This window comes from Globicephala melas, chromosome 15 (assembly GCF_963455315.2).
Source record: "Globicephala melas chromosome 15, mGloMel1.2, whole genome shotgun sequence".
NCBI classification, from domain to species: domain Eukaryota; kingdom Metazoa; phylum Chordata; class Mammalia; order Artiodactyla; family Delphinidae; genus Globicephala; species Globicephala melas.
The window spans coordinates 82,279,742-82,420,559 of record NC_083328.1 but is presented as its reverse complement, the minus strand read 5'-3'; the positions used below and the strand labels follow the sequence as shown (position 1 = coordinate 82,420,559).

The 140,818-nt window shown below is 52.1% G+C and overlaps 3 protein-coding genes across 10 annotated transcripts; 1 reads left to right on the top strand and 2 right to left on the bottom strand.

Moving 5' to 3' along the window:
• The first annotated feature begins 34,915 nt into the window (after positions 1 to 34,915).
• LOC115844503 (piezo-type mechanosensitive ion channel component 2-like) lies at positions 34,916 to 79,377 on the top strand. The gene is made up of 13 exons (XM_060285340.1): positions 34,916 to 35,089; positions 36,494 to 36,590; positions 48,438 to 48,581; positions 49,571 to 49,678; positions 52,452 to 52,513; positions 53,004 to 53,043; positions 56,116 to 56,279; positions 57,485 to 57,696; positions 58,875 to 59,033; positions 59,869 to 60,016; positions 60,511 to 60,721; positions 78,035 to 78,188; positions 78,608 to 79,377. The coding sequence occupies exons 1-13, from the start codon at positions 34,916 to 34,918 to the stop codon at positions 79,014 to 79,016; spliced, it is 2,082 nt and encodes a 693-aa protein (XP_060141323.1). The 3' UTR covers positions 79,017 to 79,377.
• Positions 76,543 to 98,306, bottom strand: NPEPL1 (aminopeptidase like 1). 5 transcript variants are annotated; one of them, XR_009559215.1, is made up of 13 exons: positions 98,087 to 98,306; positions 97,203 to 97,388; positions 96,478 to 96,648; positions 92,520 to 92,609; positions 91,989 to 92,070; positions 90,111 to 90,253; positions 85,374 to 85,451; positions 83,123 to 83,223; positions 82,280 to 82,403; positions 81,768 to 81,944; positions 81,191 to 81,301; positions 80,455 to 80,670; positions 76,543 to 79,915 (listed from the first exon to the last, which is right to left on the bottom strand). XR_009559215.1 is itself a non-coding variant. In XM_060285806.1 (13 exons), the coding sequence occupies exons 1-12, from the start codon at positions 98,234 to 98,236 to the stop codon at positions 80,457 to 80,459; spliced, it is 1,533 nt and encodes a 510-aa protein (XP_060141789.1). In that variant the 5' UTR covers positions 98,237 to 98,306; the 3' UTR covers positions 76,543 to 79,915; positions 80,455 to 80,456. The 5 variants fall into 5 exon arrangements, 4 of the variants coding, with proteins under 4 accessions (XP_060141789.1, XP_060141788.1, XP_060141790.1 ...); XM_060285806.1 differs by having other exon boundaries at positions 80,455 to 80,576; XM_060285805.1 differs by having other exon boundaries at positions 76,543 to 80,670.
• A 10,665-nt stretch (positions 98,307 to 108,971) lies between these two features.
• STX16 (syntaxin 16) lies at positions 108,972 to 134,594 on the bottom strand. 4 transcript variants are annotated; one of them, XM_030841655.2, is made up of 9 exons: positions 133,670 to 134,594; positions 125,851 to 125,862; positions 119,153 to 119,260; positions 118,582 to 118,722; positions 117,459 to 117,624; positions 116,284 to 116,375; positions 115,583 to 115,726; positions 114,283 to 114,363; positions 108,972 to 111,900 (listed from the first exon to the last, which is right to left on the bottom strand). In XM_030841655.2, the coding sequence occupies exons 1-9, from the start codon at positions 133,799 to 133,801 to the stop codon at positions 111,796 to 111,798; spliced, it is 981 nt and encodes a 326-aa protein (XP_030697515.1). In that variant the 5' UTR covers positions 133,802 to 134,594; the 3' UTR covers positions 108,972 to 111,795. The 4 variants fall into 4 exon arrangements, with proteins under 4 accessions (XP_030697515.1, XP_030697516.1, XP_030697520.1 ...); XM_030841656.2 differs by lacking the exon at positions 125,851 to 125,862; XM_030841660.2 differs by lacking the exon at positions 125,851 to 125,862 and having other exon boundaries at positions 133,721 to 134,594.
• Positions 134,595 to 140,818: the final 6,224 nt, after the last annotated feature.

The window sequence follows — 140,818 nt, the reverse complement described above, 5'->3', positions numbered from 1 at the left end:
CCCAGCCGCTCCGCGGCATGTGGGATCTTCCCGGACCGGGGCACGAACCCGTGTCCCCTGCTTCGGCAGGTGGACTGTCAACCACTGCCCACCAGGGAAGCCCCTTCAGGGGCTATTTCTGACTTGCCTATCTGGGACATCATCCACGGGGATGACACTGGGCTCCTGGGAACCCACCCCTTTTCCCCGGGGGGGGGTCCCCACCCTCCTTGTCCTCAGGACTCAGACTTGAGGTACCCCTGCCTGCCCCCCACTTCAGGCCCCTCCTGCCTCACCTTACTGGGGCCCTTTCTGGACCTTGGTGATGCCTGACTCTGCTTGGCATCAGCAAGGTCATGGGCAGGGATGAGGGCACGATGCTCCCCTACCTGCAGGGGGCACCAGGAGGAAACGTGGACAAGGCCGTCCCCACCCTCCTGTGGAGAGCCAGGGTCTCCAAGTGTCCTGGGTCTGCCAAGGGAAAACCAGCCCTGCCCTTGGCCTTCCAGCCTCTCCACAGCCCTGAGAGCGTCTCGGTGGCCAGAGCCTGAGCTACTGCATCTTCTGCAGGTACCATTTGGGAGGAGGCCCTCTAGCATCTTGGGGTCGTCAGGCGAGGGGAACCTGGGAGTGGGGGTGAAGCAGCAGAGCGAGGCCTGGTCCTTCCGCAGAGAAGCTGACCCTGGGCAGGACGTGGGCCCCACACCCAGGAAAAATAACCAAGGTCAGGAAAGGGCCTGGGGGTCAGCGGGTGACCACCACAGTACCCACTCGACCCCATCCACACGCCGCGCACCTGAAATAATCCACATAAATGCACCGTCTCATCTCACAACAGCCCTGGAAGTGAGGAAAAGGGGGCGGGGGGGGGCAGGTGACTCGCCGGCCACACAGTTTATACACAGTGGAGCTGGGGGTTCAACACGCAGTGGACCCCAGCACACCCACTCCTCACCACACGCCCAGTCGTTCACTGTGGTTGGTACCAAGCAGTATCACAGCAATGTTGCCAGTTACAGTGTTGATAACGCTAATATGTCTGTGTAATTCTCACCACATGCACAGGATGTAGATTCTGTTACATCCCCATTTTGCAGATGAGGAAATTGAGGCCCAGGGAGGTTAGGAGGTGAGGGGAAGCCTCCTAGGGTGGGGGGCATGGCAGTTGTCCTTCTTGGGAAGCATGGGGCTGGGGGATGGGAGGGGGCAGGGCACCAGGCTGGACACTCTCCCCTGCCACTCAGGTTCAGCCAGGTGGATGCGACGGACACTGTGTGCCTCATGGCTCCATACATCTGGATGGCCCCTGTGGGGCTCGTCACCTCCAGGCTGGGCCACGAGCTGGCAGAGTCTCCTGGGACCACAGCACCTTCCCCTTTCGATACCATGGGCCACGCAGAGGACGAGACCAGGGGAGAGGGGGACAGCGTGAAGGTAGGTAGGAGAGGGGTTGCCAGGAGGCGGGTGGGACCACGTGCCCCACAAGATGCTGAGTGGTCTTCACGAAAAAGAAATGCCGAGTTCCTCAAAGTTAAAAAGGGTCAACGCCACAGGCCTTATCAGCACTTCTTACGAAAAAAAGAGAAATGCAGAGTTCCTCAAAGTTAAAAAGGCTCAACCCTGCAGGCCTTGTCAGCACTTCTCAGGGCTGATAGGCGCCCTGACCGTCCCAGGAGGACGTGGCTCCCAGGCAGCCGCTTCGACGGCTGACCTCTGTGTCCCCAGCATCTGGACAAAGCCAGGTCTGCACTAGCTGCTCAGTAAGTAGCAGTAGAAGAACAGCTTCCACTGGAAGTGAGGCTGGAGCACGTGGCAGGGAACCCACCCTGGGGGCTCTTCCGCAGCCGGCAACGCCCACTCTGTGGGGCGGGGGCTGGGGAGGGACGCTTTCTGGGCTGCCCAGGCTCCCTCAACACCCCCCACACCACTGCCTGAAGTTCCCACCATTAGAGATTCATTCTTTCAGCTGAAACACCAGTGCACACACACAGGCGATTTAAGTGCAGGTGTCCCTGGAAGGACCGGGGAGACTTTTGGGCTCATCTTCCTCAGTTTGGGGTGGAAGCAGAGGCCCAGGTGGATGGTGGATCTGTAAGGTCATGGTACCTCTTTTTTTTTTTTTTTTTTTTTTTAATATTTACTTATTTATTTGGCTGTGCAGGATCTTCGTTGTGGCATGCGGGGTCTAGTTCCCTGACCAGGAATCGAACCCGGGCCCCCTGCATTGGGAACACGGAGTCTTAACCACTGCGTCACCAGGGAATTTCCATAGCACCTCTTGAGAGTCCCCAAGGCCACCCTCAGGTTCAGGAATTTACTAGAAGTCCTCCCAGAACTCAGCAAGGCTTTATCCTCACAGGGTTGTCACCATGAAAGGGCGCGAAGGAAGAGTGCAGGTCAAGTGCTGAGACCGGCGTCCCAGTAGCGTGGGCTCTTGCCTGGGTCTGGGCCTCGCTGTGTGACCGTCAGCGAGTCACTCCCCCTTCTGGGCCCCTTGCACTGCCGATGCTCGTGCCAGGCCCTTTCGGGTAGGAGAGCCGCTCATCTGTCAGGTAGGGAAGGGCTTCTCCTTTGACTTCTCCAGGATCACGAGAGCGACTTTGAGGATGACATGCCCAGCTCGTGCTCTGAAGTCAGTGACGAGAAGACCAGGCAGGCCGAGGGGACGAGCAAGGACTTGGTCCTAAAGTCACTGCCTTCACCTCGGGCTTGAAAGCCATCCTGGAGCCCTTCCTGCCCGCCTCATGGAAGGCCCTGGTGACCCTTCTCCTGGGCGCGGCAGGTACCAAGAGGTCCCCTGGCAGGGCCAGTGCTGGGCTGCCTGATGGGGTGGGCGGACCACAGGGAGGCTGGGACGGGCTGGGGGCCCTCACGGAACGAGGCCACGGCTGTGGAGAGAAAGGGGACGCAGAGGCGCAGCTGAGAACTGGACGGTGGGCTCCCCGGAGCAGAAGAGAGATGGAGAGACAGTGCCTGCTGGCTCAGTGGAACAGGGATGGAGTGACGTGGCCATCAGCTCTCGCTGCTGTTCAGGTGGAAGGGCTCAGGCCACCCCATGGAAGCCCAAGCTTGGGTGTCTACAGGTCCCCCCCTTCTCTCCGGGACATGTGGCTGTCATGGCCAGTCCTGCAGGCTGTTTCCAGAGCTGGCTTCTCCGGCGCCGGGTCTCGGAGCACTGGCTGGGACTCCGAGCTGGGCGGGGCTGCCCGTCACGTGGGTGGGGGCTGTCTCCCCAGGGACGGTCTCCCCTTCCGTGACCTCGGCCGTGTACTCCGGGGCCTTCCTGGGCCTGGGCTCCTGGTGGGCCTATGCCGCCAGACCCTGAGCACCGTGGCCTCCAGCACCCTCTGTGTCTTCATGGCCATCTTTACCATCAGCCACCTGGGGGTCCTGTGCCTCTACCAGCTCCCCTTCTTCCAGGACCTCGTGCCGCCTGACAACATTTACACCAGGTACTGGCCTGATCGTCCCCCCACCATAGATGGTGGAGGGCCTAACCTCCCTGGGGGCGGTGTGGTTTAGACGGCCAGGGTTGCATTTTCGTGTCCCCCAGAAGGACTGGCTTCGGGCTAGCAAAGCCTTTTTCTACTGGTATTTTCTTGACCGCATGAGGGAGAATGAGGACGAGAGGTGTCTACCAGCTTCCACATCCGGAAAGCCGAGGACAGGGCCATGGCCAGCTCGAGAGGAGGCCACACAGGGACGGGAAATCTAAGGTCTGTGCCCACAGTTGCATCCTTCCAGAAGGAGAGAAGCCCCGCCCACCTCCACATTGGGCTACCTGCTGTCGTGTCATTCATTCATTCAACAAGCCTTATCAAGGTCCTATAATATTCCAGGTACTGGCCCGGGGAATATAGGAGCAAACAGGAGAGATGTGGCCTTGCTTAGGTTTCCCACCTATAGACGGGCTTCCAGTGCCCTTCAGAAGGGACGGTGGCTGACAGCTGGGGGCCAAGCACTGAGGGCAACAGGCGAGGCAGACAGCTCTCCCCGTCCGACGGCGGAGGCAGATGAGCTGCTGGACGATGTGACAAGTCCCGTCCCATGGTAGGGCAGGGGCAGGGGGCTGTGGGAACCCACAAGGGAAACTCCTGGAGTTGGCCCTGGGGGCACACTGGGGAGGAAAGGCCGTCTAAGCAGGGTTTGCTCCGAGGTAGCCAGGGCCCCATGGCATGCCCTCACCCTGAGTCTGGTCATCTACTCCCCAGGCAAATGGCTCCTTGGGGTGGAGAAGGCTAAGATGCAGGCGCTGCCCGGAAGGGGTGCCAGACCTGGGGGCGGGGGGGGTCCACGGCAGCACCTGGCGACTTCCCAGCTGGCTCTCTCCATGCAGGCTGCTGGGGATGACTGCACACATCAAGACCAACCACACAGAGTTCTGGAAGTTCCACCTCCATCCCAGCCTTGACTGGCCAGAGATTGTAAACCCTCTGATTCTGTTGTTGTCCTAGTACACGCTGGTCCTCTTGCTGCCACAGCAGGCCCCACAGCCTGGGGTAAGTTGTCCCCAGAGAGCTGGGACCATTTGTTCGCCTGCCCACTCCTACAGAGGAAAGCAAGCAGGTGAGCAATCTCTCACTAGAGTGTGAATGACCGATAGTTGCTTACCAGGTTTCTCCTCCCATGGAACTAAACAGATGGGGTGTGACAGTGTAAAGCAGGAGCAGAGAAGATTAAGGAGATGTGATAGATGCCTTAGAATGTTTGAAGGGCTATCGCGTGGCCAAGACAACTTGTCTCCACTCAGCTCCAGGGGACAGAAGGAAGGTGGGAGGGTGTAAGGTATAAAGAGGCATGTTTCAGTTTAATGTGCAAAAAATTGTAGCTGCCCATCAATGGAGGAACAGATCCCTGAGCGAGTCCTGTTACCTTACGACTCACAGAAATTCTTGGAGGTTTTGCCAGCCCTGATTTACAGAGGGTCAGGAGCCCCGGGGAAGTGTGGCGGGTAGGCCGCTTTAGTAGGAGGCAGGGCCAGAACGGGCTGCATGCTTGTCTCCAGAGCATCACCGCTCCGAGCCTGGTCCATGAGCCTGCAGCACAGCCCTGGCCGGGAGCTTGTCAGGACCCCTGCCATCTGCTGATCAGGGTCTGCATCTTCACCGGGCCCCGCAGGGCATTGTTCTAGAGCAGAACAATGAGACAGAACTCTCTATGATGATGGAGGAAATGTTCTTTATCGGCACCATCCAACCCACAGCCGCCACCAGCCACGTGTGGCTTTTGAGCACTTGAAACGCGGCTCCTGAGACTGGGGAACAGATGCTTCATTTTACTTAATTAAAGTGAAAATTTAAAAACTAACACTTGACTCGGTTATTGGAAAACTTGAAAGTTTGTTTGGAACAACTTGGGTGCGTCGATCTGTTTTCCACTTTACATTTTATGAAATCTAAATACAGATCAAGTACTTCCGATGAAGATTTAGAATCCAAATTGCAATATGCTGGGAGAGCAACACACACACCAGATTGTGAAAACTCGCTACAGCAAAAAGAACGAAAGCTCTCACTCCGCATGCCTTACCTGCTGAAGTAACAGTGTTCGCGTGTTTCAAACAAGCACATGGCTCACCGCCCCACCCCCTGCCCAGGGGCTGAGCAGGGCGGGGATCTGGGGGAAGGGATTCCTACCCAAGGGTCTGGAGTCCTCAGAGGCAGGGTTTCCGGGGGCCCAGCCTCAGTTTTGAACATCCGCAGCCCCCCCACCCCGTGGTTTCTTCTTCCCCTGGAGGGAGGGCATCTTAGGTACCCAGCAGTCTCATAGGTGGGATTCGTCAGATAACTGGGGATTTCAAAGCCCTGTTTTCCTCCAGAAGCGGGAAGAGAGGGAGGTGCTCCCCACGAGGTGGCCAAGCAAAGGTGAAGCCCAGGAGCTGCACTCTGTGCCATGCACCTCGGGCAGCGAAGAGGAACAGGTAAGACACCCCGAGGGGTACCCACTACAGCAGCCCCGCGCAGCATCATGATAACAGTAACAGCTACAATAAGAAGGGAAGTTACGGCGGGTTTCCTCCGTGCCCGGTGCCGTTTCATGTGCTTTACGTTATCCTTGTCCTTCTTCTATAGACAAGGAAACTGAGGTGGAAGGAGTGTCACCCACTCAGGTTATACCCGTATCAGGTGGTAAAACTGGAATTCGAACCCAGGCAGTGCAATGCCGGAGCTTCTTTTTTTTTTGGCTGTGTTGGGTCTTCGTTGCTGCGCACGGGCTTTCTCTAGTTGCGGCGAGCGGGGGCTACTCTTCGTTGCGATGCTCGGGCTTCTCATTGCGGTGGCTTCTATTGTTGCGGAGCACGGGCTCTAGGCGCATGGGCTTCAGGAGCTGTGGCTCGCGGGCTCTAGAGCACAGGCTCAGTAGTTGTGGCGCATGAGCTTAGTTGCTCCGCAGCATGTGGGATCTTCCTGGACCAGGGCTCGAACCCGTGTCCCCTGCATTGGCAGCTGGATTCTTAACCACTGCACCACCAGGGAAGCCCCGGAGCTTCTGTCTTAACAGTAAAAAGGTGCCAAAGTTGAGTTAAACCACCAGGAAAATCGCAAGCTCAGCAAACCAAGATGGTGCCAGTGGGCAGCACAGCCAGAGGTCCAGCCTTGGCCTGCAAACACCGAGTAGGGAGTGCTGCTGGCTGAGGGGAACCAGGCAAGTGCCAGCCCCTCTGCAAGGGGCAAAGTCTGATACCCATGCATCATTCGTCGCTTCGCGTAATAGATGTGGGTAGGAATACTCAGGCGGCAGGCATGGCGACGGCTTCCTGAGACAAGGGGGACTGATTGGCAGGCGCCTCTCATCTTCGGGGTGGGGCTCCCAGGAGCAAATAACTTGCCCAAGGTCACCAGCCCAGCCTCCCCAGCCCTGATGAGAAGCTGTCCATCTTCAAAGAAGTAGTCTGTATCAGTAATTGCCCACACCACTCGCTTCGGGGTGATTACATTCCTGCTTGCCTTGGCAGGACGAGCCCATCCTTTACCTTGGATCTGTTTCTATGCATAGCCGCATGACACCTCTGAGTGCCCAGGCCCAAAGGAACCCCGGGAACAGATTTGTATCTGCAAACAGCCGGTTGCGTTCCCTGAAGTGAAAGCAAACCTCCCCGCTCTGCCCTGTCACTCCTGGACCAAGCACCTTCCTGAGTTTCTATTCTCAGGGTTGGGCCTGTCACTTTGGACTTGGGGATGTGCAACTCTGTGACAGCATCTGTTTACAGACCCCGAGAGCACTCTTCCTTCTCTCTCCACCGTGCCTAACCCAGTGCTCTGGGCACAGGGTGTTGTTAATAAAAGATGCTCATAGCTCGCCCTGGATTTAATCTTGCAGATAGCTCCAGGAGGAGGGGAAGCAGAAGGATGTCGTTAATATACTACAGATGAACTGTAATTTCTTGCTCCACTAAGCCAGGCTAGGTTAGAACTGCCCTAGATCTATGTCATAGCGCTGCCCAGGATGGAAAAGTTCAAACATAGAATCTTCTGGATTAACTGAAAAACAAAAAGCAATCACACCTGTTTGTCCATGCCTTGAGGCAGCCTCTCAGAAGTTCCTCTCTGCATAGGAGCCGTGAACCTGAGACCCTGCCCCCCGTGAGGGGCCAGGGGACACCCCCCCAACTTTGGAAGTGAAATGCTTTCACATTTCATCCGAGAGAAGAACCTGATTGTGTGATGCTCGGATGAGCTGGGAGCTGCGCTTTCCCGTCCAGTGGGTCCAGGAGCCTCCCTCTGGCAGAGCCCCGCCGTGATACATGTCGCACTTTATTTGCCGCAGACAGACAGAGTCCCTCGTTCCTTCGCCTGGTAACAAGCAGAGACCGTTCATCACCCACTTGCTCCTTTTTGAAACTCGCTGCAGCGGGCCTCTGTCTCTTGAAACTCCTGCACACAGTGCATTTTAAAGAGCGCTGTCTGCACAGAGCCATTTGCCCGGCCTGGGCTCTGCGCGAGCAGAAGGGGAACGGCCTGGGCTCTGCGCGAGCAGAAGGGGAACGGCCTGGGCTCTGCGCGAGCAGAAGGGGAACGTGCTTCAGCAAGAGCTTGCTGCTCTCCGAGGGGAGGCAGGGTGACGGCTCCAGGCCTGACCCCTGGCGGGCGCGGGACTGTGGAGGCTACGGAGACTACAAGGCTGGGTTTCTGTCCTCCAGAACCCAGCACGCAGCCAGGGCGCCAAGGTGTGCGTGTGAATTGCTGGAGAGCAGGCCGAGGAGCAGCAGGGCTGGGGCCCTCTCTGGGGAGGGAAGTGCTTCTTACTGGCTGTGGTCCTGGGAAGACGGGCATCTCTGGGGCTCCCTGCACCGCCTCAACCAGGGACACCGGGTGGAGGGGAGGAAGGGCTCAGCTTGAAGGGTGGGTTGGGTCTCTATAGCTGGAGGTGATGGGAAGTTCTTTCCTGGCTGGGGGAACATCCTGGGTGAAGTCTATATGTTTTGGTGTGAAATACGTAGTTCTCTGCTTGAGAAGAGCATGGGCTAAGTAGGGCATGAATGTCCTCAAAGCCCTCAGACCTCACCTGCCCCAAACAGTGCTCAGGGTGTCTCCCTGATCTGGTCTGCTTCCGGAATGTCCTGTCTAGGGGACTGGTATCTCCGTCCATCCAAACTTTGCAAGCAAGTTCTCGCTTTCCCTCAACCCCGTATCGAAGGCACCAAAAAGTTGCTTCTGCATTGTCCTAAGTTACTCCAGACTCGCTCATTCCCCCACTTCAGGCCACCAGCGCAGTGTCCCCACTCTCCCAGGGCTCCGGCAATGCCCCCGATGGTCTGTCACGCACTCCTGTCCCCTCTAGTCTATTCTCTGCATAGCGGCTGGAGGTACTCTTTCCAGTAAATCTAACCTTGCTGCCGTGCACCCACCACAAGCCTTCAATGGCTCCCCATTGCTCTTGGGGTAAAGACCAGGGCCCTGGGTGACCTCTTGTGTCTTCTAGCTCCCCAGCATCCTTCCTCAGCAGCGTCCCCTCTACAGAGGGCTGTTCAGGCTCATTTTGGCTCCGGTCCCCACCCCAGCTCAGCGAGCCTCCGTCATTCCTTCCTTCCCCCGGAAGCCGCCCTGGCCTCTCTGACCACCGTGTACCTCTGTCTTGGCCCTGAGCATAGCTGTCGTTTTACATGTGTGCGTGTGAGATTCTCCACCGTCTCTGCCCCCAGCCTGGATGCAGCGTGGACGCGGGAGCAGAAGTTGTTTCGCTCATTGTACGCGCGGCGCATCACAGGTTCTGGAAGGGATGGATGTGTGAGGCCTTGCAGCGGCCCGGGAGTTTAAACAGCACCGTGCAGACGTGGGGGGCCTGTGGTGGGCTGGGGGCTGTGGGCGCTGAGGGTGGGAGTGCCGGGGAGGGGTGATGGAATGCAGACGCTCTGGGATGACTCGCTTGAAAGCTTGGGGAAGATCAAATTCAGGTGCCAGAGGGAAGGCGAGGAAAGGCACGTTGAGGAGATTCCGGGTCCGAAACAGGCTTTTAGAAACCACGACTCTGACCACGGCAGGACGCCACGTCCCTCGGAGTCTCACGTGGCTTTTATACAAGTTGTTGCTGGAAACTTAAAGGAAAACTGCCCTCTGTGCTGGCTTCCGCCTCGCGGTGTCCGGGCTCATCTGGGGCGTCCTGGGAGTGCCATGGAGCCTGTGACCTCTGGCCTCCCGTCCAGGAACCTCCAAGAGGCCCTCCCTCCTTTGCCAGGTGACACCCCTCACAGGTGGGAGCTGGCAGGATCTCCCCGTTCTGCGTGGAGCCCCAGGGCAATGCCCGGGCCTGAACCCACCAGCCTTCTTTGTGCCGGAAAAGAGTCAGACGTTCTCAAAGACCCGACGAGGGCCTGCAAACCCCACAGCATCTCAGCTCCTAGTCTCAATGCATCAAAGCCCTTCACGTCCAAGACCACATAGAAGCAGGAGGCAATGGCCAGGGCTCTTCAGGGAGATGGTCAGATGGGAGCCCTCACCCTGGAGTTGGGCCAGTCACCGAGGCCACGGCTGTCGAGTTCAGACGGGACGTGGGAGACCCGAAGCACACCTCACCCTTGCTTGGGGGACGTTCTTGGGGCAAGAAAAACCCAGGCTGGGGGGCGTGGAGCGCATGAGTCTCTGTCCCAGTCTGGCAAGTTTTAGGTTCATCATAATGGCGAGAACGGCAACTCTTTCGACGTGTGAGCTGAGCCCCAGGGCCCTGGAACACGCAGCCCCTCATTCTGTCCTCTCAGGATGAAAGAGGCCTCGTAAATCGGTGTAATCGTCGCGCTCATTTTACTGAGGAGGAAATAGGGGATCACAGCGCTCAAGTCACTGGCCCACATGAAACCATGTCTGGCTGCCTTAAAACCCACGCTCTTAACTTAATCCTAACTTAATCCAGGCTAGAGGGGGGTTCTCCATCTCGGCACCAGCAACATTTCGGGCGGGATTCTTCTTCTCTGGTGGCCGTCCAGTGTGATATAGGGCGTTAAGCAGCGTCCCTGGCCTCCACCCGCTACATACCAGTATTATCTCCCCGCCCCCGCCATGCCAGAAAGTCTCTAGACATTGCCAAATGTCCCCTGGCGGGGGAGGGGCAAAACCACCCTGGGCTGAGAATTCTAGACTGTTCTGTGCAAGGCCGTGATGACCCGAAGACATGAGGGCAGTCGTGTTCCCGGCCCCCATCCTCACCTCCTTCTGGGAAGGAGGCGAGAATTCCGAGCAGCACGGACACACACGCTACCACGTGCCATCTTAACTGGTCCTCCGGCGAGTTCCTGGGACCGTCTCTGTCCAACTTGGTTTTAACTCCTTGGAGGACAGAGCTGATGCCACTTAGTGGTCCCTGCGATGCTCAGCACAGGCTGGGCATACAGAAGGCACCTAATAATAGCTTCCTGAGTGATGGCATACCGTAGACTGCTTAGAGGGAGTTCCTGAACCTGCGCTGGGCTGCCGCAGCGGGGGCATCCCGTTCATTTATTCTGGAAGTATCTGCCGAGAACCAACCGATGGCCTGGCCCCCCAGGAGGCTCCAGGAATAAGTGCTCACGGCCACCATGTTGGCTTGAGGGCGTTGGCAAAGGTGCCGTTGGGCCCACGGATAGGCTCAGGCAAGACTCAGAGGATGTGCTGTCTGTTTGGATGGAAGGTGTGGGTGGGTGGTAGGGCTGAGGCGAGCCAGGCTTCCCTCGTGTGGCCACGGGGATGGACTTGAGCTGCAGGGTGATCCAAGCCCTCCATGCGCTGGGACAGAGCCGTCCGAGCTCCGGGTGTGCCTGTCCTGCTGCAGCGGCCCCCCTTTGCTGCGGGACTTGCTGCCGCCGCCTTCCCCACAGAGTGAGGGCTGAGCAGCTCCTCGGTCTTGGGCCACCTCGCCGTGAGGCACAGCTACTTCCCCGCGCTGGTCACCATGATGGTGAGTCCTGGGAGGGCTGCCACCTTGGGGAGCGTGGCCCAGTGGGGGACGCTCACTCGGGAGAGGCCCAGGTGCCAAGAACTAGGAGCCTGTCTTTGAGGTCTTTAGCTGCATGCGTGGGTGCAGAGAGCATACGGGGTCCTAAAGGAGACTTGGATGTTCGGAGCACCGTGTAACCCTGAGGCCACCTGGGATGCTTGCGGCCCCTGAGACAGCAGCAGAGGCCTGGGTGGACCGCACAGCATGGGGCCGACTGCAGGGGAAGGTGTGGGCTCTTTCTGTTGTGTGCCCAGTGCTGGGCTTTGTCTTTTGCAGAGAGGAGAGAGGGTTTGGCGGTGAAGCCTCGCTTAGACTCTGCTGACCGAGGCTGAGGAAAAAAACCACCCAGTGAATCTATATGAATTTGCATCCCACCCGACTCCCAGCTTCTCCTCATGGAGGTGGATCCTGGTACTCTGATGGGTGGGCCGGGTGCTCTGGGTGGCCAGAGTCCACCTAGGGTTTGCCTGATCACATGGCCCGTGGGGACGGCCAGGCTCCAGGTTTAGATAAAACGCATTTTTCGTCCCGACACTTGGAAATTTTTTTTTTAAATGAAGTATAGCTGATTTATAATATTGTGTTAGTTTCAGGTGTACAGCAAAGTGATTCAGTCATATATTTATATATATATTTCAGCTTATTTTCCATTACAGGTTATTACAAGATATTTAATATTGTTCCCCGTGTTACACAGTGAATGCTTGTTGCGTATCTATTTTATATATAGTAGTTTGAATCTGTTAATCCCAAACTCCTAATTTATTCCTCCCCTACTTCCCTTTCCCTTAGGCAACCGTAAGTTTGTTTTCTGTATCTGTGAGTCTGTTTCTGTCTTGTATATAGATTCATGTGTATCATTTTTTAAAATTCCACATATAAGTGATATCATATGATACTTGTCTTTGTCTGACTTACTTCACTTAGTATGATAATCTATAAGTCTATCCATTTTGCTTCAAATGGCATTATTTCATTTTTTAATGCCTGAGTATTATTCCATTGTGTGTGTGTGTGTGTGTGTGTGTGTGTGTGTACACATATATATACACCACATCTTCTTTATCCATTCATCTGTTGATGGACATTTAAGTTGTTTCCATGTCTTGGTTATCGTAAATATTTCATAGCTGCTATGAACATTGGGGTGCGTGTATCTTTTCGAATTAGAATTTTTGACTTTTCCAGATATATGCCCAGGAGTGGGATGGCTGGGTCAAATGGTAGCTCTACTTTTAGTTTTTTAAGGAAACTCCATACTGTTTTCCATAGTGGCTGCACCAACTTACATTCCCACCAGCAGTGTAGGAGGGTTTCCATTTCTCCACGCCCTCTCCAGCATTTGTTATTTGCAGACTTTTTGATGATGGCCACTCCGACGGGTGTGAGGTGATACCTCATTGTAGTTTTGATTTGCATTTCTCTAATGATTAGTGATGCTGAGCTATTTTCATGTGCCTATCAGCCATCAGCCATCAGAATGTCTTCTTTGGAGAAATGTCTACTTAGGTTTTCTGCCCATTTTTTGATTGAGTTTTTTTTTTTTTTTTGATATTGAGTTGTATGACTGTTTGTATATTTTGGAAATTAAGCCCTTGTTGGTTGCATCATTTGCAAATATTTTCTCCCATTCCGTAGGTTGTCTTTTCACTTTATTGATGGTTTCCTTTGCTGTGCAAAACTTTTAAGTTTGATTAGGTCCCATTTATTTATTTTTGCTTTTATTTCTTTTGCCTTGGGAGACTGACCTAAGAAAATATTGCTACGATTCATGTCTGAAAATGTTTTTGCCTCTGTTTCTTCTAGGAGTTTTATGGTGTCATGCCTTATATTTAGGTCTTTAAACCATTGTGAGTTTTTGTGTATGGTGTGAGAGAGTGTTCTAATTTCACTGATTTACGGGAGGCTGTCCAGCTTTCCCATCACCACTTGCTGAAGAGACTGTCTTTTCTCCATTGTATATTCTTGGGCCCTGGCACTTGGAATGCAGCTCAGAGAGGTGGAAGGCCCTTGGCATCCGTGATGAAAGATCCCATGCGAGCTGGGGGTATCCTGAGCAGGGCCTGAGGACAGGACGGGTTGGGATGGAGGTCCATGTGTCCTTTTCACAGAGGCCTTTGTGTGGTAAAATGCTTCTTCTGCTTGTCCTTGTTGCTGAGACGGCCAAGCTTTCATCACCATTACAAACGAAGGAAAGACCTCTTGTAAGAAGCAAGTCTCACTGGTCATGGAGGGTCTTCGAAGGGGGCTGGGCGGCCCTGCCCACCCTCTCGTGCGGGGATGTGACTCCCGATGGTGGCTCTGAGATTGGGAGAGGAACTGGGAACCCTGCTCAGAAGGGAGCTTTGGCCGTTGAAAAAATGCATTCATCCAAGTTTTTACTGTGGATTTGAGAGAAGGACCAAATCAGTGTATGTCGAGTAGGGGAAGCCCTGCTTGGCTGCTCTAATAATGGGGGCTCTTGTTGGGGCCACTGGATTTGGAAATGCAGGGGGTTTTTTTTGTTTTTGTTTGTTTGTTTGTTTTGCGGTACGCGGGCCTCTCACTGTTGTGGCCTCTCCCGTTGAGGAGCACAGGCTACGGACGCGCAGGCTCAGCGGCCATGGCCCACGGGCCCAGCCGCTCCGCGGCATGTGGGATCTTCCCGGACCGGGGCACGAACCCACGTCCCCTGCATCGGCAAGCGGACTCTCAACCACTGCGCCACCAGGGAAGCCCAGGAAATGAAGTTTTAAGAAGGCTCTGAACTGCGGTGCTCTGACAGGGGCTGGCCCCTGCGCTGCTTCCCCGCAGGCGTGGAGCCTCTCCTACACCGGCTGGCTGGGCTTCGTGCTGCTGCTCTGGGCCTGTGTCACCTGGAGGTCCTGGAGCCACCGCCACCTGGCCCTGCGAAGCTCACCCTTCCTGGTCGGCTACGCCAGCCCCCTGGTCCTCCTGAGCTTCGTGCTGGGCCTCCGGGCGTCCCAGGAGGAGTTGTTTCCAGGGGTCCCGGGCTGGCTCCTCACCGACCTGGACCGCAAACCCTACCTGCAGCCGTGTCTCCACCTGGGTGCAAAGGTAGGGCTCTGGGGTGGGGGTGGGGCCTGGGGATTTTCCATTTCAGAAAAGATCGCAGCACAGGGCTAGGGACGGTGGGACACGGGGGCCTCCCAGGCAGGGCCTGGGGCTTGCTGAACCTGGGGGCCTCGGTTCAGCCCCAGCTCTGGGGGACCCTGTGCGCCTTTGTCTTCACTCCAGGCTTCAAAGTCCTCCTCTGCAAGGTTCGGGGTGTGGGCAGCATGAGCGCCTCCACTCCGACCCCCGTTATCTCCAAAGGATGCGGGTGATGTGAGCCCAGGGGCACCAGGCCGCAGAGGGCCACGTCCCAGCCGTCCCCCGCTGCCCCCGTCCACCCAGCCGCTGCGGCTCACTCACCCCAGACAACAGGGCTCTGAAAGAAGCAGAAGCCCGTTTCCAGTCCTAGCCCCTGTGGCCAGGGTGGAAAGTCGTGCTCGTTTCCTGGGGAGGCCGCGGGTGAGCCATAAAGGTCACGCTTGTTTCCGCTGCAGAGTCTCTGTGCGTCGGTATTCGGGCTGTCGCTGAGGCTGCAGGTCTTGGAGAGGTGGAGGTCAGCAGAGGCCAAGGAGGAAGCTTGGAGGGAGGACCCTGGGGAAGCGAGCGGTGAGGACCCAGGACGGCCGGCCTCCTGCCCCTTTGCAGGACATTTATGTGCATACTTTGAAGTTAACCATTTTCCCCCGGGAATCCCAGAATCTTAGGGCAAAGTGAGGGAGCCCCCAGGCCCTTGCTCCTGGCCTGCTTTCAGCTGGCCCACCATTAACTCTCAAAGGACACACAGCTAGTGGTCCCAGATGACCTGGGTCACGCCCAGAGGTGCAGAGCAGGGCGCAAGGACAGCCCATCGTCCAGGGGGCTGCCCGGCGTCAGGCGAGGGCTCTTCCATGTTGGGCTTTGACCTTCAAGGGTTTGGCTCTAGAACTCTCTGGCCCCAGGGAGGGTATGAGGCACAGCCTCCATCCTGAGAAGAGCCATCGCCCTGGGTGGTAGGCGTCTTTGGAAGAAGCTCTCTGACCCCTCTTGGTTCAAGGGTCCAGGGTCCCAGCCCTGGGCCCATACCTCTCCAGCGGCTGGGCAGGGCTGGAAGGTAGCGGGGCGTCTCCAGCTGGCCTCTGATGCCTGTAGCCCCCTTGCTCCTCCCTCCCAGAGGAGTTTGGCCTGCAGGCTGTGCAGGCTCCTGTCGGAAGGGAACAGTGGAGTAACCCCAAAGAAGCGGACACTGTGGCTGCTGCCCCAGAAATCAGCACCGTCGTTAGGAGCTGGGGAGGAACTAGGAGAGGGCAAGAGAACAGAACTGGGGGGCCTGGCCCTGGCTGCCCGCCCCGCGCCGCTCGCCTGCACAGGGCCCTGCAGCGTCCTGGTGGGCATTCTGGTCTCCATCCCCAAGGATCTCCGAGTCGAGTACCCGATCTGCATCTGCACCAGCATGTTATTCGCCCTCAGCTTCGCCAGCAGGGTGGTGTCATACAAGGTCGTCTACGTCCTCCTCTTCCTGTCCTGGGTGGCCTGGGACCAGGTGGACCCCGGTGGGACCCCAAGCCCCCAGCTCCTGTCTCACGTCCCCATCCCCCGGCCCCGTCCCAGGCTGGCCCCACCTCCTGCCTTCCGACTCCGGGACCCGCCTGGTGGCCCTGCCGTCCAGGATTGCCTCTGGCCGGCGCTGTTGCCATCATCTGGCCGCGATGCTCACAGGCTTCACACCCACTGTCGCTCAGCTAGGACTCTGACCCGGGCACCCATTACATTTATCAGTGAGGCCACACAGCCGGACGCATCAACCTTTGCTCTAGATACGCGAGCGGTTCCGACACACAGGTGGAGAGAGAGAGTGCGTGGACAGGAGACTCAGACAGAGGGAGAGATCGATTTCCAATACCTCCCAGATCGCTCGAGAGACAGACAAGACTCCCAGTGCAACAGCTTCCCACCTCTCCGGGAGGGACCCCTTTTCTTTGCTTTTCTGCAGGAAACTTAACGAAAGGCCTGCACCCCCTGACTTAGCTTCGGTGTCTCATTAAAACTTGCCTAGACCCTCGTATGCGAACGAGCTTGGGCTCCAGCCAGCAAGGATTTCTGCTGGAAGAAAATGACTGCACCGAGAGTTGCTCCTTGCCAGCTGCCCCTTGCGCTTCTGGTTTCGGCCGCCCCCGCCCTGTCTGTCTCTCTAATCCCCATAGCGCCATTCATCAGGAACTGTGTCTAGATCGCAGATACACTGTAACTCATGGAGAAGGATCCTGAATTACTTCGGGCTGGTCGTGGTCTCTTATTCCATGGTGGTCCTTACTGCCGTCTACACTTTCCAGTTTCAAGGTGTTGCTGGATTTTTCAAGGAAACCCTGAAGAACCTGGATCCTGAGGCTGGTGGGTGGTCACTCCTGCAGTTTGATTTGCTAAAAGGGCCCAGTTCTGCCAGGATTCATGGCTTCTGGGATCAGCAGTGGGGATGTGGTATCTGACGGAAAGCAGCCCCACGGTTTCCTGGGTGGGAACTTGCAGAGGAGATAGAACAGTCAGTCACCAAAGGGGCTATTAGGAAGGCCCCGTGGGAGCCTGAGCAGGTGCGACGTCTCAGACTTTGGGCTGATGTGCAGGGAGAGGGTTTTTCTAGTTGGTTCTGTGCTCTCTGGGCATCTCTGCAAAGCTCCTCCAGGTCTGGGGAGATGCCTCTTCCAGCTCCGAGATTCCAGGTCAGAGCTCTGAGTCCAGGGAGAGGGGACCCATCAAGACTTTGCTGCCAGGTCACCCCTGCTCTGTCGGGGTCCCAGTCCTGTGGACTTGAAACCCCAGGTGTTCCCAGCCCCACCTTGGGGTCTCACGAGACTCAGACAGACCCCACGCTCAGCTCGCAGTCTGAGTTTTAGCCGCAGGTCTGAGTTTCCGCCAAGAGCACACATGCTAGATGGTCCCCTGAGAGCACTGGGCTCCCGCCGGTCACCTGAGCCCACCTGCCAAAGAACCCCCGTGGCCCAGAGCTGCTCCACCTACACCTGGGAGTGTGCTGGCAGAACTATCTAGGGCCAGTATCCTGTTTTCTCCATCCTGAATCCCCTCAGGGCGCACCGTCAGGGTGGGAGCGGGGACGGGGGGCTGCAGTGACTGTCAGCTTGATGGCCCCAATATCCTTTGTTTCCTGGTGCGGCAGGCGGAATTCTCTATCCACAGAGCCTCCCCTCGGTCACAGATTCGACCAGCGTTTGGGAGGCAGTTCATGACTAATTTTGTCCCAGGGCCCTGGGAAGTCTCCTTCCTAGATCAGGTGAAGATTCTGTGGATAGGCCAGGCCCTGCCGATAAAGTTCTCTGGATCGCCTGGGTTACTAGTTTCTCATAATCCAGGAGAAGTTTTGCCTTGTTGCTTCTCCCCCCCACCCAGAGTCCCACTATCACAGTGACTGTATGTAGGATTGTGTGCGTAGCCATCATAAACGCTCTCCCGGGCGCCTCCCTGTCAGATACCACTTGCTTATCAAGAGAAAGGGCAGCTGGGGCTTCTCAAGAAAGGCGTCTTTGTCAGGCAGGACCTAGGGCAGGGCTGCCTCTCGACCTTCGGGGCTCTCTCCCCTCTAATCCGTTCCAGGTTACACGACGTGGGCCTGGAGCCATTCCACGGGGCCGAGCTGTTTGCTGAGATCCTGCTGCCTGCTGCCCTCCTGCTGGCATGCATCCTTCAATGTCATTACTTTAATGAAGACTTTCTGAAGACCACCAGCCTGTGTAATAGCCCCGTTAAATGGAAGGGCACAGCTGACAGGCACTGCTGTTCCTGGGCCGGCTTTTGGAGATTCTGCTAATGGTCAGAGCTGGGCTCTGCGCAGGGGGCGGGAGGAGGCCTGCTTTCCCTGCGCTGAGTCGTCCATCTGTAGGTGTTCTTTTGACGCTGGTGGGGAAAGTTGGACCCCGCGTGTCTCTGGAAGGTCCACGCACGGGACGGGGGCCTTTCCTCTGCTGCCAGGGGCCTCCGGGGCAGAAATGTGGCGCTTTGTTTCTGCTGAGACTCTTGTGAGAGTCAAAGAGCTGCTCCAGGGCGGCGCAGTCTGCTCATGGGATGTTCTGCAGGCCTGAAGGTCCGTTCTATCTTCGTTTTTACCGTTCTGTCCTCTAACTAAATTAAGACATTGGCTGTGAAACTTGGCTTTTAAAGGTTTCCTAATTTTTAGACCGAGTCACTAATAGGATAGAATATTTTGCAGAATTCTTATTTTATTTATTTATTTATTTATTTATTTTTTTTGTGGTACGCGGGCCTCTCACCGTTGTGGCCTCTCCCGTTGCGGAGCACAGGCTCCGGACGCGCAGGCTCAGCGGCCATGGCTCACGGGCCCAGCCGCTCCGCGGCGCGTGGGATCCTCCCGGACCGGGGCACGAACCCGTGTCCCCTGCATCGGCAGGCAGACTCTCAACCACTGCGCCACCAGGGAAGCCCCAGAATTCTTATTTTAAAAGGTGGTGCATCACCAGAGGACTTCACCTTCTTCCTAAGAAGAATTAGGCAGGAGGCTGTGGCCTTCTCAAGGCCCGAATCTGTTTTTCGGATCAAACTCCGCCACGTTCCTAACACGTTTCGTGAAAAAGTACACAAAATACCACGGCTGGATTCTTTTTTTCCCCAGAGGTTGTAAAATATTCTTTTTTGTCAACATCATGTGGTTTGTTTTTGGTCTTTACTCGGCTTTGTTCATATCCGGGGTGGGAAAGCTTTAATGGAGCAGGTAGGGTGCCGGGAGCCTGTTGGTCCCCGGGGCGGAGGGGAGGCTGGGAGGCCCCAGCCGGGAGCAGCGCGCTCTTTTCCCTCCATGCCCCCCATCCCCGAAATTATGTATAATATCGAATGGATGCCTGCTGTGGAGGGAGGAGAAAACTTGGGGAGAAATGTTCTCTTTTGAGACCACCTGGGCCCCCCTGGGTCAGCTGGGATGGTGTGACGGGGTGAAGGCTTTCGGAGGTGGCTGACGATGTTTGGCGACTGGGTTGCCATGGTAACATGAGACGAGCAACAGCCCTCGCTGTGCTTCCAACATAAGCACCCTGTGATCTGTCTCCCCCAGCAACAGGAAGGAAACCAACACGCATCTTCTGCCAGACGTGTGAGGGCCTCTTTGCAATTCCTCCTGCCAGGCGTGCTCTCCCGAGGGAGCGCGCTTCGGGGGCACCAGCCAACCACCCCGGGTGTTGATCTCAATCTTTAAAAAAGACTCCAGCAGAGAATGAATGCCCATCCCTAGGGGACTGACTCAGCAAATGACAATGACGGTGTGTCTCCGCCTCTCGGGATGCTCTGAGACTCTGCCACTGCTAAGGAGGGCCACGGGGGCAGCCCCACGTGTGCTGATCTGAAGGAGGCTTCAAGATAGATGGCCAAGTGGTGAAAGCAAGGGGCAGAACACCATATGTAGAACGTGCTATCATTTGTCCAAGGAAAAGAGACCTGCACACGTGCTTATACATACAAAGCGTACCTTTGGAAGAATGCAGAAGAAATCTGTCCTGGGGCTTGCCTGGGGGAGGGGGACAGAGGTGGGAAGGAGAGTTACTTTTCACCGTGTACCCTTTTGTGCCCTTTGAATTATTTTTAACTACGTGCGTGCTTTGTCCAGCGAATACAATAAATGGGTAACCTATTAAAAATTTATTAGAGAGTTTGCTGTTTAAATCAATCCGGTGAGAAAGGAATCCTTTTATAAACAGAGAACTCTCTCTCTCTCCCTCCCTCTCTCCCTCTGTCTCTCTCTCTGTGTCTCTTTCAGGCTTAAGGTTACATACCTTGGAAACTTCAGAAGAGGTAAGAACTAAAGAGTGAGAGGACATGCGTTCTCCTCCAGACATTGATTTCTGGAGTCAACTGTGCCTCGAGAAAGGCGTAAACGTGACTCCCAACAGCACAGGTCAAACGCAACTCCTTCCCTAACGGCCAAGTCCTTGATTCTGTCCCCTACCCGTGTCTCCTTGTGGCATGGACCCATTTCACTTACGGGCTTTGGTAAAACAGGCTCACGAGTCGGTACTCATTCTCCTCTGTTTGCGTGCCTTGGAGTACCCCGCCTTTGCTTTTCAGACTGCGACCAGGTGGGGAAGAGGAGACAGCTCAGAACTTTGCCAACAAAGCCAGCAGTTCCGACTGGAAAGCGGAGGACTCTGGAAGGCTGGGGAGGAAGGCGTCAGCAGGTTGGAGACACCGCTTCCCGAGAAGCCCTGCCTGTCGCTGCTCAGGGCTGCTCTCCAGGGTTGCCAAGAGTCCTGGGCCATCCAGGCAAACGGCTGATTCATTAAAACAATAAAATCCACCCAGACTGTCGACCCGGTTCCCTGATTCAGCACAGCCTCGGCATGCTGTCTTCACTTTTCATTTTGGGGGCCAAGCCAAGTGTCCCAGGCGTGGGGGGCCGGGATGTCACCCCCCTGCCATCCGCCTGCTTGCTCCTGCCCGATTTCATTCCCGTGCCCGAGGGGGAGCCGGTTCACATCAGGTGGACCTGCAAACTCGGACAGCAGCTGGGCTGACGGCTGCCACTTTACTTTCACGAACACATGTATATGTATGACTGATTCACGTTGTTATAAAGCAGAAACGAACACACCGTTGTAAAGCAATTGTACTCCCATGAAGGTGTAAAACAAAACAAAACAAAACAAAACCACAGTGTGAGAGTTACAAGTGACCGAGGTCCCCCGAGTCTGTTTCGCTTACTTGGGGAACCAACTGCTTACAAGTGATTGGGGACCGTGCCTGCTTTTCATTCAGCTTGTGGTTTGGATAGAACTAAGAAACGGCGGTCAGGTGGGGGGCGCTTAGCACGGCACCTGACATTCTGAGAGCTCAACACATGCTGGTGTCTTTCACTTTACCAAATTACACTCTTTCGCAAATAATCAAGAACAAACGGCAAATGTAGAAAGCCCCCTCTTGGGCGGTGGTTAGAATTAAACTCCCCTTGGGCAGTTAGTTTGTTTTTTATTCATTCACGCCTCACAGTTGAGCATTTAGTGGGGACCTTTTATGTGCCAGGCAAGGCGCTGAGCATTGAAGGGACAGAGGGAAAGAACTAGCGCCCCTCCCCTCAAGGAACCCACCGTCTGACTCAGGCTCAGCAAAGCATGGCCTCAGGGCCAAAGCCAACTGTCCTGTTTTTGCAGATAAGGCCACACGCATCTATGCACTGCCTGTGGGCGCTTTTGTGCTACAAGAGTAGAGTATGTGGCAGAGAAGACATGACCTGCGAATCTGAAGTACTTACAGTGAGGCTCTTTATAGAAACAGTTTGCCAGCCCTGGTGCAGAGGGAGAAATAGGACCATTTACAGGCGTTGGGGATATGGACAGAGGGCCACAGAGACAACTCTGGCAGCAGAGAGGAGGGAAAGCCCAGCGTGGGGAGTGGGACGAGGGACCTGGCCAGAGACCCTCAGTATTACTGGAAAACTGCATCCTTTAAAAAAAAACTGCAGCGTCTTCCTAGTTTTCTCTGCTTTGCTCTGGCTTCCTCTGAGATGCAGACGTCTTCCCATTGTTTTCAACAACAAAGCCAGACCCCACGGAATCACCAGGGGCATCCGGCCAAAGCCTTTCTCTTCCCCTCAGAGGAGGAAACTGAGTGAGTGGGACTCAGCAGTTGACAAGCTGACCGCTGGCTTTCCGAAGCTTCTAGAAATGGCTAATGGAACTCAAGGGTTCTTGTGGCGCGTTCTGGAAATAGACATCGTTAAGCCTGTGGTCCCCGTGGTTGCCCGGCTCACCCCGCAGGAGGTCAGTGGCTTTCGGGAGGACCAAGGCCGTCAGCTTCTGAGACCCTTTTCTGTCTTCTGCACAGTGTTGACCTCTTATGGAAGGTCCAGTGGGTGTATTTGTAACTCCCATTTTCCCCTAATTTGAGCTGCTCTGATCACAGGCAGGCCAAGGTGCCCGCAGACTTCAGCGCTTTCCTTGTATGTTTCTCTGCTGAATTCCGTGTTTTATGTCCTCTGTGTGGTGTCCTTGCCCTATTCCAATTACACCCCTTTGCGTCTCGCGTTTCCACCATCTGGGTGTGTGAGGTGCTGGTCTGCAAGGTGATGTACCAACTGAAGTGGGTCGCGCCCTCCGCCTACTCTTTAAACTGCAGGGAGGTGAGCTCTGTTCCCAGCTGGCGCCTCTCCCCAGCCAGACGGGAGGGCCCTGGGCAAAGGCAGGGACGGAGTGCCCATCTCCCCAGCATCCGCCTTCCTCTCTCTAAGGAGAGCTGTCGAAGGAACCGTCGCAACACTGTGGTCCGGGAAAAGCCATCTAGGGCGATCTTGACCATTTCAAGGATGAGACAGTTGAGGCCTGGGTGGGAGGGGTGTGAAGGACTCATCTAAGAGCCACACTACGTCCATTTATTCATTCAACAAACACCGATGGCGGGCCTGCTCCGTGCCAGGCACTGTGCTGGGGGCGAGCACTCGGGAGACCCTGCGGATGAGATTCCAAAGGGACAGACAGCCACGTGCAGGGACACAGACATGCTGGGACTGGAGGTGGTGGGAGGAGGCTGGGGGAGCTGCTGCTGAATCTGGGGACAGAAGAGTCGTGGCGGGGTGGGCACGGGGAGGGGACAGGGCAGGTAGGAGAGTCCCGGGCCTCGCGCCACAGGCCAGCCCTCCTTCTGCGCCCCCTGTGCCTGGCCTGTTGACAGTGTCTGCAAGAGGCAAGGTGAGAAGCGCAGCTGCCTGAGGGCCAGGACCTCTGGGCCCAAGAGAGCCTGTGGCCGGCCACTCCTCCGTAGTGGAGGTGGGGGGAAGCCTGGCAGTCGGCCTCAAGGGCTCGCAAAGAAGAATGAAGGTGCTGGAAGGGCCGTCTGGTCCGTCCAGGTCTTTTACAGATGGGGAAACTGAGGCTCGGGGGCCTGCCTGGGGTCTTTCAGCTGAAGTCTTTCCTAGGCAACCCTGCAGCCTGAGTCACTTCTGGGGTCCACACCACCCAGTGCCCCGGCATCATTTCTGCCTCCCCCAAGGTGTGGCAAGGAAACAGAACGCACCCACCGGCCCAGCTCGCCGGGGGATCGATGGTCTTCCTGCGGCCCGTGGACCCGGCAGAGTGGCTCGGAGCACTAAGGAAATGTGATGGCCGCGTGGTGCCTTGTCTGAAGATAGGGATGAAATAATGGTCCATGATTAGTGGGCAAAGACAAATGGGGATGTCAGAGCCGCGCAGACCTCTGGGATACGAGCGCCAGGGAGGACGGGACGAGATGGAGTGCCTGGCCGGGCCTGGTACGTGGCGGGCACCACCCCCGTAAGCCTAGCATCCCCTTCTCTTCCCAGGGAATGCTACATTAAGTAATGGCCTTGGTGGCCAAATTCTATCTTACCGAGATGAACCTGGCTCCGACTTACCATTCTCTTTTACTGTTTTGCCTAGAGAGGCTTCCGTGGCAGCTCGGAAAGCCAGGAATGAGTAAGGACAGAGGTGACATTAAAGACAGGCTGTTAGCAGAAGTGAAAATTAAACAACTGAGCCAAAATCGAAGTCTGGTAGCACCTTGAGTGTGTGAGTGGGGAGATGAATCGCTCCCCTTCTGGAGCCTCTTCCAATGGGCGGGGAGTTTGCAACTTGTGATCCTGACTCTTTCAGCTCAACCTTGTGACTTAAGGGTGGCGGTCTATTTTCCAGAGGAGGATCCTGAAACTCAGAGAGGCAGAATCACTTGTCTGAGGTCACACAGAGCAGGAACGGTGGGACCCGATGGAGATCCCATCTCAGGGTCGCCCCTTGGCTGGAACAGCCCATCTTGCCAGGTCACGCCTGAGATGCGTGAAGTAGGGGAGGTCCCACCCCAAGTGGTAGGAGTCCAGGTAGCAACCACAGGTGCATGGAGGGAGGGGGCATGCACGACCCTTCCCTCCAGCTGGTCAAGCGTTCCAGGCCTCACCCTGGAGCAAAGAGGACTTAAACAGCAAATGAAAGGAGGCCCCAGTCACTGTCCAAGCAGGTAGGGAGCCAAAGTGCCTGCCAAACGTCTCTAGTGCAAGAAGTTGGGGGTGCTGGTCTTCCGTGGTGGTGCAGTGGTTAAGAATCCGCCTGCCAATGCAGGGGACACAAGTTCGAGCCCTGGTCCGGGAAGATCCCACATGCCGCGGAGCACCTAAGTCCGTGTGCCACAAGTATTGAGCCTGCATGCCACAACTACTGAAGCCCGTGCGCCTAGACCCTGTGCTCCGCAACAAGAGAAGCCACCGCAATGAAGCCTGCACACCGCAATGAAGAGTAGCCCCCTCTCGCTGCAACTAGAGAAAGCCCGCGTGCAGCAATGAAGACCCAACACAGCCAAAAATAAATACAAATAAAATATATTAATTTTAAAAAATATTAAAAAAAAAGTTGGGGTGCTGATGATACAGGCTATGCCCGGAGTCCTGTTCCCTGGCGCCCTCCCAAAATGACCCTGCATTTCCTTTCTGAGTTCTGCCCCTGGCCCTCCACCAAGGACACTTCTCAGAGGAGGGCTGGGGTCCAAAGGGCTCGGGTCACCCCTCCAGCCCCACAGAAAGAGGAGGCCCGGCTCTAGAGCCTGTTCCCAGAATGAGACCAGGGCCGAGGAGCCCCGTGATCCGTGGGCCGGCTGCTCCCCAGAAGGCAGGGGAGGCTGACCTCGCTCTTCAGGGCAGGAGGAATAGTGTTTGGTACGCACGGCTCTAGGAAGCCAGGGAAGAGCAGAACCGGTTTTTTCCAACAAGGCACCGAGGAGACCAAGCGCAAAGCTCTGTGGTGCTGCGGCCCCGCCCCCATCCACTTCCTGGGAGCGCAGGGAGCAGAGGTTGTATCGTCAGACACTTTATGAAGTGTCAGCCCCCGTCGGTTACCACGCAATTCCAGACCCTGCCCCCAAAAGCTTATGGAAAAGGACGAGCTGGCCGTCCAAACCCTCAGACAGAAGTCCTATTGATTCTCATCTCCTAATTTGCGGAGAGGATGCACGGGGGGTCTCCGCACAGCCACGGGAGGCTGCTCGGAACAGAGCATCTCTATGAAGTGCATGAAGGGCAGTGAGGCGTCCAGCCACATCTGCATAGGAACGGGGCGCGCTCGGACTGTCTGGGGCACCGAACAGACCTCTCTCTTCATCTGGAATAATTGGTTAGTCTCTCGCAAGTGGCCCCGAGTTGTAGCACACAGGGCACACTCATGGCTAAATATGATCTAATAAGGTAACGCTTTTCACTTGAGCGTCACATAATCGACAGGGAAAATACAGCATATTTAATTTATAACCAACAATTAGGCTTTCACTGCATCCCCTCCCCCCATAGCTCATCAACAAACACCCTCTTATAAACCCCATCCCCGCATCTGAGTGGTCCTCCCTCCATCCATCAATTCTTCCTGGATGCAGGAAAGATTCCTAGCATGGCTATCACATGAAAAAAGAAAAGAAAAAAAAGGCTAAGATGCAGCCCACTAAGAATGATTTTTAAATGCACACATCGGGCCACGAGATGAATTGCAGCACAAACCAACAGCATTGTTAAGAGCCGGCAGCTAAGAAGGGAAGCCGTCCTTGGAAGGGGCTGTTGGTGGGCACATCGTGTTATGAAGTAATACAATCAGACAAAGTCAATGAAGTCATTATGATTGGCTTTTAATTCCCAGCTTGTCAAGAGTCATAACTGTATGAGGATTTCCCACCTCGATCACTTGGAAAATCAATACCTCGGTATTTGTGGAGAGCATCTCTGATAGAGAGAAATGAGAGGAAATATTTGGGAAACGGGGTTGGGGGATGTTATCTAGTCCTTCTGACAGTCTGGGTCTTGAATCAGGCCCCCCTCTTTGTAAGAGTTGGTGCGGAGACCAGCTCCTTCTCTTGGGAGCAGGCGGCCTGGCCAGCTCATCCAAACCCCAATTGTATTGGAGAACTGAGGGTGGAGGGTCTGGGTGTCCATCTCGGTGGTCTGCCTAGCGGGCAGCCCTGGGAAGCAGGGCTTCTGCCCCAGGCAGCGCTGACTTGTGTTTGCGGTGTTTGGCAGGACCGCCTTGGCCCTCGTGACTTTGGAGGTGACAGTGAGCCTGCACCAGAGATTCCACCGGCTTCGCGATGGGCTGCCGGAGCCCCTCCCCAGAGCTGCCTCGGACACCGCCGCCCGAGAGCACCTGGACAGTGGGCCGCGGAGCGCTTTGCAGCTCTTCGCCAACTTTGGAATTTGCAAGTTTGGTCTTGAGATGACGTCTCTGCATCTGCTCCTGTTTATAGACTCCTGCTTTTTAATTTTTTTAAAAAAATAAGGGAAACATCGAACATATACAAAAGTAGAGAGAATCATATCATAAACCCCCATGCATTCCTCACCATCTTCGGCAATTATCAACTCATGGCCCATCTTCTTTCCTTCTGTTCCCTCAACTTCTCCTGTCTCGGGGATTATTTTGAAGGAAATGCCATACTTCATGAATACTTCCATGTTTATCTCTCAAAGACACAAATTCTTCAAACAGCAAAAACAAGACCGTTATCCACCCTTAAAAAATATTCCTCAGGGCTTCCCTGGTGACGCAGTGTTAAGAATCCGCCTGCCAATGCAGGGGACATGGGTTCGAGCCCTGGTCTGGGAAGATCCCACATGCTGTGAAGCAACTAAGCCCGTGTGCCACAACTACTGAGCCTGCGCTCTAGAGCCCACGAGCCACAACTACTGAAGCCCGCGTGCCTAGAGCCCGTGCTCCACAACAAGAGACGCCACTGCAAAGAGAAACCCGTGCGCCGCAATGAAGAGTAGCCCCCGCTCGCCACGACTAGAGAAAGCCCGCGCGCAACAACGAAGACCCAACACAGCCAAAAATAAATAAATAAAAAAAAATATATATATATATATTTTGCGTTTGATTATTTGATTTCCCTGAGATGCAGTTTTTATTTTTATTTATTTATTTATTGGCTGCATTGGGTCTTCATTGCTGCACATGGGCTTTCTCTAGTTGCGGCGAGCGGGGGCTACTCTTTGTTACGGTGCACGGGTTTCTCATTGCGGTGGCTTCTCTTGTTGCAAGCACGGGCTCTAGGTGTGCGGGCTTCAGTAGTTGTGGCGCACGGGCTTAGTTGCTCTGCGGCACGTGGGATCTTCCCGGACCAGGGCTTGAACCCGTGTCCCCTGCACTGGCAGGCAGATTCTTAAGCACTGCGCCACCAGGGAGTTCCGTTATTTTTTTTTTTTAAAGTCAAGAAAAATGCTTGATATTTCAAAATAGGGAGTTTGTTTTGCAGGACCCTTCCAAGCTGCCCAGTGAGTTCTCAACGTTTCAATCCATTGTTACTGTTGTCCCGTCGATGCTCAGAATGCCCCGTCTCTGGCCTGTGGGAATGCCTCGCTTTCATGGCCAGGGGTCTTCATAATGGGCCCTGCCCTTTGCCTTCCCTTCTTGTTAAATCTCCAACCCGCTGGGAGCCCTGTGGGGCCACAGCGCTCACCTCAGAGTGTCCCCTGGCCTCTCTATCTGCTTGTGGTTGACAGATTCTGCTCTGTTTTCTCTCTGAGTCTTTAACAAACTGGGTCTTGTGATTTATCCAGTTTGTTAACACATCAAATGGTTGTAATGAATTTCTGAGCGATGCGGGTGCTTCGCAAAAGCAATAAAGCAAAAACAAACGAACGATCCCAACTCCCCGCCGTCCCCAAATCCCAACTACCTTCTTGTCCCAGGGGCGTGACGGCCATTCCTGCCCCTGAAGTGCACTTGTTCGCGGGCACCGTCTGCATCACTCGCCCGGCATTACAGCTGAGTTTCGTGGCCGCCCTCCACGCCGTAGGGCAGTGCATGGATTTCTACGCCCTGGTCCATGTCATCTGGCTGATTTATCTGCTGAACCTTCACAGAGAACAGCGGTCACTGAGGTCTGGCTCAGCTACTGTGGTTTCCTGGTCAGTCTGATGATCTTCCAGTATTTTCTGTGTCTCGGGCTGCCTACTGCTCTCTGCAAAGTTAAGCCTCCTCGCAGTGGTTGAGAGTCCGCCTGCCGATGCAGGGGACACGGGTTCGTGCCCCAGTCCGGGAAGATCCCACGTGCGGCGGAGTGGCTGGGTCCGTGAACCATGGCCGCTGAGCCTGCGCGTCCGGAGCCTGTGCTCCGCAACGGGAGAGGCCACAACAGTGAGAGGCCCGCGTACCGCAGAAAAAAAAAAAAAAAAAAAAGTTAAGCCTCCTGCCCGCCACAGGACTCTTCAGGGGAAACGCCAAGTTTTGGCAAATGCCGACTTTGTCTGGACACATCGGGCCCTCAGGTGGAGGAGCAAGGATTTCGTGCCTTGGTTCCTTTCTGCAGGGAGTTTGCTGCGCTGAGGACTCACAGGGTCTCGGAGATGATTTGGCCCAATACCCGGGCCATCTAGTTCTAGGGGATGACCAACCACCACTGACTTGGACTGAGAACAGAGACCAACCCACCAAGCTAACCCAGGCTTGCCTCAAGTGGAAGAGTTGGTCCAGCTCTGCCCAAAAAAGCAAATGAAAATGAAAAGAGAAGGAAATAGGGGGAACGACGCCCTTGTCACTTGTGCACACCCTTCACTTCCCACCTCTTTTCCCCACAGCAACCCTGTTAGCCTGAGCCAATTACACACCAGCATCCCCATCGCACAGGTGAGGAAGCCGAGGTCGCACAGAAAGGGAGCACACGTCGCTCCCCAGGCTGCGGCCACCTCTGGACTGAGGGGAATGGCCCTTGGGGGCCCAGGCCCAAGGAGGACCCGGTCTGCGGACTTGGGCCTGGGTCATCTTTTCCTTGGATCATCTTGTCCCCATGCAGTAAAGGGTCCAAACCCTTGCCCTGAGTAGAATTGACAGCCTCTGTTCTCTTCCTGGGTACCAGCTTCTGGGCTTGCGCGAGTGTTGTCCGCTAGTGACCCTCCCTAAGAACGTCTCCACCGTCTCCATCCTGTTCTCTCCGCTGAGTTTCCCTGGCCTGTCTCTCTCCTCCTCGACTCTTCCCAGCACTCACCTCTTTTCTTCTTTGCATCCCCTCTTCTCCTTTCTCTACCCCTCGCCCTCAATCTCCACCTTCCCCTCTCTTTTTCTCTCTGGTTCCCCCCTCAGCTCCCCGTTCCTTACCTTCCCCTCTCTGCACAGTCTCATCACCCCCCTCCTGCCTTCACCCCCCCTTTTTCTCCCAGATCAAGGCTGAGGGTTTTAGCCCATCCACACACTCCTCTCACCCCACAGCCTTGCCCAGCCCCTGCCCCTGCCCCCCAAAGTGGGGAGTCCACCCGGGTCTGCCCCCTGCAGATGGAGCCCGGGTGGGCAGTTGTCTCCAGGAAGGACCCCTGGCACCACGAGGCAGACCCGATCAAGTTAGCCGTCAGGGGTTAGGGGGTTGAAGCAGTTCCCAGCATCCTCTGAACTTAAAGTCCTTCTCCTGACCGCGAAATCATATCCAACATCTTAGTTATCCCATATAACTTGAAAGAAGCATTAATAGAACACAGACTCAATGATCTTTAGAAAAATAATGAAGACAAACAGACAATTGCTCCTTCCTTTACAGATCACCCATGGACGGCCATCACTACAGAAATACATGCAAATCTCATTAAGCGGTTGTATATCTCCCAGACTTTGCCAAGAAGCCAGATGCCAGTTTGTTACTCTGTGAGTTCCGAGGGTGTCCGAGCACCTCCTCGCTCGGGAAGCTTCGGAGCAGGCAGGCGACTGAGAACTTGGGACGCACCAAGTGTCATTTCCGTCTTGCTTCTTTGCCAACCTTCTTTCCATTTCATCTTCTTGTAATCACCCAGACAGTCCTCAGCGAAGAAATATAGTTACCAGGTTCCAAGGTCTCAATCTAATTAAAAAATGCTTGCATCGGAGAGAATTTTAATTCATAAGCATTATTCTGATGGGGCTGGGAGGTTGGAGGAGGATTTTTCAATAGCGGATTTAAAATCCAGAGATCCAATTAGATACCAAATCCAAAGTGGATGGCTGATTTGCAAATCAGATTTCCAAGGGTTGCCTCAAAGAAAACCCCTCCAAAATTTGGATTTTGTCAGGTAGCCCTTACCCATCCCAGAGTGAGCACTCCGTGTGCTTTTCGGGTTTGCCCTTCTTGGTCTAGACAACGTCCGTCTTCTTGAAAACTGGCTGAGTCTTATACGAGAGGATGTAAGCGTAAGTTGTGGCGATGGTCCATGTTTTCGTTACCTGCATCCACCTCTCGCCTTTTCCTTGAATTCCGTCCCGTGCAAAATCCATTTTTTCATTCATCCATCCATCCATCAAATGCTGATAGACCCAGACTTTGTGCCTCTCCCCCTCCTTGGATTCCAGAGTTCCACTGGGACAGCGGCTCTCTCACCACCTGTGGCTTGGATTCGCGATTTGAGTGGGTGAGGGGGCCCCGGGAGGCACAGCACACTCTGTGACCTTTGAGGGTGCCTAGTGACCCCTGGAAACTCACACAGTGTTCCTGTCCTAAGTGCCCTGCCAAGAAGATGGGGGCAGGGAAGATCCCCTGTGATGCTGCGGGAGGACAAGGCTCCCAAGCACTCAGCCTCGCTGGCTGCAGGGGGCTCCTCGTGGACACCCATGACCGCAGGTGGGCAGCCCCTGCTGAGGACCACAACCCCTTCCTCCTGTCTTTGCAGTTGACTTCCTGCTGCTCCTTGTGGTCTCCCTGCAGTGACAGGTGTTTGTGGACGAGAACACAGCATCAGTGAGGCTGCAGGCAGGGGACAATGTGGACAGCAGCTGAGAGCTCAGGCCTGCCGACCTCACCCAGCTCGGCCCCATTCCCAACTTCATCTTCTGCCAGTGAGACCTGGGCTCCTGGTCCTGGGTGCCTGGTGGGTAGGAAGTCTCCCCCCTCTGCCCAGCATCGCGGGCCCAAGAATTCCTTCCTTTGGAGATGAAGTGACTATGATTATTTTTTTTAATAAAAAAATTAAATTGACATATAATTTACATATAGTGAAACGTCCAGATTGCAATTATAATATTCAATCAACGTTGGTGGGTGTGGATCAGGGCACAAAACACTTCCATCACCCCAGAAACATCCCTTATTCCCCTTCCCAGTAAGTTATTTCAGCAGGCAACCACTGACCTGACTTCTGCAGCGCAGGGTAGTTTTACCTGTTCTAGAATTTCATCTGAATGGAATTGTATGGTATGTACTTTTTTTGTGTCTGGCTTCCTTTACTCATCGTCGTAGTTTTTAGATCCATCCATTTTGTAGCATGTTTCGGTAAATCATTCATTTTTATGGCTGAGTAGCATTCCCTTGTACGAATATTCCATATTTTGATTACCCATCGAGGAGTTGATGAACATCTGGGTTGTTTCCATCTCGGAGCTAATATGAATAAAGCTTCCGTGAACATCTTTGCACAGGGTTTTGTGGACATATGTCTTCATCTCTTTGGATAAATATTGAGGAGTGGGATTGCTGGGTCATGAGGTAAATGCACATCTAGTGGTTTAAGAAGCTGCTAAGTAGTTTTCCCAAGTGGTTGTATCATCTTCTCTGAATCCCTGAGTGCACTCCTTCCAGAAATATACCATATGTTGGCCGGGTCCCTCGCATGTGCTACCCACTCATTCTCGCATTCGAAATTATTTATTGAGCACCTATCATGTACCAGGCACTGTTCAAAGCACTAGGAATTCAACAGGAAGAAAACTCTCTGCTATTATCCCAGCAGGCTCTTTTTTTTTTTTAAAGAAATTAATAAATTTATATGGACAAGCAAAGGACGTAGGATATCCAAAACAATTATGAAAAAAGAAGAACAGAATTGGAGTTGAAGACTTTTGTGCTACTGGCAAAAGGCTAGATACCTAGATCAATGGAACAGATGGTTCAGAAAGGATAATCTTGTCATCAAAGGTGCTGGAACGTGTTTGGATATGTCCATATCCAACCCCCTCCCAATGCACAAAGAAACCCTTTATCTGTACTTCGTATCATATACAAAAATCAACTTGAAATGGATTGTAGACCCAAATGTAAAACTCAAAACTTCTATTAAAAAAATAGGAGAGGGCTTCCCTGGTGGCGCAGTGGTTGAGAGTCCGCCTGCCGGTGCAGGGGACACGGGTTCGTGCCCCGGTCCGGGAAGATCCCACATGCCGCAGAGCGGCTGGGTCCGTGAGCCATGGCCGCTGAGCCTGCGCGTCCGGAGCCTGTGCTCCGCAACGGGAGAGGCCACAACAGTGAGAGGCCCGCGTACTGCAAAAAAAAAAAAAAAAAAAAAAAAAAAAAATAGGAGAAACTCTTTGTGACCTTGGGTTGGAGAAAGATTTCTTAAATAGTACACAAAACGCAGGAGCCACCATAGGAAAAAGTCAATAAATTGCACTTCATCAAAATATAAAATATTCTGCTCTTCAAAAGACACTGTTAAGATCATGAAAAGATAAACCACTGACTGAGAGGAAAGATTTGCAAAACACGTGTCTGATAAGAATTTGTATCCTGAATATATAAAGAATGTCTGTAGCTCAATATGAAGGAAGCAATTTTTAAAATGGGCAAAAGAATTGAACAAACACTTAACCCAAAAAGATAAGAGAATAAGAATTTTTTGAAACGATGCTCAACATCATTAGTCATTAGGGAAATTCAATTTAAAAATTAAAGTGAAAAAAAAATTAAAGTGAGATGCCACTAATACACTTATTAGAACAGTTAAGATTTTGAAAATCCGCAAACACCAAAAACCTGACAATACCAAGTCCTGGAAAGAACGAAGGTCAATAGGAACCCTCACACGTAGCTGGGGGGAAGGCAGCGTGGTAGAGCCACTTTGGAAGACAGCTGGGCAGTGTCTTTTTACTTTTTTTCAGCGATAACATTTAACTTCTATTCTGATCCTACAAATGACCCTTACTTGCTGTAATTTGTAAAAATAAGAAAATCATAAACAGAAAAAAGATCGTTGCAATTTCAGACATAATCTCTTAAAATTTTAGCATTTTTTCTTCCAGTCTCTTAAAATAATTTTTATATAGCAGAGATCATGTCCTATAAGCAATTTTGTATCCTGGTTTCTTGCTAGTAACAGCCTCCACGGATTGATCATTTACCACTGACTTGTTTGTAAGCATTTTCTCATGACTTCAAAATGCTTTGTAATCATGATTTTAAATGGCTACTTTATATTCCATCATTTGAATATGTCCTAATTTGCTTAATCAGCAATGATCTAGACATGTAATTATTTCCATTGTTTTGACTATTATAAAGTGTATATTAAAAAAGTGTATATATTTATTGAAGTATAGTTGATTTACAATGATGTGTTAGTTTCAGGTGTATAACAAACTGATTCAATTATATATATACAAACACACATATGTATATAAATGTTTATATATATTCTTTTATTGAACTATAGTTGATTTACAGTGTTGTGTTAATTACTGCTATACAGCAAAGTAATTCAGTTATACATATATATATATACATTCTTTTTTAAAAAAATATTCTTTTCCATTATTGTTTATCATAGGAGTTGAATATAGTCCTCTGTGCTATACAGTAGGACCTTGCTGTTTATCCATTCTATACATAAAAGCTTACATCTGCTAATCCCAACCTCCCACTCCATCCCTCCCCCACCCCTTCCCCCTTGGCAACCTATATATTCTTTTTTAGAAGGTATTGAATATAGTTCCATGTGCTATTCATTAAGACCTTGTTGTTTGGCAGGTTTCTTCTAACGTTAAAGGTATGTTTGCCATGTGACCCAGCCATTCCACTCCTAGGTATTTACCAAGGGAAATGGAAACTTAGTTCCACACAAAAACCTGCCCGTGAAAGTTTATGGAAGCTTTGCCTATAATCCCTGAAAACTGGAAACAACCCAAATGTCCATTAACTGGTGAGTGGCTATGTCATTGTGCAGCCATAGCTTGAGACATCACTCAGCAATAAAAAGGGATGACTGACACACGTGACCACACAGGAGGACTCTCAACGCATCATGCCCCCCACAAAAGGTGACATGCTGCCCGGTGCCGTTTGCATGGTATTTTGGGAAAGACAATGCTATAGGGACAGAAAAGAGATCGCTGGTTGCCTGGAGGTGGGGTAGCGGATTGCTACAAAGGGCATAGGAATGCCCTTCGAGGATGATGGGAATATTCTGTACCTTGATTGGGGTGGTGGTTCCAGGACTGTATGCATTTGTCAAACCTCAAAGAACAACACCCTTAAAAAGGGGGATGTTACTGAATGCAAGTTGCCCCTTGATAAGCCTGACGCTGTGAAGGACCCTGGCCTCATGGAGCTTCCCGTCTCACGAGCACGGTCATGGGTCTCGAGGGTCTCCTGCTAGCTGCATTTCTCTCCCCTCCTCTGTTTTCTGCAAGTCCTTCTATCTGAAGATGACCTGTGGGAGGTACCTTTGTGTCTGTCTAATGATATCCTCTTTCTTTTTCCCTCGCCTCTTCAATCTTCCAGCTCCTAACTGGACAGGGTCAAAGTCGCTGTTTTTCGGTATCATTTCTGGTTTGTGCTTTGCCTGGTGTTTATGGCGGGAACGACACGGATCCACATCTTGGGTGCCGGGTACCTGGTGGCCTTTGGATACTCCATGCTGCAGGGGAGCCACCTCCTCCTACAGCCTGTGAAGATCACTGTCTGGCCACGGGACTGCCCGGTCGCCTACTCGGCTCTGCTGATTGCTGTGAAGACGTTCCTGTCGGTACGACATAGTCCTTCTTTCAAGGTGGCTCTTTGTTTTCCTGGCCTGACTGTCTTAATACCCTAAAAAAGGGACTGCCAAAATCAACAGTCATCTTAAAAGGCCTTTTTCAAAGATCTGTTTACCAAAGGTGGAAACATGTAAAACGATCCCCCGTGTGTCACGCACGACGCAGGCTGTGCTTCGCGGAGTAGCTTTTGTTGTTGAAGAGCTCTGAACCCAAGGAAATCAAGAGGGAAAGGAAGGATGTGCAATAGAAAACACGCTTCATGATCTAGCTAATCACCTGGAGATGATACCCCAGCGATCCTGGGGTGTGTTCACGGTGCTAGACCGTGGTAGCGTGCACATTTCAAAGGGCAAAGTAGAATAACACGGAACCGAGTACATTAATGCAGCAGTTTGACGGCTAGGAAAGTCATGGGTCTGAAACTGGAAGGGGTCTCGAGAGATTATTTGGTGCCTCCCTCCCTACCCCCGTCTTGTGTTGGTAGGACTTAAGATTTCCACATGAGAGAGGCAGACAGAGAAGCACCAGAAGAGGCCAGCCCGGTACCACCTGCTAGTCTAGGAGACATTTGGGACGCCCCCCCCACCCCCCATCTCCAGACCCCAGTGCTGGTTCTTTGCCTGATTGGCCATCCCTTGGGCACAACTTGCACAGGCTCCGGACGCGCAGACTCAGCGGCCATGGCTCACGGGCCCAGCCGCTCCGCGGCATGTGGGATCTTCCCGGACTGGGGCATGAAACCGCGTCCCCTGCATCGGCAGGCGGACTCTCAATCACTGCGCCACCAGGGAAGCCCTGGAGTCATTCTTTGGAGGTCTCCAAGCCTCAGGTCATCATTCAGAATATTGGTCCTCATTGGCCCCAAAACTTCTGAGTGATTGCCTGTCCAATAAACTAGCTTTTACTGTAATGGTGACAATCGTATCCCCAGTTTATCTTATTGCATCTCCACGGGCGGGGATACCACCGTGTCCTTTCGTATCATACATCTTAGGACTTTATCTTCTAATGGCTAATAGGTCTTCCTTTATAAAACTCACAGATCGTGAGAGCAGGAAGGAGTCTTCGGAGATGGCGTGGTGACTTTGCTGATGAGAACATTAGGAACGAGGGGAGGGAAGGGCAATAACCCTCCAGGGCCCACACCTTTGCTCACGGCCACTCAGCTGCTGACGCTCGGTTCCTCTCGACATGGAAGCTTCTTCCATGGGCTCTGGGGAGGAGGACGATTGGGCCTCTTAGGCTGAGCAGCCAATTCTGCTCTTCTGGGGCACCAGCAAACTCGAGGTTACAACTACGGAGACAAATGAAAGATGCCACTGAACAGCGAGGCCACGCCTGGGACGGTGCAGACACGGGCACGGCGAATCTTCCACACTCTTCCTCTCTTGCAGGTCGGCGCATGTGTGTACCTGGAGGCTTTACTCATCTCCCACGGCTGGCTGGTCCACAGTTTCGGCCTGGACTGCACGGTCCCAGGGTACCAGTTAGGTAAGTCCCCCAGTTCAGCACAGCCAGTGCAGAGCCCGCCTGTGTCGTTAGGAAAATAAGATCAGAGGCACAGAAGAGTGGAAAGAATCGTACAGTGGTCACCCCCACTGCCCCTAGATTTACAGGTTATTTTGCCACCTTTTACTCTTCCTGTACTTGGGTGTGCGGACATATTTTTGTGAAATCACCAGGAGGAAAGGTGCAAACACCAAGACGTTCTCCTACATAACCACGTTCTTTTTTTTTTACATCTTTATTGGGGTATAATTGCTTTACGATGGTGTGTTAGTTTCTGCTTTACAACAAAGTGAATCAGTTATACATATACATATGTTCCCATATCTCTTCCCTCTTGCGTCTCCCTCTAACCACATTCTTATCAGCTCATCCTGAGAAAACCAACTCCGGCTCCCCAGTCGCCTAATACTCAGTCCACGTGCTAATGCCCCCAGTTGCTCCTAAATGGGTCACGACAGCTATTTCTATCATTATTATTATTTGGACTCAGAATCCAGTCCAAGTTCACGGGCTGCATTTGACCGTGTTGCCAGACCACTGTCTCACGTGACATGGAGGGAAGCCCCGGTAGAAATTAAGAGACCACCATCCTCTCGGAGAAAATCCAGGGACCAAATGAAAAGAAGAGAGAGAGTGGGACTCTGCCTTGCGACCCGATGCCAAGTCAAGGGCACGGCACCCTCCAGCCAACGGCCTCTGGGCTTCGGGGAGTTTCCCACCCTGAACCAAGAGCCCTGCACCGCAGTTGGCAAAACTCCAGCCACGCCGCTGACTCCCGGGCTTCGGGCCTGTTTAGAGAGGGAAGAGCCCCGGGTTCTGCCCGACTGGAGCTGTCAGCGGCTTCCTCTCGTGAACGGAGGAAAAGGAGAAACGTGTTTATTTTAACTCTTGCCTCTGAGTGACATCTTCGGCTCGGCTCTCCCTCTCTCTCTCTCTTGGTTTGTCAAGAAAACATGCGAGCTCACATATCTCATCTTTCACAAACAAGTCTGGCGCTCCGGGGCTTAATGCTGTGGCCACGGAGACAAGGTTTCTGAACATCCCAGCGAGACTGAGGTGGAAGGTTCTCAAGCCCCTTGGATCACCTCTCCCCCCACCCCCAGGCATCAGCTCCCTGTTTACCCCGGGCTCTGCCTGAGTCACCCCACAAGGAACCGGGAAGGGGAGGTTGCGGCTCCAGGGAGGTGCTGGTGCAGATGGGGGGTACCTCACCTCCTGGTGAGGAGCCCCAGCTCTCCCCATCCGGAGCGGTGGCCACACCCCAGGCACTGGCCACAAGACTCCCAGTTTCTCCTATCTTCCATGCAGCCGTCCCAGAGGATGAAGCCTGTGATCCCCAGAAAAGGAAGTGGGGGTCCTGTGGGATGCCATGTGTTTAACCTTCCTGCTAATACAGCGACGGATATTCCTGAGTTATTACCACCTTTACGTGGTAGCTGATCTGGACGCTGCCAAAGCCTTAGCGTCCAGGTACCAGGAAACCCAGGAGAAAGGCGTCAGATGTCAGGGGCTCGATTAGACACGAAGGAACATTTAGTTGAAAGATTACAACCCTTTAGAACTCTCAGAGACCTCGGCCATCTCATCTCACCCCTCCCCTCGGCAGAGGAAGAGATGACAGTCAGAGTGGGTCACCTGCCTGGGGTTGTCCATCTGGCCAGGACCAGAGCAGGACAGATGCCGCCCCTCCAAAATAATGCCGCTTCTTCCCAAGTCTGGGATCCGGTCCTGGTCATTTCCTTGGGGCCTCAAATTGTGTAGGGCCGTGAGATCCTAGGAGGTACTGACTTGTAAACACAGAGGAAGGGCAAGGGCAAAGGACCAGCTTCTCTCTCTGCCGACAGTAACCCCATGGCCGTGAGGGACCAGGCTCAGCTCAGAGTCGAAGGGGAGGTTGGCCGACTTCTGTGCAGAGCCCTCCCAGCCCTGCAGAGGTCCGGGGCTTTGGGAACCTCTCTAGGGACCCCTGCTCATCCGAGTCTCAGGCTTCTGTCCCTGTTTACGTAGCTGCTTGACCAGCTTGCCCTTTGGCCCCTTCTAGTGACAGCTCCTCACCTGACATAAACAGATCAACCACCAGCCCTGGGGGCTACTCGCCTTCATTGATGGGAGTGACATTTGTGCCAAAGGGAAGGGACAGGCTCAGCCCCAAGGGGTCCCACCCTCCGTTTCCGGAGTGCAGGCTAACATTCTAGAACGCAGATGCGCCGCTGAGCGCACGGTCCCCTCAAACTCCACTGCCTCTCACCCTGAGACCCACCCAAGCGCGGCCAGTCTTCCGGCAAGTTGCAAGCATCCAGTCCTATACAAAGTTTCCACGGTTTGTTGGGTGTTCTGTCCTCAATCTGTTGAGCTAAACTTGGTCTTGATGTTCTGGGGGCTTACGCTCTTTGGGGAGAAAGGAGAAAAGAATTCATCTTGAGCAGCCGGCTCGAGCTGTCTTGTTATACGAATTGATGTATGATTGACGCATGTCATCTTGACTTTTAGTGCAAAACCAGATTTGCCAACAGAATGTACAAAGACTTTCCCTAGATGTTCCCTATAAGCTACATATAAGACACATATGTAAGATACTTAAAATGCACATAAGATGATTTCTTAAATGTATTTTTTTGCCCACACAGGGGTGCTGAGCTCTGGGCACTGTCCTTGAGGGAGACATTGGAACGCCGTGACGAAGACGAGAAAAAAATAAGACGAGAAAAAATCCCGATGGGTCATCACGAAGCAGTTATGTTGGCTTTTCTTTCTTCACCCTGGAAGCATGGCCCTTGCAAAGGAGCTGCCGTCTTATCACTTATTTCTTTCTTTGTTATAGACTTCCCCTTTTTCTTTCTTTTTCTTATTTTTGAATTTCACCAAGAGTAAAAGCCTCAGACTGGCAACGCGCCATTGCTCAGAGTATGGGGCAGTAACCAGCTGTGAGTGTGGGTCAATCAGGGGGTGGAGGCAGCAGAAATTGCAGGCTGATTCCTCCAGCCCTGAAAACAAAGGCCGGGCTCTTGAGTGTGATGGGAACATGAGCTTCCCCTGGAAAGGTCCAGCCCCTGATGTAATTCTTAGACGAGGAGGTGATGCTTTCTTTAAGCTCTTGGTGGCTCAGACTTTCTGCTTTGGCTAAAGTCACTGTTCCCCCAAAAGGCCATTTGCCTTCTTTGGTCTGAGCCTTGGTTCAGGCTGTCCCTGGCTAAGAGGGGACACCCGCTACCCTACTCAGCCCAGACCATGTTGCATCTTCCAATGTGCTACAACCCATGCACCCCAAGTGGTACCCAGGAAGGTTTTCAGTGGTCACGCATGTATGAATTTTTCGCTTAAAGGTTACATTATTTATCTTAATGCACTTTGGAGGGGGGCATATCTAGACCATCCAGTGAGTGACTTTAAGGATATATTGCTTAGGATGAGACGAAGTTGTAAAAGTGAATGGACTGTAATCAACTTTAAAAATTAATTAACATTGGGGAAATCACGATGTGTGCATGACGAAGTTGGTGGAGCTCTGTTTTGTTGCCTGCTTAAGTCTACATTCTCAAACTATCTGAGACCAGCGAGACCCCCAACTCCAGCCCCTCAGCTGCCCGGCCATCCTCTGCGGTTAGCGAACCCCCTTGTGAAGCCACTCCGCCTTCTGAAGCAGAGAGAAGTCAGCCCTCGTGCTCCTCCCACCATGGACCCCATGCACACCTGGAAGAGGATCCCATCCACGTGGGCGCCTGAGACACTGGTTGTTGGGCGGGGGCTGGGGGGTGTCGCCCTCTTAACTAAGGGAAAGGTAAGAGGGGATATCGAGGCATCTCTTCCTCTGCCTCGGGTTTAGGGAAAAAGGCAAGCACGGAAACCAACAGAATGGCAAAGGTGTTCTGACCGCGGGAGAAGAGAAGGGCTTTCTCTGTTTGTCTTCAATTGCCGGGATGGAGAAAATCAAAGCGAAGCAAAAGAAAATTGCTGCTCTGAAGCGAACCTGCAGGAGTCCTGCCCACCTGGCGGTTAGCGCGAGCAGCCTTCCTTGAGAGGAAGGGGCCGCTGGGCCCTGCGCCCCAGGTGAGCTGCGGCATGTGACCTGCCCCGGGGCTTGAAACAGGGACAGTAAACTGAGCCCTCTGCCACCAGCACCTTCTCCCTGAAGCCAGCAAGAAAATGGGTCTCTCCCTTCAGAACTAGGGTATAGAGGTGTCTTTTTGTCTGATGCACCTGAAGAGTTTAGATTTAGAACAGTGCTTTGAGACGACATTCTGAACCCCAACTGAAGTCCCAGAAAGGACCCCTCCCCTTTTGCAAAATAGAAACACACCTCGCCCAGAAACTGTTCTATTTGATCGGGCGCTGGACCTCTGGAAATCCGTGGATTACTTAAACAGCATTTTCTTCCTTTCAGTTTTGAGATTTTTTTCAGAAAACATGACTTTCCCAAAGGGCCAGGTGGCTAAAGATGAAAGGCGTTTCATTTTTTATTGGTCACGAATTAGATAAAATACCTTTCAAAAAGTTCTTCCTTTTCAATTGGACAGGATTTGCTCGCTCTTTCGGTTGAACAAGTTGAAGAGAATAATGTCACCCCTTGGCTACCAACCACTAAGACGATTCCGTTTTATCTAGCAATTTATATGCAGAGTGTGATCTGTGGTTTAACCTTCCTAATTGGGGGAGACGCTGTCTGAATTAGTGACAAGACTGAATTATGGTGCTTTTAAGAAAAGAGATTCCATTTTAGTACTTTCCAGTTCCTGAAACCATTAGAACTGTTCTCCCCAAGTACCACCCAGCACAGACCTCCCTGGGAATCTTGTCGGCTTACGTGCCGGGCAGACTTGAAAACACATATTCTTATACATTTCCTTTTCAAATCTTATTTGCACTAAATGATTTGTCCAGATGAATCATTTTGTAAGGTTGGGGGTGGGGGGGCAGTTAGTAGATATTCAATGAGCTGATTTCTTCAGTAGATGATTCAGCCCTGATTCATTTTTAGAATAATCACAGCGTGGTCCAGGGTGGGAATGGCTGATGAATTTGGGTTCCGTCTTTGTTGAGATGATCTCAGTACAAAAGAAAATGAAGAGGAGAAAAAATAGTGGCAGCCTTGGATGAAGCATCCTTCCAGTAAGTTGGGACCTAAAGCAAGGCCCTTCAGGAGACTGAGAATTGGGGGCCCGTTGGAACCCTCCTCAGTTCCAGGGTTCCCTAAGATAGGCCCATTCTCTAGGAAACGCCTGTCGTTTTAGGCAGCAAGGATGTGGTAAGGAGGCAGGCAGTGGGCTCACGCCTGCTGCCCCAACAGGACGCAAGAAGCCGTGTATGTGCCTTTGGGGACAGTGGAGGAGCAGGGTCCTCTCCATCCGCCAGGGCAGCATGGGGCCGATCTGTAGATGATACAGGACCAGGGATGTGGAGCTTCTGCAGCCAAGGAAGTTGGGGATTTGGAGATTCCATGCTAACGAGGTAGATTGATAGTGAGGGGAGACGGAAATCCACAGGCCTCTAATGTGAAATGTCAATACTAATACATCATTTAAATCCAGTTAGGGAACCAGGTAGACCTGTTTTGACAGAGTTCCCTTCCGTTGTAGAAGGTGCTGGAAGGGAGGAAACCCCACACATAAAATAACGTGCCCACCAGGTCGAGGCGCCCATCGTGTCTCCGACGGGGCCAGGCCTGTCCTGAGGTCTGTGGGCAAAGGGGCGGAAGGGCACTCGTTCCAGGTTAGCAGCTATGGCTTCCCTGAGACTGACAGCGAGGAAGAAATGCCAGAAGAAGGAAGCGAGGCAGAAACAACAGATCATCGGCCAAAGCTCAGAACGGCTTTTTTTCCAGGTAACTTTTCTTTGAATTGGCTTTGAGCTACTGCAGGCACAGGAGACGCCTCCTGTGGGCTGAATGGTCCTCACAGAGGATGCTCTTTCCTTAGACGCTTCCATGGGCGCCAAAGGCATGGCTGGATCCGCCCGCGGTGGACGGGACTTTGTAGAACAACGGCCTAGAACTTAACCTGAGCCCGAGTTTGTTTGGGGATTTCTAATTCTCAAAATAACAACGAGTGCTTTGGAGACCCACCTCCCTGGATGCTGGGTGCTCGTTAATGTGAGATCAGGGTGTGATTCTGAGGGTATCTTCCCCACCGAAGGGGCTCCCTGCTGGCTCTTGGGGGAAAGTGGTGGAATCATGAGGAAGCCAGTTAACGAGTCCTTCTGTATCAAATTGGTCAACTAATCTTCTTGGTATAAATGACTCCCATTGCCACCGGCACATGCAAAACCAAGTGGAGAACAAGGGCGCTTATCTGGAGATGTCAACCAATATCTTTGGGGTATTTCAGGCAAGAGGATAAGTTATTTGAAGGTGTGTCTTAATCTCCTTTACCATGTCTATGCATGTGTGTCTCTGTGGCATTCTGTTATTTAGGGTTTTTTCTTAAGTGTACATTTTAGTTGAAATTAATTAATTACTCCAAAAAATACTGAAGGAAGAGCAAAAAATCCCATATATTACTTACTCTTTGCTCCTGTCTTAAGGGATGCATTTTTCAATGTTTTTGCTTTGTTTTGTTTTTTGGCAAAGCCAGGGCTACTTAAAGCAGACACGAGAAAGACCGTCACCCGTTTTAGCCTTTATACCAAGCAGCACTGTCTTTTCCGGGAATGAGGAGCGAGATCATCCAGTGAAATTCCGTTTGGGTTTGACTTTGATGTTCCGATGTCTAGATGCAACTTTAAACATCTTTTAAATTCGCAAACCGCTCCTAAGAGCCTTTTCTCTTCTGAAAGGAAATTACTTGGAACAAATATGACATTGATTTTCCATCTCCCTTGATTAGTCTCATTCGGTCTGATTTTTATTATTTCAGGCTTACCAACAACGAGAATATACAGTTAGTGATGGTTCTAATTAGATTCTTTGACCTTTAAGGAAGAAAAGAAGGGTCTGGGCCCGGCGATGCCTGAAATTGCCGGGGAACAGAGCCGGGTTTACGACGGTCTCCCCGCAGCTCGCACGTGACGTCTGGACCAATAGAGCCACGTCTGCTCTGAGGATGGAGGAGGGATGGGGAACCCCGGGGGGAAGAGAGGGCCCGGCGGTGCCACCCTGGAGGTACTGTCGACGGCAAAGTGGGGCTTGTGTGGTAACTTGGATCAATAGATGGTCGACTAGGAAACACTGGCGTCAATCAGTTTTGGCTGGTGACTGGGTCCCTTGACAGCAAGTGGAGTGTGGAGGGAAGATGGGGACATGGGTGCACGTAGGAAGAATGGGGGATCTTTTATACACGCTGATGGTTGGGTTGGGGTGCCTCATGGAGGTATCCTTGCCGCTTGGACAATGGGACATCTGCTGACAGGCCAACTTGTTATTCTGAAATATTAGGGGGAAGATATGCATTTTTCCAAGCCTGTTTTCCGTAATGGCTTGACCTTTGGAATGCATTGACCAGACCCAGGGAGAGAGAGATATGTGGTCTGTCAGGTGTCCAATCTTTCCTAAGTGAGGCATTCGCTGGAGGTAAGCCCTGGACCCTGACCAGTAGTGGTCAGGAGCCAGTACAAATCTGAAAGGCTTTCCTCTTTAGATGGACCTGCTCTGGGGAGCGTCTGCAACGAAGATCAGGTGGTTAGATACCAGTGCCTGTAGCGAGCGTACTGGCAACCCCAGTAGAGGGCCCGCAATGTTATGTATGTTTCAGGAGGACCGTAATTTCCCTGACCCCATCATCACGCCTGCCTTAGACACACAGACACCCTTACGGGGATGTAACGAACATTTACAAAAAAATGTCAATTGAAAACAGACGGGAATTTCCAATCGCCGTCTATTTTGTTTTCCTTTGGTGATTCAGGAGGTGAGAGACAAGCAACTCGTGAGGCCGAAGTTGAGGCCAGAGCAGAGAATTCAGATGAATCCGGGAGGTTCCCTGCCGCGTCCAAGACAGAAAAACAAAACTACAGGAGGCAAACCACGTCACTGATCAGGGCAGACCTCTGACAAGCTCACTCGGAGATGAAAGTGGGTAGAGTTCAGAGACGAGAAAAAGTAAAACTTGACCTTCAAGAGGAAACTGCTGGACTTCACCAAGGCTTTTTTACCTATGTCCCGCAGTGTCACCGAAGTGAGTAGGAAAAGGGGGTTTCACTGTGGGCTCCTGCAGCCCCGGCCCTTCTCAGCATCAGGTGGAGCCTTCGTTTCCATGGAGAGGTCGCACTTAGAGGCTAGAGTGGGCCCTGGTCCCCTCAAAGGGCTTCTCCCCCTTGAAAAGTCATAATCGAGAAATGTGAATAGGCCTGAATCTTTGGGCATGGAGAAGACAGGCACATGTTCACCCCAAGGTGACACCAGTAATCCCATAATCCCAACCTCGGGTGCCCACCCAGGCCCTACCATGTGCCAGGCACAACCCGCGTACCCACAATGCCAACGGCCAGTTAAAGAGGGGGACAGAGGGCTTCAGTGCCTTGCTCGAGGCCCCGCACCTGGATCGGGGCTGGGACCACCCGGCACAAAGCCAGACCTCAGAGGGGGTCTCCTCTTCTCGCTCATCCCTGCCTGTGGGCAGAGCGCCTTCTCCAGAGTCCTCTCCATCTCTCATCTCAAGTGACCCTTCCTTCAGCACAAGCCCGGGCGGCCTGCAGTCAGACCCGCTCCCATCCCCACTAGCTGGTGCGATCTGGGGCGAATTCCTTCACTCCTCTGGCCCTCGGTCTCTCCATTTGCCAAAGGAGGACAGTAGTAAGAGGACCTGAGTGAGAGGGTTGCTGTAGGATTAAAGGGCCAAACCATAAGATCACACCAGGGCCTGGTACACGGTAAGTGCCTAATTCGTGTTAGCTATTCAGACGGCAAACAGTAACAGGGCGGCCCTCTCCTCGGGGGGAGGAGGGGTGGAGGCTGCCTGAGGGTGCTCAGACGCAAAGGCTGTCTCTGGGGCTCGCCCTGGCGCCCGTCGGCATCACCCGGAGGCCCCACTGCGGACAGGACCGCTACGTCTAGGGAAATTCCTCCCACGCAGCAGCCCCTCCAGACGCGGTTGGTGGACTGGACGGTGTTCACTGTCTTGTCGCTATGAGGCAAGTTGACGAAAAGAAAGAGGGATGCTCCCGGTGGGGTTTCACGGGCTGTTTGGTTCTTGCTGTCTCCCCGCAGGAGGCCCGGCCCAGAGGCTCATCACCACAGCCCAGCTGTCCTAAGTGCTGGGACAGGTGCCACTGGACGATGTCACTGTGGCTCTGCGCGCACTCAGCGGGGACAGCACCCCCGTGTCCGAGGCCCCGCGGGGGGAGCGCCACGGCTGGTGGCGAGCTGTCACTCAGGCAAGCTGGCATCTCTTGCCCTATGGGTTGCTTTTAATTACACCACGCCGACAGCTCTGAGAGTCACCCGGTCTGCTGACGCGTGACTTACGCCTCGCGTTAGCTCCTGGCAAGATGGCTGGCGGCCTCACTGCCCACCCCGGCCCTGCCACCCAACCTCCCTGCAGGTTTGGACTGTGGTGGCCGGCAGGGGCGTGCAGGGCTTCGCCACCTGCGTCCAGAACTCCCGCAGGGGACTCGGGGCCCCAGTGGGACAGCCCCGCGGCGATCCTAGCTTGAGTCCTGAGACGCAATGTGCAAGGCACTGTGTTCCATCTGTTTCCTGTCATGGAAAGTAGACACACCGGCTCTCTCCCCGCCTTCCCCGCCCTTAACCGCATCTGCTTCTCTCACTCTCTCTTTTTTTTCTTAATGTAACGATGATTTGAAATTTCTATATAGGGGAAAAAGGCCACCACAGAGAACATTCTGAGACGCTGCCATGCGCCATCGCGAGAGTCCCCACGAGCTGCCCCGGCCAGGAGGGAAGAGAGGCAAGAGGGGCGTCTGGACAGCAAAGGGTTACCTGGGACACCACAGCTGCCCCAGGAAGATATCCCATTGCCTGGTGAAATGGCAAAGGGAACGGCCACAGGGGATCAGCACAGAAACACCTGCAGCTCCAGGCAGGGCGCCCTGAGGAGTAGCTGGAGGACCTCCGAGGCGGGGAACAGGTCGCCCTCAGCTCCCGGGAGCCTCCCTGCCCTGGGACGACCTCAGGTGCCAAGGGTCCCCTGGGAAACCACAGTCTCTCTGAAGGTCAAGACTGCGTTTTGTGGGCCAAGGACATTTAGAGAGCTGTAAAAGGGACCGTTTTTGCTAATGCCATGAAATTATACTCTGAGTCCGAATAACAGTGGCCCGCGGCAGGCAGAGATGTAATTTTTCTCAAATGTGAAATCTGGCTTTTAGAGAAGTTGGAGGCTGCCCCAGTGGGTGTTGACAGGGCCCCTTTTTCTGGGCATGTTAAGTGAGCCGCACGGGAGCTGTGACCTTGTAAATGGTCCCATTAAAATAGTCACCTGGGAGGCCTGAGTGGAGCAGTTGCCGCCTGCAGACGTGACGGGACGGGGGAGTGTGGGAGGGGTGCTTGGCGAGGAACCCGAGGAAGCTTGTCCCCAGACCATCCAGCTCCTCAGCGGTGGCTGCATGTGTCCTAGACACTGTGGGACAGAGGAGGACAAAGCCGTGGTGATGGCTGTGTGGGCGGAACGGTGGCCTTTCCCTGTGCTGATCCCTTGCTGGGCGGGTCCTGAGCAGTTTTGTGTCGATTAACCCCCTTAGCCAGCAAGAACCCAGGGAGGGTTCGCATTTGACACAAGCGGAAACTGAGGCCAGACAGGCCAGACAGTCGGTGGCTCAAGGTCACGCTGCGGCCGCATTCTGCCGTCTCAGTGCCGCTGCGTCGCGGACGTCCAGGTGCTGTGGGCGTCCAGGTGCTGTGGGCGCAGCCCTGGCTGGTCCACCATCCCAGAAGGAACATCCCATCTTCCCTGCCCGAAAGCTGCCACCTTGACCCCTCCCTGTGTCCCAGGAGCCGTGGCTTCTCTCGCCCACCTTCTCCCCTTTCTCCGTGGCTTCTGTTCCCAGCCCGTCCCCTCCACTCCTCTTAGTGACCCAGCAGCCTGGGGTCTTCTTGGGTCTGCAGAGATCGTGTCCTCCTCCCTCTCCTCTCTTCACCACCAGACTTCTTGTAAAGGGCGGAAGGTCAGTTGCAGCCTCACGCTTCCTCGCCACGACAGCTGCCCTATTTGTCCCTCGAGTTTTTACGGGACCTCCTGGCTTCGGCAGCCTCTGCTCTGCTGGCCCCTCCCCCGCTGCCCCCTTCCTGTCCCTTCTTGCTCTTCCCCAGCGCATGTCCTGAGCTCCAAGCCAGGGCTTCTACCCACTTAGGAGCCCTCTCTGACCTTGCAAAACCCAGGCGCATTACTTCCCTCTCCCCACGGGCTGGTGCCCCGCTGTGCTCCCCGCATGGTCTCTGTTGGCGAAAGCTCTACCCCAAAACTCATGCAAAGCCTTCACAGGCTGTCCAGCTCCTAGTGAAGAGTCCTGGGAGGAGATGCTAGCTTTGTTCTTTTCTTTCTTCATCGCATCCGGTTGGTGGGGGGATGGGGGCGTGGCACCCAGGGCTCTATTTTGAAAATGTCTCTGGATTCCACCCGCATCCCCCCACCCTGTGCCCACGGCCCTGCTCAGACTGTCACTGCTTCTCGCCTGATCTACCAGCCTGTCCTCCCTGCCACCACCTCCTCCTTATGGTTCCCTCTCCACACCGACCTCAACTCACCCCAGCCTGCCCTTGTCGCCCCCTTTTTTAACCCTTCCAGGTCTTTCCTGGCTCTCCAGAATGAGCCTGGCTCGCGAGGCCCCTCGTGACCTGACGGGCTCTCTAGTCCCTGGGCCCCGTGTTCTTTGCGTTGCACGGGATCTAACAACGCATGCCCGGAATGCCCATTCTCCGGGCCTCTCTGCCATTCGTCCTTCCAGAGCCAGCCGAGCCGCCGCTCTGGGAAGCCACCTGGCCCCCTGTCCTCCTCTGGACTTCCTTGCCACTTCAGAAGTGGCTCTCACCCAGACCCCGGGCCCCAGACCCGTCCTCGGGACGCCCCTGCCCCCTGCAACATGAGCGCTGTGAGGACAGGGGCCTGCTGTGTCCATCTCTGTGCCCCTGCAGCCCAGCTCAAGGTCTAGAACACAACAGCCTTTCAGTGTCTGCTGCTGGCTTGTTCGACAAAGCCATGCAGTCTTCATCAACGGTGCAGGAATACATCTCAGACCGTCCCAAGTGATTGCAAATTCCAGATGAGAGGAGTCTGGAATCAAAATCCATGAACCTTTTTTAAAATTTTAGAATGTCCTTTGATGCAAATGCAATCGATTGGTCATCCAAGGTTTTAAAAAATGATGTCTTTGGGGTCTAGAGAGGTCACAGAGATGGTAACGCACTGTCGCTGGGGCCAGCCGGGAGGGGGGAAGAGTGGAGGAGAAGATGATGAGGACACCACCCCCGGCAGGTTGTCCCTCACAGCCAGTGGGCTGGCGAGTCCAAGAGCCGCCCCCCGTCCCCGCCCGATAGCTGCCAACCTTCCTGTTCTATGCCACCCATTCAGAGAATCAAACAGACCAGCAGCTCCAGCAGAAGAGCTCCTTTTAGGATGTTGCCAGCTAGGCATCTGTAACTTAAAAGGCACGAATCATCTGTGACCCAGGTCAGGAACCAGCACCTTTTTCCTGTTCAATGCAGCAGCCCAAACTGCTGTCCAGGTTAGCAAGCTGAGCCAGAAGGTGTTACACTACACACACCAGAAGGCAAAGCAAGTGGTTCTTTGAACTTGATTACTTGTTTGGAAATACTTTACTCAGTAGAGAAATTGTGAGCAAAGGAGCTTTCTTTGCAAATCACGTTATTTTTTAAAATGCATCTGGGGAGCGCCTGTGCGATAGAAAACTTTGTGGTTGAGTGCTCCAGGAAAGAGGAAAATTGCTCCCTGTGTAGAGTTTGGGGAAACACAGTTATTTTTACCTACTGGGTTTTCTCCAGGCCAGGCCACGCCCACCCCATCCAGGGCCGTGAGCCTGTCTTTCCTGGACTTAATGGCAAGGTGTCTTCCTCCCTCCAGGCTGCCCCAACGAGCTGGAGCAGTCGGACAGGATTTACCGGAGCCTGTGGCGGCGGGTGAAGCCGACCCTCGCCTTGCACCAGGCGGCGTGGCCAGCTCGGAGACGCTGTGCTATTTTATGACCATCCTCCACCACACGCTCCGCGCTTCCAACCTCTCCATGGTTCTCCGCATCTTGCCTTTCCTGCGGGCCGTGCTCTCTGTCCCCAGGCCCTCCAGGTGATTTTGGATGGCAGCGATCTATTACACAGAGGTAGGTGCCAAGGAGGCCCCCTCGCAGACCCAGCTCCTGCCAACAGGTGGGCACCCGCCCGCCCGTCTCCACCCCCCGCACCCCACACACCTTCGATGCAACCTCAGGGCAACACACTGAGCGCTCGTGTCCGGTGATGACGCGGCCGGGGGACCCAGAGAACGGAACCCCTAACGTTTCCCCTCCACACTCATGCCCTCCCCAGGGCAAGGTAGCTTTCAAGAGTCAGACACAGGGATGAACGGTGCTCCCACGGCACCTTGCACATGGTAGGCGCACGATAAACATGAGTGGATTTATCCCACATCACCTCTGGCAACGCATGTCTGTATTATTTTAATTTTATTTTGTTTTTTGGCATCTTGGACATAACTTACCAGCAGCCCTTGCTCTCTGCTGCTCTTTCTGACTCGGATGCAACATTTGTAAACTTGAAGACAGCCGGTCCATGAAATTAGTTAGTGCAAAAGTTAAGTACCGGTCATTAGGTTGTTTCTCCCATCACATCATTTTTATCAGCCTGGGGGGATGAATTATGACTCCCCTGCCCCCCAGAGACCTGGACAGGGAGGGAGGGGAGCCTCCTGGCTCTGGGTTCCCTCCTTCAGAGTCACTGAAAACACCCCCAGGGGAAGCAGCCGCCAGTCTGGGCTCTCTCTGGTCAGGCCCCCTAAGCTCTACTATCCTAGCATTTCTGAGCTAGGAAGAAAAATGTGGCTTAAAAAAACTAACAAACACCACTATAAAGAATATTTTAATCCACTGGAAGGAATATGCCTTTAAAAATCTGTGCTACGTTTTGTATATATAAGCAGATTCTCCTAATTACAAGTGAAACCGATGATTTACTGCTTGTAACTGAGTCCAATACAATTTAATTTCCCTAAAAGTCTTCCGACAATTTTGACTTTTAGTTAATACCATCTTGCACTAGAAGGCCTTAGTCTGGATAATCTGTGGGGTTCCACTGGGGCCTCTGGATAGGCTGTTTGGCAGGCAAGCCAGGCCTTGTCTCCGACTGTAGTGAGAGGGGACACCGGGTCTAGAACGACAGGTCTGAGGTCACTGACTGGGGTCCACCCCTCCTCCCTCGGTGTTTATCGGCATTTGCACTATAGCAGAAAGGACCATACTCTTTCATGTGCACGTGGCCTTTTCCTAATCCACCGTGAGTGGGGAGGTCTCCCCCATGATACCCAGTCACTGCCCCGGAATCACCTTCACCTCCTATGAATCCAAGGTGGTTCTCACGGGGCAACCCCTCCCTTCCTGCCCGGGTCTTTGAAGCTCCAGCTGCCGCCTGCAGGGCATAGCTTTCGATGGAAGGATGGCCTTTCAACGCAGGGCACTTAATGGAGAGACAATCACAGACGCGGGCGCCTGAACTTGTCTCGCAATGAACCGGGTTTCACTGGCCTAGAATCCGCTGCGGCCGCCTCACGGGCGCTCTTATCGACAGGGCTGATTCTCTCGGTTCAGATGGACTAACAAAAATACGTTTTTCTGCTCAGGGAATTACCGAGGGCCAAACTGGTTTAGATGTTCTAAACCAGCCCTGTAATTTTACAGACAAGGAAACCAAGAGGGCATTGGGTCCAAGGCAGAATTTAAGACGAGGGCTCGAGTCCATACCACGTTTTGTACATTGAAGGGGGTGCGGGGGGTCCTCCATCCACGATTCTGCCCCTGGCTGCCCGCACTCCTGGGACAGACGAGTAGCGGCCACCCCCTGCCCACCCCCAGGAGAGAGGAAGCGCCTCTCCACTTCCTGCCCTTCCAAACAGAAGCAAGGGGTGGGGGTGGGGGGGCCTCGAGGCAGGAGGCTGTTCACCTAGCTAGAGAGCCTGACGTTTAGAAGTTTGTGAAACAGAAGCTTTCAAGAAACTCTGCGTGACATGATGGATGCTTGATAACACAGCAGCGCTGAAAGGCTGGCAGCTTCGGGTGACCTTTCCTGCTTGCCAAAGGAAACAAAGCCATTTTTGAGCATTTTCAGCATAAAGAAGTCTCTAAAAATCACTACTCCGCTACTGGCTTGTGAGAGGGGGCAGGCTGGGATAGCCGCCTCAATCTGCCTGCCACGCATCAAATTGATTTAGCAGGCAACAAGTGTCAGGAGAAATTAGAAAGGGAGTGAGAGCTCAGAGAAATTAAAAAAGGTTGACCAGCCTTCAGCAGTGTCACATGGGGCCAACTTACGTATTCACGGCGGTTTCTTATTTCCTTTAATCTCTAGCCTCTGCTGATGACCAGACAATTCCTTACATTTGTGAAGCCTGGCGGCCTATATAAAGAGGCTTCCTGGGCATTCACTTGTTTTAGGGGGGTGTGTGTGTGTGTGTGTGTGTGTGTGTGTGTGTGTGTGTGTGTGTGTGTGTGTGTGTGTGTGTGTGTGTGTGTGTGTGTGTGTGTGTGTGTGTGTGTGTGTGTGTGTGTGTGTGTGTGTGTGTGTGTGTGTGCAGGCCAGTTGCAATGACCTTGCCTCTTTTTCCTTCCCTTATTCAGGCCACTGTTGTGGTCAAATACTTTTCGCAGTTTGGACTCTTTCCCTGGACCACAAAACACTATGCTGGCATCAACAGGGAAAAGCCGTTTGCTCTGCCCAACGTCATCGGGGCTGAGGAGCAGGCCGGGCGGTGCTGTGCGACCTGCAGCCGCTGGCCCTGTTCTTGCATCGCTCCACCGTGAAGGTGCGTCCACCTCGAGAAGGGGGCTGTGACCTTTGACTGCACCCTCCACATTTGCTAGTCATGAACAAGAGAGGCGGACTGGCCGAGGGCGGAATACCTGTCCCCGCCCACCAGACGAGGAAAGGGAGCCCCCCTGCCCCGGACATGTCAACAGCAGAGACTGATGATTGAATTTCGGAAGCCTGGCTCAGCCTCCGGTCGTACGGCTGCTCTGTTCCCCGTTGGAGTGTGTTTCCTTTCCAGTGAAGTTTTGAATCATTTGGTTTGAGACTTTCCCATTCCCGGTAACCTCCCGCAGGAGGCTGCACTGCAGCTTACGCCTGCCTCCTGGCTGCACTCGCAGGCCCTTCTCCCCACGCCCCAACCTCCCCGCGGCCTCAGAGCCCCTCGCCCCTTCCCCTGCTCTCCCCATCTGGCCCTGCACTGCAGAGCCTTCTCCCCGGCACCGTCCTGGCCTTCCCTAGAAACCTCCTTCCCCTCTTCCTGCCAGGGACTTACTCCCTCCTCCCCACGGAAGGCTGGACTGGACGGTGAGTTAGACAGCACGGGGAGGGCAGTCTGCTCCACAGAAGGCCGGGCCCTCCTTTCCTGAAGCTGCCCGGGGATGCGGCCCCTTTGCTGCGTCCTCTTCCCTCCTGCCGCTCATCTTTGCTGCCCCCCGGGTCCCCGCCCCCCCGCCGGCTCCTGCGTGCGGGCCCCGCCCCTGGCGCAGGGATGCTGCCCTGAGCCCAGCCGAACCTCCACTCTTCGGTGGCTGGAATCCAGCCGGGCGGAGTCAGGAGAGGGGGTCAGGACTGGGGGGGATCCTGCCCATCCCATGCCCTGCTCACAGCCCAGGGACCCTCCCGTGGCCCAGGTCCTCTGTCTGCCTTTGGAGACGCCCCAGATCAACTGTCTTCAGGGAACTTTGAGAGCCTTTGCCGACTGCCAGGCTAACTGATCATTGGCTCCATGGTGGCCAGAACGGAGGAGACGGCCGACCCCTTGCACCCTCTGGGCCCCTGGGCTGAGGCCCCGCTGCCTTGTGAGGTCTGCCTCAGAGAGGGGGCCAGTGCCCGCTCCCTCCTGGCCCTTCCCCTCCCTCCTACAGACACTGGTCCCCGCCCCCTCCACAGCCCCGCCCCCACCTCCCCCTGGTCCCTCCAGGGCTTGGGGCTGTGGGACCAGCTGCGTGGGACCAGGCCATTGCAAGGGGGAGAAGAGTAGGAGGGAGAGAAGAAAAGGCAGCAGAGAGGCTCCAGGCGATGGGCACCTCCAGAGACAGGCCAGCTGGACCCCTCCTCCCAGGAGCTGCCATTGCCACTGCCAGTCCCCTGCTGGGCCTTCTGGAGGCATTGGTGGGGCGTGGGATGTAGAGGTAGGCTGCACCCCACTTGCCCTGGGCCCCAAGACCCCAAGGTCTGGCCCAAGGAGAAGCCCTCATTGGTCTCAACCCAGCTGCAGAGTCTGGGAAAGTGTAGGCCATTGGGGTCCCCAAATCCCTGGGCTGGGAGAGGGTCTGCAGTCCCCTTGTCCTTGCCCAGTGCCCAGGCCTCCCCATCGGCTTCCTCAGCCTGCCAGGCCTTCCTCTCTGCAGCCTGGGGTCCAGACCAGGGCCCTTGGTATCGGGGAGGCAACAGCGGGAGCCCCTGGCCCGGGCCCAGATGCTGGCAGCAACCACGTGACACCAGTTCCCTCCCTCCCAGCCTGAGGGTGGGGGCAGGGTGGCCCCGGCCAAAACAGCTTCTGGAGGAAAAGGTCAAGGGGAAGGCCTGTGTCATTATGTCTTGCCAGGGGGTCCCCAAGACCTAGGGTGCAGGAAGAGATGGGGCCTCCTCAGGAAGCTGCCGTTCAGACAAAAGCGGCCCAGCAGAAGCTTGTCGGGGCCGCCGCTGCGGGAAGCCCAGAAGCTGGGCCTTAGAAGGTGATCCAGGAACTCCTTCTGGAGCATTGGGACTGCGAGTCCGGGGGGCTCCCATCCTTCCCCCTTCCTCACAGACAACCTCACTGCCAGTAGATCTGGCATGAAAAACATGGCCTCGTGGTTACTGGGGAGCCGTGTGCTTCTGGGTGAAGACCAGGGCCCACATCTTCCTGGGCCACAGGAAAACACCATGTAGGAGCCGGATCCCAGACTTGCGTCTACTGTGACCTTTCCTTCTCGCTGGTCTGTCTGTAGGACTGTAGCGGAGCGTGTGTCCATCCTTGCTTTTGTCCAGGCATTTCTTAATTCATACTTTGGTCTCTCCTTCTGTCTTTCCAATAATCCATCCACTTAACCATCTTTGCGTTTACCCATCTTTCCGTCTTTCCATCTTTCCTTCTTCCATCAATCTATTGACTCTGGATCCAAACACTCTTCCTTCCTTCTTCCCATCCATCCATCCATCCTTCCACCCACCCAACCATCCACCCATCCACCCATCCATCCACCCACCCATCCATCCACCCACCCACCCATCCATCCACCCACCCATCCATCCACCCATCCACCCATCCATCCACCCATCCACCCACCCATCCATCCACCCATCCACCCACCCATCCATCCACCCATCCACCCATCCATCCACCCATCCACCCACCCATCCACCCATCCATCCATCCACCCATCCACCCATCCATCCACCCACCCATCCATCCACCCATCCATCCATCCATCCATCCACCCATCCATCCATCCACCCATCCATCCATCCACCCATCCACCCATCCATCCACCCACCCATCCATCCACCCACCTATCCATCCATCCATCCACCCATCCACCCATCCATCCACCCACCCATCCATCCACCCATCCATCCATCCATCCATCCACCCATCCATCCATCCACCCATCCATCCATCCACCCATCCACCCATCCATCCACCCACCCATCCATCCACCCACCCACCCATCCATCCACCCACCCATCCATCCATCCACCCACCCATCCATCCACCCACCCATCCATCCACCCATCCACCCATCCATCCACCCACCCATCCATCCACCCACCCATCCATTCATCCACCCAGTCACCTGCCTGCCCTCCTGTTGCTCACCTGTAGGATTCCCTGTATATCACAAACAATCAAACATGGCCGCTGTACTGTCTCATCCTCAGAGCTGTTCCACATTGACTCCCACACTTTACCCTTGCAGCCGCCCCATGGCGCAGTCAGGCCAGGGCTCACGAGCCCCGATGGGCTGGTGAGGAGCCGGAAGCTTGGCCACAGAGCTACTTGCCTCGTGTCACACAGAGAGAACCTGGCAGGGAGGAGGGGCCCCCACCGAGCTCTTCTCCAGTCTGCATCTCGCTGGCCTTTGGTTGAGACCCTCGAGAGCTTACGGTTGGGTTAGTGATTAGGTTGGACCTCAAGCAACCAGCTCTCAAGGGGGTGGAGATGAAGACATCAAGAGACCGCAGCACGGCGGTCACTCGGGGGTCGGTCCCTGCACACCAGGGCAGCCTCCCCTGTGCCCTTTGAGAATACAGGTGTTAGGAGAATGAACCTGTGTGTGGTCCTCAGCCTCCGCATCTGTCAGCTGCGACCTCCTCCCAGAGCCTTCTGGCCGGCACTGGTTGAGATGTGGTCAACCAGGAGGGCAGCCCTCGGCATCACCCTCTCTCCCGCAGGACCCTCCAGATCTACCACTCCATCCACCGGTTCTTCTCTCCACCGGTTCTTCTCCAACCTCCTCCGGCCGCCAGCCAGCTGGGTGTGCAACGTGTACACCCTCGCCTTCCTGGTGGAGATGCTCAACTTGGCCGTTGTCCTCTTTGGCTACTGGGCCTTTGGGGTGAGCCCGCGACCCCGGGCCCGCACAGCCTTCCAGACTGCCCAGCTCAGCACTTGGCTTTCCTGCGAGCCTCCACCCAGACGTCTGGGCTCCTGGGGCTGCAGTGACCCTCCGGAGTCGGGGGTGGGTGTGGCCGTCAGTTCCTTAATAACCAGGCAGACGACAGGCTTTCTTAATAGCAGAGGGTGGTCTGTCTCGCTCCCCACCCCGTTTCTGTCCCTCTATTTAGAATAGCAATTCCACCAACTTCATTACTGAAACGGCTCTTGCTTTCCATGCCCCGTCCAAGTTGCTATGTTGCTGTTTTATTGCTTCTCTGAAAAGCCCATACTAACTAAGGTGAAAGCCAGATACAAGTGGGGCAGGGGCTGCAGTGCGGGCATAGGGTCTCCTCCGAGCTGGCGGCATGCTTCTCTGTCCAGAACTTCTGCCCCCGTCCCACTCCACCGCCCACCTCACGTGCTGAGAATTCATCAAGGCCCAGACCCTCACTCCAAGAACTGGGGCCGCTTGCCAGCCAGAGTGGGGCTGGAGGGAGGACAAGCCTACCCCGTAGCTCCCTCAGCTGTGGCCTGTGCTCCGTGGTCCAAGGGGAGGGGGGTGGTGACAGTGGGAGCAGACAGAGTCCCCTCCAACTTCAGATTTTGGGGGGTGAGTTCTGCTCTGTGTCTTGGGGCTCATGGAATTGTGAAGGGCAGCCCCAGCTCTCAAGGAACTGAGCTTTCTACTGAGGAAACAGGACACGTATCTGGGAGCAGCAAACCCCAGTCCAAGCTGGAGGGCATCCAGCCTCCATGAGGCCAGATGGGGTCCTGGGGCGCGTAATGAACCCGCTCTGCTCGGGGATGGGAGGGGACGGGGAGGGAAGCTCAGGAGGGTTTCTGGAGTCCAGCAGCATCAGAACAGGCCTTGAAGGGCAAGACAGGAATGAGAGAGAGAAGAGCAGGGGAGCCCAGGGTTTTCAGGGGCCGAGGGAGGGACCCAGGTGCAGGGAGGGACGTAGCAGCGCGAAGCCTCTGTAATAGAGGACTTGGAGGCTGGCACACAGAGTGAGGGGAGGAGGGGCCCCCGAGGTCCAGGCTGAGAAGGGTGATGCCTCCTACAGCTCCTGCAGCGTGAGGATGGCGGGGACAGGGGAGGGGGGCGCTCTCGGCCACACATCCCCCCGCCAGCCGCTTCCTAAGCCGCCTTTCTGACTCCGGTAGAAACACTCAGCCGCTGACCTGGCGGAGTCGCTCTTGGAGGAGCCGGTGCCCAAGGCCTTCCTGGCGATGGGGCTCATCCAGTTTGGCACGATGCTGGGGGACCAGGCCCTCTACCCGCGGAAGGCCTTGCTGGGGAAGTGTGCCTTCCAGGTCCTCGGAGTCCTCCGCACCCACTTCTGGCCCTTCTTCGTCCTGCCTGGTGTCACCAAGAGGTACCCTGACTGCCTTGCCGGCCCTCCTTTCTCCCTCCCCACCACCCCCCCACGCCCCCGGCCAAAAGAAAAAAGGCAGGGCTTCCCTGGTGGCGCAGTGGTTGAGAGTCCGCCTGCCGATGCAGGGGACGCAGGTTCGTGCCCCGGTCCGGGAAGATCCCACGTGCCGCGGAGCAGCTGGGCCCGTGAGCCATGGCCACTGAGACTGCGCGTCCGGAGCCTGTGCTCCGCAACGGGAGAGGCCACGACAGTGAGAGGCCCGCGTACCGCAAAAAAAAACCAAAAAAAAAAAAGAAAGAAAAAACGCAAAGATCCACCTGCACGGGGAGCATCTTGCAATTCCGATGGAGTGAGAAGCAGAGGACTGGACCGCTGATGTATCCCCGAGCAGCTCTGTAAATAAGCTCGAGAAATATTTATCAGGCCTCGTAAACCTCCCCCAGGGACTCCCCTGGCTCAGCCCAGCTGTACTTTCGTTCCCTCCCTACGAAAAAGGCCAACGCCGGGCCTGCCAGGGAGACTAGGAGATGGCCGGGTTTCAGCTGAGAAACGGCGGGGGACGCAAGGTGGCATTGACCTGCCACCCCAGGCCTGGGCTCCAAGCCCAGATTTAGAGCAGCAGAGACATCAAACCTCCCCTGGACCCCAGGGCCTGGCTCGAAACTTGTCTCCAGAAGAGACGTTTGCAGCAAACTCGCTGGGGGCTCATTTCTCCCCGTTCTGCCAAGAAGCACGTCAAGAGCTTCCCGAGACCCTTCTGATTAGATGATCTCCTTTCGGCCCAACGAAGAAGATTTAAGGATTATCTTAAGAATAAGTCAGCAGCCGAGCCGCAGACAGCCCGAGAGGGGCGAGGTTCTGACACCTGCAGCTGCGGCCCTGGCTCCTCTGTCAGGAGTAGGTGAGTGGAGAATAAAAACTTGCCTTTTTCAGGAAAGTAAAGGGAGCCCAGGTGTCCCCAGAGGCCACCTGCAAATCAAATCATTTGAGGAAAAATAGTGTTACTTTTTTCTTCCTTTCTTCCCCAACTAACAATTATGCTTGAAATAATAACCCCAGTTTTCCTCCTGGCTTTGATGAGCTCAGTGCACTGGGTTCCTGAGCCCCCTCCTATTCCTGGGCGGGGCTGTGGAGGCCCAGGTGTGACTGAGATGCTCCCCTTCTCTGGGCGTTTGCAGGAGGTTTAATCTCAACCACGTGGCTCAGATCTGGTACCTGGTGAAATGCATCTACTTTGGCCCGTCCGCCTACCGGATCAGGTGCGGCTACCCAAACCAGATCCTCGGAAATTTCCTGACCAAACACTTCAACCTCATCAACCTTATCTTGTTCAAAGGGTGAGTAGAGAACGGAGCTTCAGATGTACCTGGCAGGGGCCCACTGGGGCTTGCAGGGCCCATCCAGGACAAATTCTGGGCCCATGTCTGGAGGGACGGAGTCTCCCTGATGGGACCACGTCCGAGGGGGTCCTGGGACCCCTGTGTAGGCTGAAACAGGGCAAGAGGGAACCGGCTGTGTTTGCACATCTTCCCTGCACACTCTCTCCTCACTGCAGCGCACGAGACCCCGTGGCCCGATCCTGCCCGCGTCTCCTACCTCACTTCGCATCCTTCCCTTCCGTGGGCCCCTGCGGCCACTCTGTTCCCAGACTGTGTCCAGCTCTTTCTAACCTCTGGGGGGGCTGCTGTCCCGGGAATCCTCATCCCACCCCCTTCCACAGAGCTGCCTCTGTTCATCCTTTAGGTCCCGGCATAAAGACCCTCCCCAGCTGCTCAACTGGAGTGTCTCTGCCACTCCCTTTTGCTTATTTCCTTTGTAGCACTTACCACGATCTAGAAACGTTTAGCTACTTAGTGTCGGTGTCCGCCAACTAGGATGTTCTCTCGCTCTTGTTAACCCGCGTAGCCTAGGTACTTAGCATGGGGCCTGGCAGAGTGTAACATTACTTGCTGAAAGGATGGAGGATACATGGGGTGGCTGGGATGGGGTGGGATGAGATGGGAAGAGACAGGATAGGATGCATGAGATGGTGGATGGCACTGGACGGATGGATGGGGTGGGGGAAGGGCAAGGACGAGATGCAGTCGCACGGACAGGTTGGATGGATGGATGGGCTGGACCCCTGGGTGGACCAGTGCCCTCCAGCCTCACAGTGGTCCTCTCTGCTCCCAGGTTCCGCCTGGTACCTTTCCTGCTGGAGCTGAGGGTCGTCATAGACTGGGTGTGGACTGACACTGCCCTCAACCTGTCCAATTGGATATGCCTGGAGGACGTGTATGCCAACATCTTCATCATGAAGTGCTACCAGGAGTCCGAGAAGGTGGGCACGCGGCAGCTCCTGCCTCTCAGGAGGCTTGGAGGTGGCAGCTTTCCTGGTCTCAACCCCGTCCCCCCGGAGCAGTGAGGTTCCTGCCCTGCCCAGTGGGCCGGGTGCTCACCTCATGGCGTGGCCCAGGCCCTGCTTCACTCGGGGCTCAGGAGTTTGTAGGATATCCTCCATAAATGGCAGACTTTATGTTAAGTTCTCCCAGCATCATCTCACGGATGCCCAACCCCCCTGAAGAAGCAGGTACCATTTTTTCCCATTTTACAGAAAGGCAGGCAGCTCAGCATGGCTTTGGGTTCAAGGTCACACGGCTGGGAAGAACGAGGGGTCGGCACTTGGGTCCAACTCTCTCTGACCCCAGCACTTTGGACCACTAGACATTCCCTGAATTGACCACCTTCCCCCAACTTTGGGGGGGGTCACTCACCAACCTGTCCCCCACTGAGTCTGTATCTGCCTGGCCCTGACCTGCTGCCCGCCTTCCGCAGAAATACCGCCGGCCGCCTGGGCGGCAGCAGAAGAAAGCCGTGAAGTACAGGGTTGGACGCATCGCCATGTGCGCTTTGGTCTTCCTTATGTGGTTCCCCCTGGTTTTCATGGCCCTGTTGAAGACAGTGGGTGGGGTGACCAACCAGCCCCTGGATGTGTCGGACGAGATCGCCATCAACAGCTACAAGGTGGCTGGAGGGGAGGGGGGAGGTGCCGGCACCTGCTTCCCAGACCGAAACGCTTGTTCTCCAAGCTGTGGTCCTAGGTGTGGGTTCAGAGCTTAGACCGGCCTCTGAGCCTTCGTTCCTGTTCTTTCCCCCACACGTACCCTTCCCATTTCCTCCTCCTGCTGGTTTCAAAAGAGAAGAGATCTGAGTCTCTTCCTCAAGTCTGGCCCCTTGGCATTTTAGCTCATTGCAGCTTGTGTGTTTACTTCCAACGCTCATCACCGCAGAGAGAACAGAAGTTCTTTGGGCACAGCTCGGCCAGTTTTCTGAAGCCCACCTACCCCACTGTCCTCCTTCCTCCCAGACCCTGTTCTCCATGAGCGCTGAGCAGCTCATGGAATCTGGTCGCCTTCTCGGACGCAGACTATGACCAGCTGACCCAGCAACACGCCCTCCATCCCGTGAGTGTCCCCCGAGCCCAGGGGGGCCACCGGGCATCATGCATTTCCTTCTCCCATATCCCGACCAGATATCAACACTTCATAACGCTCCAGTTGTTAAAATGCAATAGACCTGGCGTGGGAAAGGGGCAAATCCATGCAACGAGCGCACAGACATGAACCCAAACGACGACCAGAGGCGCACCGTGTCCTGATGCAGGTTCGCTTCTCTCCCTCTGCCCCCAGCCCGCCATACAGTTCCTAGTGGATTTCAGACCAGAGGACATCGTGCTCGCCAAGATCAGAAGTCAAGCTGTGGGGTGTCAGCCCCGCTGACCAAACAGCAATGGTCCAGGAGCTCGCCAACGCCACTGCCATCTATATCACCACCTCCTGGACCGTTCAGAGGTAAGCTGGCGCCACCCAACCCACAGCCCCGTCTTAACTCCCCAGATCTTACAGGTCAACCGTAGGAGTCCACAAATAATAATCATAATGACTGACCTTGAATGAGGACCACGTGGGTGTCAGGCACTGTGTCCATCCTTCCTCCCTTCCTCTCTCTCTCACTTCTCTCTTTCAAAAAACAATTTCTACTTTGAATTATTCATTGTTCACCAATCTTTCACTATGGTTAACTTTTTAAGATTAATTTGGTTTTGTTTTTAATTTTATAGACGTATAATTGAGAAACATTGAGAAAAGTGGATGCATATAGACACATATATATATATACACATGCATATACGATAAGTGCAATTTGATGAACTGTCACACCCTGAACACACATGTGTGACCAGCACCCAGCTCAAGAAACAGAACCTCACCCCCCCTCAGAAGGCTGCCTCGTGGTTCCCTTGGTTGCTACCCCCCTCTCAAGGGAAGCCACCACCCTGACTTCTAACAATACAGATGAGGTTTGCTTGGTTAAAAAAAAAAATCAGTCAGTGTGTTTTGCTTTTATTTTGTGATACAGAGTACTAGAATAAAACAAAAACCATCTGTTTAATTTTTAATTATATGCTTAGAAAGAAAATGTTTTTAAAATGGACTTTCTAAGGGACAAACAGTATATTACTTGTCCCCCCAATATTTTGACATTATGTTAACGGACTTTTTATTTATTATCTTTTTGCTTTATAGTCTATTTTGCGTTTTGTTGTAGGTTTTTTTTTTTTTTTTTTTTTGCGGTACGCGGGCCTCTCACTGTCGTGGCCTCTCCCGTTGTGGAGCACAGGCTCCGGACGCGCAGGCTCAGCGGCCATGGCTCACGGGCCCAGCCGCTCCACGGCATGTGGGATCCTCCCGGACCAGGGCACGAACCCGTGTCCCCTGCATCGGCAGGCGGACTCTCAACCACTGCGCCACCAGGGAAGCCCCAGCACTGTGTTTTAAATTTTGGTTCCACACGTTCATTGCTGGCACATACAGATGTGGTCGATTTTTCTTGTTGATCTTACATCTTGCAAGATTGCTAAACTCATTTCTTACTGCTAGGCGGGGTTGTTTTATTTGAAGATGCCTTCGGATTTTATACATGGACAGTCATGTCATGTGCGAACAGAGACAGTTCTATTTCATTCTTTCTAATCTGTATGCCTTTTCTTTTTCTTGCTTTTCTTTGGTCACATGGCTTGGCTTGCGGGATCTTAGTTCCCCCACCAGAGATTGAACCCAGGCCCTTGGCAGTGAAAATGCAGAATCCTAACCACTGGACAGCCAGGGAATTCCCTTTTTCTTGCCTTATTAAAGTAGCTGGAACTTCCAGTGCTATGAGTAAGAGTGGTGAGTTGGACATCCTTGCCTTGTTCTTAATCTTAAGAAAGCATCCCGTCCTTACCCATAAATTATGATGTTAGCTGAAGATTTTTGAAGTGTTTATTAATGGGTTAATATCCCTCTATTCCTAGTTTTTTGGAGTTCTTATTGTGAACGGATATTGAATTTTGTCAAAGGCCTCTCCTGCACCTGTTGAGATGATCATATGCTTTTTTTCTATGGTCTATAGATAGGAATTACATTCATTTATTTTCCAACGTTACACTAACCTGAGTTCCCAGGATAAATCCCACTTCATCATGCGGTATTACACATATAGATATAATTGGATTCAATTGGAAAGCATTCTGTTAAGGAAGTTTGCATCTATCTTTATGAGGGATACTGTGCTATAGCTTTCTGTTCCTGTAACGTGTTTGTCTGGTTTTGGTCTCAGAGTAATGAATTCGGAAGTGCACTCTCCTATTTTCTGGAAGTTTACGCAGCATTGGTATTATTTCTTCCTTAAGTGTTCGGTGGCATTCACCAGCAAAGCCATTTGGGCCTGAAGTTGTCTTTGCAAGAAAGTTTTCCAATTCAAATCCAATTTCTTTGATGTTTATAGAGCTATTCATGTTATATATTTCATCTTGAGTGAGCTTTTATAGATTGTGTCTTTTAAGGCATTTGCCCATTTTATCTCAGTTGAATTTATCGACAAAATGTTGTTCATAACATTCACTTAGGCTCTTTAATGATGGCCTCTAATTCTGCTATTGGTAATTTATATCTTTTTTCATTTTGCCCCCTGCTAAATCTGACCAGAAGTTTATCAATTTTATTGATATTTTCAATAAGCTTTTGCTTTTACTGATTTTATTATGTTGTTTTTCAGTTTTCTCTTGTACTTTGGGCTGATTTTACCGTTTTTGTTTTGTTTTGTTTTTTATGGTAGAACTGTAGGTCATTTGCGTTTTTTCCTGCTTTTCTAATATAAGCATTTAATGCTTGAAATTTCTCTCTAAGCATTAACCGCATCCCACACATTTTAAGTTATGTTCTAAATTTTACTCAGTTCAAATATTTTCTCATTTCTATTGTGAATTCTTCTTCAACCCATGGATTATTTAAAAGTATGTGCTTTAGTTTCAGATATTTGTAATTTTCCAGCTATTCCGATACCGATTTCTAATTTAATTCCACTGTGGTGAGAGAATATTATCTGTAGAATTTCAGTCTTTTTAAATTTATTAAGAGTTGTTTTATGCCCATAATATGGTCCATCTTGATGAATGTTTCACGTGTCCTTGATAAGAATTACGTTCTGCCATTGCTTTTGGTAGTATTATTGTCTTCTCTACCTTTACTGGTTTTCCATCTATCTGTTGTATCAACTATTGAGAGAAAGTATCAAAAACTGTAATTAACTCTGGATTTGTCTATTTCTCCTTTGAAATCTGTCAGTGTTTGCTTCATGTATGTTGAAGCTCTATTACTTGGTGTATAAATATTTAGTAGGATTAGCTCTTCTTGATGAATTGTCCCCTTTATCATTATGGAATGGTCCTCTTCATCCTTGTAGCAGTCCTTGCTCTTAAATCCACTCTGACTTGTTTAACATAGCAGCTCCAGCCTTCTTCTGGTTAGTGTTAGTAACGTATCTTTTTCCGTCCTTTTATAAGTTTTGAAGTGGGTTTCTTACAGACAGCATAGATTTGGTTATTATTTTTATATCCAATGTTACAATCTCTTCCTTTTAACTGGTGCATCTAGACTATTTGCATTTAACATGATCATCGACATGGTTGAGTCTGAATTATCTTGTTGCACGGTTTACTATGTACCGTTTGTTTTTCATTTCCTTTTTCCTCTTTGTGTGTGTGTGTGTGTGTGTGTGCGCATGGCTGGAAAGAGTTTCAAGGCCACAGCACAGGCAGTGGGACTGCAAACAGAATCTAATGGTCCCCATGAGTTGAGCAGAGTTTGGGGTCTAGGAAGGCCACAGTGGTGAGAATTTGCAAGTCAGAGTAGGGAGGAGAGAGAGCTGAACAAAGAGAAAACGTTGGGCATCTGTAGAGGGTTCCTCTGAGTCTGTAGCTGAGTGTGGATCATTATACATGTGCAAGGAAACTATCAAGGTGGAAAGAAAAAACACACTGGAAAGCAACAGGAGGAATATTACCTGGAGCTGAAAATGGCCAGGAATGATTTGTAAGCCCATGAATGATAGTGGAAAGACCTCATAAGACATGGGGTATAGAGTATGGTGCTCAGGGACCACTGTCTTAGGTGTTGCTTGTTATTGCATTGGTTTCTGCTTTTATCTTTATTATCTCCTTTATTCTCTTACTCGGGCTTAATTTGCTCTTCTTTTTCCAGCTTTTTAAAAGGTAAATTATATCATCGATTTTTAAACCTTTCTGTCTTTTCCAAAACAAATTAAAATCTATAAATATCCCTCTAAGCACTGCTTCAATTGCATCTGACAGATTTTGATTTGTTGAATTTTCCTTGTCATTCAGTTTGACGTATTTAAATTTTTTCTTTGTGATCTCATCTTTGAGCCATGTGTTATTTAAACATGTGTTGCTTAATTTGCGAATATCTGTGAGCTTTACTATATGTCTTTTTTTATTTCTAATTTAATTCCATTGTGTTCATAGGAAAAAAAAAAACAACCTCTGTATAAGTTTTCAATCTTTTGAAATTTACTGAGACATTTTTTGACCCAGCATATGGTCTATCTTGATACATATTACATATTTACATGAAAGAATGTATATTCTGTAGTTGCTGGGTATGGTGTTCTATAAATGTCAATAAGGAAAGATGGTTGATAATAACGTTGGAATCTTTTACATGTTTATTAATTTGGGGGGTCCAGTTTTACTATCAGTTTCAGAGAGTAAGTTAAAATCCATCTATGATTATGGAATTTTCTATTCCTTTGATTCTATCAAGTTTTTGCGTCATGCATTTTGAAACTTCAGTATTAAGATGCATATACATTTATGGTTGTCTTGCTTTCCTGATGGATTGTGAAATGTTTTCATTATCATTATGAAATGTTTTATCATTATGAAACGTTCCTTTTTATCTCTGGCAATATTTTTCTTGTAGTCTGCTTGTGTGACATTAATGTAGTCATACTAACTTGTGTTTACTGTTTGCATAGCAAATTTTTCCCATCCTTTTACTTTTTTTTTTTTTTTGCTGTACGTGGGCCTCTCCCTGTTGTGGCCTCTCCCGTTGTGGTGCACAGGCTCCGGATGCATAGGCTCAGCGGCCATGGCTCACGGGCCCAGTCGCTCCGCGGCACGTGGGATCTTCCCGGACCGGGGCACGAACCCGCGCCCCCCGCATCGGCAGGCGGACTCTCAACCACTGAGCCACCAGGGAAGCCCCATCATTTTACTTTTAATCCTTGTCTTTGTGTTTTAATTATTTCATGTAGATCACATGCAGTTAGATCTTGGATTTTAAAATCTAATTGGACAATATTACCTTTTAATTAGAGTGTTTGGTCCCTTTACATTTTAACATAGTGATTGATTGATAAGGTCAAGTTTAAGCCTACCATTTTTCATGGTTTTTTTTTTTTTTTTTTTGGGTCATGCCACATGGCATGTGGGATCTTAGTTCCCTGACCAGGGATTGAACCTGTGTCCCCTTCATTGGAAGTGCAGAGTCTTAACCACTGGAGCACCAGGGAAGTCCCTTTTGCTATTTGTTTTTAATCTCTCTCTTTTTTGTTTTGTTTTGTTTTGCTTTTCTGTTTTTTGCCTTCTCTTGGGTTAACAGAAATGTTTCTGTATTTTTAATATTCCATTTTAATTCCTTGTTATCTTTTCAAATATGCATCTTTACACATCGTTTTTAATGTCTGTTCCAGGGATTATAATATGCATTACTTTTCCCCCCAATTTTTCATTGTGGTAAAATAGACATAAAATTTACCATCTAATCATTTTAGCTATTTTCAGTGGTATTAACTTCATAATGCACTGCCGTCACCACCATACATCTCCAGAACTCTTTCCATCTTGTAAAACTGAAACTCTGTCCCCCTTAAACATTAACTCCCCATTCTTCCCTTTCCTCCGTACCTAGCAATCATCATTCTACTTTCTGTATCCATGACTTGGAGTACTCTAAAAGCCTCATATATAAGTGGCATCATACAGTATTTTTGTGACTAGATTATTTTATTTAGCATAGTGTCCTCAAGATTCATCCACGTTGCAACATGTATCAGAATTTCCTTCCTTTTTATTTTTTATCTTTTAAATTTTTATTTATTTATTTAAATTTATTTATTTATTTATGGCTGTGTTGGGTCTTCGTTGCTGTGTGCGGGCTTTCTCTAGTTGCAGCGAGCAGGGGCTACTCTTTGTTCCAGTGCGTGGGCTTCTCATTGCAGTGGCTTCTCTTGTTGAGGAGCACGGGCTCTAGGTGTGGGGGCTTCAGTAGTTGTGGTTCTCAGGCTCAGTAGTTGTGGCTCGTGGGCTCTAGAGAGCAGGCTCAGTGGTTGTGGTGCACGGGCTTAGTTGCTCCACGGCATGTGGGATCTTCCCGGACCAGGGCTCGAACCCGTGTTCCCTGCATTGGCAGGCGGATTCTTAATCACTGCGCCACCAGGGACATCCTCCTTCCTTTTGAAAGCTGAATAACAGTCCATTGTATGTATAGACCATATTTTGCTTATCTGTTCATCCATTGATGGACACGTGGGTTATCTCCATATTTTGTGAACAATGCTGCTATGAACATGGTTATACCAATATCTCTGAGACACTGTTTTCAATTCTTTTGTGTGTAATCCTAGAAGTGGAATTGCTGGTTCATATGGTGATTCTATTTAAAATTTTTTTAGGAGCCACCATACTGTTTTGCACAGAGGTGGTACCATTTTACATTCCCACCAACAATGCACAAAAGTTTCAACAGTATCACCTTCTGGTTTTTTGAGACTAGCCACACTAATGGGTATTAGGTACGCATTATAGTTAGTTCATTGTAGTTTTGATTGCATTTCCAAATAATTCTTGATGTTGAGCATCTTTTCATGTACTTATCAGCCATTTATATATCTTCTTTGGAGAAATGTCTGTTCAAGTGCTTTGCCCATTTTTTAATCAAGTTGTTTGGGGTTTTTTGGTTGTTGTTGCCAAGTTTTAGGAATTCTCTCTGTATTCTGGATATTAACCCCTTATCAGTTATACAATGTGCAAATGTTTTCTCCCATTCTATGAGTTGCTTTTCTATTCTGTGGATAGTGTCTTCTGATGCACAAATTATTATTATTATTTTGCGGTACGCGGGCCTCTCACTGTTGGGGCCTCTCCCGTTGCGGAGCACAGGCTCCGGACACACAGGCTCAGCGGCCATGGCTCATGGGCCCAGCCGCTCCGCGGCATGTGGGATCTTCCCGGACCGGGGCACGAACCCATGTCCCCTGCATCGGCAGGCGGACTCTCAACCACTGCGCCACCAGGGAAGCCCCTGATGCACAAATTTTAAAATTTTCATGAAATTCATTTAATCTATTTTTATTTCTGGTGCATGTGTCTCTGGTGTCATATCCAAGAAATCACCACCAAATCTAATATGAAGCTTTTACCCAATGTTTTCCTCTAAGAACTTTATAAGTTTAGGTCTTACTTTAGGTCTTTGATACATATTCAGTTAGTTTGTATACATGGTGTTAGATAAGGGTCCAACTTCATTCCTTTGCATGTGAGTATCCAGTTTTCCCAACACAATTTATTGAAAGACTGTCCTTTCCCCATTGAATAGTCTTGACACCCTTGTCAAAAGTAATTTGACCATATATGCAAGAGTTTATTTCTAGCCTATTCCATTCCATTGGTCTATATGTCTGTCTTTATGCCAGTACCACATTGTTTAGATTACTATAGCTTTGTAGTAAGTGCTGAAATTAGGAAGTATGAGTCTTCAGGCTTTTCCCCCCTTTTCAAGGCTGTTTTGGCTATTTGGGGTCCCAAGAGATTCTATATGAATTTTAGAATGGGTTTTTCTATTTCTGCAAAAAATGTTATTGAGGTTTTTATAGTGATTCCATGGAACCTGTAGATTGCTTAAGGTAGTATTGACATCTTAATAATATTCACTCTTCCAAATGAATTCATGGCATAGAGAGATCACCTTATCATCCTTTTAATATCTGTAGCATCTGTCATGATATTCCATCTTTCATTTCTGATATTTATAATTTGTGTCTTTTCTCTTTTTATTTTGCTCAGTCTGCTTAGAGCATTATCAAATGTATTGATTTTTCAAATAACTAATTTTTGGTTTCCTTTATTTTCTCTATTTTTCTATTTTCAATTATACTAATTGCTGCTTTATTTCACTCCTTCTGCTTTCTTTGGGTTTAATTTGCTCTTTTTCTGTTTCTAAAGTGGAATTCTAGATTATTTACTTGATACTTCCTCTTTGATCCATGGGTTATTTAGAGGTGTGTTGTTTAATTTCCAGATACCTGTTATCAATTTCTAGTTTAAGTCCATTATGGTCAGAGAATATACACTGTATAATTTTAATTCCTTTAAGTTTAATTTTTTAATGACTCAGAATATAAGTTATTTTAGTGAATGTTCCACTTGCACTTTTTTATCTTTATTTTTTAAAATTAATTTAGTTATTTATATTTTGGCTGCGTTGGGTCTTCATAGCCGTGCGCTGGCTTTCTCTAGTTGTGGAGAGCGGGGGCTACTCTTCGTTGTGGTGCGCGGGCTTCTCATTGCAGTAGCTTCTCTTGTTGTGGAGTGTGGGCTCTAGGTGCGCGGGCTTCAGTAGTTGCGGCATGTGGGCTCAGTAGCTGTGGCTTGCAGGCTCTAGAGCGCAGTCTCAGTAGTTGTGGTGCACGGGCTCAGTTGCTCTGTGGCATGTGGGATCTTCCCAGACCAGGGCTCAAATCCATGTCCCCTGCATTGGCAGGCAGATTCTTAACCCCTGGGCCACCAGGGAAGTCCAGACTTTTACACTTGAAAAGAATAAGTATTCTGTTACCATTGGCTGGAGAGGTCTGTAAATGTCAACTAGGTCAAGTTGATAGTGTTGTTCAGATCTTCCATATCCTTGCTGATTTTCTGTCTACCTATTCTGTTGATTACTGAGAAAGCAGTGATGAGGTCTCCAAACATAACTGTGGATTTGTCTATTTCTTCTTTCAGTTCACTCAGTTTTTGTCTTGTGTAGTTTGGCCCTCTGTCATTGGGGCACCCATATTTGGGATTGTTATATCTTCTTGGTAAGTTCTTCTCTCCTTATGTAATGGCCCTGTTTATACCTGGTGGTTTTTTTTGTACTGAAGTCTTCTTTTTGTGTGTGTGTGTGATACGCGGGCCTCTCACTGCTGTGGCCTCTCCCGTTGCGGAGCACAGGCTCCGGACGCCATGGCTCAGCGGCCATGGCTCACATGGCAGGCTCAGCGGTCATGGCTCACAGGCCCAGCCGCTTCGTGGCATGTGGGATCTTCCCGGACCGGGGCACGCACCCGTGTCCCCTGCATCGGCAGGTGGACTCTCAACCACTGCGCCATCAGGGAAGCCCTGAAGTCTTCTTTGTCCGACGTTAACATAGCCACTTCTGTTTTATTTTGATTCGTGTTAACTGTGTCTTTTTTCCATCCTTGTGCTTTTAATCTGTCATTAGGAGCAGCCAGCAAACTTTTTCTGTAAAGGGCCAGTGCGTAGATCTCAGGCTTTGTGACCGCGTAAGGTCTCCATCTCCTGTTCCTCACAACCCGTAGCAATTGTAAAAACCATTCTCTAAAACAGTTCATGTGCTGGATTCGTCCTGTGAGCCAGTTTGCTGCTCCCTCTACAGTTAAATTTAAGATGCGTTTCTTAGAGACATCATCTAATTGGGTCTTCTTTTCCCCCCAGTCCAATGTGGTAATATCTGTTTTTCATTGCCGTATTTAGAGCATTCAGATTTAATGCAGCTATTGCTATAGTTGAATTTAGGTCTACCATTTTATTATTTTTCTATCTTCCTCATTTTCCCCTCTGTTCCCCTTTCTGCGTTCTTTTGAATTATTTGAATTTTTTTTTTTTTAGTATTCTATTTATTTTGTCCATTGCATTTTTGACTCTATGTTACTTTTTAGTTGTTGCTTTAGGGATAATATATATCTCTCCAACTTTTCACCGTCTATTTAATGCTAATACTTTACTGTATGTATGTGTGTACTGTATGTAAAATATAGAAACCTTATAATCATATAGTTATCTTTACCATCTCTATGCTATACCCTCACCTGCTGTTACAATTGTCAATTATCTTACATCTACATACATTGAATCTCCCCAACAACGTTACCCTGTTTGCTTTTTAAAGTCATACGGATTTTAAAGTGCTCAAGAGACGTGAAGCAGAGTCCATTATATTTGCCCAGATAGTTACCTTTTCTGTTGTGCTTCCTCCATTCCTGATGTTCCAAGTTTAATTCTGGTATCATTTCCCTTTTGTCTGGAGAACATTCTTTCGTATTTCTTTTCAAGCAGGTCTGCTGGTGATGAATACTTGCCATTTTTTTCTTTTTCTGACTAGCCCTCTATTTTGCCTTCATTCTTAAAAAATATTTTTGCTGGATTTAGCATTCTGATTTGACAGTCCTTTTGTTGTGAATTTCCAAGCATGCCGTCTTGTTTCCCTGTCTTTTGATCACCACTGTTTCTGATGAGCCGTTTCCAGGCAGTGCTCACCTCCATGTAATGCGTCATTTTTCTCTTTCTGTTTTCAATCTTTTCCTTTATCTTTGGCTTTCAGTCGCTTGATTCTGATGTGCCTGGGTGTGGTTTTGTTTGAGTTTATCCTGTTTGGAGTTCTTGAAGCCTCTTGAACCTGTAAAATTTATGTCTTTTGACATATTTGGGAAGGTTTAGCCATTCTTCTTTCAAAAAAAGTTTTTTTTGTTTGCATTCTGGTGGAAACGGTGAATGTTTGGGCCATTCAAAACAAATAAATTCTGGAGATCTGCTGTAAAACACAGGGTCTATGATTAACAATACTGTATTGTATACTTTGAAAAATACTTTAAACTGTATACTTTGAAAAATTGCTTAGAGGGTAGATCTTATGTTAAGGGCCCTTAACCACAAAAGGAGAAGAAAAATGAAGGGGCGGGAGGAAACTTTCAGAGGTGATGGATAGGGTTAATGCATCAGTAGTGATTTGATAGTGATGATGGTGTCCCGGGTTCCAAACACAATTCCTTATCATTTGTAATGTAAATCTTTTATTATAATTTATAACTATAAATCTGTAATTTACTGCATTAGCTATCTGTAAGTTTTCTGTCAGTCATATCTCCATAAAGTAGTTAAAACATTTTTTTTCTGCCCTCATCTCTCCCTCTTTTAGGAATTTCAATGACTTGTTAGATCTTACAATATTGACTAACAAATCCTGAGGCCCTCATTTTAAAACATCCTTTCAGTTCTTCAGATTAGATCATTTCCATTGATCTGTCTTCAAGTGTACTGACTCTTTCCTCTGTCATCTTCATTCTGCTATTAGCCTATTCAGTGAAATGTTTATATCTTATACTTTGCTTCTCAGTTCTAAAATTTTTCTTTCTTTTTAAGTAAACTTTTCCTTTAATAAAAGTTTACATTTGCAGGAGGTTGTAAAGACAATAGTCTTTCCAAATACCCCTCACCCTGTTTTCCCTAATGTTAATGTCTTTCATTGCCATGAATTATGGTATGTTTGTCACAACTAAGATAACATCGTGGATACATTATTATTAGCTAAACTCCAGACTGTATTCGGATTTCACCGGTTTTTACACGTATGTCTTTTCTTTTTTTTTTGGTTCCAAAATTCAATCCAGGAATACCACATCACATTTAGTGATTCTTTGTTATAGTTTATCTCTCTTTGCCAAAACTTGTTTTTTCCATTCATTTCAAGACCGTACGGCTTTCCCTCATGGAGGATAATTAGAACAGCTGCTTCTAAGTCCTCGTCTGATAATTCCAACATCTGGGTCATCTCAGGGCTGTCATCTTTTGATTGCCTTTTCCCTAGAGATTTGGTCAGAGTTTTCCTCGTTCTTGGTGTGCTGAGTAATGCTGGATTTTTATCCTGGACATCTTGTTTGTTTGTGTTATGTGAGAAGACTGGATCCTGTTAAAAACGCCCTGGAGAATGTGGGTTTCCTTCTCCTTTTTCCATTTCCTCCTCCCCCTTCCCTCCCCCATCCTCCTGGTTCTGTTTTAGCAGCTGGGTTCACACTGCAAGCTCCGTCTACCTTCTGTGGGCACTGGCTCCTGTCCATTCAGCTGCCAGGCTCCGGTGGTGCTGGTTTCAAATGCCCACATGCGTCCCACTCAGAGGTCAGCATGGACTTGAGTGGTGGTGTCTCAGGTCTCAGCTCTGCTGACCTCCCCAAGCCCCTGGCCCTGGGACTGAGGCCTGTGCAGCTCTGTTCCCACAGGCACCCCATCCCCCCAGCCATGGGCTCAGCAGGACTCAGCTGGAGGCTCAGGGAACCCTCTGCCCAGCTCTGGATTTCCCTCCCTCTGGGCAGCTGTCTGCTTTCCAGGTCTCCACCCTGCAACTCCAGCTGCCTGGGTCCTTCCCAAATCCTCAGCTCTGTCCCCCCTGTCGCTCAGGAGGCTCCCTGGGCTCTGACTGGGTTCCTCTGGGCTGTGATGTAGCCAAGAGGCCTCTGGGCCATCAGCTGGGGCAACGGCAGGCAGCTCATCGCGTTTGCTTCCTTTCTCTCTGGGATGACCCTCTCGTGCTGCATGTTTTCTAGTGTCTGAAAAGCATCGCATTCTATACGTTTGTCTGGTTTTCTCACTTGATTAAGGCAGGAGGTAACTCCAGTTCCTCCCCTCCAACCTGGCTGGAAATGGAGGTCAGACCCAGCCCTCGGGAGGTGTTAAACACTGGCATTTTGCTTCTTTCCCGGCAGAACACCCCCTCCCCCAACCCCGCAACTGCATCACCGTGGCTGTCGCCTGCGGGGCAGCCCAGAGCTCTTCTCTAACACACCCGCCCGTAAGACTGTGGCTTTCTGGTGGAATTCCTGCCACCCCAAGGCTCCAACAACTTTCTACTGTTGTCACTCTCCAGTTTCTTCAAATTGTTGTCTTTCCTATTTGTTAAGAGTTTAGACTTGCCCGCCATGGGTCTTTCATGACCGCTGACACCGTTTTGACCCTCTCAAGGTGGATGTTAGACCGTGTTCTTTTTAACTGATGGAGGGACTTAAGTGCAGCTGATTAGGACACTGGGGCCAGGTCATGTGACCAGGAAATGGCAGGGGCAGTGCAGGCAGGGCCACAAAACCTGTCCCACTTGTGCCCTGCGGGGGGACAGGAACGTGGCGTCCACGACTGCAGAGGTGGCGATCAGCTTTCAGGGCCAGACACCTGGGAACTGTAGCCCCTAGGATGCTGGCTCTCACCGGCCCTCCTTAAACCTGGCCTCCACAGCAACTCGGTTGATCCCAGCCAACACTGGGTGTCGACGTGGGTTCCCTTCTGCGCATGGGAGGCGGGGGGCAGGCTTCTGGTGACCTGCAGCCAGAGGGCGCTCTTGAAGGTGTCAATTCAACCTGCCTCTCACCTGCACAAAACATCTCCACGGCTCCCCTTGCTCTTCGAATAAAAACTCCGCTCCCGCCCGTGGCCCGCGAGGCTGTGCCTGCCCATCACACTCCCCCCTACCCTCTTCCCCACACCCCTCTCTCCCTTCCAGCCTCGCTGGCCTCCTTCCCGCCCCTCCAGCTTGTCACGGCCTTTCCCACCACAGGGCCTTTGCACACGTGGTTCCCTCTGCCTGAAATGATTTCTTCCATCTTCTGCATCATTTAATACTCACTCATCCTTGCAATCTCAGCTCAGATAGCACTTCCCCAACTAGCCCTCTCCCCAGGGCCCCCTCTTAGAGCCAGGCCGTCCCCTCTGCTGTAACTGTCGTCTGTGGGCTGTTTATTTATAGCCCATTTCCTTGCCAGAGCTGGGGAGGAAATGGGGCTGCCTTGTCTTCCATCCACAGGAGGAAACGGCGCCTTCCTCGGGGGGGCCCCAGCAGGCTGGTGGGACTGTGCTTTGCCAGGCCCTTGCAACCCTGGCTGACGACTCGCCTACACACACAAAAGAGCCCTTGACAGGAGACAGAGGCATGGAGGGCCCTCGCCCTGCACGCGGCACCTTCTCCAGGTTCCCAGCACAGCTGGCAGGAGGGAGTGCAGGGCGTTTGCCTTCCGTGCTGTCTTCTGGGCTCGGGCGCAGACGATGGCAGCTCCCACGTGTAATGGGGTCCCTCTGCCGTGACGACTCTCCTCGTGCAAGGTGGCCGGGCACCTCCTGTTGTCATAACACCAGGAAACCCTGATTTCGGAGACCTGCTGTACCTCCACTTGGAGCACCCCTTCCCTCCCCACCTTCAGACGGGGAAACTGAGGCTCGGGGGCCAGTGAGGGGCCGGGACAGGCTGGCCGTGTCCACCGTCCTCCTGTGCTGAGCACCCGCCTTGGGCAACTTCACAGTAGCCTCTAGGTGCTGGGAGCACAAGGACCACAAGCCTGATGCCTGCTGGCCTCTTAGGCCTTAAATGATGCTCAGGTGCGCTGGGGCAAGTGGGAGACGTGTGCGCCGGCCCAGGTGCAATTCCAGGGCTGAGTGAGGCCCGCGTGGAGGAAGGGCGCGCAGAGGGCAGAGGGCAGAGGGGGGATGCTGCCTGGTGAAGACTCCCCCAGTGGCAGGATCCTTTGTCACCCTTTCCTCCGGCTTCGGGGACTGAGGGGCCCCAGGTGAACACAAGGGTCATTCAGCCCATCTTAGCAGGGAGCCCTGGCAGCCAGGTGGGAGGGAAGCTGCCCCATGCCCCTGGCTGGTTTGTTTTTCAGCATCGTGTCTCCTTTCCCTCCACCCTCAGGAATGTGTCTCTGGTCAGGACCGTGGAAGCATCCGGCAAACACACGGGGTGTTACACAGACGCGGAGACACGGGGCAGCTGGTCCAAAGGCTCAGCCTCGCCAGGAGCGAGCCCGTGTAAGTGTCCCCTCTGCGCGCCGGGCACGGGCGGGGGCGGCAGTGTGCGGGCCTTTCCTTGTTTAGGCAGCACTTCCCCAGGCGCATGGGGTCCCTAGGACACAGGTAACCGGCTAACGCTCCAGCTCTCAAGCCACAGAACAGGCAGGGCTGGGGTTTGAACCCAGTTCTGCCGGCCTGGAGCCCCTCAGCAGCACACTCAGCATCCAGCCTCTCAGATCACAGGAGGCCAGAGGGTCCAGGGCCAGTTGACAGATGGGGAAACTGAGGCCCAGAGCCCGGGGCCGCACGCAGAGCTCCGGGGGCATTTGGCCGGTGACGGGCCCTGTGAACTGGCCGCTTCTGTCTGGCCAGCCTCGGCCTCGCGCATCTGTGGACTCACCTCATTCTTCCATGGACGGGTGCCTACCGCGCCCTGCACTATGGGGAGGGCTGCCAAAGGTCAGAGGGCTCTGGACGGAAGGCGGAAATCATGCAGCAAGAGCCCGGCCCCCTGGGCTTGAATCTCCCGCCTGCCTGACGCGCGCGCGCGCACGCACACACACTGGCTTCCGTGCCCCGGGGTGGGAATAAGATAATGTGCCCTGAACGAGGCAAATTGCTTACAAGATACTATTTTATTAGTTGCTAATGACATCTCCATGGTTGGTACAAGAAAGTGAGTGTCTGAGGTGGGCCTGAGGGCCGCTTCCGGCCTGCGAGCCGCCTACAGCTCAGGCCCCCTGGGTGCCGGGGGCAGCCCACCTCCAGCTTCCCACAGGCCAGCTCTGGCTCCCCAGCTAGAAGCTGGCCCCCCAGGGCTGCAGGCTGGGAAGGACCCCACGAGAGGAGTGCGTGTCTCACGGGTGCATACAGGTGGCGCTTAATACAGATTGCTGGCCGAGGAAGCCGCCTTCAGGCCATCCCCACGCTGGACCAAGCACGCTCGCGGACGCCACAGAAACTCAGCCGACCCATTAGAAGAAAGGGACAGTCAGGCATCTCAAGGGAGGCCACGGTCACGGAGTTGGGGAGACTTTCTCAGCTGACTCGCGGAGGGGGCGGGGGGTCTGAGCCCCGCAGAGTTTCTCACGCAGCCAATAGGAACTCACGGCTTCAGACGGAGGCCCCTGGTGTTTGAACTATGCTAACTGCAGGTGACTGTGAAGTGGCCTGTGCATTCTCGTCTCTTTTGTTTTCCTGACTGAAGACTCCTCCCTGGACTCATCTCCAAAGCTCGCAGGACCACAGAGAGGCCCCCCGGCTGGAAGTTGATAAGGGCCCGTCCCGCCCTCACATCCCTGCCCGGCCTCAGATGGCGCTGCTGGGGCAGACGGGGTCGGGCGCAGGGCTGAGCCAGCCGCTCGCGGGCTGACGCTGTCTGTCGCGTGCGTGCTGCCTGGTAATTTTCCGAGGCTTTTAAACGCATTAGCTTGCGGGAGGCTCATTTGAGGCGAGGCCCCGAAGCCAACTGGAGAACAGCTAATTTACTGAATCCTGAATGCAGAGGAAGCAGAAGGCGGCGTGTGTTTTTGCTGAATCTCAAACCAAAGCAACCTCTTGTTAAGGAACAAACAAATAAACAACTGCTGAACATCAATTTGCCAGGGAACAGTGTGAACAGAGGTTCTGGGCAGAGTGTCCTGCAGCAGATGCCAACCCAACCAACGTGGACCGGGGGAGGGGGCTGGCGGGGTCGCGGATGTGCTCCTGGGGGCCCCGAGAGCTCTTAGGGGGTGCATCAGTGTGCACCAGGGGACAAGGCTGAGCCTTCCAGGGAGACCACAACCACCGGCCCATCGGGAGGCACTGCTAGGGGCCGGCTGGGGAAGGGGCCTCCAGGTGGGGGGCCCCTGAACAAGGCAGGAAAAAGGGGTGCATTTCGGGTGCAGGGCCAGGCTGCACTGCGTATGGGGAGAGCCGGAGAGCGTTAGAGGTTTCGTTTCCCTGAACGTCCATCTCGGGCCCATCCGAGGCAAGTTCCTTGACCCGGTCACCTTGGGTGACACTGGGTCTTCCCGAGCCTGCAGACGTCCCCAGGGCCTGATGCTGTGTCTCCTGCACAGCCCACTCCCACGGGTCCTGGGACGTGGACCGCCTGGTCGTCTTCTGCAACGCCACAGTCCGGCTGCAGCAGCTGAGGCCGGCGGAGGCCCTCACGGCCAGCCCGGCGGCCGAGTGTCCAGGAGTGGCGGCCAGGCTGTGACCAGAGCCGGGGCTGCGGCCAGGACATGGAGCTGGTCATCTTTCACGACAAAGTCAGCCCCCGGAGACTGGACTTCCTGGCGGGATACAGGTAAGGCTCCCCCGGCTCTAAAAACCTGCCTCGTGCCCTGGGCTCTTCAGAACCTTCCGGTCCCTCCTCACCCCTGCACCCCAGAACTGCCCCGGGGGGGGCACAAGTCCCTGTTCCCTTGGCCTCAGAAACATACGAAGATGGTGGTTTACTGTCTGTCACACAAGCCACTAGCAGAAAGGGACATTCCCACCGTCCTGTCCCTCATTCCTGTGTGCAGGGTAATAACGTGTGTCGCTCCACGGGTGCCCGTCACCCCCGCCCTCCAACCCCAGGCGGGGGCTGGAACCCCAGACCCACCCACAGGAGGCCTCGGGGGCCGTGAGCAGCTAGCACTTGCGCCCCTATCCAGCTGGGCTGAGTCGGGGGCTGTGACCCCTCTCCCGGGACAGCGGCGCTGACGGCCGCCCCCCACCCAGCCTCGTCGGGCTCTACGTGTCGGTGGTGATGGTCGCGGCCAAGTTCATCCACGAGCACTTCCCCGGCATCGCCCGGTCCATCATGTACGACCAGCTGCCCGACGTGGTCCACGTGCTCGGGCTCTGCGCTGCCGTCTTCCCGGTCCGCGAGCTGGGCAAGCTGCAGCTGGAGCAGAAGCTGCTGGCCAGGCTCAGCTTCCTGTACCGCTCGCCCGAGACCACGATCAAGTGGACGCAGCGGCGCCTGCCGGCCCCAGCCACCCTGTTGCCGGGGCTCCAGAGGGGCCATGGGAAGCAGCCGTCACGTCCTCAGGCCCTTTGGCCTCGAGAAGCAGGGTCTTTGCCTCAGCCCTGGGTCCCCCGATGCCAAGCCCTTGCAGCTGCTCCCCAGCTGAGTCCCCGGGCCTGAGGCCGCCTTTGTGCCCACACAAGGGAGACTCAGTTCCTCCCGGCTCCCTGACCCTGCATCCTGCAGCCTCTGTGGGGGGTGTGGGGGGGGACAGTGCCAGCTGCCTGGAGGAGGAGCTGGGCCACCTCGGTGATCTCTGGCTCCTCCAGGGCTTCTCGGGGGAAGCTGGAGCGAGCTGCCTCCTTCAAGACCATTAAGCACGCTAATGACCCGTGAAGGCTCCTGGCCCCTCCGGCCCCCGCGCCTCCCTGAGCTCACAGCGTGGCCCGCCGAGCACCCTGTGACCACTACTACTGCGACTTAACACGTGGGCCATGGTTTTCCCAGGCGGGGCTGTGCCCACAGCAGGCAGTCATTAAATACATGCTTGGGACCAAACCCAGAAAGAGTCACCTTGATTGTCAGGGCACAGCCTGGGGACGAGTGTCCTGCAGCCACGTTCTCGCCCTCCCGTCCCCAGCAGAGGAGGCGTGGGCAGCCGCCGCCATGCCGGGTGGGGCCCGAGTCCCCGATCTCCTCCGCTGGGCCCAGGTCAGGGGTCTCCCTGAAACCTGGCCAGACTGGGCCCTTCAGCACCTAGGAACATGCCCGGGGGGGACCTTCACTTGAACCCGTACAACACTTGCCTCGTGATGTGCTCGGGGGGTCGGGACAGCCTTCCCTGCAGACTGCAGGTCGTGGGAAAGCCCTAAGAGCCCGAGGAGTCTACGCTCTGAACCCTCAGATCCAAGATGGCCCAGGCTGTGTGCAGGCCTGGACCCGAGGGCCCCAGGGTGCTCATCTGTAAAAACGAGGTTGACAAGCTGCATCTCAAAGCCAGATGCTGGTTTGGGAGAAGGTGGTGGCATCCCGGAGCCTCAGGCCCATGGGCAGGCGTCAGGGTTGCTTTCTAAAACGGGCTGGAGAGAGAGTGAGACGGAGGCAAAAATGTGATGTGGTTCAGCCATATTTACTTCCACCCCCAGTGAATTCTAAGGAGCCAGAGTAGAGCTTCCTCTTGCTCCATAAAATTGGGTCCCCGAAGTAAGTCACCTCCATCCTCTCAAAGGGCAGGGCTGCCTGGAGGCAGCGGCAGCCCTGGCTGGAGCACGGGCCTGGGCTCTCTGTAATGTGGGTGCCACGCACAGGGCCCAGCTGGAGACTGGGCCACGGCACCCACCGTGGACACAAGGGCCGCGCAGCCCAGAGCGTCAGGGCCGCGCACGCGTCCTGGGGCCCGGGGTCGTGCGGAGGCCCCAGCAGGGAGCGCGGTCTGCAGAAGCTGGCGGCAAATCAAACAGAAACAAGCCCACTGCTGCCCGCACAGCCCTCCCCGGGGCCCCCGCCAAACCCTGAGCTGCCTCCTAAGCCTGACAAGAAGGAGCCTTTCCGTCACCACGACAACTAAAAACAGAACAAACCCAAGTTCATCTTAAGGTATAATCTTCCAATTGCTTACAATTAATCAGTGCAAAGTGAGGTAAAGAGCCCAGCGCCGCCGGGCGGGGCAGCCGCGTCACACGAGCCTGCGCTTCTTGGAGTCCCTCTCCACGTCCTCCTCCTGGGCGTCCACCTCACAGCCTAGCGGGGACACCAGGTTCAGCAGAGGGTCCTCAGAGGCCCGGCCGAAGAGCGCCAGCAGGAGAGCCACACCGAAGCCCGTGGCTCGCTCACCCTGTGGGCGAGGGCAGTGGAAACACGTGCGGCCGAGCCACAGCCGCTCGGCAAACCGCGGCCGGGGTGTGGGTGGGGACTCCTGGCTCCCGGACCAGGGCGTCTGCCCCCCAACATGCCCCACGGCCCCCTTCTCTGTCCCGCTACACTCCGGGCCGGTGGGCAACGGGCTGGTGGACACGGCCCTGGGCTCCCTGCCCCCAGCCCGTCTCCCTGGGGTGGGAAAGGGCGAGACCGAGGGCCCTGGGCCTCCTGCCGAGGATGGGTCGGCTGGGACGGACTCCACGCAGCAGCCACGCTGTTCCCAGGGATGAGGAGGCCAGAGGTCAGGGGGACCACAGCTGGCCGTGTGACCCTCACACACAATGTTTCCGATGAGCTCAGCCTGCAGCTTTGGAGCCAGAGAGGGGCTCTGGACGCAAGAGAGGGTGAGGAGGGGCCGGGGAGGGGAGCAGAGCGGCCGGCCGGCCAAGTGAGTCCTAACGGGGGGAGGCGGGGGCACCCCCGGGGCCTGGACTCACGGCGTGCACGGGCGCAGCGATGTCCAGGTGGACCCAGACCCCGGGCCAGTCGAAGCCGATGTGCGAGGCGATGAAAAGGCCGGCGCAGGAGCTGGGGCCGTTGTCCCGGTCCTGGGGGAGGGGGACGGCCGTGACCCTTCGGCACCCAGCGGCGGGGACGCTGAGGAGGGGCTCGCCCAGAGCGCCCTCGGGGCTGCGTCCAGCTGGGCCCTCGCTGGATGCCCCGCACCCGCTCCACCCCACCGTCCTCAGCGACCACGCGGGGAGCGGCAGAGAGTGACCCCGAGGGCCGTGCCCGTGGGCTATGGGGTCTGCCTTCACGCCAGGCGAGGGGGGCGCCAGCGAAAGAGCTGATGGGGGCGACGGAGGCAGAGCCCGGAGTGGGGAGGACACCCCGGCGCCCGCCGAGCGGACACGCCGGCAGCGAGACCAGAGAGCGGCGCGTCCCCACTTGGGACGATTTCTCCCCTCCCCCGACCGGAGCCCGAATCTGGGGCCTCGTGGGGGGTACCCTGCCCTGCCCTGCTGCTGCTTCTCGGGGTCGCTCTGACCCCGCTCCGCCCTGCTCCACACCTACCGCCACTGAGTTCTTCATGTCTGCCACGGCCGAGGTGAACTCGCTGAAGTGCAGCTCCGGGCAGTAGACGAGCGGGTGCACCAGGTCCCCGCACTGCCGCCCGGCCTTCATGCAGGCCGCCTCCCACTCGGCGCTGTTGGTGAGCACTGCCGCGTGGTACTTGCCCGTGGCGATGCCCTGGGGACGTGGGGAGAGATGGAGAGAGCCGGCGGGGAGGGTATCCAGGTCGGGGTGGTGGGGAACACCCAGGACAGAAGAGGGGCCAACAGAAAGTGAGGCAGCAAGACAGCGAGAGAGGCCTGAGCGCGGCCACCTGGGGGACGGTCCCTGTCCTGCCCTGACGTTCCCGCTGTGGTCCTCGGGCCCTGCGCGCCTGCACCCATGGGCCAGCCCCATGGGCCAGCCCCATGGGCCAGCTCCGGCCCCTTACGAAGATGAAGGGACAGCAGACCCCGCCCCTCTCAGAGTCAAGGTGGCCTCCGGCTCCTGGGGGCCGCTGCTGAGGGCCCCACCTGAGCTCCGGTCAGCGTGGCGATGTCCAGGATGATGTCGGCGCCCAGGTCCTTGCACGCGTAGGACACGCCATCCGCCAGCACCAGCCTGCCCTCGGCGTCCGTGTTGTTGATTTCCACAGTCCTAGGGTGCGGCCGAGACCCCACTGAGAGCCCCTCCTTCCTGTCCCCGACAGAAACGCAGCGCCAGGGCCACGAGCAAGGGGGTCCGGAGCGATGCCCGCCCCCCCCGCTCCCGTGCCTCCATTTCCTCATCTGTCAGACGGGAGAACAGGGTTGCCTGGGTAAGTGAGGGGAGGCGGCGTCTCTCGGGGTCACCCTGGGGACAGGCGCCCGTGGGAGGGCTGGGCGGGCGGGCGAGCGGACTCCGCTATTCTGAACCCTGGGCCACCTGCTCCGCCAGAGGCTGCCTGCTGTGACTTTCGAGTGTCTCCTCCTGCAGCTGAGAAGGAGTAGCCCAAGGGCTGATCTCAGGGAGGAGATGCAGGGAGGGCCCCCCAGCTGGGGGTCTAGGGGTGCAGGCCTCAGACACCCGAAGGACGGTAAGCCAAAAGGTCGGCAAGGGCCTGTCCCCCTAAGGCAGGGTGGGTCCCAAGCCCCTGCGGGGCGCCCAACACCTCGCGCAGCGACACGGCCACGCTCGCGGCTACCCTGGGACCAAGCGGCTGCTGCCCAGGGGCTCCTGACACAGGGCGTCCTCCCCACTGCGTCTGGCCCTGGCCGGGGTGAGCTGGGCGTGGCCAGGGCTGCCAGCCCGGTCTTGGGAAGGGCCACGAGTTCCAACAACAGAGACAACCTGAGGGGGGCAGGCACTGTGAGGTGGGCGGGAGGGGTCGGCCTTACTTTCCTGAGTACAGCAGGTGGATGTCGTCCGGCCTCGTGGCGCCGGGTCCCACCGAGTTCTCAGCCAGGCAGAACACGGCATGGAGGGTGTCTCTGAAACCCTGTAGGGACAAGGGCGGAGGCTCCAGGTACAGTCTGGGGGTGCCGGCGGTGGGGCAAGGATGGGCCGGAACTCCCCTCTGACCCACCAGGACAGCGACAGACAGACAGACAGGCAGACAGGAGTCCAGGGAGCGGCGAGCACAGCCTCCGGCACTCCCCGCGGTCCTGGCGGCGGGCTCTAGGCCAGGGGTCCACCACCAAAGTCCGTGCAATGCAGCGTGGAGCCCGGAAGCAGGGCTGCGCTGCCGGGTTTGAGTCCCAGCCCGGCCGCTCCCCAGGGGCCTCGCTCAGCCCTTGTCTCCCGCCCACACAGGGTGGCCAGCGGTCACGGTCGCTCACCACACACCTGCTGATCTGCGGGCTTCTGAGGTTGGCCTTTTGTCTCTGGCGTTTCCTTGTGCCTACCCTCAGGTCGTGTGTGCCGTCCCTGCCCGGTGGAGTCCACGGGGACACAGTGACCCCTGCCCCCGTGTCCCACCGCAGAAGCCCTTGCGTGGACTCACCTCCTCGCTCCCATTCTCACCACACTCACCTCTGGTTTTAGCATCTGTGGGTCATTCTCACCTGAGACAATTACTACACTGCTGTTTGCCACATGGTGGTTTTCTATTTCTGTCACTTGTACCGTAAGCAACCGGGATTCTGCTGTGAATAGTGACTGTGCCTGCCCGTGTGACGCGGGGACACTTGTTCTATTCTGCGGGTTACGACCCGTCTCCGTCGTTAGGCGTTTCGAGGCTCGTATTGAGGCCCGCTCCTTTCCTTACAAAACCAGTTACAAGTGGAGCCTCCGGGCTTCGGCCCCTGTGGGGTGGGGACCCCCAGCACCCCACGGCAGCACGCTTGGCGGTGGAGGGTCCAGAGGGGTCCCGAGACCACGCACGGCCGCCAGCTGATGAATCGGCGGTAATTGCCAAGCAGCTCCCTGCACACAGCACGGGTCTACCTGCTGCGGCGCCTCCCGGCCGGCTTGTCCGGAGGCCAGGACAGACCCTCCACGGGCAGTCACCCGGGCCCCTCAGCAAAGACTCCGGGCAGCGTGGCCACGTGAGCTCCCCAGACACTCCCCCACGAGCTGACAACAAGCAGCGGCCGCCCGCGGCTGGGCCTCTCCCCTCGCATCCCCGTCGAGCTCGTCCACCGAGGGGGCGGGCCCGGCTCAGCCCGCAGGGCCCCAGGCGGGCAGGTGAGCTGGGTGCGGCCCCCAGGCCGGGCCTGCGTGTGCCAAGCAGGGCGAGGGGACGAGGGCCAAGACCCCCTCCCCACCCCACCCCTGGCTCCGCAGAGGGGGGGGCCACGCGCTGCTCCTGGGGGGTCGGTGCCGTGGCCGCAGCTCTCCCTCCTAGGGAGGCCCCCCGGCACCGTCGGGACGCAGGCCGAGCCCTCCTTCCTCCCGGACTTCCTGCTCCCCTCTCGGGGGTGCCTGGGCAGAAACCATTTGCCAAAATCGTTTCACTGGACGTCCACCCCGGGAGCCACGCTGCTCAGGTGGCCCCTGTCTGTGGGGAAGGAGAGCTTGTATCTGGTGACACGAAGGGCCGGGCTTCTCAGAAGCGCCCGAAGGAGCCACACTGAGAGGTAAGTGGCCCTGGACGGCCGGTGTGCGCCCACCCCCCTTTGCTGGATAAACACCCTGTACAAGGGAGCAGCCACTGCTGCTGGCCCCCCCAACAAGGCTCCTCTGGCTCAGGAATCTGGTTCCAATCGTTGGGCTCCACGAGGCCTGGCGTGCCCTGGGTGGGGAGTGAGGGGCCCTCCGGCTACCCTGGACGTCTGTGCTCAAAGTGGCCACCCAGGCTACTCCAGGGCCGACCCCGGGCCCCCTCCTCCAAACAGCAGCCCGGCCCTCCCCAGACCCCGACCCTGAGCACCGGACCCCGAGTGAGGGCGGGCAGGCCGGGCGGGCAGTCTGCTCCACGGCACCCTTCCCGTTTCGGTCCGGACGGGCGAGGCTCTCAGAACTCAGCGGGGACCCGTGAAGCCAGACGCACAGGCGAAGGTGACACGCTCGGGCTCGGGTGGAGGAGCCCGAGGGGCCCAGAGCTGGGGTGCAGAGGGAAAGGGGCCAGGGGGCTGCAGAGGCTCAGGAAGGACGCGGGGGGGCGCTCTGGGGAGAAGGGCCGCGAGGGGAGGATGGGGCCGCACCCACCTGCTTGACGGCGGCTCTGAAGGCCCCCAGCACGGCCGCGGCGCCCCCGCAGTCCCTCTTCATCCCTGGCATGGTGGTCTGTGGGTGGCACAGGGGGACGAGAGAGAGGTGAGCGGATGCTGACCCCCCAGCGCCAGGGCCCCCGCCGCAGCCCGTACATCAGGGCCCCGGAGGTGCAGGACCTGGTGCCCACAGAACCCAGGAAACGCCACTGGTCGCCTGGGGTCCCCTAGAAGCAACGGGAAGCAAGGGCTAACGATGCCAGGGTGCCTCCGGCTCGAGCAGAGCTTTGGGAGTTACTGAAGGGAACTCTGCGAGGGGGGAGGGGGAGGGGGGGACGTCCAGAGCTGCCGGATTCGCCGTGGCCTGGCTCCTGGCTAGGCCATGACCAAGTCCCCCTACCCTGACCGCCCCGTCCGGCTTAATGGGAGCTCTTCCCAAATGTCACCAGTCACTGTGACGTCACCAATCCCACCCCCACCCTGAGGATACCTGCCACCCGCCCCAGCTGGCGTCTCTGGGGTGACGGGTCTAATGGGAGGATCACTGGAGACAAAGGCGCCCTCCGGCCCCAGAGGCAACACGATTTTCTTTAGGCTAGCTGAGAGCAGGTACGCGTTTTTACATTCCATAGGTTCCCAACACTAACCGGTACTAACAGGTTCGTATTTTAAATTAACAACAGGTCATCGGATGTAAGGATTTGGGATTGAAAGGTGCCAAGAGATTTTTCTCAACCCTTATTGGATTACGTGAGCCTCGAGTTTTAATGGAAAGTATCTTTAGATATAAACGGAGCTGCTTTTCCAATTGAGTGAAAATGACTCAGCTAGCACTACTGAAAATAAGCCATCTCTTTTGACCTAATCTGCAAGAAACCACAAGATTGTTTAAATGGAAAAACAGGGCCTCAGACCTAGAATCAAACCCCTTGCAAAATGGCCACACAGAAAATGGCTCGAGATGGTCCCTGAAAGCCCGTGATCCCCCGTCACGGGCAGAACAGATGTCCCACCAAAAACGCAGCTCAATTGACTGTGTCAGCTTCTCGGACCCCACCCGTCGTTCCTGTTTTTATAAGAGAAATGATTTCCATGGTAACGCCTTGGTCACTGGTAGGCTGACACTTGCACCAATGGGGCAGGGGCAGTGATGGCTGGAGCCATGGCCCGGGGCCCCACGGGAACTGTTGGTCACTGGATTCATTTCCAGGCCTTCCGGGAACTAAGGCACTGCTCATTTCACTCGAGTCTTCTTGCTGAAGCAGTAAACGATTAACTTTTCAAAATCTCAGCCGTGCAGTACAGCTGTTCCCAGCACTGTCTGTGATGAGACGGAAGGTGCCGGGAAGGCCCTGCTCTCTCTCCCCGACGCCCGGCAGTCGGTCACGGTGGGTCGGCTGGAGCCCAAGTGGGAGCGGGCACTGAGTCCTTCCTGAGCTCAGCAAGCCTCTCTGTTCTTGCAAACACCGTTGTACTTGGAGGAACCACGGACACGTGCTGGGGGTCTAGACTCAGGTATCTGCAGACATTTTCTCAAAAACTATCAAAGTGAGCCTCTCGCCTCCAGGAGGGCACCGGGCACTGCCTGGTGCCAGTGGTAAACTCGGAGCTGCCAAGCAAAAACCAGAATTTGGGAAACTTGTATCTGCCTCCATGAGGGCTTCCTAACACTCACCTTTCTACATGAGCTAGATGGTGATATTAACGAGTATGGTTTTTAAAAATATTATAGAATGAGATGTGTCAAAATCTGGAGGTTCCGCATAACTCTGTGAACAATATTTTCCAAATGACCCACATCATGGGTGATATTATAATCATACATTCAAAGTTCAAGACAGACCCCGCAGATTTCAACGTAGCAGAACACCAAAGCTCACAGACGTGGTTTCAGATTCCACATCGTAACTAACCTTTCAGAAGCTCCCACCTGTCGAGTTTTGGTGTAATAGCAAAGAAGAATGTCCTGAGTTACCTGAAGAGGGTACTAAAATGCTTCTCCCTTCTCTAACTACAAAAGGACTGAGGCCAGATTTTCTTTTTATATTTCAACCAAAACAGATCACAACAGACTAAATGCAGATCACAGCTGTCTTCTATTAAGGCACACATTAAAGAGCTGCAAAAATGTAAAACATTGCCACTCCTCTCGGTAATTTGTTTTCGTTTTGGAAAATACAGTTCTTTTCATAAAACTGTATTATTTACAATGGTATGCAATGGGGTCATATTGTTATTTTTTAATGAATTAATAAATATCTTTAAAATCTCCCAGTTTTAATTTCTAGTAGGGTAAATACCAGCAGACATCACCCTTATAAGCAAAATCTCTTTGGAATCAATACTTGTTAAGACTGGAAGGGGTCCTGAGTCTAACACACTCGAGACCTGTTAATTCATGCTGATCCTGATTTGCCTTGAAAACCGGGGTTTTTCCTGCAAAACTGGGAGAGGGTACCACCGGCAAAATGACTAATTTCCAGGAAGCCCTGCTTCTCACTCCTGCCCTCCAACAAGCCACCATCCAAATGAGCCTGAAATCCTGCCCCCAGAACTCAGGGCAAGAGCCCTCGTCAAGGGTGTGGGCAGGTAGCCAGCCCCAGGTGCAGCTAGAGGGGCTCATCATCTGCAGAGAATTTAAAATGGTAATAAACCGACTAGAAGTCAGTCTGCCTGTTGTCATCAGTGGAAAAAATATTCCTCCTGCTGTTGGCTGAAGCGAGCCCTAATCACGTGAATAAAAGCTTCAAATCCACCTATGTTCACTCCTACAACACTGACTCCAGCAACACCGTCCTACACGGATGCTCATCGCTGCCGGTGGCACAGACCCCGCGAGGTGCCCTGGTTCTGAGTCGGGCGGGCTCCGGAGGCGGCCGGCCGGTCAGCGTCCACGGCGCCTGGGATGGCGAGTTCCTGCCCTCGGATGGTGCGCTCGGAGCGAACCCCAGGGAGCAGCGAGCCTCTTCGCTGCCCTCAGTCTCGGGGAACCACTGGAGTCGTGGTGTTTAAAATGTTTTTACTCCACAGACGTCTGAAAGCTACTGGACTTGATCTCAAAGGACCGGAGACATGGCTGCTATACCAATTTGGGGAGTTTCTTGGGAAATGGGATTCTTAGCAGTCTCTGCTGAGGGACCCTACTGTTGGAGACTTTCCCTGAGTATTTGTGTATCAGCTGCTTCATGGGATAGAAACTCTTCAAAATTAAAATGAATTGTGTTGTTTTGGATCAACCGTGAGTGAACACAGACTGACCAACCTGGCACCTCTGTCTAGTGAACACAAAGATGTGAAGATGACCAATTTTGATAAAGTCACTGACAAGTCCCCAGAAGCTAAGGCCTGGCAGCAGAGCCTGATGCTGGCACGCATCACCACGCGAGAACAGCGTGGAGGCGTCAGTTTCTTCCTATCAAAAATGACATTAATGCTATTTTCTTTTTTTTTTTGGCCGCACCTCACGACATGCGGGACTTCCCTGAATAGGGATCAAACCCACGTCCCCTGAAGTGGAAGGTGGAGTCTTAACCACTGGACCACCAGGTAAGCCCACATTAATGCTGTTTAAAAGTGTTAATGGATGACTGTTTTCTTTATTTGTACTATAACATTCATTTTTAATTTTTTATTGGCATGATAATGTGTATGGAATTCAATAAAAGGGAATTCACTATCGGGGAATTCACGACTGGTGTTTGGTTTTTTTAAACATTTATTATTTGTTTCATTTCCCGATTAGTCCTGAAAGTAACTTTGTTGTTTAGAAGAGGAGGGATGTTAAAAAAAAAGATCCTCCACTCTGGGTACCAAATACAGAAGTGCAAAGAGGAGCAGCACAAGCCCTACCCTAAACAGCAGCTGACCCTGGGGTGTGACGTCAGAGGAGCGACAGGGAGTGGCGGGACCGGCCGCCAGCCGGAGGCAGGAGGCGCACCCACAGGGGCAGCTGCCGCTTAGCTCCAGCAGGGCGCCCCCAGGTGCCAACGCACGACCAGCGCTGCCAGGTCCCCTGAGGTTACAAAAGGTACGAGACCCAGTCCTGTGAGAATTCTTCCTGTTTTTAAATGCTGGTAACGAATTCGGATTTTAAAACACCATCTGGGCCAAGAGGACGCGTCTGAGAGCCACGAGGGCTGCCAGTCGCCAGTGTCTTCCCTGCGCGAGCTTGGCTCGTGCTCAGCCGTCTACAAGCTCCCTCTCCGGGATGGCTGACTCTCCTCTTCCAGTTTCCCCCTAGATCCCGGCCCGGGCCTGGAGCACCTGCGTGTGGGATGAGCAGGTGAAGACACCTCTCCCCCTGCTCCTGGTGCAGGGCAGGCCCCTGGGCGTGAGAAGGGGCCGCCCTTAAGAGAGACTCTGGGACTTGCAGCCTCCCAGCAACGCTCCCAGGCGCCTGGCTCCTGGGCCCAAACTCCCCTCCCTTTAAACAGGGCGTCTGCTTTCCGAAGGTCTCGTGAGAACCACCACTAAGCATCCTCTTGGGGGACCTCAGACGGTCGTGGAGATGGTGGGCGTCTCCCCAGGCCCCTTCCTTCTTCTCCTCCAGATTTTCTGTTTCCTGCCTCCTGTCTGAAGTGTGGGCATGAAATCGTCTGCTTCTCGGGGGACTGGGCCCTACTGTCTCCCCCCTGGACGCCCCGACTCCGAGGCCCAGGAACCTTGCTCCTTCCTCCGACGCCTGAGAAGGGGCCCTCCCACCCGGCCCCGCCCGAGCCCCAGCCCCGCACCTCACCTTCCCCTTCATGCTGAGACCCCCGGTGTCGTAGACGATGCCCTTGCCCACCCACGCGATGGTCTGGGTGGCTCCGTCCGGGGTGTGGCTGAGGACGGCTAGGGCTGGGGGGTGGAGGGCGGCCTTGCCCACACCGTAGATCCCTAGGGAAAGCACAGGACACGTCAGTGAGGCGCGGGCTGGACCCAGCAGAGGACTCCCGGAAGCCCCCCAGCAACACTGCTCTCCCCCCGAAGTAGCCACTGGCCTGTGGACGTTCCTCCCGGAGAGCTCCCTGCCCCCTCCCGCCCCCTCCCGCCCCCTGGCCGGTGTGGGATCGGGGAAGGCAAATGAGTTCACTGCCCTGGGACTGCAAATGAATTCTGCACGAAGTACTGTGAGGCAAGAAAACCCGCTGAGAAAAAAAATACTGTATCATTCCCAGAAAGACGTGAACAGGATTGCAGAATGAAGTGGTTTCTGGATAATTCTGCAAGGCTGCTCCAGCCCCTGCTTGCCCTCCCTTCCCTGACCTCTCTGTGCACTCAGGAGGTACCTCCCTTCCCGACCTCGCCCCCACCACTGCCTCACTGTTGGTTCCTGGGCCCCATCTTCTCAAGAAAACTGTGGCTTGCTGTGGGCACAGCCCATGCCTCACGGTCCCCCAGTAATCGGACCAGTAACCGTAGCAACCAGGATAAGAGGCAGTAATAGCTGCCTGGCAAACTGCTACTCATCCTGCAAGACCCGCTGCCAACGTCACCTCCTCCGTGAAGCTTTCTGACTACGGCCTCTGCCTCCACTAACGTGTGCCCTCAGATTCTGACTGAACGGCCTCTGCCTCCACTAACGCGTGCCTCAGATTCTGCCTCTGAACGGCCTCTGCCTCCACTAACGTGTGCCTCAGATTCTGCCTCTGGGCATTCACGGGCGTGTGGATCCCCTCCCCGAAGTGTGGGCAGGACGGCAGATCTCAGTGCCTCTGGGTGTGGCAGAGATGACAAGACCACTCCCAAGATTAGGTGACAGAAGAAGACCTTGCCTCTATGTTGCTCTTTCTTGGCTCTTGTTCGGAGCCCTTGCTCTGAGAGAAGTAGTTGCCATGTTGTAAGTTGCTCAAGGACAGGCCCACAAGACAAGGAACAGCCAGTGGGGCCCGGAGGCCTGCTGGCGGGGCTGTGAGTGAGCCCTGCTGGGAGCATGCGGCCAGCCCCAGTGGGGCCTTCAGATGACCGCAGCCTCAAGAGAGACGCTGGGCCGGACCCAGCTAAGCCATGCCCGATCCCCCCCCACAGGACTGCAAGACAAGGGACACGTGTTGCTTTCGGCTGCTACCTTCTGGGGTAATTGGCTTTGCAGCCTCAGATAACAACGACAGTGACCTTCCCAGCTCCTGTCCTAGTCGTCACCGCACCTCAGCGCCTGGGAGTTGGGGGAGGACGGGCCTGGCAATGAGGAAAGGCTCTCTGAGGAGGTGGCCAAGACGTGCAGGGTAAGACGGCCCTGTCGTGAGACTCTCGGGGGAAAGCATCCCAGACAGAAAGGGCCGCAAGTGCAGGCCTTGATGTAGACGTGAACTTGTGTATTCGAGGAACAGAAAGGCCCTGCTGGGTGAGCCGGGCAGCCAGGACGGCAGCACGTGGGAGGCTGCAGAGGGAGTGGGTGGGGGAGGCCTTGGCTCCCGAGGCTTCCAGGATCTGAATCAGAATCTGAATCGCTGCCTCCTCTCTCCCCCACAGATGGTCTGCTTCCCAGGGTCTGGCCTCGGGGCTGGACGCGGGCTGGGTTCCTTCAGAGTGAAGCTTGGACGACACACCACGCAGCCTGGTGCCCCCCTGCCACCCAGGTACCCCGGGCCGCTCCTGAGGCCAGGATCTGCGAGGACCAGCCCCCACCCACCTCCAAATCCTCTTGTCTTCAGCTCCTCGTCCCGGATAACGGTTGGGACGATCCCCAGTTCTTTTCCAACTTTCTTAATCTCCTGGACGTGTTCATGGAAAAAACAACAACACACAAACACGTGAAGACGGCTTAAATCAGGGCGAGGCCAGGGCCTGGGCCAGGGGTGAGCAGATGCCTTACGGTGGGAGAGGGATGGGCTGTGATGCCGTGGCTTTGACTCTTGGCTCTGAGCATGATTAAACCCAGGAGAGGCGGCTCCCCCTCCAAATCTGCGAGTTCCTGCAGCCCATGGCTGGAGTCCTGCCGAGGGGCCTTGGGGAGGAAGCTCTGCCCTCCCTCCACCCTCAGCTGAGGCCTGGGGGCCCCTCGGCTCCGGGTGGACGGCAGGACTCTGCCCGCAGCAGCCCGCGGCTTCCCCAGACGAGGTGCAGAGACTGTGGACCATACCCCTGCAGCCCTGGGTTTCCTGACTCTCCTTGGGGTCTACCGACACCATCCCAGTCCTGGCAGGACCCCAGGGCTACGAACCTCGAGGAAGGTGTCTGTGTTCATCTCATTGCAGGGCGTGTCCACGATGCGGGCTGCCAGCCGCACGCCTTCTGTGGCGCTTGTTAAACACTAGGAGAAACAAAAGGCCGTCACTGGGGCCCCGGGACCAGGTGGAAGGCATCCCTCCTCATCCAAGGGCCAGGGGCCCAGAGGTGTCAGAGGCACACGTCACCCGGGAGAGGTTGCAGGGCTGCCGCCAGGGGAGCGAGGGCAGGTAGAAGGGAAGCAAAAGTTTGCCCGTGACCCTCCAGCCGTCTACATAAAGTCCAACGCAGCTCCAGAATCAGAGGAACCCTTCAAGTCTGGCTGCCCGGCCTACGAGGGGCCCACCTTGCTTTCTAAACCTCATCTCCTGCTACGTACGCCCCTCATCCAGGTGGCAGGTGGCCCTCCTGCCTGCCTCTGAACACACATTATGTCTGGCCTCTGCCAACCCCCTACCCCCTTCTCAGGAGGAGGTGTTGCCCTCTGTTATGGACTGAATGTCCTGAAGCCCTGACCCTCAGTGGGGTGGTATCAGGGGGCTTTAGGAGGTGATCAGGTTTCAACGAGGTCAGGAGGGTGGGGCCCCATGATGGGATGACTGCCCCTAAGAAGAGGACACAGCGGGCTTCCCTGGTGGCGCAGTGGTTAAGAATCTGCCTGCCAATGCAGTGGACATGGGTTCAAGCCCTGGTCCGGGAAGATCCCACGTGCCGCGGAGCAACTAAGCCCATGAGCCACAACTACTGAGCCTGCACTCTAGAGCCCGCGAGCCACAACTGCTGAAGCATGCGGGCCTAGAGCCCGTGCTCCGCAACAAGAGAAGCCACCGCAACAAGAAGCCCACGCACCGCAACGAAGAGCGGCCCCTGCTCACCGCAACTAGAGAAAGCCCGCGCGTAGCAACGAAGACCCAACGCGGCCATAAATAAATCAATAAAATAAATAAATTTATAAAAAAAAAAAGAGGACACAGCAAGAAGGTGGTGGTCTGAAAGCTGGGAAGAGAGCCCTCACAGGACCCACCGTGATCCTGGACGTCCTAAACACGTGCTGTTCAAGCCCCCCGTCTGTGGGCTGTTGTCATGGTGGCCTGAGCAGACCAAACGACTCCCCTTCTGTTGCCAAGATCCCAGCTACGCTTTGAGGTACTTCTCAAAGGCCATATCCTCCAGGAGCTTCTCTGGATCCTCCCAATGGAGAAAAGGTCCCTGGGCCCGCTGGGGAGGTGTTTTTCTCACGTGGGCCCCATGTGAGTGTCACAGCCCCCCACCCTTTTTCCTGGTCGTCTGATGTGACACTGCTCTGGCCACAGGGCCAGGAGGGAAGGACACAGACAGACCGGCCTTGCGCACCGACCCAGCGCCCAAAGGGCAGCAGGAGCCTGCCACCGGCCACCACGGGAGGCACTGCAGACAGGGCACGTGCACACGCAGAGGTCATGTTCATCCCCTCTCCCCTCGGCTGTCCACGTAGCAGGAGATGAGGTTTAGAAAGCAAGGTGGGCCCCAAGCGTCAGCCCTGACGCTCGGCTTTGCCTCCTGCCCCACCTGGCCCTCCAGCACCCACCTCCAGGGCCTGGCTGCCTTTCCCTGTGCAGGAAGGAGGCAACATCAAGAGAGAGGCGCAGCGTGGGTCTGGCGGGGGTGAGGACGGCACCCCGTTCCTCGCCGCCTCTTCCAGCGCCGCAGGGACCGGGAGGGCAGGCTCCGGGCCCACAACGGCAGCCCAGCCGCCTCTCAGGCTGTCCCGAGGCAGTTAAACCCTGGAGCCTCAGAGGCAGAGACTTGACAGCTCAGATGAGAGATGTGCCGTGTAGCCCCCGCTGCCTGTCAGCGGGCTCTCCCCCAGGAGGGTGAGGGTCTCTGTCTGTGGGGCACCTACTGTGCACCAGGCTCCACACTAGACTCTGAATTCAAAGATGCCCAAGGGACGCAAGTCCAGCAGAGAATCACAACACATTGTTCCATTAGATGCCACAGAGGAGGAGGGTAGGAGAGGCCACAGACACGGGGTCTAGGTGGTCCCCGTGGTGAGGAAAAGGCCAGCCGGGGTGTCAGAGACTCCTGTGCTCACGATCCAGGACAGAAGAGGAAGAGGCTGACGGACGGCGGCCGCGGGTCAAGCCTGGCTCCACCCCGTGCTGGCGCGGACGGCGGCCGCGGTTCAAGCCCGGCTCCACCCCTGCTGGCGTGGCCCCGGTAGGTCACTTAATATCTCTGAGGCTCAGTCTGCTCAACTCTAAAGTGGGGACAGTTAACAGACCCCATTTCACTGGGCAGCTGTGAGAATTAAGTGTGTGCGCACACGTGTGCGGAGCAGCGCCTGACACCTGACACGCACTCGCAAAGCGCTGGCCCCTGCCTGGTTGTGAGGTAGTGGGAAGCGGAACCGGAGGGGGGAGTGTGGAGGCAGCGAGGCCAGTTAGGAGGCTGCCGCCATGGTCCCAGAGAACAGTGGGGTGCAGGTGGGCAGAGTAGGACGGGTGGGATGTAGGGGCCGGGGAGACCCTTCATCACGTACAAAGCCGGTGCGGGGATTATTATGCACAGAACCAGGACCCTGCCCTCCGGGGGCTGGGGGACTCTGACTCCAGCGCAGGGAACAGAGGCTAAACTCAGATGCGTCATGTCCGGTGCGGATGGCTCTCGGCTGGCAGAGGGTCTGGCAGTGTGGGAGAGGCCGGGCTAGCCAGCATGGCCAGGCCTCCCCGAGGAAGGGATGCGGGTAGAAGCCGGACTGAGACCAGGCAGAACCAGAGCCGGAGGGGCCCTGGAGAGGGACCCTGGGCAGGACTGGGCTTGGTGAGGCCAAGGGACAGCAGGAAGCCAGTCCCTGTGGCTGAGGGCAGGAGGAGAGGGGCTTGGAGGGGCTAGAGGATGCTCAGGCCTCCAGCCCCAGCCCAGAACTCAGAAGGAACTCCCTGGAGCTGGAGGGAAGGAGTGATCATTGGCGTCCAACTGCAGGCTGGAACCCAGGGGCACTGAAACCACCCAGAGAAGAGGGAGTGAGGCCAGAATGCCCCCACGGTTGTGGGGGGTGGCGATCACAAAGGGAATGCGGAGAGGGCGGGGCAGGCGGGAAAGGTACGGGGAGGAGAGAAGGCTCAGGCCAGGGCTGGGCGGGTGCCCTTCAAGGAGGGATGACCAGTGCTCAAGTCAGACAGATGTGGCCCTTGGAAAACAATGTCAGGAAGGGGGTGGGCGAACTCCATGCTGGTGGGCTGAGGGGGGAAAGGGAGTTAAGACAGGCAAAGCAATCGGACCATGGGAGGTGAAGGGAAGAGAAAAGAGGCGCTGTCTCAGGAGGGCAGAGATGAGGCACATGGTCTCCTCCTAGGGGAAAGAATCCCGGTGGAGGGGGAGCAGTTACAGACCTGGGGGCACAGGGCGGATGAGGGGCTGCTCAAGGGGCTGGAGACAGAGCGCCGGGTGAGGGAGGGGAGGGGAAAGGACCACCTGAGTCTGGCGGTTGGAGCGGGGGCTGCAGGTGGGGAGGGTGAGACCGCAGCACCCCTGGGCTGGGAGGGTCACCACGGGAGGGAAAGCTGGCATTCGGCCCACACGAAGACTTCTAGGTTGGAAATCACTTCCAGCCTCGCCGTGCCTCAAAAGGATCAAACGAAGGAGGATCAAATGAAATAACATATGTAAAAGTGCACCATGAGGGTAACGCGATACACACACGGGCAGGAGCATCAGCATCAAAACGTGAAAGCGCCCGGCGCGGGGTGCGTGCCTGATCAACACTGGCTGAACAGAACCGAACCCTGAGAACGAGACCACCTGGGGAGAGGGAGCCCGCTGCCCGGCTTTGGACAGGCCCCGGGGGCCTTCTCGGGAATGCCAGCAGCCCTGTCCTGTCCTCCCAGGGAGTGGGAAAGAGAGCTCTGCCCAAGCTGGGGGGTGGCGGGGAGTGCGGCATGGGGCCCCGGTCTGAACTTCCAGACACCCACTTGCAAAGTGGACACTTCCACTGGCCCGTTGTCTTGTCCCACCAGGAAAAACTCCACTGTGACGGTCTTCTTCTCCGGGCGCCGTGATGCCCCCGAGCGTTGGGTGAAGAGTGGGAAAGCGCGGGCCAGGGCACAGGCCGAGGCGAAGGCGTCCGACCGCTCACAGACCATCTGCAGCACAGAGAGCGGAGCTGTGGTGAAGGGGAGCGAAGCGGGGTTGGGGCAGGGGGATGGGACCCAGGGCCCAACCCATGGGAGCCGCCACCAGGAAGTGCTAGGGCCCCACAGCTGGGTCAGAGGCCACTGTGGAAACAATCTGGACGGAGACGCCCCAGCAAAGCCATCATCCCAGGGGCCTTCCCCGGAATCACTGTCCCACGATGTGAGAAGAAAATGTCAGCCACCAGATGGGGACAACTGCCTCTTGAGACAGGAAGGCAGGACGTGCAGCGCTGCACAGCGGACACAGGCTCAGGAAGCCTGGGTCTGTGTCTCAGATCTGATCTGGGGTAGACCGTTCCGTCTCGGGACCCTCGGTATCCCCGGCAGCGGTAAGGCCGGGGTTGCACGGTGCGGTCGCGGCAGCATCATCCGCACCGGGGATACCGTGGGCCGGAGTGCTCTGCGGTCCGGAGGGCTGAGCCACAGGCCCCGGCCAACAGGCCAGCACGCAGCGACCCGAAGCTCGGGGGCCCGTGCGGGGCCAGCCCCTCAGAAGAACTCACCAGAATGCACCGATGGGTTCCCGGCGGCAGGCAGGTCCGCACGAGCCGGGTGACGAAATGCGCGGCCGAGGGGCTATTGTGCCGGCTCACCCTGGAGGGCAGGGCGGCCACGGTGGCATAGTTCAGGTAGAGGGGACAGCTGTCCGTGGGGCTGGGGTTGAGCGTGCTTAGGGCAGCCTGCCAGAGCTGCATCAGAAGGGGAGACACAAGACAGACACCAGCCTTTACAGGGCCGCCGGCCAGAACCCTGCGCGCAGACGCCTGCCTCACTTGCTAAAAGGGCCCTTTTGCAGCCTCCCCGCGGCACCCAGGATCCCTAATTAAGAAGTGTCACATCTCACTAGATAAGCGCTGTGTGCGTACGCTGGCACGCGTCCACCCTCGTGGGATTCAACAGTGGGGACTTAAACGGCCAAGCTGGACCGTTTTTCTGCTAAAAACGCTGGAAACCTGCACTGGGGTGGGACGCAGCCAGGTGCCCCTGGAGGGGGGCGGGCGGCACCGCCACAAGGGTTCTGGAAGGTGGTGTCAGGGCCGCGCAGGCTGCCGGGGCCCGGCCCCTCGAGGGCAGTTCCTTCGCGCCTGGTCGAAGGACAGGCCAGCTCTGCCCACAAGCCTGCGGCCCGGGTGGGTGCGGGGCGCGCGCGGCCTCCGGGCGGGGCTGCTGGACGGGAGCCCGCTCCTCTGCTTCCTGGGAGGCGGGCGGCCCCGGGCCTCGCCGGCCGGCCTGCCCTGCTGGGCGCGCCCGGGCCGGCGGGCGGGCGGGCGGGCTGGGGGCGCCGGGCGGTCGAGGCGGGGCCTCCGCGGCCTCCCGGCCGGCCCGGCCCCGCCCGACCTCCGCTCGCCGGCAGGGCGGCGCATGGCGGCCGGCGCGGCCCGCTCACCTCCTCGGTGACCCGGGGCAGCAGCTTCCCGCGGACGTGGCTCCAGGGCACGCGGTGCAGGTGGTGCAGCTGCCCGAGCAGCAGCAGCGGCCGGCTCTGCGGGTCCGCGTCCCCGGCGCTCGCCTGGAACTGCAGCCCCACGCTCGCCATCTTCGCCGGCCTAAGCCCCCCGCCCCGGCCACCGCGCCCGCCGCGCTTGGGCTCCCGCTCCGGCCGGGCCTCGGCGCCGCCCCGGCCCTGCCCGGCCGCCGGCCCCGCCTCCCCCGCCGCTCCGGGCCGCTCGCGAGACGTGCAGGGCCCGCCCGGGGCGCGAGGGGGCGCCGGGCCGGCGGGGCGGGGGGCAGGCCCGGGCTGGGCGGCCCGGGGCCGCCCGGACCTGCAGGCCCCGGCCCGTGGCGGGCCCCGAACTCCGCCAGGCCCCGCACCGCAGGCAGTAGGCCCAGGCCCGGCCCCACCAGGCCCCATTCCCGGCAGGCCTCAAGCCCCGGCAGGCCTCAGACCGTGGCAGGCCCTGACCCTGGGGCAGGTCCCGAGGTGGGTCCTTCCGTGCTAGTGAGGAAACAGTTCTCCAGACGGTACTTCCGGGAAGGGGCCCCCCAGCCCCGGCAGGCTGCCAGCGGACCCTAGTGGACCTGAGCTCCAGCAGGTCCTGAGCAGACGCAGGCCCGACCTCAAGGCCACCCCAGCCCGTCCACCAGACCACAGTCTAGGTGGGCCCTGAGCCAGCCCAGCCCCGAGGAGAGGCAGGCCTCCCAGGGGTCTCTGAGCGGCAGTGGCGGTCCAGCTGGACCCTTCCCGGAGCCCTCGCCACACCCTGTCGCCTTTGGGCTGGCTGGGTGATTCTTGGATTCGGGCCAGCTCCCAGTCGCACGAGGCCCCCCCTGGCATGCTAGGCAGTGTACATAGTCCCCTTCTCCTTAGTGGGTTCCTGAACCTTTGTCAGACCCCAGTATTTGCCAGGCCTGTCCTGGATGTAACGAGGGCACCGGGGACTGGGTGTCCATTCAGGTTGCCGCTTCTAGGATGGCCAGTTATGAACCCAGGCATCACCTCGCCAGACCATCCCTTTGCGAGAAGCTGTCCCTGCAGCCTCCCACCGCGCTTAGGGAGAGAGGAGGGACAGCCAGTGGTTTACAAGACCCCTGAGCCCACCCCTCGCTGAGGAGGGAAGGCTAGTGGAGGGGCCCCTAGAGGGTGGGGGGCACCTGGTGGATGGTGAGTGTGCCCGGCTCCCACTGCGGCTCAGGTACGAGGGTCCGGGGGGTGGGGACCCAGTTGAGGAAGCTCTACCAGGAGTCATTTAAAGATAAACACCTGTCACTCCATCCCGTCCACATCCTGATTGCTCAAGGGTCTTTGGTTGGCACCCCTCTCTGCTACCTCAGCTAGTTCCATGCACCAGTCCTCTTATATTTGGAGTTTTCTCTTCATAACCAACCTTAAAAAGCAGCAGAGCCAACTCTCTAGTGTGGCAGCCAAGCGCCACGGCCGCTGACCTCCCAGCGTGTCCCTGACTCCCTGACTTGTGACTTGCGCCACCCACGCACGAGCCACACTCCCATCTTCCCTGTCTGCTCCCTCCACGTCTGTCCCTGGCACAGGGCAGACGGCCCCAAGCATCCCACGGACCAGAGCCTCTTTCTTCAGGGCCTGGCACAGAGCAGCCCTCAGTTTCTGACTGAGTGAAAGGAATTCCTTCGAAACCCTCAGCTTTCCCGACACAAAAGTCGGCGCTAATTGGAGCTTATTTTCCTCAAAAGATTTTAAAGCAGCTGAATGTTTTCACACATTTGTAAAGGGTACGAAGAGCATGTATGAAGATCTATCACTCTTTCTTCTGTTTGCAGATATGCTGCAGACAGGCGTGTGGGGCACTTGGGGGCGGTGGGGAGGGCTTCCTGGAAGGTGAGGGACATGAAGCCCTGGCCTGATGGATGAAATAGGACTTACGCAGGCTAACGGGATGGGACGGGACGGGACGGGGATGGGGGGAGGCACGGACCCCCGTGTCCACGGGGCTCTGAAACCAGAGTGTAAGAGCAGCGGGTTGCCAGAGACTAGGGAAGGAGCAGGGTCAGGGGGACCAGGGAGTCTTTGATTCAATCCATAGACTTTTGCAAAGTGAGGGAGGATCTAAGCCACATTTCAGAAAGCCAGATCTGGCAGTGTTTGTGTACAGGGAGTTGGGGGGCGGGAGGGGGGCAGAGAAACTGCTGGTAGACCATCTTTCCCTTTAGAATTCTTCCGTATTTAATAATAGACTGAATAACCCCGATGGCCCCAAGAAAGGGTGAACAAGATGATTAAATGTAACCAACATTTATTGAACACTTACGTACACAAAGCAAGAGAAAATGGTAGATGCTTGTTAGAAGCAGATATTCCTGATTCTGGTTTTAAGCCATCCCTGAATCGAAGAAATCCAAACTAAACAGAACACTAAGGAATTATTCCACTTCAAACGCCTGCCAATTTCCTCAAGATGCCGCTTGTGACAGATATAACTATATTCCAGGAAAGTACTTTCCCCTTTTCTCTGCAGACTCTGCAGACTTCAACATAAATAAGACAGGCCCCACTTTGTTTAGATAAATTTTTATGAAGGTATTAATCCTGAGCTTAGTATATATTTCACTGTCAATGAAAAATTCACCTCAATTTAATTTTCTTAAAAAATGAAAATTTAAAACAACTTACCAGGCTCTTTAATGCAACCCAAGAAGTAACTCATGTTTTTGATGACTTGAAACTCATTCCAAACTCAACTGGGTCTTCAGACTTTTAATTTAGGAGTTGAGGAAAAGACTAAAATCTTCTGGAAGAAATCAGAATAAAGTTCCCAGGACATATTAGGAAGTTTTTTGGTACAGGTTACACACTAGAACATAATACTTAAGTCATATCATGTAAGATGGCTCTCTGTGTATGAAATGTGCATTTTTGTGTTAATTTCATGCCAGAGTTTACCTATATAAAATCAAAACATATGAGTACCAGTTCTGAAGAGCTTCAGGCCAGGTCAGGCTTTGGGGATGTGCAGCAGTGTGTGTGTGTGTGTGTGTGCGCGCGCACATGCGTGTGTGCGTGTGTGCACGTGCGCACAGGGGTGAAGGAACAAACACAGCAGTAAAACCAAGAAATTCAGTCACTGGGAGAAGACTGAGTTTGGATGAGATATTTGAGCTGGGTCTTGAGGGCAGGTGTGCCGGCCAGTCTGATCCCTGACAAGGGAATCGCTCACGCGAAGACCCAAAGTACTACTAACGGGCAGGGCCCATTCTGGAACCACCGTGGCTCCCGTGGCTGCACATAAAGTGTGCGTGAGATGTATGCTGAGCCCTGGCCTTTGGACTTGACCTTGCGGGCCACTGAAAGCCAGTGGACGTGCCTCAAGGGAGGGCTTGTTCCTGGTTGAGAATGACCTGCTGCTTCTTGTTCGCAGAGGATGCAGAGGAAGGCTTGGCTCCAGCCACCTCCCTCCATGGAGCAGCTGGCCTGCAAGGGAGCTCCCATCCAAGAAAGGTGGTGGGTGACCCGTGCATGACCTCCCTGGAGGCTGCCTGTGTCCAGCGTGTGCCCTCCATCACCACGCCTGGACCTCAGGGAGCCTCCCAGTTACATTTTGTAAATACTGCGTCAGACGTGGCAACTAGAAGATTTGTATGTTCCCTCAAGGATTGAAAATTGACTGATTGCCATAAAAATCACATTTCCCTAAGCACTTTTTTGAAAAATGCATGAACTTATGGGAAAACCAGTACAATGAATATGTGTTTCACCTAGGTTCATGTGTGTGTATGGATGTGTGCGGGTGTACATATAGGTATTTTTCTCTGCATCATGGAAAGTTAGCTGCACACACTTAACCCTAAATGCCTCTGTGCATCTCTCTTAGGAACAGGGACACCAGCCCCCATGATGACAACAGCCATGGACATTTAACACAGAAGCCATTCTAGCACCTAATATGCAGTTCCCATTGAAACTCCTTTAATTTGTCCCCAAAATGTCCTTCATGGCCTTTTCCTTTTAAATCCAGAATCCAAGTAAGGATCAGGCGTTCTGCTGGGTTGTCAAGCCTCTTTGGTCTCCTTTAATCCAGAACAATCCCTGCCTTTGTCTTTTCTGACATTGACGCGTCTCACAGAAGGTCCCCACAGTCTGGACTCCTCTGATGGTTTCCTTATGATTAGATTCGGGTTAGATGTTTTTGGCAACAGTGCACATTGTGTTTCCCACTGGGCCCCATCAGGAACCGCATAACCTAGGCTGTCTCGCCTTATTGGCCAAGGCTGGTAACTTGGTCTAAGCGGGGTCGGCCAGATCTCTTCATGGTGAAGGCACACTTCCCCCTTTATACCGAATAGAATGGAAATCAGCTTCCTCTTTATAATGTGTGGAGTGGCACTCTGAGACGATGAGAATGTTCTGTTTCCTGACAACCTTTCCCCCATGGCTTTCAAATCCAATAATGATCTCTGCCTGCATCAAGGACTGGTTGCAGCGTGGTTATTTTCCAGCTAGCTCATCCCTTCTACGCTTGCTGCCTGGTTTTTTTTTTGTTTTTTTTTTGTTTTTTTTGCGGTACGCGGTCCTCTCACTGTTGTGGCCTCTCCCATTGCGGAGCACAGGCTCCGGACGCTCACGGGCCCAGCCGCTCCGCGGCATGTGGGTTCTTCCCGGACCGGGGCACGAACCCGCGCCCCCTGCATTGGCAGGCGGACTCCCAACCACTGCGCCACCAGGGAAGCCCTGCCTGGTACTCTTGAGTAAAGAAGCCCATCACCTGTGGAGGTCTAGGGCCAAAATGAAAATGCGGAGCCTCTTTTTCAAGATGGTGACAGAAGAGCATTGAACCCAAGACAGGGCCTGGGCGACTGCAGTGGCTGCAAGCCCAGGATGCCGGCCTTTCCCCCACTGAGGACATACGTAAGTGGGTATCTTTCAGCGTCTCTGCTCCAAGCGTCCCCACTTAGGCCGATGAGAGCCCAGCAGGCAGGCTCCTGTGTCTTTTTCCCATGTCCCTATCGGTTTTTGTGTACTTCTGTCCTTTCTGGAACAATAAGATGACCCCCGGGCTCACAGTGTCCCTTCCTTGCCCCACATCTACAGCCAGCCACTTCCAAGGAACCCTGTTTCCTTTTGGTTGGGGGAATGGCTGGTAAGAAAGTAAGAGCTTCCTATGGAGAAACCCAGAACTGCATTCCAGGTGTGCTCACAGCTCCTTGGGTGTCACCGCTCCCAATCCTTCTAGAGGACAGCAGTAGAATTTGTTTTATAGGGACACTCAGTTGTTCTTTCCTACAACTCTCGCCAAATAGCGTCCACTCCTGACAACAAACCTACCGCATCAAGCTTCCTTCCTCCCCTCCTTCCTTCCTTCCTTCTTTCTTTCCTCCCTCCCTCCCTCCCTCCCTCCTTCCTTTCTTCCTTCATGTTCTTAGAATGTATCCCACTGAGATCTTCAAAGTTTACTTCGTGTCTGTGTGGTCTGTCTATCTGACGTCCATCTAGATTCCTGTTTCTATTTGTATTCAACATAAGGGTTTGCTGGGTCAACTGAAGTAAAAACGCACAACGTGAGAGCCGTGCGTTCAGTTCTATTTGGGGACTCACTGAGGACTCTAGCCCAGGAGCTCTGAGGAACTGCTCCAAAGAGGTGGGGCGGGGGGAGGTGTCAGTATATATGTGATATTGGAGAAGGGGTAGGTGCTATCAAGCACACGTCTTGGTAGAAGGTTACTATTAGTCACGAGGAACAGATACCTCAGTTCAAGATTTCAGCACTTTTCTAAGTATGGGAAGATACAAGAATCTAGGTTCATGAAATTTTCTCCTGAAAAGATCTAACTATCTGAGGGCCTGTTCTCCTTGTTTTCCCAGAGCACAGAGGGCCTCATTCCTGATCTCCACCCTGAATTCCTTTCAGGGTATATGGTAGGTAGAACTGGATGACGGGCAACATTCTTTGTTTTACAGCTGTTTTGTAGTTTTTTTTACATTTTCAGTTTTTGAACACGTAAAACATTTGTACGGTTCAAGAGATGAAGCTGTAAAAAGGAACGCTCAGAGAAATCTCCTGTCCCACCCCTTTCCGCATTCTCCCACAGTAACCATTTTTATTACTTTTTAGTTTATCTTTCTTGTTTCCTTTGGAAAAAAAAAAAAGATGATATATATTCACGGATCTTACACAAAAGACAGCATATTGCATGTCATCTTCTGCGCTTTGCTTTAAAAGCACATTCTGTAGTCTCATCTCAAGTCCTGTGTTTGTTTTTAACCTTCCAGGATCAGTGGGACGACAGAATGTGTTAATAAAAACGTTACTAGTGGAATCATTTACGAACAACAAAAAGCATGCCTTCTTAGCATCAGTTTTCGGGGCTTCTCGATAAAATGAGGGCTGAATGAGTTGCTCTCGGAGCCCCCTGGCCGTGCTAGCAGCCTAAATGATTCTCCCAGGAAGGGGAGAGTGTCAGATAGTAATGACCCTCATGTCTCGGGAACTAAATTTCTATTTACTTCTCAACACCTGCAAAATTATTTTTGTGGTTGTAAAAGTTTTCAAGGGCATATTGAAGACCTGGAGCCTGGGGATGGGGTGGCTGAAGGAAGTAAGAGAGAAATCATTAACAGACCAAACGTGGTTCCACATTCCTTGAAGCAAACTCAGCCTATAAAATGGAGATGTATAGGAAAGCGAAACGAGGGGTCCGTGTTTATTTTGATCAAGAAATCGTTTCTTTAGGAAAAGCTTCCCTTATAGGATCCTCTGAAGTAGTAGGCTTCTCGAGTGCCTTGAAAATGACTCAGTCTTCAAAAACCTGAGTCACATTTTTTTTGCAGAAACACTCTCGTGTAAAGGAACACGTCTATCTTAGTATCTAAATGTGGATCTCTTCAAAAGTAAAGACGAATCCGAATCTGTTGCTGATGATTTTGGTAGAGCTGAGCAGTGTGGAGGTGAGGCTGGGGGAGGGAAAAATTCACCAGAAATCGTTGGGTTTTTTTTTTTTTTTAAGGCCCATGAGAAGGAAATTCAGTATTTTTTTCTCACTGATTCTGGAAGGCTCCACATTTTGGGCCGGTTCCTAGTCATGGATGGGAAGCACAAAGATGCAGCAACCTTGCACGTATTACCATGCAGGTTAAAATGCTAGGTTTGAAATCAGATCACTTATCCCTTCTCGGTGATTTACGAAACTTGAGTGACATTATAACCCAAACAGAGTAAAACGCATTCCAATCAGGTCTGTGGTTCTCCTAACATCTTCATAAATTCAGTAACACTTAAACATCACCTATGAGAACCATAAAAAGACATTCTGAAGGCTTCTTCTTAAAACGTTGGGAACATGTAGTAAGTACGCACTATAAAGTACTGTTTTTAAAACATGATTGATTTGTGACATTATAAATTCAGCAGCACGTGAAACCAAGTTGTGTATATACCAAGAGTTCCCCTCTTTTTTTTCCCTTTCCTTTAAATGAGAGGCTACTCTCTATCCTCCAGTACTCCTGGGACCATAGAACAGGGAGAGGAGAGGTGGGCGGGGTACAGTGTCAGGCGCGGGGGGCTGCGGCAGTCCGAGGGGAAGGAGTGACAGGGCTGCATGGCAGCCAGCTCTGGCACTTAGCAAGTCAGGGTGCATGATCTGCTGTGTGTCTGCACCTTCGCCGGGGACTTTCGCCTGCCGCTGTTGTGCAAAAACACACGACGGGTGCCTCCACAAGGCAGGACGTTAAGTGTTGAAGTCCTGTGTAAATTTAATTATTAGCATGAACTGAAGGTACTGTCATCGTTTAACTCAGCCGACCTTTTAAATGGATAACCAACCTTGAGGCTTAATTGGATTTAAAAAAATCAATTTCTAGCCACTGCCTATCGTGGAAATGAAGCGCTACATTCTCAGGCAACTGTAAAATCAGTTCTGCTCGAGACTGTTTTTTATTATTTACAACGTCAACATGACACGATCCATCTTGGTCAGCGTTTTATGCAGACGTACACCTTTTATGCGGACAACCGCAGATGGACACGTACGCACACCGAGGCATATCACAAAAGCAGCGTTACTGTCTGCTGGGCGGCAGCCTTAGTCATCGGCAGCCAGCTCTTCACACCAATTACACGAAAAACTGAGCTCGGGGTAATGACATACCGCTGTTGGCAAATCTCTCTTAGCCTCAGTCTGCTCTAATCTTTGTAATAAGAAAAAAAAAAAATCCTTGAGGAAGCTTTTACCAAATCACATCTTGACCATTAAATCTTTCTGGAAGAAGGTCATTTAATTTTATGGAAAGAAATGAACAATGAAAAGGGCATAAGCAGGAACAGTACTGGTCTGGAAATTGGGAAGTCGAAGATTCTAGTTCCCGCCGTGCGTTCCACTAGTCTCGTGACCCTGGCAAACCCTCTGTCGGCTCTCAGTTTCCCCATCTGGAAAAGGGGGAGGTTTGGCGGGGAGAAGGGGGGCTGCTCTATTTCCCTAACAGCTGATGAAAATGGAGGTCTATTATGGTGCCGAATCAGAACACCAAGTTAAAAAAAAAAACAAACAAAAACAACCATTTGATTCCCTCAGCACTTCCTCTGAGCAAAAGAGATCAAATGATGCAAACCAGAGCCCTTCTGCTTCCATTACAACAATTACAAAATGAGAGAAACAGTGATTCCTAAGGGCGGAATTTGGACAATTAGCTAAAAAGCAATTTTAGCATAACAGTTGACAAACAGAGATCACTAAACCCAGTGGTCTAGCTTAACTAAGCCCGATTTACATGTGCACCGCACTGAGTGGAGTCTCACTTAAATGGTCCATTTTAGCCAGATTGCAGAGCTGAAACGGGGGCCCACACAATTATCTTAAACATTCAGGGCAGGCCAGAGAGCTCATTTGGACAATTGGACAAACGGTTATTTTCTTTTGCCTCAACTGACCAGATAATTGTACACAAATCCCTGCCATTTGATGCTGTGGAATGTCCCTTTGTGTTGGAAGAAGACCCAGCCACGGACCCGTAGACCGCCGTGGGGGTGGTGCGGAGTCGGGGGACGGGATGCGCGCGGCACACGGCTGATGCCCACCGTCCGACTCCAAGTCCTGAATCGGAGACACCTTCGGACGAGCAGAGGCTCTACACTCCCGCACCAGCACCCTCATTAGTTCTAACACCCATCATTTCGAAGGGGGTTGTTGTCTCCCAATTTAAAAACAAAACTAAACAAAAACATCAGGCAGCAGGGTTCGAGGTGGCACCTGGGTGGTGGAGGGAACGTGGAGAGAGGAAACGAGGAGTTTTTAAAGGGCTCACACACACAGGGATCTACACCTCGGGCCCACACGTCCACGTGCGCACAGCGCTGAGTTTCAGAGTGTAGCTAACATCAAACAAACCGAGTGTGCCCCTCTACATCTTAGGAGGAGAGGACACTTAGGATTACCAGCCGATAAATTAGCACCATCCCATCCTCCCTACACCCGACTAATAAGTGTCCGATCTGTGGAGACAGCGAGCCAGTTTCTCTGCATGGGTCCCACATTTGACTAGAACAGGGGGTCCTGATGACCAGAGTTAATAAGCCAGCAAGTAGAGAAACACGCTACCCAATAAATGCAGAAGCAGATGATGGCAGGCTGGGTGAGTCGTTCTGCTGTGGCTACACAGGTGTGACGGACAAACCAGGAGGGATTCTAGGCTGCTCCGACTCCAGGTTACCATCACAGCTCTGAGAAGGCGCTCAGGACACTGACAGGGGCAACTACTCGCAGCCTGTCCTCCTACCGTCAGTGTGTGTCCCTGAGAGGAACCACCCAACGGCCCACACGCGACACAGTCACGCCTGAGGGTCGGCACCCAAGGAGCTCTCTGCCCAGCAGGCAGTGTTTCCAATCACTGTACCTGCGCGTACCTGGAGCACCACCTCAAGAGAAGGCCACCAAAACCTCAGCGGGAACACGACCCACGAGGCTACCGCTCAAGGAACACACACGTCCGGCAGAGCCCACGCGTGTGGCCGCTTCTACCGTGGCCCCATCAGGATGGAGCGTTTCTTCGGTGTGTATCCTCGGAGAGTGGACTTGATCGTGGACAGAGCCAATGGCTGATAAGCAAGCTGGGGGGCTGTGGTTCTAGTCCAAAGACAAGGTGAGCGCACAGGAAGAGGAGGCTGCTTCGTCCGTGGGGATCAGCGGGCTCCAAAGACACCGTGTTGCCTGGGGCACCAGCGACCTCCAAGGACTGAATGCCTGGCGCCCAAGGAGACCGCCTGCAGAGTCAGCTCCCGCTTCCATGTGTGCGGACCCTGGGGTGTAGCTAAGAAGACACACGCCCGGCGCGCCCCGATGGCATCTCTCGCCAGGCATACACGGGTGAGAGTCAGCGATGAGTTAACAGAGAACCATCCCGGCCTTGGAGGAGCCCAGGACGTTCGAGGGGAAATACGGTCCTGGCTTTGAGTTCGACTGGCAAACACCACCTCTGAAATTTTCGGATTAATAGGATGGGAAACGTTCAAAGTCATTTAGAAGTTCAAGTCTCCCGGAGCCCTTGTGTACGAATTACTTCTCAAAAAGGCACACGTAACTACGGTTTTATCTAAGATCTCCAGTGTTTCTTGGTATGTATAGAAAGCATACATTTTCATAAGGAAAGTAATTATCTGTCTTTTTGTATAGTGGATAGCAAATCGATTGGTCCCCTTGAAAGCATCCATTAGACAGAAAGATGGACTCTCAGACACTGAGACAAAGGCCTCGGCACAAAACAAACAGTCATCAGCCCAAACGATCACAGAACAGGCCAGGCTCTCCCGAAACACAGACGCACATGAAGAAAACATGCACCCCATCGTTAAAATTAATACTAGGATAGCAGGATGTTCTTTAATCTGCACGACTGCTTTATTGTACAAAAAGTTTCCAGTAACAGTAAATTAGTTTTAAAAAAAGGACAAAAAAAGTCATTTTAGATAGAAGCGCTTCACTAATTGCTTTATTTAAGCACACAAGAAAAAAAGTCTTATCTGACCAATTAGGTTGGAAGGGTTTTATTACTTTTAAGAAGCCATTAGCCAGGATAAAACACTGAAAGCGCTTGTGTCAAAACAAATAAATAATGCTTTCTCAGTTAGCAGAGAACGCAGTAAATTCGTTAAATTAGAGACGTATGCGGCTTCACACCCATGGTGGGCGAGCCAGCACCTCCCCGCAACCCCAAATTAATAAAACAAGAGACAGTAGCTTTCAGTTACGATCTCCCGGGAAAGATCAGGAGCTTTGGGGAACTGACAGTCAATGTCTACGTTTCCCCTCTCCAGCCCTGGTCAACAGAGCCACCCAGGGCACGTTAACAGGGGGCAGGGGTCCGGGCTGCGCCCAGGGGAGCCCTCCCTGTGGGTCCTCTTCTCGGGGCGCACTCCAGGCGAGGGGAGAAACTGGGCAGGCCATCACCGCCACCGGAGCTGCCGGCAGGAAAAGGAGGGCGAGAAGGACCCTCAGGTGCCGGGATGCTGAGTACTAACCTGCTACCCGCAACGCTGCCGCGCTTTCCGCAAGCGAAGGCTCAGCAGAGCAGTACAGTGCTTTGCGGTGCGTGGGCTCAGGGCCACTTCCCCACCTTGGGCCACAGTGGTGGCAGCGGACGGCTGGGCTTTAGCTGGCACTGCACTGGATCCGGTCAGCTGCCCGGATCCCACACAGGATCCTTCAAACCATTCCTAGTCAGATTCATACTTTTACCCAAATGAGTTGGGTAAAAAACCCAACTCTAGTCACCCTATTCACTGAAAATAAATACAAATGAACAGTGATCCTTTCTTAATGGGTCACTTTCCTTCAAACTTGAAAAGCTTCAGCAGTAACCCATATCACCATCGCAGACTGTCTGGGAGGGAAGCCCCTCATCTCGACAGCCCCACTCCTAGCAGCAGCTTGACTCCATGAGGTCAAAACCGTTGAGACGAAAGACGCCTACAGCTACTCTCGAGGACCGCAGAAGCCCCCCGTTTCAGGGGCGATCGAGGAGGTGCTGGCCTCTTATCCCCTGACCTTCTTTCCCAATAAATAACTGTCAGGGAATGCCGTGCTATTTCCTGAAATGCCAGGGGCACCTTTAGATCCTCCTACAGCCACATCAGTAATAAGAAAACCAGTGACTGCCCGGCGTCGTAAACCACTTGGGAAGGGAAGGCTGGGGCAGGGGTCTGGGTTTTAAGCCCATGATCTGTTTGGACAACTTGAATCTCGGGACTTGAGTTTCAATTTCTGGAAATAACTTCAAAGTCAATCCTAGAGAGACATTTTATGTGACTGGTCCAAATTAACGGCAGCACATTTAATGAGATCATGCTCTTTTAAAACATTTTAAGAAAGGTAAAAATCATGGAAAGCCATTGAAAATGATGCAAAGACCATTAAAACAATACTGGTGTCTCAAGACCAATTAAAACATGAACAACTTCAGTTTTCAAAGTTATCATCACTTTCCACATTATTCCACAGGTCCAGGGATATATTCAAGCACCATATTGATAATAGGTAAGTAAACAACGAAGTCCTACGTTGGCGATCTGATTCACGCGCACACAAACGAGGGGCTTTTCTAGGCAGGATTTTCACAAATTGCAAGAATAGGCCCACTTTCGGGGCATGGTAAGTGGCAATGGAAAGGCCAATAAATCAAACCACTGGTGGAATATTTTACTTTGAAATGGAGTGATGTGTGGTTAATAATTTGAGACCCACTAATCCTATATGGGGTGACCCATTTAGAATGGCCTCTGTGTAAATTCACAGTTCATTAAATGGTGTCTGGTTTGAACAGGTCATTAAGTAGTGAGTACATAAGCAGTGCATTGAGCAAGGATGGCTGGGGACGAGCACAGGGACACACCGGCTGCTTCTGGCGACTTTCACAACACTACCGGGCTTCCTCTCAATGTGAGGTTATTTCAAATCACCAACTTTTAAATTTAGGCGGTTTTGCTTAGTAACCCCTTTTGGTTACAGGAGAACATGCAGTGCACAAATTTTAGATGAGGAATACTCCATTTACAATTAATTTAAACTTATAAAGCCGTTTTAACTGGCCCATCTAAATGTGTTAATTAACATCAATGATGGTTTCTTATTTTTCACACTTTGTTACTCTGATCATTAACAGTGATGGAAAAGCTAAATTAAGTTAATGGGGAATGGATTATAAATTCTTAAAGGACTTCTCAGTTTGTTTTCAACTGGAAAATATATCGAGAAAAATGAAGAGGCATTTTTGCCTTTACTCATAAATTTTTGGTACCAAATTTCTTAAAAACCAGATGGTTTAAAAAAAATTTTTCCAAAAATTATTTTAACATGCTGCTCAGACGTGACTGCTAAAAAAAATAGCACATACAGATATAATATATTGAACAGCGTGAGGAGGCCTGTGAACCTTCAACTCGTTTTCTCTTTCTAAAAAAAAAATATATTATAACTGAAGAGAGAACTCATCTCTAATCTGCAGCAGTATCCAAGGTCCTTCAAGTGTTGACAGTGAAGGAAAACCAGAAGCCCCTTCCCCTCGCGTGAGCACGACTGTGCGGCCGAGTCCATGGAAACGCTCGTGGCCCCGACGGGCCCGGGGCCGCGCCTCCGCAGGAACCCGCGGGCGCCGGGCGCGCGCACCTGGGTCCACGCGGGCCTCACACACCGACCCCACGCTGCTCAGTGCGACTTCACGCCGACGAGGACAACAATGAGGACAATGATGATGACAAATAATATTAAAATCACAAGCATCTTCCGATTCTTCTTTTGATACTGCTCTGCCTACAGAGAGAGGAGGGAAAAAAGGCCGTCATTTTCCCCCAAATCCCAAATCGTGTCTCGCTCACTTCCAGTCCTAGGCCTCTGGCTGCACCCACACACCCGACACCTCTGCCACCGGCTCCATCACCACGATCCCTGCCATCAGCTCCCGCGGGTTCAATCCACGCGAGTCCCAAGACCCCGGAGCTCCCTATTTACCCGGCTTCGCTAACGCCCGCGCTGGGGACCCGCCATCACACGGAGGCCGCCGGAGAGGCAGAAGGCTCTGCTTTCAGATCCCTGTGGGCCGCTTCTCCTTACTTCTCCTTCCACTGACCGCAAGGACCCACTCTTTCAACAGAAGCCTCTCACTTCCGGACACAGTTCTCTGGATAAACGCACAGCTCCTTCACTAAGAAATCGAACACCTGGCTAAAGTTACCACAGCCAGCAGGGATGGAACCGAGGGTCCCAAAGAAGCTTGTTTTCTACCTCCTCTGAATTTGGGAACAAGAAGAAATTCAACCTTTGAAGTAGAAACAGGAAAGTTGGCCCTGTGGCATCAAGCGCAGAAACAACCCACCGAGTCCAGTGCTGTGCGTCCGGTGACACGCACGCCCGTGGTGCAGAATGTGACCCACAGAAAGGAGAGGGGAGAAGAGAGTCGTGAGGGGGTCACTGCCCACGTCGGGGAGAGCACGTCCTGCCCTTCCGTGGACAGTGCTGCTTCACAGTGAAGGTGAAAGCAAGGAGACAGCCTGAGGGCCGTACCTGCTCAGAACGTGCAGCCTCCTCTGCCCTACTTCCCCGTCCCCACCAACCTTCTGACCAGGACGTCTGTTTCCTAAGCGAGCCTGCCCGCCCACCAGGAGCCACTCAGCCACAGGAGGAAACCTCAGCGCAGACAGGTTCACCCGTCTGGAGAGCCCGGCCCGTGTGGAGCAGCTCCCAAGGCTCCATCAGCCTCAGATGAGCCGACCGCCAAGGCAACGGCCAGCCGTGCCTGGAGAAAGAGGACGGCGCGTGCTTAGTTTTCTAATAAGTAACCTGCAACACCACGGAAGCTGACACCAAATGGTATACTTCGAAACCTCTCAAAACGGTTTATAAAGCAGAACCTTAAACAAAATTTTTAGTTCCCACTAGATTTGTACACTCGCGCGGAGAAAGTTTTTTCCCTTTATCTGTGTTATATCAAAAAACAAGTTTCGCTAGTTTTTATTTAAGAAACTTCAAAACCGATGCGTAATTCAACAGCATATGAAAGGCCGGGCATTACAGAGTGACAAACTGAAGTTAGTTTTCACTCTTTTAATATACAAAGCTTGGCAACCGAATGAACCCAACGCTTAAAAAGCCCTCTGCATGTACAAGGCCAGCCTCTTTTTTCTCAGTCTATGCTGGAGCGCCATTCCCCATCCGGCATGTGGTGACAAAAGCACGTCAAGAGGCAGTGAAGGGCTTCTGGTCAGACCTATGCGAGGTCTTTCTGTAAACCTGACACTACCGTCAGATACGGCCATCTCTGCCACAGGAAGTGGCTGGTTTCAGAAAGGTGATAGAGAAGTACGTTAGTGAATGTACTAGGAAAAATGACCATTATATACGGCTAGGAATACTGCTAGGTCTCAAAGACATGAGGAAATGGACACAATTTATTTTATTTGTGAAGTATCACATTCCTTTTAAAGGAAACATGCACCCAATTATATATGAGAGTCACTCAGCAGCGTATGTGTATGCTTCTCATAACTCATTACAGGATTTTTAAGATGTTTTCCATCTATTTTTAACAAATATCATGAAGAACATTCCTGAAACAGCCACTTTACTATTAGCCAAGAATCAGAGAGCTAGTACTCTCACTTCAACAAACTACTCTTTCCTCAAGGTAGTACACAGATATACTGCGGTAATTAAAAGGGAAAATTAGATTTTTATCTCCTCCAGAATGAATCCCCACCAGCAATTTATCAGAAAAGTATCACAACAAAGAGAGGCCTGAGTCAGCAGCAACAAGCAGATAGAATGCTCGACACGTATTTTAACAAATACCCACTCAAGTCGATTTCCTAAAACAAGAAGACCTAAACAAGGAATAAAACACTTTCTAAAAGGGAGAAAACCCCAATTCCTTCAGAATTCCCTGTCACGAAAGGGGATTCTCGGCAATTTCAGACCTGCGTGTGAGGTACACCCGGAATCATTAACTGCAGGAAAATGGCAACAGTGCACGTGGTCGGCTCTGAATAAAACGACATGGTGCATTTTTACAGTCCTATCTCGAGCCGACGGCAGACGAGAATGCCGAAGACAGTTATGATGGAAGAGAAGCCTCTCATGAATTCTTGATATCTCATAATAGTTCTTCAAATTCTCAACCACTGAAAGATATGGCATTACCTTGTGAAGCTGTTTCAAGCCATCTTCAGTTTTGATACAGGACTGTTCAACATTATAGTCGATTCTATCAAGGACGGTACCCTGAGTAATAAATGACAGTTACAGACGATCAACAACCACAACTGGGAAAACGGAACTTCAAACATAAGAGATGCAAATTGCAGACATCATTATCCACAGAATTATCTGTTTTACTTAACTGTGATGAAAAGGTACACACTGCCAGGTCTGGAATCCATCACCGTGCACTATTAGGCACTCACAGTGGCAGGCTGCTGCACTAGTTGCAATCAAAGCCTAGCTCAGGAGAAAGAGATACTGACAAATTGAGGTTTCTTTTTTGGATTTAGCCACTGCAGGATATGCCATATTCAGACTTACTGGGGCTTTAAAAAATATACGGTTCAGTGGAAATAGGCTCTGAGTGGTGAAGGGCTTGCGTCTGTGCCCGTTTGTTGCTTAAATACTTGGATTCAAGCAAGCAGAGAGGGCCAGTTAAGCCAGGCCTGGTTACGATGAGGTCTGGAAATTGACTATCATGTCCATAAACGTCAGTCACCATGTGGCTCCACGGGTCAGAACAAACACGGTGAGCTCCAAGCCACATGTAAAATTACACACTCGCCTCAGGGAGAATTTTGTTTTTAATTGTTTAATCTCTTGGTTCAAACAGGAAGAAGGGACACTGGGCTACGCAGAAGGACAGGGCTGTGAATGGAAACGTGCTGTGTTAGGAGACGACAGCAAGAGCAGTTCCGTGGGAGCCTCGGGAGTAATTAATGTAACTAGATCTCCCAGAGCCTCGCCACTCCATTCTGAGGCTGGTTTCAGGGGGATCAGGACCCAAATCCCTGCTGGCAAGATAATAAAATACCCTAATCAGATTGCAACAGCGAACAAACAATTTAATTCTACTCAAGAGCTAGTGGTTCCAGTTGCCATTACACAATAACCTGCCAAAATTAGAAGGGAAACCTTATCTATTGGCAGAATCACTGCTGAGCATGGGCAGACCAACCAGGCCCCCACCGTGGGGTGCTCCCATAAGCACCCTTGGGGTAGAGGCAGAGACTAGGAGAACTGTCACTGACATTTGTTTTTTATCTAAAAAAAAGTTTATTAGTGTTTTTATGGGGAACGATAGCAGTATATGTACACAATCCTTCCACACACATATACATACATTCGGGGAGTAGGTTCAAATCGTTTTCCTGACGGAAGTGCAGAACCAGAAAAGTCTGGAGAAGGACTAGATACTATGGCAGGAAAGCCCGGTGGGGAGGCAGGTAAGTTCACGTACCTGTTCTGCAATCATGGCCCCTAGGTCCCTAAATATCTCGTTTAGGTCGCAAATAGACTGCACGATGCGGCCAACCTCCCGCTCCCGCGCGTCCACCATCAGCGTGCTCTGCCCCACCAGCGCCAACTGGTCATCTGTGAAACCCTAGCAAAACAAAAAGGACGGAATGTGTGCGTTAGCTTCCACTCCCCTCAGGAAAGCTACAGTGTACCATTTTAGATGTCGCTGAAAGGAAATAAATTCTGAAACTAGTGCTATAAAGCACATAAACCACAGATAAGCGCTTATTCTTCCCTAACAGGAAAGATCCGAATTCCCCAAACAAGCGGGCTCTAAAGCGCTAGCGGCCAAAGCAGGGGACACAGAGAACCCCGCGTTTGCAGCTACCCAAGGGCTAAGGAGCAAAACCACCGGGGAGAAGCCTGCGCACCTCTGGGTTCTTCCCAGGAGTGGGGTGGGCAGACTGCTTTCCGGAAGGTTCTGGAAGGCAGATGACAAGGTCTCCCTGCAGCCTTTGGAAAGGAAGAAGCAGTATGGCCCCCATGACCGTTCTTCCGCCGGCTGCAAAAGCCACTTGATGGATGTGCACGTCACGCAGGGCTGATCCATTTGCATCGCATGGAAGTTAAAGGTCCACGAAGAGAAGGAAAACAGACCGGCGCGCAAATGCACAGCAGTCAGTTCTGCAGCCCCTCACGTACCCGATCGTAAAGAGTATTATCGTCTCCATCGTCCATCAGTGGCACTGATGTATCAAAAAAATGCTGGGATCTTTCCTCTCGATTCTTCAGGCCTATCATGGATAGGAATTCACTTTACTTGAATACGTAAACCATCCTGGTTACTGTCCCACCATTAAAAAGGGGAAATCTAGAGTAAAACTCAACAGTCAAAATGGAGACATTCTTAGCAGCTTTAAAAGAGCCCTATCTCACCTCCAACAGAGGTGGGGGGGACAGTAAAGGACTACAAACATGCAACAGTATGGAGTACTTGGGGTTATCTAAGACAAAAGTCACACCGTAAATGTGTATAACTCACTGGACGCCAAGTGAATGACAAAATGACACAACCATGTGAGAATCTCTAAGAGAAGCAGAAATATTTAATCTAACTGCTGTTACAAAACATTAAAAAAAAAATCAACATCTCTCCCTAAAACCATCTCTAGTAGAATTCCAAATGGCCCTAGTCAAATTTTAGAAATAGTAAAATTAAAACACAAATATGCCAGTTGTCAGGAGGAGGGAGAACTAGTTTTGGGGGAGCATGTGGGGATACTATTGATTACAATGGCAATAAAGGAAAAACCAGTTTATAGGGTAATCAGAATGAGGGTGTAGCTGAAGGCTGACTTGGCACTATTCAGGAAGGAAGGGAGGCCGAGTAAATCACTGTGCCTGGGGAGAGAACGTTTGTTTAAACTACTCCCAGGAAAGGTGCTGAGACGCTCTCTCAAATACTTCTTGTTGTGCAAATACGAAGCTTTAACATGATTACAACTGTTCTTTACCTACTTAGCAGCAGCTCTTCCACCCCTAACATCTAGAAAGCTACAAGCTTTTAAAATGTGCCAGACTGATTTTCAAATACTTTAAACTTGACACGGCCTATGTTTCTGTTTTGTTCTTTTTTAGATGAGAACGATTAGACACCCTGTCGCCGTGGTTTCAACCTGGGCATGGTTTCCCATTGGGGGCGGAAGGGAGCTCCTTTCTGTTCCGTAAGGTGGGAACGTGCTCAAAAGCTAACAACGAAAGGCACAGGACAAAATGGAGACTAGTAGCAAAAGAGAAGGGTAAAAACACCAAGCTGTTGCAGGCTCTAACGCCGGAACCCCCGTTACTCACGAGGCCCTGCACGGGCGGACACTCACGCTTGAGGTAGCCCGACTGCGCGCGCCGGAAGCGGGCGGACAGCTCCTGCAGAGTCTGCGCCAGGGAGCCCACCACGTTGCGAAGCAGCCGCTCTTCCTGCTCCGAGCAGGCCCTGCGGGCCTGGCTGGGCAGTGCCTGCACCGCACGCTGGCACCTGTGGAAGAGCTGGGAGAACAGGTGGCGCTCACAGCAGGCCGGCGGGTGTGTGTGGGGATGGCCCAAGGTGCCCCTCGGCCTCTTCGCTCACCGGCCAGAGTGAGACACACAGCGCTCTGTCCAGACCGGCTGGCTCCGAGAATGGCCAAGAGATCAATGCTCAACCGGACCTGAACAAATGGGGCGTGTGTGCGCGTGCGCGTGCGTGCGCGCGCACGCTGTGTGCATCACTCCTTACGGGCTTCTTCTCATTTAGTCCCGACAACCACCCTAAGAGGCAGGTATTATTATTATCACTCCCATTTTACAGACGAGAACACTGGAGTCCAAGGGATTAAATGAGAATCATGCCGTTGTTACATCGCTAAAAGCCAGGATCCAAACACTCCAACACCCCAGGGCTTTCCCACCCACCACACCGCTTCTCTGCGCATCAGCCACACAGGAGATTTAACAAATGAAAGATGTAAGTGCTAGTTTACACACTAGTCACATTATTTTAAAATTATTCAAATTTAACATTTTACAAGAAACATTTCTAGGATGCTGAGTTTCTCTAGGATACTAATATACTCAGTCTGGGGCAATAGCTCTCCATCCTTTCAGTTACAACCACCATTTTTTTTAACATGAAAAAATTTTGCACACTAGTATACAATAGAACTTACACATCTTAAAACCAAATGATTGAACTCAATAATGTTCTGAATTTAATTTTCAAATCAATCCACAGTAGCATCTACGAACAAATGAAAAACAGTCCCCACTCCTCCAAGGCATGGAGCAGATGCTGCCACCTGGAGCAGCTCAGGGCCTCCTAGAGTCCCTCTGTGAACCTCCGGTTGGGAAGTGGAACTCTGGGACTAATCTGCAATCTGATTTAGAGCCGGACCGCGTTCTGGATTTTGAGAGGGGGAGAAGGCTGGGAAGCGCAGGCTCCCGCCTGTGGGCCCCTTCCGTCCTCACCTGCGTGATCTCTTGGGTGGTTATTTCGATGGCATGCTCCTGCTCGAGGCTGTCATCCAGGGTGGGTCTGTTTAAGTGCTGGTCATGAAGGCTGGCTAACTCCTTCATCTTCTGTTTAATCCGGCCAACATCGTACTGTATCTAAACAAATGAAATCACAGAACATCACTGCTGCCTGCCAGGTATCTGTCTGCCTGCCTCTGAGACAACTGGCTACACTCACAGTACAGAGCTCAGTCTTCAGCCAACTTGTGGCTGCCTGAGCAACTTTTAATTCAAACGACCAGACATTCAAATAGCACTCCTCCTGGTTACACAGTTCTTCAGTTTATTTCTATAATTCAGGTAGTTAGTACTAAAACCAAAATCACAAGCGTACACACACACACACACACACACACACACACACACACACACACACCCCTTTCTTGTGGTATGTGAACAGAATAATCCTAAACCTAACGTACTTCCAGGGACACTCATTCGAGTCTTTCTGGCAGGTATCTTAAAATACGTTAATGTCCTAATTACCTCAATAAATAAGAGAGTGTGAAACCAACATTCAACTTACTTCATCCACTCCATCCACCCATTTAGGAGGTAACCGCTTTGTCACGCCAATTGCTGCTTCTGGGTCTAAGCTAATGCCCGACACCAGAGCCATGCGATCATCAGCAAGCTACAGGGAAATAAAGGGACATTAAAAAATTATTCAAATTCAATTTAGATAAGCACAGTCTTACTCCCTTTTACTGCTGCTCCCTAAGAAGATTCAGAAATGGAGGAATAAATGCACTTCCCTGTGTTACAAACTTGCTTCTGATACTGCTAGGGTATGGAATGGTTTTCCTGTCTCTTCATGCACCACTTCTTAATTTCCTTGGGCATACTTGTGAACATGCATTTGACTTGCTCTGGCTATGGAAATGTAATGAAAAAGTCAACAAAAGATCCTTACAAGAAAAACCTTAGTACTGTACTATGATGGGATGGCATGAACCTCAGCAATTAATTTGATCAGACAGATGCAAGTTAAAAAAAAATTCTAGGCTGTAAATGGAACTAACACAAAAAGGTCACGGTTTACTTACATACACTTAGCTTATTTTGTAAATAGGGCTGATCTAGTTATCTTAGTCACAAGATCATTAACCATGTGTTAAACTGTGTGAAAGAATTGCCTAAAACAGTCAGCAAATTATCCACCATTTGGCAAAAGCAATCCTTAAAATTTCAAGGCACTCTTACACTGTCCTTTCCTTTCTTTGGTTAAATGTCCACGGGCAACATTTTCACTTATTTTGAAATGATCTCGATAGTTCTTGTTTACTTTACCTATATAATACACTGCCGGAGGAAGCTTTTAAGAATGGGAGGGAAATCATGGGTTCAGCATGCTGAAGCTGCCCTCTGGCCTGGAGGCAGTAAATGCTGAAAGGGTCCCGAGGTACCCTCTGGAGCCCAGCGCTTACAAATGCCAGTTTCAAAAGATGCAAATGATGATCAAAATAGAACGGAAAACAGCACATGAAAGTCCTTTACAGGTAACACTTTGTAAATTTTCTAAATCACACTGCAGAATTGGGTGAAGAATTTATATTGCTTTTCTCCCCACCTCTGCATTTATCTAAATTTATTGTTTTTCATTCATTCGGCAAATACCTGTTTGCTTTTCTAACAATAAAGGAACAAGGCAAAATGTTTAACATCCTCAGACGAAGGGGGAAGATAAATCACATAAGGAAAAGCCTAAATTAAAAGAACTCTTCAAGTAATAAGCCCTAAATCCCGAGCAGAGAGATTGTAGCAAAATACCTAAAAGCAAATGAGAGTCCTGCGTCTGCCACCCGTCATGCCTGGGGTGGCGCTGCCCCCACTGGCTCAGGGGACCAGCAGCCCCAGAAGTGCTCCCAGAGTGTCTGAGTCGTGATCAGGGCCAGCGCATTCCGCCGCCGCGTGGACCCTGCAGGGCCGGTGTCATTTCAGGTCTTAAACAAATGGTGCGTCATCCCACCTGCACTATCTGGGGCTCTGCGTCTGTGCCATGGTAATTCTCAACCAGAGCCACCTCGTCTGTTTTTAAGAGTTCACTAACAGGAAGTTTACATTCTCTTTATTATTTTAATCCTCACAAAAGCTAGGTGAGCTAGGAACTATTATTCCAATCTATAAATGAGGAAATTGAAACTCAGGAAAGTTAACTAGCTTGCCCAAGGTCACAGCGTATTATGTGACAGATTAAAACCTGGATCGGCTACTCCAGGAGCACCGTCCACCCGGATTGGCAGGCGCGTGAAATATAACTGTAACTTGCTAAACGCACCAGGACAACAAGCCCTCAGACTTAAACGATAACACCAGACACGGTCCTCGGATCCACTCCCTACCAACTACACCAGGGACTACAGGACAGGCTCTGGCTGAGCACAGAGGCATCCACAGAGCAGCCTCTCTCGAGGACCAGCTGCAGATGCAGCCCCAAGGTGCAGACTTCACTCCACACAGAGCTGTGTATTCCTCAGAAGTCCTGCCCCAAAGTCACCAAGAGCTATGCAACTTTGTGGAGGGCACGAGGACCAAAACGGAAGGGACAAATCACACATCAGCACCCAGCGTCTGCCAGCTATACAGCAGGCACTGTAGAGTTGCCCGAGAGCAGAACTTGATCTTTAATCTCCAGCTGTTCATACAAAGCCACACCTACGGGTCATAGTTTCTACTACGCCAGTTTATCACCTAACCCACTATGTTTTACTATGACACCGTATCTCAATAAAGTAATAATAGGAATTTGTTTTATTTCGAGTTTTTAAACTCACGATTTTGAACTGCTGTTACGGTTTACTAATATACATTAAACTAAAAAGGATACAGAGATGGCATTCACCTGAATTTATCTGCACGATAATTAGTATCAACTTCTCTGAAACAAATAAGAAATTATAAATCACATATGAGAAGTCAGTTGAAGTGGATTCAACTCTTTTTTAAGCAGTACTTGATTTTACACCATAGATGCGTTCCCCCAAAAAACGCATGTAAAAGAGTGTGCGAACACACCCTCTTCAAGTGTCCTAAGGAAGCTTGCTAATCGAGAGATGCCCACGTGAGGGGGACAGATGCTAGCCCATCTAGCTGGCCCTGGCTTTCCCACATGCTGTATCAGGATGTTGCCAATAAGAGAGAAGAGCTGATTCTTTGAGACTGAGAGCTTTAAACAGGGAAGAATTTGTCCCCTTTATGGTATAATCTGCAGCAATAGCTCATCATGATAAAGAAACGCAGCCTGACTCAGAAGAAATGTGGCATTTATTTTATCAGTATGGATTTGTAATATATTTCACAGTATGTACTATTTTTTTTTAAGACTGTTTTGGGAAGGGAAAACCTAATTGAAGATAAATGTCACTTAAAAATGGGAACAAATATGAACATTAAAAAAATACATCTTAAATGCAAAACAATCACCCTTTCAACTTCAGAAACCTCACTGCCAATCTCAACACGTTTTCTCATTTTTAAGATCCAGAATGTATCAGTTTTCAAGTTGCCATCCAAGTCGGTTCAGACCTTAAAAAGCTGCCAGACTTTTCACTCTCTTTACTCGTCCCTACTCCATTCGGCGTCCCCCTCCCAAACAGATGGTGTTGGTCATTAAAGCTTTTCTTAATGAACTTGTGCTTCTGAAGTAAAAAAAAAATCTTTCTTACTTTTTAAATAAGAAAATTTTTTTTAATAAAATTGTATTTATGAGGATTAAGAATTCTTGTCTCTTTGATTTGTAACTCTTGTCCTCCAAGAACTCTAGGGTGCACGACCACAACCCAGTCATCCAGCTCAACTCCATCAAGGCAGGAAGATTGAAATGGGTGCTCACAATGGCGCACCCAAAGGCTTCTTGTTCAGCTCATCAAAATTACCTTCTGTTCCTGGTCCACTTTAGACACTGACAACTGTCCCTTTAAAGAGTACCAGACAGTATGCACGAGTGCTTGATCTATGGACGGAACACACACACACACACACACACACACACACACACACACACACACGAGCACAGTCTTGTAAATCTTGCTGTCCCAAACATACAGCCTTCCTCCTCTTAGCGAACCCTGCCTTTACGAGAAGGCCGATTTGGTGTACCGTAAGATTACGGAAATGGCAGGGCCCCTGCAGGGACTAGGAAAGTCAAACACAGCCCCTCCCACCCCCCCGCCACACACCCATGTAAAAAAACACATCAAGTTCAGCCATAAGGCCCTGGTAATAAGAACCAGTACTGACAATTCTGGACTTTTTAAATGTTCTGTGGCAACGAACATTTAAAAACAGTCCAGAAGGGACGTGGACAATTACAGCCTGGCAGCTCTGGTTTCCACCTGAGACAGTGTGGGAGTGTGTATGATGCAGTCAGACCACAAGCGTAACTCACTGGGCTCGGAAGGCTAATTGAGACAATTAGGCTGAAGAAGTCTCAGTTCTTTGAGGGAGTGAATAAGCCTGTTGTAGAAAAAAGAATCAGGGACTGCCAGCCCTACAGTTCTGTTTTCTTTTAATCTGTGATAGTTTTAAAAGTGTTTACTTTCTCTGATTATGAAACAATAAATGTTCAAAATTGACACTTCTTTAAATGTGCAACACATATAGAAATTTTAAAAATCTGACAATCACACCACCCAGATACAGTGTTACTAGTTTCACTGATTTTCCTTTTTTTCTCAACTCTTATATACATCCTAAAAAAAAAAAAAAAAAGTAGGGAGCAACAATTACCTGCGCTCTGTTGGTACTGGACCCCCACTGACTTGGTCATTTTAGTCCCAACAACAAAAGTGCAGAGGGGACTGCTCCCTGTTCTACAAATACAGACACCGAGGGGCTCACAGACTTTCCTTCTCAATGCTGCCCTCAGCAGGGGGACCAGTGAGCCAGCCTGTGGCCCCCACGTCCCTGCTACTTCACCCTGCCCTTCCCAGGCTATATGGTTTGGGAGCCTGATTTTACACCTTGTTATTTTTTAATAGTTCCTCCTATGAATTTTAAAACCCAACAACTTGGGAGATGACTTTGTCCTAGGCAGGGAGTAGATGAGAGCAGAGAGCAGAGGACAGGGCCGTACACTGGGCAAAAGGGTGAACGGTGGGTGGGCTTTCTCCCTGGGCACACCTTACTTAGTATTCCTGGAGAACACAGCCTGCTATCCCCAAGGTGCAGCAGATTTTCGAATTGGTTTGAGTAGGATAAACGACAAACCAATGTGAACACGCTGCAGGAGGCCACCCGTGCGCAGTCAGGACAGTGTGCTCAGGCCTCACCTACCCAGGGGTGGGCTTCCATCAGACCCACGCCAGGATCGATTCGAAACTCTACCGCAGCCTTGGCAAGGTGAGGCTCTGGACACCGTTCCTAACACAGCCCCAGCTCCTCGGCCAGTGCCTAGCACTTCGCGGTAATAAACACGCAATTATAATTAGCTGCGTGAGACAACAGTAAATGGAATGAATGAATGAAGTCAATAAAAGACGGGTCACATACAATTCACTTCACTGATACAATGGTTCTGGACAAAGGACAAGAAGGGGAAGTGAGTGGCTCGGGTGGCCGAAGGGCCACGTGGCCCCGGAATGGAAAGGCTTGGAGCTCAGAGGGCCTCTTGGCACGTGAGGTGCGTGTGGCTGGGAAGGAGCTCTCCACTCGGGGTCTCTGCTAGAGATCGTGGCAGAGAGAATTTCTGCGGGGGGAGCCAGTGTCTGGAACTTGCTGCCTGAAGAGGAAGTAGGAGAGACTGGAAATAGATTCAGACGGCGGAGCCCTCAGGAAAGACGACCCTTGACAGGCCCGGTGGGAGAAGTGTTCAAACTTAAGCTGTTCTGCTGTGTGTTTTTTCCCCACGGCCCACTTCCTTTTTGGGGCCACAAGTCCCACATTTCCAAACCGTTCAGTAAGCGGTAGCATCCATTCTTAGATGGATGGGTTTGGTTTTAAATACTAATTGTTTTTTAATGACTCAAGTAATAGATACACATGGTTTAAAAATATATATCCAACCTACGGAAAGGGTTTGCAACAGAAAGGCAGTTTCCCTTCCATCCCAGACTTTTCCTGGAAGGTATCCACTGTTAATAGTTTCTTCTGTCTCTTTTCAGAAATCTAAGTACACACAAGCCTGAATGTTAGTTATTTTTCTTAAAAAAATAAATTTTTTTTTTTTTTTTTTTTAAGAGTAGGAATCGCGGTGTCCAGTGTTTCGCATCAGGCTTCTCCCCCACTTGGCCATGTGTCTGGGAGCTCATTCCCTGCAGCCCTCAGAGACCGGCTGCACTCTTTTTAACAGGTACAGTACAGGGAATTAGAGTTGCTATATAATTTATTTAACCAGTTCTCCACGAAGGACCTTTAGGTTGTTTCCCATCTGTTGTTATTATCAACTAGTAAGGGACCCCACTGGTTTTGAAGACAGTGGCCCTAACCCCACCTCACCGTTCATACTTCTAAAATTAAAACAAAAACCAATGACACTCTCCCACCCCCAATTTTAAAAGGACTCTTTTAAAAAGGTCTACCTTTAGGAAAAATATTTTCAACCCCTTCATGGCTGAAAAGATAACAGAAACACAAAACCAACAATCACAGTTCAATCCCCTTTTTCCTCAACGCTTTTATTCACACGACTAGAATAAAGTGCTGTGAACACGTACCCTCTCCATCTTCTGGGAGAATTGCTAATAAGTGATGAAAAGGCCAAAATCGTGCTGCTAGGAAGTCGGGGGGGGGGGGCACGTAACGATTAGTCAGTCAGCACAACCGGAGGGCCACTCGCTCGGGGCCAGTGACACCTCAGCAGACATCTCAACAGGTCTAGTGGCTCCGGGTCCTGCTTCCTTAGGGCTTTTGCCAGACATCACGTCCTTCTACACCTCTGAGCAACCTCACTGCACAGTCTCAGGAATCAAGGGAGCTGCACGCATAATCCTAAAAACAGTCTGGCTTATTTTAAGTGCAAGAAATTTTACTGCTTCCAAAGTTGAGACACTTTCCCGACAGTAGTAAATAATGTTCCTAAGCCCTTCCCTAGATCATCAATTCACCTGGCGTGAAAATACATTAAATAAATCCTAAGTATTAAATTGTAAAACACGACAATTAGAAGTAATCAAAACAAATGCTAAAATATGTGTACACTCTTAGCATTTTACATATGACCAAAGATTTCAGAAAAACAGGCATAATTTTATAAACTAACATACAAAAATAGTCAAAACACAATACCTCATCCAGCTCCTGAGAGATATGTTGTTCCCATCAGCCCATCCAGTTAGGGATAGCAAAAAAAAAAGAGGGATGGGGACAGACAGACAGATAAGGGATGGTCAGTTGAGAAAACACTGAGATTTTACGCAACTGTAAAGTTGACTAAAAATAAAGATCCACTAACCAAAGCATTTAAAAAAATCTCCCCCTTCTGATTCTTCCTTTTTTTAAAAAAAAAAAAAAAAGCTACGTCAATATTTACCTTATTATGTTTTTTATTTTTATTTACCATGATTGTTGTTTTGGTAAATGAGATAGGATACAAACAATAAATAGTTGTAAAAATTAAAATACAATAGAAACAAATAAAACACACTTGCTTTAGTTTCAATAAAATATAATGGTATTGTTTCATAAATATCAAATATCATACACAAGATTCTAAATTTCCCTGAGGAAGATAAAATCAAGAGAGCAAAGCTGAAATGTAATTTTACCATGTCAAATAAATGTAAATTTTAACATGTAAATCAGCCCTGCAAATGCAGCAAAATTAGAAAATGAAAACCCCCCAAATTGTCTATGGCCGAATTCAGATAATATTCGAGTGACCACATATGCAAGGGCTCTACAGATTAAATCCCGAAGACACGGCTTTCTCCGTGGTAATAAGCAAGCCGAGAAACCACTCTTCCCCGGAGAGAGACACAGGTGGTAAAAGAAAAGAAAAACTCTTCCCATTTGCTTCGCATGCATTATTATTAGTCTAGAAGGCACACAGTTATTTATTATTAGTCTAGAAGGCACACAGTTATTTATTAGGCTATTATAAAGGAAAGTAAAACAAAACAAAAGGTAAGGAGAGGGTTTTTTTGCTGTTGTTGTTTTGGTTTTTAAAGGAGGAGTAGAAAGGAAGCAGCACAGGCAGGCAGAAGATTAAGTTTCAATTTAAAACCAAAGGTTCTTTTTTCGATCAAAGTGGAACTCTATCTTCTGAACAGACATTTACTAATGACAGATAATCTGAACAACTAGGTTTTTTTTTTTTTTTTACAGTATTGATCACTGAAATAATTAGTGGTGAATTTCAATAATCAACTGTTGATTTTTTTTTTATGCTGAGCAGTCAATTTAGAAAATAAAAAACCATAACTTCTTTCTTTAAAAATTAATAGTGCAAATGAAACTGGTCTATCAGGGCCAAAATATTATTAAACAATGACAGCAATAACAGTGTAACCACAACATTCCTCCATGTAAAAATCCAACCAGCTGACACTATAGAAAGTGCTCTTCATTCCTTCTACACTTTGCCATGAGAGCAAGAGAACTATATTTCTATACACACCCTGCCATAACAGTAGTACTACAAGATATTAATAGAGAAGATAGTGTCAAATGGAAATCTGATTTAATTACCTTTTACTTTAAAAAGAAAACCTCTTTATTTTTTTAAAAGCTTAACATTTTCAGCAAGAAAGCATGGAAGTGATTCTGTTAATAAAACAAGACACAAAGCAAAACCCCTAATTCAGTATCTCAGTCTGCACATCTGCCTGTTCTGCAGTGGCTCCTTGGCATCCAATCTTTGGATAAAGCATTACTGCAAACCCTGGTTAAGATTTCTGCTGCACAGGAGCCTGGCCTCTTGGATTATCAACCAAGCACACACCCTGATCTTTTGGTTTCTACAATTATTAGTTGACAAGAGGTGAAATCAGAATCATGGGCTAGATACGACTCTTTTTTTTTTTTTTTTTTAACAAATAGGAAAATCAAGCTTCGGAATATATAAATCCATTTCCCCAAAGTCACAGGGCTGAGATGGGGACAGACCCAGGTGTTCAGGCCTCTTTCCACCCCACCTTCCAGTTTCTCTAATTTTATTAACAATTCAGGGAGTTACTAGTGATGGGCAGCTACTACCATGCCACATTGGGAATTAAATTCAGGAGGTCATTTTTTGAAGAGCATTATCCCCTCCCATTTTGCTACTTAAAAACAGAAGGCCTTTCAAAACTCCCCCTGCCACCAATTTACCAGAAAATGTTGTCAAGACCTGAATTAAAACATTTAGAATTACCATCAGGAAAAACCAAAATACAGCCAAATGAAAACACGGTACTGCATACCATCACCTTCTAAATCTTTATAACGTCTACATCTAGGTTTCTGACCTGCCAATGGCATACAATCGAGCAAATACTGAAAACTCCAAGTAGCATGTGGAATTTATTGTCTAAAGAACTTTCTACATAAAACTGAAAAATAAGTGGAAACCCATCTGTGTTTACTCAGGAAGTCTGGAAGAGTTGAGCAAAATGAGTTGGAAATACAGGTCTATGCTATAGTGATACTTACTTTATTTCTGTTACTACCAAAGTAAAAGTTTGCTTCACTTTTATCCAACAAAGTACCCTTATTCTCAAGTATGCCTCTCTGCTCAAATGGAATCTTTAGAAGCAGAAAAGCAAATAGATCTAAAGAGAAATATACAATGATTTCATACTTGGATTCTAAAGACAGAGAACTAACTTTCCAACAGACTCAGCATGGACTAAAACATAGAACTTTCAATATGCAAGTCAAAATGGACTTGCATGGTTGTAAAATGAGATAAAGATGCAATCCCATCGTAAGAAAAAAAAAAGATTTTTTTTAATGGGTTCTTCCATTCTCCGGGACCTGCAGCACAAGTCCGGGAAAAGCACCCAGCCTCCTGCGGCCCAGCAGGTAATACAGGGCTCCGGGCCAGGTCTGCCTGAGTTCCCATTCCAGTTCCCTGGCTCACTAGGTGGGCAATACTGAGCAAGTTTCCTAACTCCTCTAAGCCTTAGTTTCCAGATCTGTATCATGAGAAAACAACACCACCTATTTGATGGAGCTCTGTGAGGATGAAGTAGGGTTACACCTGGAGAGGGCTAAGCCCAGTGCCAGGCACATAGTAAGCTCTCAATAAATCTTGGCTAATATTATAGTCAAGACTGAAGAAGGACCTCAGTTTTCTTAAAACCACAGTTAATCCTCAGTTGTTTTTTCCCCCAAAGCACACCATGTTTTATTAAAAATAATGTGCTACTTTCAAACTAATCTAAGGCCAATTAACTCTAGCTTCCATTTATAGATTGTGCATTATTCTGAAACTGAGAGTACACGAAGCAGTAAACACTGACATAGTAGCTCAAATCCTCTATAAGATCTGTCTCAGGAGATCAAAGGAAACCACACAAGTCACACAGCACCTCATCGGATCAGAACAGCAACTCAACATCTACTTATCATTCATTCAAGACTTTACACGTTTTTTTGAACGATTATTTAATGCTGTAAATTCATTCCAGCTCCTTAAAGCTAAGCTGCCTGTAACTACCTGAATGAGGTGCTGCCTTAAAACCTGCACTTGGCAGACAGAACGTTAAAGCTTCTTCTCCACAGTACTGGAGCTACTTTTGAGGATTTTTGAGGTAGCATCGGGCTGATGAGCAGGGCAATGCTGTTGACTGTGATTTCCTCCTTTTCAAGTTAAAGCTAAGGATGCAAGCCTTGGTCAGGAGAAACAATGTATGGAAACAGAATCTGAGAAAGCACTGCTGAATCCACAGGGCCATTAGAAATCACCTAACTCAAACCCTCCATTTATAATTAAGGCAAAAGATGTCAGAAGAGATTAAAAGCTTGCAGGAAGACCTACATTCTGGTCAGTCACAGAGTGAAACTTAGCCCTAAATTCCCAGGTTTAAACTCCAGGGCCCTTCCCTTTATTTCACGCTGCCCTGAGGCATAACCGTGATGGGGCATCCAAAACTGAGACCGAAACAGAATGAATGGGAAATGCCAACAGCTGCATTTTTGCTGACAGTCTAAAAATTAAACCCCTGGTCTATTTTTAACAATTAGTTTTACTAATATCAACACAACCGAGAATACAATTAAGTAGAATTTTGTTCAGTTCTGGGTGCTGAACTTTAAAAAGCATACAGAGAAACTAGACTTCATTCATAGGCAAGAAAACTTAACCTCTCTGCCTGAGCCGGGACTGCTGAGCTAGAGAAAGCTCCGGGGCACCAGCAAGCTGCAGGGTTATCTCTCCTGCAGGAGAAGGAAGAGGCTTCCTGTGTCAGAGACCCGGGGGCCAGAAGCAGGGCTAGGATCACAGGATGCAAGACACAGACAGAGATGGGGTTAATAGAGGCAAGGACTTTTTTTCGCAGTGAAAGAGGTAGGGGTGACGGCTGCTGGAATTTCCTATCCCCATCACATAATGCGGTCAAGGAAGGCAGGCAGAGGGGTTATCACAGAGGGGATGTTGGGTCAAACGACCTTTAGGTCCCTTCTGGCCCTTGGGACGTTTTGTTTGTTTTGTCACCGCACATCCTCCTTAAATTCCTGCGTAGCTGTGACATATCTGCCTGAATGCGGCACAGACCTGTTTTATAGGCGTGTATAGGTACACACAGTAACCCCACCACCACCACCCACCAACTTCTACTTTTTTCCTCCAACTAGGATGCAAAAAAAGGCCTGTTTAAATTCTTTGAATGATGTGGCTTTAAGTGCCCTTTGTTTTGAGGTGTGTAATACACACACGCACACACAAACACCACTTGACAATCAATTTCCACAACTTTCACCTAAAATAAGGATGTGCAAATTCAGATTTAAAACAAACAAACAAAAATATTTCAGATGTGATTTATTTCTAATTGTGAGATAATTTGCACACCCCAAAATCAAGGTCTACAGCTTTTTCTTCTAACTAGGAAGTAGACATTTCAGTTTATGATTTTTTAATTAAGTTACACTCTAGAATTTAGTTACTTCCTTTCTTAATTACCTGAGTTTTAGATAAATATATACAAATTGCCTTTTAATTGTTTTACTTGTGTTTTTAACATGCCAGGTATTTGTTGTTTTTATTTATGATTTTTCAAACATATAGAAAACTATGTAAAATGGCATAGCCTCTCCCCACATAGTCATCAGTAGACTTAACAATTTGTTACACTCTGCCTTATTTGTTTCCTTTATGGAGGGGGGGGTTAAGTATATAAACTAGGTGATGTTTTGACATTTCAATACGAAACATTTCAGGAGACCCCTCTAATAGAGCTAACAAATTTATTTGATTAGTTTAATTAACTAACAATTTCTTAATACCTCCTAAAACCCAGTCCATATTCAAATTTTATAGCATTAATTTTGTTTGATTTGCTACATGATTTTGAAATTTACAACTCAGAAATGAGGTTTAAAAATTTTTATGAGCTAGACATGCAGTGAAAAATATCAGATCAGTTATTTAATAAAGTTTTAAAAATTGTGTTAGACATAGTTTTCCCCAAAATGTTTATAACATTTTTCCAACTTCCAGAAAAACTGAAAATATTGTACCCTCTATGTAGTCATGCTAACATCTTGACATATTTAATTTTGCGTGTCTGTGTGTGTGTATAAATGGTTTCTGTAGAATCAACTGTGAGCAAGCTGAAAATATAATAATTCACCCCTAAACACTTCGGAAATTTATGACATGCCATGTTTTTTAATGCACACAATTAAAATATATAAACGTGTGACTTCTATTTAATTCTAACTTAGGCAAACCATCTTTGTTTAACTGCAAAAATCTATATTTTAGATAGTCTTAATTGACTACAAGGATCTTTTAAATGATCTAATTGCTCATAATGATCTGAGAAAGATTTTAAATAGTCAAACCAATATACGTAACATTTTAAATGGTATAATATGTAAAAAACACTTCTTACCGCTCTGACTTAGGCATGTATTTTTAGTCTGACTTAGAAATCTATTTTCAAGAAAATGTCTGAGTTAGCTAAATATACCTGTACATTTTCTGACATATCTATTTTTCCAAATTGTACAGTTTAGCTATATATTTGAAAATATTTGACTTAGTTTATATATATATTTAAATTTACCTAACTTCGAAAAGCATTTTAAAAATAGATTTGACTTAGAGATGCACTTTTAAAAAGCTGCCTATCTCAGACACCAGGTTTTTAAACCGTCTGACCAAATGATTATAAAAAAAAAGTCTCATGTTATCCTATGGTTCTGTGTATTCTGAACCTTACATGATTAAAAATTTTAAAGCAAACATTATGTTTTAAAATCAGTTAAAGACTGACATCTTAGAAAACATTAACGGGAGTTTTAGTTCTGTTTTTTTCTCCCCACGAGGTAGCATAAAATCAAGTCATTTAAGGAACATGCAATTTTTACATCTTATTTAGCAAAACTAAAGTTTCATGGAGGATCTTTTTTGTTTTTTCCACCCACTTCTACTCTCTATTTCTTGGCTTATTTCAGAACATTCTTTTCCAAATTAGCGCTGGAATTAGCCCGTTCCCATTTTGCACTTACTTCAGTATAATACGACTTCTTTCAGTTTACAAACGTAAAAAACCTTCAAATTCTTAAGTAAATGAAAAGCTAAACACACTCTGTCCCTCTGTTTTCTATGCTTTTTGACCTAAGTTTACTGTGACTTTATTCCTAAAACTGCTCACAGTTTACAATATCTTTTCTATATACGCAAGCTGACCAAATACATTTTCCTCTTGTGATTTTTACAAAAAGGAAAAACTGTCTTTGTAGACTCTCTGTCAATAATCAAGACAGATGGCCTGATTTTTGTGACGCATTTAGATCAAGTCATAAAGAAAAAATGTAAAGGGAATACAGTCCCTAACAGGTGAAATAAATGTGAGATTCCCCATACTGTATATGTCAAGTATAACCTCCAAGAACCTGGTCTTGGGGTGACTTTATTCTCTCCTCCTCCAATGCTGCTTCTATTCAAACCCAGCCCGTCTACAGCAAGGACCCCCCACGACCACCACCACAAACTAGTTTCATAACTTCACTTTTCCATTTAGGCTACCACAGAGCTCATCTTCCTCCTCCTGTTTAGATCATGCACACACACCCCCTTATTCAACAGAGCAGGAAACTGAGGCTCAGGAAGAGAAAGGAGCCCCTTAAACAAACAGAAAAGCAACAGCAATCTTTCCAGGCCCTCCCAGTAAAAGATTCTACTGCTGGGCTAAAGAAAGTTTCAGGTTAATTAAATCAAAAACCGTGGGCTATTTGGGGGGGGTTGATTTTCACATACACACCATGTTCTTTTTAAAAAGTTCGAATGGAGGGAAAAGCTTAATTTCCTGTCTGGGAAATGGAAAACGAAGAAGCTAGCACCTTACAGCCTCACAAACGAGAGCCCCCAGGAAAAACAGCGAAGCAATTATTCACAGGGAACACGAAACACAGAGGGCTGCGAGGCCATTAAAAGAAAAAGGACGGGAAAAAAAAACCAAAACAACAACTCCTTCCTCTTTGGGGGAAGGGCATCGTGCATTTGCAAGGATTTGGGTCTGCGAGCCTGCAACCCGACCAGCAGAACCGAAGTGAGGCTCAGTCTGCGGGGGCGGAGTGGGGGAGGGGAGATTAAAACAAAACGGAACGAAAAGGCTTCAGAAAGGCCCAAAGCTTCCAAACCTTAGTGCTAAAACATATGTAAATTGGAGGCTGCGGGTCGCGCAGGGACGGCCGGCGGGGAGGCGGGGTGGGGGGGTGGGGGACTGGGAGGGATGCGGAAGTGAGGAGAGAGTGCAAGGCAGAGGTGGAGCAGGGGCCTAGCACTGGTTCTTCCCCAGCCAGGGTGATCGATGCTCTCGGACCCCAGCCAAGAGACCCTGCATTTCCGTACTAGTCTTATCTTCTTTTTTAAACAGAGAGACAGACAGAGACAGACAAACAGGCAGAGCCGCAGTGCACACGGTGCGTGTGTCGGAGAGGCCGCCGGGAGACTCACCGCAGCGATACTACGTGAATGCAGAGGGCTGCAGGTGGTGTGACTACTCACTTGCTCGGCTAACAGCTGCCGGTTTTGGATGGAATTATTCCGCAACAACAAGAAAGCGTCCGTTAAACGCCTGGTGGCCATGTCTCACCCTTTGTGACCCCCGCTCAGGGGCCCCCCCCGCCCACTTCGATTCCAGATTTATTCACTTTCTTTCTCTTGGCCTGGCCTAGTCTAGCCCACCCTTCACAGGAGCTTCTCTGGACGAGGCCTCAGGCCTTCAGCTGAGCAGCCGCTGCTCTGCGCTTCGTCTAAGTGCAAAGACCCCTCCCCAAATAACCACCTAGGCTTTCCGATTGTCTGACTCCCCCTACCCAAGACCTGCCTTCGATCTCTAAGCACTTAAATCCCCCCAATCCTTGCGTTGCTAGCCAACTTCCCAGAGACCCCTCCCCAATCCAACCCTGGATCTACAAGCGTCTAACTCGCCAATCCGGCTCTGGACTGGGAGGCCCTGAAGCCCCCTACCACATTAGTCTCTGACACCCCCTAGGGCCTTAGCCGGCTCTGCTTAACTTGACACACAGGCGTCTGGGCCGGGCCCTCAGGCCTGTCTCCAGCTCAGTTTCCCCACCAGGGGCCTGGGAGGCCTGCTTGAGGTCCCCTTTGGACAACCCGAGCCAGGCCTGGGCCCTGAACTCCTGCTGCTGCCTTCTGGGGCCTGGTCTGAGCCTGCTAAGGCCGAGGCCCGACCTCCTGACCCCTTCCCTTTGTGGGCGGCCTGGTCCTGCACTGCCACAGCAGGCTGCCGGCCTGCAGGAGGGCAGCAGGGCCTGCCTCCCCGGCCTCCTCACTCCTCTTCTCCGGCTCCCTCCATCCCGGGATCTGACTCCTGCTCAGCCCCGGGCCGTTTCCGTGCTACGGTCCCGGGTTCTGGCGTCCCCCCTGGCCCTCTTCCTGTCCGTCTCTCGCGAGTGCCCCCCTGCGACGTTCATAAGCCTTGCTCGCAACGTTCCGGGCGCGGGAGATCCCTACCCCCCCCACCCCTCCCTGCCCCGGGGCACGGGAGCGCTCCGCCCTCTCCCGGGGTGCTCCCGCGACGCTCGGTTTCCCCTTCCCAACTGGGCCCAGGCACCGGGAGCGGGCCGCCGGGCGGGCCTGAGCCTCGAGAGCGTGGCCCCCACGTTGCAAACAACCGCCAGGGGCCTTGACGCGTTTATTAGAGTGGAGTCGAGCGGCAGGCAAATTTGGGCTCCTGCAGAGCCGTAGTTTGAGGCGCGCGGAGTTGGGGCGGGAGAGGAAAAGTTGGAGACGACTGCCTCTGGAGGCCGAGCACGCTCCACTGCAGGCGGAGGCTCACGCTCGCTTTTTTTCTTTTTCTTTCTTTTTTTTTTTTTCCAATTCTGAAAAAAAAAAAAAAAAAAGATGTATCAGAAAAACAACCAGGAGGGAAAAAAAAAAAAAAAAAAGCAAAAGCAAAATCTGCAGCTAGAGCTCCAGGCCGCCTGGGCCGCGCCGCCGCTTGCGGTCGGGGGTCGTGGGGGGTGCCCGCCCTCCCCGGCTGCCGCTTTCTGTAGGGGGCACTGCAGGGTTGTAGAATCTCAAGTGGAAAAGTTCCCCGAAACTTTGACAGCCCCCCCCGCCCCCAGCAACTTTTCCCTGCCTAGTGGGCCCACGCGTCGGCGTGCCAAGCCTGGTCCCGCGCCCCCCGCGCCCCCGGCCCGCTTTCCGGCGCTGGAGTCGGGTCGGGGAGCCCCTCACGACCGCGGCTGGAGGTTGGGGACCCGGGTGGCTGGGATTCGGGCAGGGGCTCCGCCGGGGCGCGTTGGGATCGAGCCGCCCGAGCCCGAGCGCGCGAGCAGGGACTAGGCGGTCGCCCCGAGAGGTGTCCAGCCCGGGGCCACACCACGGGCCGCACGAGGCCACCCCACCGGCGGCACGAGGTCACCCCCTGGGCGACCCGAGGCCGAAGCCCGAGCCAGAAACGGCCTGGGCCGGGCGCGCGGGCCCGAGGGGATCGGGGTCGCGGAGCCAGGCGGCCGCGCCTCCCCCGGGCCCGGGCCCGGGGCTGTGCAGGCTTCCCCTCCCCGGGCGAGCCGGGGCCGCCGTGCCACGCTCGCGACTGAGGTCTTAACAAAGGAAAATCGCCCCGGCACTCGGGAACGGCCCCCATCCCCGCAATTGGTCCTGCATTAAACAAACTTTACACACACGTGTGTATTTTCCGAGCGTTTCCCGCGTGCTAAGCTCCGGGTTTGCAAAAAAGAAGGAAAGCAAAACGGGAAACACAAAGCCGGTGTCGGCGCTCACAAAGGGCGGCCGCCCAGGCGGCGCGGAGACCCGCGTGCGGCTCTCAGCTGCACCCGCGGGGCGCCCGGCGGAGTCCCGCCGGGGATCCGCCGGGCAGCTGGCGACCTGCTAGATAGAAATATATCATTTTTCTTTCCTAAAGGAGAATGTTTCTGTGCATCGGTTGTGTAACTAAAAATTGTTGTGAAACATATCTTTGGGAAGGATATATCAAAATGCATAAAAGAAAAAGAACCGGGAGAGCCAGCGAGCAGGGCTGGCGCGTTCGTTTCGAGGAAGGGGCTGTGGTTTCCGGAGCCAGGCGGCGGGAGAGGGAGATGCGCGGGTTAGCGGCGCTCGTTCGCGGGCTTTCGCGGGCGGTGGACGATGCTCGGGGGAGACAAAACCTCGCAACCGTCTCGCCGCCGCGTGTCTCCGCGGACAGCGAGCTGCCTGCCTCTCCGAGCGGGAGGCTGCGGCGGGAGAAAGCCGCTGCTCCAAAGGCAGGGACCCCGCTTATCTCGTGGAGGGAAATTCGGGGAACCTGTGTGCGGACCCCCGGCAAGCTCGGCACCCCGGGAGATATGTGCCTGTTTGCCGAAAGAGGGAGAGAACTGTCCCCACACCGCGTGCGATCCCCGCAGTGAGACCTGACCCGGGGCGCACGGCTAAGCCCCCTGCTCCCCCCTTCGGGGGACAGATATTGTAAATAACAACCGAGCCGGTGTTCGGCAAGACATCAGATTAGAAACGTGGTCCGCACCCTGTTCCTTTCTTTTGAGCACTCATCACCTTGCAAAGCAGGGACGTGTTTATCTCTGGCTTTCTCCCCCAGGCTAGAACGTGATCTTCCTGTGCAGGCACCGTGTTTTATTCATCTTTGTACCCTCTGCCATTTCATCTATTTGGGGCCAGGCTCCAGATAAATGTTTTGTTTTGATGTGCATGAATGAATTAGAGACCCGCGATACCCTCCACAAACTCTCTGACCTCCCTCAAGTGACTTTAAGCCTTTAGAGCCCTTATCGGTTAGGAAGGGGAAAATGTGGGGTTTTAAAAATCCGTATAATCCGTGCCCTGTCTACCTCTCGGGGCTATTGTGAAGATCCAATGAGATAAGTGAAAACCTTTGTCAACTATCAGGTACTGAGCAGATATTATATAGGATGGTTATTCATTCATTCCCTTCACTGGGAAAGCTTAACAAAGTAATTCCTGGGCTTGTGTTTCAGCAGATGGTGGTCACCCTTCCTGGTCAGTCTTAAATATTTATTGCAGGACAATCTCGTTCTTACATTTAGGAAATCAATCAAGCTTCCATTTCTTTGAGAGAGATGAACGGGCGCTTGCCCACATAAATAATGGAAGAAAAATCCCTGTATTCTCCAAACAGCCACCTCAAGCAACCCGAGAGCCCAAGAGCAGGGAAATCATGAAGAATCCGTGAGACTGGCATAGCAACCCAAAGATGGCAGCGTGCAGTTATAACCTGGCTGCGTCCAGGCACAAGATCATGTGCGTGAAACAGTGTTAAGTGAAATGGAAGCCCTGGCCAGGGCATGCACACTGGTGGAGACCGTGTCCAGTCCGTGTACGCCCTGACCCATACTGGAAGGGAGGTGGGTTGGGGGGAGAGGGAGGATGTAAATCATTACATTTGAATGTTCCTTGGCTGTTTTATTTTCCTGTCAAGTGGCTCAAGACTGATTTTTTTTTTTTTCAAGCATTCCCTCATGGCCAAGTATGTGTTTCCTTGGAATTGAAATCTAGGTTGATGGTTTTATATTTTAAAAGCTTTCATTGTGACTCATTCTTGGCCTGGGATAGGATTCTGTAATACTCCCCAAGCTCAAAGAGCCTGGGTGTCCTGTTTCTTGGGCTTTGTACCCACTTTCTAACATTTTGCCAGTGGATGCAAGAAGTCACTTGGGGAGACAAGTGTTTCATTGTCTTCTTGTCATCTTAATCAGTGCGGAAGGGAACCATAAACATGGACTTTCCTGGCTGAAGCCAGACAATGGCAGGGGCAGGAGAAGGTTTTCAAGTGCAGATAGGTCAGTGGTTAGACAAAATGGGTCAGCAGCGCCAGACCCACACCCTTCAGGGAAGGAGTTTAGATGAGATAGGGCTCACGGAGCCCTCATCTGGGGCCAGCGCGTACTAAGTGTGCCGACCGTGGCCACGTGTTTTATTTCAGGAGCTGTCTTGCTGACACAAAGCTCACGTAGGCTGGACTCTCCCTGGAAGGCTTCACGGCAAACTCCAAATAGTAGGTCATGGTGGTGGGAACTGGGTACTCCCTGAATACATTTCAAAATTCTTATCCTGTGTCTTAGGAACCCAGATGTGTCTAAACAGGTGGAAAAGGGGTTTAAACAGTCTCAAATGGACCCCTTTTACCTTGGGCCTTCCTAGCGCCTTTTGGAAGACAGATGGTCATTCTTTTATCAGGATGAGCAGCAGAAGCCCCCGAGCCTCATGAATGTCTCCTTTGCACAGATCCGACGTAACAGGCAGATTCTGACCAGATTTAGGAAACAGGAGCTTTGTGATCTGTCTCCCCAAATAGCTCCTCAAAACCTTGAGTATTTCCAACCTCTGGAAACTCCCTAGCTCTGTCTGCCTTCAGCCACGATGCCTCTCGTGAGCAGAGAGATGCCAGAGAGAGGCAAGTTTTGTTTTGTCCAGACTCCATTAGGTTTTTATAGCAGACAATTCAATTCAGGAAGCATTTCTAAAAAATCTAGCAGTGGCTCTGCCTAGCTCTTGCCAGGCACTGCTAAAACGGCTGAACCAGAGCAAACCTCTGGCCTTCAAGGAATGCAGCCTCCACTGTTCTGCCCAAATGCTGCTTCTCATCATGTGTGTTTCTCCAACAGCCTAACACACACTCTCTCTTTCCCTCCATCCATCCTCTACCCTGCAGCCGTGGTGACCTTTCCAAAGCGCGACTCTCATCATGTTACTGCCTGATTGAGGCTCTGAAACAGCTCCCTCTGGCCCACACCAGCGACGCTCAGCAGAAAACAGGTGTTCTCCAAGCCAGGCCATCACTAATAGTAACTAATGACGGTCTTTTCTTGGTTGGCAGAAACAGATTAAGCTAATTGATGGAATAGTCTCCATCTTAAGTGTTTCTCCCCTCACTGTTCCTTAAGCCTTTGTTCACTGCTACCCCTTGGCTGAAAATAGTGTAAGATTATATCTGACTGATCTCAGGATCACGAATTTCACTGACACATTTTTTTCACGTATCAACATTTCCTGGCGTTCTGCACGTGGGCGTTCTGTATGGTGGGGGGTCTGCGGGGAGGGAGGCCAGGCATTCAAGACCGTTCCCAACAGCCCTCCACCCCAAACAGCAAGCTCTTCCCTTTCCAGGCCTTGGATCAGGTGGTTTTCTCTGCCTAGATTGTTCCCCTTTTGCTTTGTGAACTCTTCCTTCAATTCTTAGTGCCACCCATTGTCTACATGTCGTAAATGTTTATGGACTAGATGAATGACAGATGGAAAGATGAGAGGAAATATATTAAGGACCAGCATATGCCAGCAGGTCAAGGCCTCTGGTCCTCTTTCCCCACTTCCTCCTCACGGTGCTCCAGCTCCACTGGCCCTCCTACTACTTCTCAGACCGCCTTAGAACTTGCCGCTCCTGCCTACTTAGTCTATTCACACGACTGGCTCCTTCTCACGACTCAGGACTCAGATCACCCCACGTAAAATAGTCCCCCAACCTCGTCTGTGCCATTGGGAAACGAACATCCTCTCCTGGGGTCCTGGGCCATTATACCATGTGGCTGTGTTTGATCAACTTCAAGACTGAGATATCTAACCTCATGGCTTTTGATCTTTGAGGTCCCCAAAGAAACCTCTTAAGTAACAGCTCATGCCAGCAAAGCACACATTCTATTCTCTTCTGTGCTCTGTTTTCTTCTGTGGGATGATGTTGACACATGTGTCCTCAAATAAATCAACCTTCACATCTTAACCATCTTCCTTGGCAAGATCAATTAGTCGAAGTGCCGAGGCGGGGCTGACCTGGATGACTCAACCCTTGAAAAATATAAAGGAAATCATTGTGTTTTCACGTTAACAGGCGTTGAGACACAGCCAGCTCATCTATTTCTATTTTTTTTTTTTTCCCGTGGCGGTAACCACTGGCCTGTCCATGGTATTCTGACTGTTGTTGTCAAGTACAGACCTGGACCCAGTCTTCTCCAGATGCCACCCTGGTGACCAGCAGCCTCTCATTAGCCACGTGGTCTAGTAAGAGTCAAGACTCCTTGGGCTGCAAGGGACAGAACCCAAATCAAATTGGTTTCAGCTTAAAAGCAAATGTATTGGCCCAAATAAGTAAAAAAAAAAAAAAAAGAAAGAAAAAAAAAAAGAAAGGAAAGAAAAATCTAGGCAGAGCTGGATCCAGAGGGGAAATGCTATTCACAAGAGTCTATCTCTCAGCTCTCCCTTCCTCTGCGTGGGTTTCATGCTCAGGCTAGCTCTCCCCAGGAGGTGGCAAATTGATACCTGGAAGCCCAGCCCTGGTGTCTCATGGCATAGCAACCCCAGTAGAAAGGACGCTTCTCTTTCTCAATAACTTCAACCAAAGGCTAGAACCGACTCTCACTGGCCTGTCTTAGTTCCATCCTCATCCCTGGACCCTAAACACCAAACTGTGGCCAGAAAGTAGTGATCATCTGATTGGTCGGGCTTAGGTCCTGTGACCGCTTCTGGACTCAGGAAGGTGAGGGCGGCTGGGTCTGAGCCACCCGGAGACGATGCACTGCAGGTTCGCCCTTTCTGAAATCCGTGTGTTGGACCCAAGAAAAGGGACATTGGGTACTCGCATGCAGCAGGTTTCTGCCTCAAGCCAGT

Bases quoted from the DNA above. Each gene is read 5' to 3' on its own strand.
- NPEPL1 (XM_060285805.1), bottom strand. From the start codon at position 98,236: ATGGCGAGCGTGGGGCTGCAGTTCCAGGCGAGCGCCGGGGACGCGGAC. The intron at 97,389-98,086 runs GTGAGCGGGCCG...CTTCTGATGCAG, and splicing joins TGCCCCGGGTCACCGAGGAG to CTCTGGCAGGCTGCCCTAAG. The intron at 96,649-97,202 runs GTGAGTTCTTCT...TCTGTGCTGCAG, and splicing joins GAACCCATCGGTGCATTCTG to ATGGTCTGTGAGCGGTCGGA.
- STX16 (XM_030841655.2), bottom strand. From the start codon at position 133,801: ATGGCCACCAGGCGTTTAACGGACGCTTTCTTGTTGTTGCGGAATAAT. The intron at 116,376-117,458 runs GTGAGTGTCCGC...TATCCATGATAG, and splicing joins GCAGTCGGGCTACCTCAAGC to GCCTGAAGAATCGAGAGGAA. The intron at 114,364-115,582 runs GTACGTGAACTT...TTTATTACTCAG, and splicing joins GGGCCATGATTGCAGAACAG to GGTACCGTCCTTGATAGAAT.
- LOC115844503 (XM_060285340.1), top strand. From the start codon at position 34,916: ATGGCGGGAACGACACGGATCCACATCTTGGGTGCCGGGTACCTGGTG. The intron at 49,679-52,451 runs GTGCTATTTTAT...GCTGAGGAGCAG, and splicing joins GTGGCCAGCTCGGAGACGCT to GCCGGGCGGTGCTGTGCGAC. The intron at 52,514-53,003 runs GTGCGTCCACCT...TCTTCCTGCCAG, and splicing joins TGCATCGCTCCACCGTGAAG to GGACTTACTCCCTCCTCCCC.